General features: G+C 42.6%; 3 protein-coding genes across 3 annotated transcripts; all 3 read right to left on the bottom strand.

Moving 5' to 3' along the window:
- Window positions 1-15574: 15574 nt before the first annotated feature.
- LOC141020251 (transmembrane protein 235) lies at window positions 15575-24068 on the bottom strand. Its single transcript, XM_073495347.1, has 4 exons — window positions 23897-24068; window positions 22884-22961; window positions 21962-22099; window positions 15575-15819 (listed from the first exon to the last, which is right to left on the bottom strand). Exons 1-4 carry the CDS (start codon window positions 24066-24068, stop codon window positions 15575-15577), a joined length of 633 nt encoding a protein of 210 aa, XP_073351448.1.
- Window positions 24069-36953: 12885 nt separating this feature from the next.
- On the bottom strand, window positions 36954-43138 carry fscn2a (fascin actin-bundling protein 2a, retinal). Its single transcript, XM_073495174.1, has 5 exons — window positions 42316-43138; window positions 38340-38496; window positions 38126-38247; window positions 37842-38009; window positions 36954-37159 (listed from the first exon to the last, which is right to left on the bottom strand). Exons 1-5 carry the CDS (start codon window positions 43136-43138, stop codon window positions 36954-36956), a joined length of 1476 nt encoding a protein of 491 aa, XP_073351275.1.
- A 20109-nt stretch (window positions 43139-63247) lies between these two features.
- Window positions 63248-133402, bottom strand: bahcc1a (BAH domain and coiled-coil containing 1a). The gene is made up of 29 exons (XM_073495159.1): window positions 133342-133402; window positions 130085-130409; window positions 98157-98339; window positions 90848-90973; window positions 88279-90633; window positions 87559-87673; window positions 87257-87456; window positions 86675-86836; window positions 84879-85177; window positions 84197-84542; window positions 81669-82619; window positions 80029-80198; window positions 79770-79906; window positions 79479-79592; window positions 76726-76840; window positions 76179-76413; window positions 75842-76036; window positions 74367-74540; window positions 73946-74232; window positions 73043-73123; window positions 72431-72560; window positions 72217-72331; window positions 70755-70830; window positions 68075-68183; window positions 67840-67956; window positions 67592-67753; window positions 65954-67191; window positions 65552-65788; window positions 63248-65414 (listed from the first exon to the last, which is right to left on the bottom strand). Exons 2-29 carry the CDS (start codon window positions 130254-130256, stop codon window positions 65205-65207), a joined length of 8811 nt encoding a protein of 2936 aa, XP_073351260.1. The 5' UTR covers window positions 130257-130409; window positions 133342-133402; the 3' UTR covers window positions 63248-65204.
- Between the last annotated feature and the right edge of the window lie 10777 nt (window positions 133403-144179).

The raw sequence follows: 144179 nt of genomic DNA, 5'->3' as shown, positions 1-144179 counted from the left end.
ATCGTCAAGTTTCCTGCTTTTGCTTGTTTGTCAAAGCACTTTGTAAACTCTGTTTTTAAAGGTGTTATATAAAAAAGGTAACCTGTAAGTCTGTAATAGTTGGAACTACAACACAGTGTATATTCTGTATTAAACCAGTTTCATCTCCGTTTTAGAGAAGTTATTACACAAAACCCCCTCGAGGCACAGACAGTCTACACATGGTGGGAGTCATCTTTGAGCACACACTCACCTGAGTATTTCACAAGATACACATGAACACTTTTCAGGCATATTCTTGAAATATTACTGTAAAAGGTTCAGTGCAGTGATCAGAGTCTGACTGCATCACTTTGAGTGGTGATCAAAGGGCAAACATTTTCCACATCATGTGGGAGGAAAGTCAAATGGAAATTTAACAGTGTGTCTGTGTGTCTGTCTGTGTATGTGTGTGTGTGTGTGTGTATGTGTGTGTGTGTGTGTGTGTGTGTGTGTGTGTGTGTGGTCAACTTACATCTGTTTTCAAGAGAAAGTGACTGTGCGTGGCTGCAGTTTCAAGATTAGGAGGATAATGGTTAGATTGTTTATTTTCTACGTACAGTATGACCAGTCAGATTTCACAAACTAACAGGGGCTGAGGCAATACCCCTGAGAAATCCTTCATTTCGAGAAAAAGTCCTGGTGTCGAAATTTTACTTCCACAAAAAGTACAGCAAAATGTACCTGAAGTATCAAAAGTAAAAGCACTCACGATGTAAAATGCCTGCTGTCTTTATGTGACTACATTATACTATAGAGTTATTTATGTGTACCTATTTAAATATTCTAGAGAATCAAGGTGAGGATCATTTTCTTCTGAAGAAGTACCCATTCTTCACTATAAATAGGTCTATATCCCACATTTCTGCACGCTGGTGCCCCCCGCCCCTGCCCCTTCAAACATCCTGAGTCTGCCACTGCTGATGGATGGCAGATCTTGTGTTTTTGGTGTGTGAAAAGTAATGGAGAATAAAGTATACGCCCAAAACGGAGACACTCAGGTAAAGTACAAGTGTTTTTCATTCTTCAAATAAACAATCATGTGCTTTCGGTGACCCCTTGCACTGAAACTTCTTCAGAAAAAGCACTTCATTATTCTGTTTAATTCCAGATCAGATAGCTGGGTCAGCTTTGGCTACAGTTTACAAAACACATTCACCCAAATGAATCATGGCCACCTGCCTAATAAGGCACTAACGTGGAATTTTGTCAGCAGCATGCTACGAATGATTCGTTCAGCTGTTTCCTCTTTCCTAGTAACCAGGAGACAGCTGCAGATCTGCTGTGTGACCTGCAGTATCAGCAGATGACAAGTTCCCACCCTGTCAGGAGCGATTTAAACAGAAAAGTCTGATGGTTAATCATTAGCTTATAACTTTACATGGGCTGTGTGAGAGCATACCTGTGACTGAGCTCGCTGGCTGGATTAAAGGTGTGAGTCAGTCAGGGATTGGTAGTTATGTGTGCATAGCCTGAGGTAACCTTTACCCAATAAACTTTACTCTTAAAGGTTTTGAAAGAGGTAATGCTGCACTCTGAAAGACTTGATCCTTCTGTCTTTGTGTGTGACCCCCATCTGGTCTTTGTGATATTTCAGTACCAAGAAGTGTTGCTCCATAGGCTAAGAGATTGTAAAATCCAGTTAAGGCTATTTCCAAGAAGAGGGAGAGGGGGAAGGGGGAGAATTTTTGGACAGATGTGTGGAAACTATAAAAATAATATTCATATTTCTTTTCTCCAACACCTGGACTGCATTTAAATAAATCATGTGACCAACTCATCCAAGCTCCTGTGTGTTTTCATCGCAAGATTGTGAAGGAAGGGGGAGGGGTGCATGGAGGTCGGGTGTGTGTGGTGGGCAGGAGGGTTGGCAGGGCAGCAACAATGAGCTCATGTTGGCCCTTCCCAATCTTGGCTTGAGGTTTGCTTCATCCCCCAGGGCCCAGAAGGATGGTGTAAGCTTTACTGTGAGGTGTTTAGGGCCCCTTTGCTGAATCGCTGCGGGATGGCGCACGGGCCGAGAGGATTAAGATGGTAAAGGGCACGTAGTGACCAATCCCACAGCAGTGTTTGTTTTGGCAGCGGGCACATGTCTACTACGGGAATGGACACACACACATGTCAGCTGAGAGTGATGGCGCCCGATCAAGAATTAGGACTGGGCAGACGGAGCGGTCAGCAGATGTTCGCTAAAACGAGTTCTATCCTTGAAAGCGCTACATGATTGTTTGTTTGTTTACTTGTATAAGAAGGATATGACTCAGAGCAGCTTTGAGAGGGAGATCTTGTTCACTACCACCCTCCACACACGCAACAGAACGACCATAATGTGGGCCTTTGTTCTGCATCCACATGAAGAGATCAAAAATGGGTCAAGAAGGCATTCCAAACGCTAAACAAAGGAATTTCTCTTCCTACGAGACCTCCACATGAAAGCCCCCAGTCAGCTTCAGCATTCTTTAAAGGAGATCTGTGATGCTTTTTCATTTTTTTCCTTCCCTTCAGTGTGTTATAGGTTCTTGTGCATGCAAAAAATCTTGAAAGTTGAAAAGCCCAAAGTCTGTTGGAGCTCCAAAACGCCTCGTCTGTAGTCCCACCTTTAATTCTGTGACTTTGTGACATCGCACCATGTTGTACATTTGCATGATGTCCTTTAAATCCTCAAAGCGTCTGCAGAAACTTGAACTTTTTGGGTTAATTTTCCATAAAAGCAGGAAGACCAAATGACTGCAGGGTCAATTGAGTGCAGTCCAGTAAACTCTTGGAAATAGAAAAAAATTTGGAGGAAGTTTGCAAGACAGGGTTCAGATCAGATGCATCCGTTTGGCCTTTTGGCTCCTATCCTGAATTGACATGAACAACTTGAGGAAGTTCTCTCTATGCACATAAGTCTTATTCAGAGATAACAAGTGTTTGCATAGATTTTCCAGGAAGAGAGTGGCACTAAATTGCAGCCACCATATGCAGAACAGGGCATAGGGCCTTACTGTAATGCAAGAGAATAGGAGGAAGTAGTGCCAAGCCTCACACCCTTACTGGAAGCACGATGCCCTCTGGATTTCCTTACACATGGCATATGTTGTATCACCTCTAATCTAACCTGGGCGATTTAGTAATTGGCAGACAGACAACAATACACAATAGCTTGTAATAGATGCTTTAACAACAGTGTGAAAGTGAACGTGAATGCCTCACAGCAACACAACCTTTAATGCAACTGCTTATATTCAGTGTGCCGAGTATGAGTTTCATTTATTTATTTATTTTTTGTGATATGTGAATATAAGGTGGAACGACTTCAGAATACATCCAACTTACTGTAAGTGCAGTTTAAACTGTGTTACTGTAAATCTACTGCAAACACTGGCAACTTCCTGAACCCTGTCATTAAAGTAATTAGTGCAGCCAGTGTGTGGCAGCAGAATGAAGGTGTGCACTTGGGTGAACAAAGGAGTCGTTTTGAGGCCAGTCTGTGCAGATCCTGTGTAGAGAATGGGCAAATGCTGACACCTGGTGGATGATGTATCAGTGAGCGGAGAGGAGAGTCGGATCAATGTGACCGAGGCTTACATTGTGTGTCCATCTGGATGATTAATTACTGGCCTACAGGCGCGCTGCATACATAATGAGTTTGTGATAAAGCTCTGGTAAGCTTATCACAAAGAAGCCATTAGGACCCTTTTACCACTGTGTTAATTGTTAATGGGTTTGTTTATACGCTATTGATACGTTTTCGGACATAAAATTACCATACATGGTATAGTTGTGTTTATTTAGTAGCAAAACATCTCCTGCTCTGTGCATTTATACACAATTTTGAGGAACTTTGGTCTTAAATCTGTTTTCAGCAACTGTGAATATGGCAATGTTGATATATTTGGTCCTGAGTGAAATACTATCATATAGATTGACATGAAATGATTCATTCCTGATGACTTTAGTGATCCTGTGACACCATCAACAGGTCAAACTGAGGGAAAATAGACTGAGATTAACAGAAATACAGTGCAATGGAGGAAGGTAGACTTGTTTATTTTAAAGCCGCTCTCATCAATATATTTTATACAAGCTATAGGTCATATCAATATGCGTAACATGAAAAGTGTCACTCACAAATGGGCCGTTTTAGCCTCTTCCAGCTCCTTGTTTTGGTTTCATGTGCCACAACTTTACTGTTTTCAGTTTATCACGGCGGCATGTTGGCAAGCAGCTGCTTCTTTACAGAAATGCTCAGTACACATCCTGCACAACAAACTGCAGACAAAATTAATTAAAAAGTTTGGTGAAATGCACTGGAGCGTTTAGCTGCTGTACTGTTGGGTATTCCTCATAAGAGCTGGTGGTGAATGTTAAACTTACATTTGTTCAGTTGCCCAAAGAACAACTTTGAATCAATGCTAATGTTGCCCTCTGTCTGCTGAATGTTTACACATGCAACTATTTGATGTATGCTGTTTGCTTCATTAATATGTATTAAGTATTGTTTCATAGCAATTTATAATAACCATCACCAACAAATGGTAAAGTTATAGTTAAAAGGTACAATTTTGGTTGAAAAACATTAAAAAAAAAAACTAATAAAATTACCAACATAGTGTGAAGAAACAACAGTTTTGATTTTGTTGCAGAAATGTCTACTAATGTTAGCATGCTAACCAACAACCCCCGGCCTGTCCTGTCTTCCACTACCACTCCAAGCTCCCAGTCTGGATCACCAGCTGCACAGCTAACTGAGCAAACTGGCCAACAGCAGCTAAAGTTTGCAGCAATTAGCCTCTGCTGTTGCTGCCAACTATTTGTTTGGAGTGACCTCGACAGGTGGCTAATTCCTACATATTGCACCTTTAATTAAACTTTTGGTTTATCGTACTTTTGCTGTCAACAAACACTGAAATGCTTTACAGATCATTTATTAATCAGCTGTAAAGGTTTGTAATCAGTTGTGACTTTAATGATGATCATCCAAATCATCTTTGTAGATGAATTAAACAGTATTTATAAACCATTTACAAAGAATTATAAACATCAGTTGCAAGTTTACAATAAACTATTGCTTAATAAATGGTTTATAAAGCTTTTTTTACAGAAAAAGAACTATTAACTAAAGTTTAATTAACTTTAAATTTAACATTTATAAAGCATTTCCTATGGTTTTCACTGGTTTGATTTACATAATGACATGAAACGTATCTGATGCCCTCCTAACAGCTAGTGGAGATCCAAATCAGCAATGTTGTTTGAGGATTTAAGTATGAAATTTAACAACGGAAACATTTTGCCTTTTAATCAAAAATGCTACAAGATTCCTATGTGTGCCAAAAAATTAAAATAATAATCTTTACAGCTTTACAATCTGGACACAAAAAACAAGCTCTCTTTGCTCTGCGAGCTTTCCCTTATCTTTCACAGCCTCCCTTCCTCTAGATTAATCTCAGCATCGATTGCAATCATTGCTGTTTATTTTTTCAGAGGCATCCCACAATTTTCCCACCGAAGCCTCTGGTCCTTCAGATTAAGAGAAAAACATAATATTTGTTGCAGGTTTGTACAAGCTAAGGCAGAGACTGTCATTAGGATTCAGTTGGTGTCTCGGATCAAATTAGTGGCCTTGTGTATTGTGGTTTATTGGGTTACCATGTCTCTGGGAGGCATGATGCCATTACAGCCGCATGATATTTCCATGCAGCAGGAGGGGGACGTGAAGGCTGTTTCTCACTGACAATTTACTCCATGGCCTTTTTGCATTATTTGTCAGCTTCATTTAACCTTATTAGCCTCACATTGGCTGTGGTTGCAGGCAGTGAAGGAAGCTGCAGAGTGGAGATAAGAATACATTTTGCTTCGACAGGAACAATTTGTCACTGTCCACTGAAAAGAAAGCAGTAAGACGGTGCAAGGGGAAGAGAGCGGATGACAAAGGTAGAGGATGGAAGTAGTCATTTGTCTGACGCATCCCCTGTCCTCTCTCCACTTTCCTTTCTCCTGGATCGTGGTAATGTGCAGCTTTCATCTACAGAAGGGGGGACTATTCTATTAATCGAGGGGAATATGTGATTCATCCTGCTTTTCAACATATTCTTTCTTTCCAATTCTGTTTTGATCTGCCGGTCTGTATTTCTGTTTACAAACTCCCAAAACCCACCAGGGAACCTGCACTTTTCCTCGTCCACAGGAGCACTGTGATGCTTGTAGAGATGTTTTGTTATACCTCTTTTGTCTGCTGTTTTTAATCATTTTTTTTTCCAATCCAAGTCACGTCACAAGTCCTCAATTTGGTCTGCGGCAAATTGCAAGACAGGATGCAAGTCATTCAGGTGTCTGAATGATGACTTTGGTGCACAATTTCAACCTGAACCTTTCGATGCGAGGTCTTCCTCATCAGAAAAACGAACTTACAGGTCAACTGTGAAAGCAGCTTATTGCAATCCATATTTACTTTTCTTGTTACTGATGGGAGGAGAGCTGACATTTTAACTTTTTGGACTAACAATTGGATTTATCTTCACTCCTGTTTATCTACCTGACTGCAACAGTGTTCTGTGGAGGTGACCACCACCATCAGGTGTTTATGCAACATTACTGTAACGTTGACTGAGCAAAATATGTAACAAAGGTCTAGTCGCTTTCATACATTTTAATGCAGAATTCTTATGAATTATATCTTTAAAACCTCGTCAGTGAACATTTCTGCATGAGTCATGTAGCCTGATTGTCGTCAGCAGTGGCGGTTGTTTATAATAATAATAATAATAATACATTTTATTTGTACAGCGCTTTTAAAAACTCTCAAAGACACTTTACAAGAATGGAATACATACAAGAATACATAAAATCAAGTGCATGGTGCAACAAGGATAAGTTTAATGATAAAGACGAAAACTCCCCATGACCCCATGGTTGACAGCTATTTCCTGTATGTATTGTGTTTTGTTTGAATTGAGGCCTTTAGACAGAAATTACTATTCTGCGTGGTTAACATATTATTAATACATCATTATTATGAGGTTTTGTTTCAAATTATACACCATAAAGACAGGTATTCACACACGGGCACACTAGTTATTATATGTACAATCAAAAGTTAGACAAAATGGCATTTCAGCTTAGCTAACACTGGTTTTCAATCAGTTAAACAGTGGCTACAGGCACAATATTATAGTTTAATGTGGAGAATAAGTCAGAAACCTATTATTGAAAGTATAAACGGACTGACAAAACACTATTTCTGCTCAGTTTTTGGCACCAAATGTGGTTGTAAAAGCCTCAACGGTCATTTTTAATATGCTTGAAATAACAAATCTCAGCAGTAAAATAAATGAAATTCAGAACTGTACGACCATTAATCATAAAAAGGAAATGTATTACCAGATAAATGTGTGCTGTCCTATAATAAGCTGCGTGAGACATTATTCAAACTTTTATTAAAATAAAAGAAATAAAGAATATACATTCAACTCTTTATTTTATTTCACTGAGTGATTTTAGCTCAGGCACGACTGCATATATAAGGCCTGACATTATGTAAGTTTCATTGCGTTGAGACTTGAGTGGGCAAAATGAACTGTATCTCTCAGGGCCTCTTATTTAAGACTCAAGTCCAAATCTTTCTATAGGTCTCACGTTGCTCTTCTCACAATCTCCACTCTGTGTTTGCGTGTTTTTGTGCATCTGTGTGTCGTCGCATGATTTACGTATTCACCCTTGGTACGAGCACTTCCTATCATTTCATCACTCAACTGAATAGCCTATACTTCCATCGTGGGAAACAAATGAAAATGAGCTCCGTGACACCTTCAGTTTTCTGAACGATCCCATTACTATTGGTGCTCACTGAGCAATGGACGGGTCTAATTACTTTTTCAAGTGGCTCCCGTGTAAGAGAAAAACATATCTTATTCACGTCCCTCCAGGGATTGAGTCCCTCCTCGGTTTATGAGACCACTCAATCCTGAGACGTCGGCTCCACGCACCTCTCGATAGGTGATGCAGTGAAGTGTCCAGGCAGGGTAGACTTTTAAGTAGGTACCACGACAGGGAGGTGAGATGGTGCCAATCAGAATGTGGTGATGAAAGTGTTCGATAATTAATCACCGAGACTTGTGTAACCCTGAGAGTCAATGGAGAAGATGTTATATCCAACATTACACACTAAAACAAATGGTGCAAGATAGGACTAAGAGTGGTTCTTCAGTTCATGATCATAAGGCAAACTCTTTTGGTATGTACAGCGGCAAAAACAAGCACTTTGCTGGATGTCATAGTTGTTTGTTGTTGGCTCTAAGCTTGTCACCCTGGAAGAGGTAACGGAGGACAGGATGCTGGCAAAACTGCTGGCAATCATGGACAATGCCTCTCACCCCCTCCATAAAACTCTGGACGAGCTTAAGAGCAGCTTCAGCAACAGACTCATTCAACCCCGCTGCCTAAAGGAACGGCACAGGAAATTGTTCCTTCCTGGTGCCATCAGACTTTATAACGCACATTCCATAACACAGAAGTAATCTTAAATTATTATTACTGTATCCTCTAGCACCTTTTGTTCCTCTTACCTTTTCTCTTCTACCTCAGTTTTTAATTTTATAGCTACTTAAGCATTTTATTGTATATAGTATTTTTTTTATTGTTCCTATATTTGTACTTGTATTTTGATTGTATTTGTATTTGAATGTACCCGCTGCTACAAGGAAGTAAAGAAGAATGTGAATCGCTTTTATGCTTTCCTTAGGTCAAATCGAATGAGCTGAAGTATCTGCACTGGACTATGTACAGATGGAGCGGCAATGATTACAGACAGGCGTGTCTCCTTTGGGGGCCCAGGAATGGTTCCTTAAACACAGGGGAGCCTTGGGGGCAAAAAGGTTGTGAACCTGCACATATTGTGTTATCCTCAGGAAATACAATTTATTTTAATTAAGTTTGTCTCATTCTATGCCCAGCTAAAGTTATAAGATGAAGAGCCAGGAGAGAACCCAACCTAATCCTCAGAATAAATGTAGGCAATATATAAGTTTCTGCAAGCGACATATGTTTCTTCAGGGTTCAATTTTCTATTTTATCTTGAGACATCTCTGTGCTGATGGTCTGGTTGGGCTTAGGCACAAAAACCACTTGGTTAGGGTTGAGGAAGAGATCATGTTTTTGCTCAAATTACCTGTTTTGGTCACCACAAACATGGCTTGAAATTGTCCCGAGGCCTCCTTAAAAATATCCAGTGGTGTCACGCTAACAAATATTGAAAGGCAACAGTCATTGGCCTGGCAGCCTTATTGCCTGTAACATCCCCTCCACCTCCAAATATATAAAGGTCATGTTGTAAATATGAACAGATACATTTTTGATCATGAAGCATGAAGTTGCTGCAGCTCTGTGGTTTATCAGTCAAGTGTAAGAACCACACTGCAGTCTGGAGTCTCTGTTAACAGCTAAAAACAGGCAGATCCGTGTTACGTTTGTCTCCTCTATGTAACGTCTGCATCCTCACTGAGCTGCATGAACTATGACCTATGAGGCTGTTTATCCCTGGCATTGGAATGATCTGAAGGGGACAGCTCTTCCGTTCACACCTGCGTCTCTAGTTTCTCAGAACTCCACAGCTCACAAAATTGAGCGATTTTATAAGGGAGTTTGGGGAATTTCTCTCCCTCTTCATCTCCTTGTTGTTGCTGGCTGTAGTTGATGTGGCTGCTTTGCCCTACAGTATATTTGTGTTTAAGTTTGCTGTCTGCTGTATTGAACATTTTTCTCAAATTATTAATAATTATTACATATAAGTTACAATTAGTACAAAAAACATGAATGTCCCGCACCATTTACAATGACGTCATTATATAGACTGACCCCTTGGCCCCCTCAACTGTGACTGATGCATCCCTCTTTACGAATGTGAATGTTGCACTTTAGCGACTGAAGGACCGTTTGTTTGCCTGTGCGTATACTGGGTGTGCTTTAAGGTCTAACAGTACAGTAGCTCCCCTATAGTTCCCTCTGAAGGGCTCACTTATTTCATTGTGCTGCAAAGAGCCTTTCACGTAAAAATATCAGACTCTATCTCAGAGAACAGTCCTGGTTTAGGAGTACACATACAAAACAATCTTTTCCTTACGATCTCAAAAGGACCACTGCATGTCATTGCCTGCAGCAGCTCAATATTTATGAAAGTATTTTATATTTAATGAAATAAATGAAAACGTAGTCACAGCGGTGTGATGAGCTGCTTTCATAGCTACAATAGCAGTTTTTTAATAATGTGTAATCGTCGGTGTGATCAATTCACACCTTCCACACAATGCGTTAATTTGAATTCAACACCCTCAACAATAGCTGGTAACACATGAAGTCAAAGTTGAAGAGCCTGGACTCATTAAATCCTTCTTTACTAAAAAAACAGGCTCTTTTTTCATTGTGCTGTTCTTGCATGTGCTTTCATTTAGGGCCAGTCCATCAAAACTATCTCCACGAGGGCAGTAAACCTCCTCAGCAATGTGAAATTCTATAAGAAAGGTTGTTGCCCTTGAGGCGGTGATATATTCACTTTCCTGCAACATTTCAGTGAGTGTTTTATTCATTATGATGAGAGACCTGCTGAGGGAAATAAAGGACCTGATGGCAATGAATGGCACTGTACAACATTGTTCATTACAGTAAATCAATAGCGGAAGCTGTTTAGTTTATGTTGCATGGAAATAACACTTGTTCTGACCGAAGGCAATGCTGTTTTTTTTCTGTAAAATATTTGTTGCACTGTATACTTTGAACGTTGCATGACCACACTATAGACGCACGAACGCACTAAGGGTCCAGTCCACTCTCGTACTGCGCGTAATGAGATGTAGTATATTATGTCAACATCCCCGATGGCGACAAATGTCTAAAGGAGAAATAGCCGCAGTATATTGCACACTGAGTTTTGTCGAGCCGAGCACAAGCACAAGCAACGCCAACTAACAATTATTCAAAATGTGTCACACAGAGAAGCTAAAAGCTTAATCAAGCTTGTATCATGGAGGGTTGAAAAGGCTCTTTTGTTGTGGGGAATAAAGCAACTGAAAAGGCTTCTCACCAAGCCCAGTCGCCAGGATAAAATGTTGGCATTTTATCTGTCTGCAAACAACGGATACATTCACATTTGTACATTTCATATGTATCGTATCAGTTTCTACAATACATGTCAAATCACGTTCAGATTACATGTTTATGAGCTTATTTTCGAGACCACTGTTCAAGACAGAGTTTAAACATTTGCAATTGGATATTTGTAACAAGACATCAGGACATTTTTCAGTTTTTTGTTGTTTTTTTCTTTGTGGCTAAACTAATTGGACTACGAGCACAATGTTAAATTGTCCTGCAAATAGGACCAAAACTGCAGAACTCAATAAGGGAACAAAAAGCAAGCTAGCGAGATAACCAAAGTCCAAAGTCCAAGTAACAAAAGGGCAGGCAACAAAAAAAGCTGGCAACAAAGGGCAACAAGAAGAATCCAGGACATTAAACAGTGAGACAAAAACAGAGGACAAGGTCAATAATATCAATAACACACAATCAAAGCACTTGTGCCCCTAAAGCCCTCTTCTGCAGTGGCACTCTTTACTTCTCCCACTGAATACAATAAAACACATTCAGAATCACAACTAGTCTTCTCTTTCTCTTCGCTGAATTACAGCTCACTCTTTATGTTAGCTAGTGGTTAGCAGCTGCTTGCTAGCGAGCCACAGTAACATGCAGTTCTCCTCAGCCGGCACGGTGACCGAGTGTCTCTCAGGAGTCGCTCTTGGGAAAATTTCATGTAGCTGTCTCCTCCAAAGTTGATGGATTTTTTGCCCCTGACTGTCAGCCTGCTTCTTGATGTGGTAGAGTCCCAGTCTCTCTGGACTGGGCAACAATTTGTCCTTGTTCAATCTTCTTTTAATTCACACCAAGACGGACTAAGTACTCCTAACTCCACTCTGTCACGGTTCACCACATCCTCATTGCACATGTTCCTCCACCTTTGTTTCACTCATATGTGTCCCTCCCAAAACGCTGGCAGCTCGGTACTAATATCTACTCTGCAACTCAAATGTTACTCATGTGAATATACAAATAGATTATGAAATAATTATTTTTTTCAACAGTGATTCAATTCTGCAGTCCAAAACAAAGCTGTACAATCATTCCCATAAAATACCACAAGATAGCAACACAACACAATCAGTATGGTAAACTAATATACCAGAGATATCTCAAAGAAAATGTAACTATGGTAACAAAGATTACAATATCCAACATGGAGTCATAATCTATCCATGGTTGACGGAAAAGTACACCAACATTTATTCTGGTAACTGGGTCGTCTCACTACATGAACAGGATTTAATTTATGAATGTATGATTGATCACTTGTTTGGGAGTCTTAAAAAAAAACAGCTGCCCAAGGAAAAAGTTTGAGGGAGAATTTCCGATAAAAAAAATAAGTTTGGTCTCTTCAATAACTTCTTCACACTGGGAGCCTAGAGGTTGTCCAAAAGGGAAAATTACTGCACTCCGTCAAGGACAAGGACACAAACCAAAAGAGTAATGACTGAGCACCAACTTTGCTGTTCTTCTGCCAGTGTGGATTGAGTTATTATGTTCCATAAAAGTTTAATGGGATTTCTGCTGGCCTAATATATAAAAGGGAGGCTGCAAGATGGAGACGCTGTGCTTTGGTCCTTCGTTTATAGCTCTCTGCTCTCTGTACCATCTGAGACAGGATTACTGGGCAGGAGGCTGCAAACAAACAGCTGAGTAGACACAATGTTTCATGGTTTGTATTTTGATTCACTGGCTGAGGGACATTAAATCACGTAGCAAATCACATTTAGGCAAACATAAGCACACCTTTTAATGCTATAGCCTCTGCCACAGCTACAAACACCATTTTTTTCCATTGTAACGCTGAGCAGTGTAATTTAGAAGTGTGTTTAATGTAGGTCTGCATCTTCGGGTCGAAAAGTCCACTTATGGCACTATTAGTCCAAAGTGGATCTCTGCAACTCCTCAACCTTTCCACGCATCAAAAGGGTTCTTCTCTCCCTGAGCTTTTGTCAAATGAAAAAAAAAATATATATATATATATATATATATATATATATATATATATATATATGTGTGTGTGTGTGTGTGTGTGTGTGTGTGTGTGTATATATATATATATATATATACACACACACACACACACACACACACACATTTAGAGTCTGTGGGGACATTGGATCATCTTCAAAACAGGCATTTTAAGCCAGTCTATGATGCTTTCCTAAACCTAACCAGAGCATATGCACAGCATTTCGACAAAAGGAGAACATTTAAATTAAACCTACAGAAACTTAAAGTTACAACAAAGAGACATGTGAAGTTTAACTTATCTGTGGTTTTGCAGAAACGTTCTTTGCCAACATTTAGTCTGGCAACTGGGTTGAAAATTCCTGAAAAGCTGTCAGGAAACGCTCATAATTCAGATTATTGGACTGTGACAAAGCTGTCAGTGAACATACAAAAAGGAAGTCGGCCTATCGCTCTAAATGTCTTCTCCGAACATGATTGAAATTTGCTCAGTGGTCCTGACTTTTATATTTTGCTGCAGAACATTTCTGTGCTGCTCACAGCGTGTTCTCACACTGGAAAAGCCAGTGTGTCAGGGGTGTTAATTGTATTTGAGTGTGACTTCTGTTTAATTGGAACCCTGTGGAGTTTTCTCTGTGAGCTTTTTAGTTTGTGTACATTCCATATTTCTCTTAAATACACTTTTTTTGTCTTTTTGTTTACAAGAAAAAAAAACTGTTGTTAAGCCTTTTTGGATGCTTTCTATGCTGCATTCATGGCTTTGTCTTATTGTCTTCTTTACCTCTCAAATCAGCTTTTAGAGCAAACTCATAAAACTTAAGAAGGCATGGATATTATGAAGTTACTTTAGTGTGAATCTTCACTCATCTCTGTTTGTATTAATGTTACATTTAAAGTCAACAGTGTTACAACATATTGATCAGAGATGTCTGGGGATGTCCTCTACAAATCTTTACACAGTTGCTTATCTGTCTGCCCTCAGTCCCGATGTGCCTCATTTACATTCAGAGGCAGGAAGTCTCACTTTGATCTAAGATGCAGTGGCTGGGTGTTTCACTGACTGCAAGACTTGTTGTCTCAGTTTTGTATTACACTTTAAACAAATACACAGTGCAAGGATGAGAACATAACGATCTGATCTCCAATTCTTCAGGACATTTATTCAATTTGATTACAGTGTGTCTCACAGAAATCTGAAAGCATTTGATGAATGTGGCCTTTTTCTGTTGCCTACTTACACTATTCACCTACAGCTGGATTAATGTTTTATTGCCTTCACAGTAAATTAAAAAAAGAGCCTAAGCCGTTCTGTTTATGAAAGCGTAAGCAAGGTTTGTAATGAAAACAACACAACTCATTTTACAGAATTCAAAGGACTAAATGTTGCATTTTCACAGTGCTGTTTTTACTTACAGTATGCAGAGAGGACAAGTCTCATGTCTAGAACCAGACAGCAAAGACAGAATATTACAATATCGAGCCATTATCTGCTGCAAAGCAAGCAGCAACACATGCACATTTTCTTTACTGCTGAAACCAGCTTGCAGGTTCCCCCAGAGTGCGCTTATCCTCAGCCCTGTTTGAATGATTAATGTGTCTGCAAGGAGGATGGGTACAGAAGTAAAGTTTGTAAGCAGAAGGCACAAAGTAGCCATAATTTTCTTAACTTCTACATCTAACATCGACCAAAATGTTGACTGCTTTTCAAAAGCTGTGAAATGCTAATTCCTCTCGCGCATGGACCAACAAGGCAGCAGATATGACCGAGTGCTGAGGGGCTGGTGGCTTCATTGCCTGGTGGTTCTGTGCTGCAGAATCAGCAATATCTTCGCTTGAACTTAATATCCCGAACCACTGATTTGAACCACATTTAAATGCACTGTAAGATAAGGGTGCAGAGGAGATGCAGGAGTCCTCAAGTCGAATAGCCTCCTATAGCGAGTGTAAAAATAAATAAAAAATGATAACAATCGACTAAACTCTTTGTTTCTCTGCTGAGCTTATATTGCAAGGCTTTGAGTTTGCATTTGGGTCGTAGATTAAGCTGTTTTCTGTCAATTACAAAAATGTTTCAAGACAAATCTCACGTCAAAAGTAATTAAAATGTGACCCACAAACTCATACATAATACAATAGTGATAAGCTTTACATATATATTGACTGGAATATGGCAATACAAGGCTGAAACGACTGAATAACATAAAAAAAAGAAAAAAGAAAATGCTGCTAATTTATGCAGTAATTACACTCTGAATTGATATTGCCTCTTTCTTTTTGTGCGGATGCATTTCCAACACCATTGTGGAGAACAAAGAAACACATGTGCAACAGCGTCTATTAAATAACATATGTCTATGGCTGCAGTTATGAAAGGAAAGCTTGCATCTACATTTTGTTGCTTCGGCCCTTGACACATTTGATGGCGCCAAAGCTGTTTTCACTGAAAAATAAATAAATAAATAAAAACATGAACCTATAACATGGCGATGGCTACACCAGACTCATAGTGTCCCTTCATCTGAGTTATTCTGGCAGCCAGCATGAGCAGCAGGCCAGTGGTCACCTCCAGGCTGTAGGAGACCCAAGCTGCAGCCAAGGACCAGCCGTAGGACACGTCCACATCGGCGAGGTTCTCCGGGGGCACGAACCGCTCAAAGTCCTCCATGGCCTGGTTGGAGTATTTGATGTAGATGCATAGCCCAGTTAAGGTGAAGAGACCTGAAACAGATACAAGGCACCATTGGAAAGATGATCCCAAATTCACTTGCACCTGGAACAAAAGGCTCACCATAATTTATTAATGGATTTGTACCTTAATGACTTCGTTGTAAAAACTGGGTAGTTTAATTAGAAAATAATCCTATTCCAACATAACTGTCTTCATCTAAATCTGTGGATGTTATTAGATGATACAGACTCCTTAGCCCAATAATTGGAAACAATTAGTATTATCCGAAAGCATTAAAGATTTAAAGCAATTTTTATCAGTCAAGTCCAAATTATTTCAGCAAGCTGCCTCTGAATTTAATCACATTATTTAAGTTTCTACTGCGAGTTGTAGAAATTTTCATTTCCTCTTCTTTTCTTCCTAAAAGACATATGAAGCATCTTGGATAACAGCACAGAGGATGGTTGGAAGGAATAACACACTGAATGTCAAGCCCCAAACCCCTTAAATATCGAGCAGTCACCGCTACAGGCACAATCCAGACTGACCTTTACTGTGGCAACATGGAAGGCAGAACCACTAAACGCTGGACGTTTGCATGCTCTTATTAACCTCCATTAACTTCTGATCATTAAAAACATTAAAGACATGACGCACCAGATGGTTTGTAACGCAGAACCATATCTGGAAAGAAGCCGGCAGAAACGGTTTATAAAAGGACAGGCACTTTCAAAGAACACTCGGCAGATAATTTGACCATCTGTCTATCCATGTCTATAACAGACGGAGAGCTTTACCAGCGGTGGAGCCAACCTCTTACCGAAGCCAGACAGGACAGGAACGAAAACATCTGTCAATCAAGAAAAGCCTTCTAGTGTTTCAGTGGACAGAAACCTCTCATTTTTAACGAGGCTTTTATTGTGAAACATTTGCAGGAATGTATTGTGAAAAATGACATTTTTTCTCCAGTTTCACCCAACTGAAGTCTTAATTTATTTATTATTTTGATTTTAAACTTTAGAATAAGAAAAATGAAGTTAAATTGTTGTAGTGAGAAATAAAAACATGATGTGACACAGTTGACATGATGGACTGTAGTGCTGCTCTCATTATTTTCCCCTTGGGAGCGGCTGAGTCACATCAGATATGGAGTCACAGCTAGTGGTGGAACTTGGTATCACCGGTCAAGTCTAGTGTCAAACCGGTTTGTTAAAATGTTTTAAAAAAAGGGTCCAACCCTCATTTTTTGGTCTTCTTTCAATGAAACATACTCTGCAGTTACCTCTTGAGGAGCTGCTATTGACAAACAGTCGCTTCTCTCGCCGTTTCTAGCACCTCTAGCTGCCGGCAGTTCTTAAAAGGATGCTGATTGGTTCAATGCCGTGTGTTTTGGTGACAAGCACGCACCTTAAAGCCTTCGAAAGATGGATTTGTGTGACCACATAATTACGTCATCTTGCAGATCCAGCTGCCTTGCGAGGTGTATGTCTGTCAGGGTCAGTAGCTATGTTTACATGGACAATATTTCCTCATTCGTTTACATCGGATGGGATTAATAGGGTCAAAAGTGGTGTTACGTCAAAAGAAAGAAAGAAAGAAAGAAAGAAAGAAAAGCACTGTGGGTTCTGCAGTCCTCCTTTTTGTGGAAGGCAGGCAAACCATTTTCACATGGACTGAAACGTGTTTAAATTATAGATGAGTTGAAGTCTGCTGGAGAATAGCAGAGAAAATACCTCCACTGATTAGTACACCTGATTACAGTTTTTTTCCTTGTCACCTTTTATCTGTTGCACATGATTAGACCTCTGCATGGAAAGATTTTAACCTTTAGTTCTGTGGTGGATTTGCTGAACATCTAATGTGCTCACTTAGAAAAGCAAAACCATTTTACTGGGGTGAAGATTGTTTTGTAAAACAACCTTGAGTTGCAGAGTCAAAGCTGTTAAAGATGAAAATGTCAATTTTGCCCAATCTCATTTTCTAAGAGACTCAAACAGGTTCATCTCTCTAGTACGTGATGTGAGAGCTCACAGAAGTAGGATTTCATGGACCTATTGACGCAAAGATCAACATCAAACTTGTGTTTCAGTATACCATCTCTCAAACTCAAAAGGGCAAAGAAGTAAAATAAATAAATAAATAAATAAATAAATAAAATAAAAAAGCAGAAGAAAACACTTCAATCCATTTCCCATTTTCATTTGTCAGAGGAGGTTTTGGACGGGCGGACGGGTCTTTTTATAGTGAGAAGTGGACATGCAAAGCATGAATTTAGCTGTCTTTTTTGTGTGACACGGGAAGCTGGGCCTGTCAGCACAGATGATGAAGTATAATAATACCTTCTATTTCTGTGACAGATCCATGCGTTCACTCTCAGCCTCACCAAAATCAAGATTCAAGATCATTCCCTTTAGGTTCCCACCTCAGCTCAAATTCATTCTTTGGTGGATGTTATATTTTCTTGTGTAATTGTGACAAGGCCATGGCTGAACCTGTCATGGTGAGGGAAGAAAAACATCCCTCTGTTACTGTGCTGCTGATGGATGTGTGCTCTTATGCTGCTATTAAAGGAAAAAAGCGGATCTAGGTCTCCTCTCTGTACAGACCAGTCATAGAGGATTTCTGCTCAAAGTGCTGTCTCCAGGGTCATTATATAGGCTGATACTCTGTTTTATCTGGCAGACTCTTATTTGGCTGGGTGAAAAAATAAAAAGAGCACCAGCTGATTATGGTGAAATAGTTCCAAACCTTGGTAAAGACTAAAATGGGTTTATTATGTGAATTTTAAGATTTAAATTCTAACTATTAAATATTACTCTTTAAATTCTCAAATGAGTCTCTGATTTCTATTTTTGACTCGTGTCGCATAGCCTCCACAGCACGCCATCGCATTAAAATGGCTAGATCCCCATTAAAGAAAAGGTTACAAGTGCGAGCTTGTTCAGGCTTGAGCAAACATATTGGTGTAACATATATGAGGGTGGCTATTTTCAGCGTGCAGGTTGCAGGATCTGTTGCTGTTTCCAGTAGAGATTTTGAGAACAGGCAGGAGGTCAGACATGAGAAAAGCATAGAGCATCCTGCATCAAAACAAAACAGCCTTTTCAGCCTTGGGATTTTCATCAATATGATGTCACAGCCTGGTGCCCAAGGCCAGAAGGCAATCAGTCAGGAGCAGCTCAGAAGTAATTTGATTACTGAACTAAAGACTACAGCACAACAAAGTCAGAAATAACAACAATAAACACAATTAAAATAGACAAAAATCATCTCATTCATCAGAGAAGCGAAAAAATCAAGCAAAAATGATGTTAGTCAACAAAATCAGAAAGGCCCAATGCTCCGCCTCTGATGTCTCAGTCTTAGACTCAGGAGTCAACAGCGATTGCTTCAAGGAAGTAGTTATTTTAAGCCAAACGATGATCTTTTTCTTATAACCAAGTAGTTTTGGTGCCTTTATTTATGAAAGTGTAACTTAACATTGCATATTCAGTATTGCAAACTTGACCACAGAATGCGAACATGTAGGGTAGGCAAGGCGCGAAGGTGACACAGGAGACTTTGGTTGGGTGCTTTGGGCTAAATGCTAATGCAAACATGGCATCATGCTCAGCATGAGTTATTAAAATTTGTCCTGAACATCAATTTGTTCGAATTTCATGGCAATACATCCAAAAGCTTTTAAGACGCTTCACTCAAAACCAGTGTCAGCCTCATGGTCGAATGGTGTAAACGTTCTATTTATAGTCTTTTGGATCACACTCAATTTCTACAAAAAAAATCTTTCAATCAGAGACATGGTCCTCTGCAATTTTGTGCCACTTCATCAGGATCAGCAATTACTCTGGATGCTGTGATCAATACTGCTAATTGTGTCCAGATCTGTAGAGAGAACATTTGGTGGTTTGTTGTCTAAAATCATGCTGAGCCTTATCAGGAACCAGCTTGTGATTATGATTTGATTTGTTTTATGCAAATCTGATTGGCAAGTGCAAAGAAAAACATGGAATCAGTAGATCGTTGCCTCAAGTTATTTAAATTCACACAATTCTGCAGAACAGCAGTGTTTCGGAAAAAAAAAAGGTTTCAAAAACTGTTAATTTAGCATACAGGAGTCCCTGTCAGAGCAGCACGACTATCACACGCAGTTCTGCAATAATTGTATGTGAACGTCTTGAGTTAATCAGTGTCTTCTCTGACAAACAGTCGTGCACAGTGCAATAACACCAGTCTGAAGGTGTTTCTCCTCCTTAATACCTTATAATCCCCATCGTCAGCCACTCTAATAACAGAGTGAGCGAAAAGATCATTAGCTGACTCAATTTAGTCGAATGGGTTTCTGAAAGTCCACACAGACGAATGTAGAGTGTAGCCCTGGATTCTACCTACAGCAGCCAAAGGCAAGGTACGACATTTACACAACGCTAATGACTGTTTGCTCATCAGCCCTCCGTCTGCTCCAGTATACTCCTCAGTCCAGGGACACTAAAATGAGATTTTAGCAGTTGCCTTACAATGAAAAATGCATATTTTTTCTCTTACCTGTCGTTTTATTTTTCCATCTTAAATCATATGTGTCATATACACTTAAAAAGTATGATTTGTATAAAATTTATTTGAAGCAACATAATGCAGAAATTGGCATTTTGTGCGATTTGGGGCCGCCCACAGTGTCTGAATGCAACACCACCGTCATAAAAACAAATCCCAGGTCTGTAACAATTTGTCAGACATAATGTAGGTGCTAACTACACTCATTACCTCATAACAATGTTATGTGTTGGGAACTTGTATCTTTAAGTTAACATTGTTTCACAGGTTGAGAAACTAACAAAACAAATCACAAAGAGGGTCAAAGCAAATTGGTCCCTTGGTGTCTAAAAGGTGGCGGTGGGAATAAAATACACAGCCACCCACTGATTGTATCAAAATGATAGACAGACAACAGGATTGGACCCAAAAACCAAAGGTGAAGTGGGAGTCACTGGACAGGGGGGGGAACAAAATGTATTAAAACTGGCCAAAAGAAGAATCTCAAACACACTCAGAGTTTCACTCAAACATAAAACACAGAAAGACAACTGATGGTATTGACTTCCCGGAAACACACAACCAACTGAGCAGGGGAACTGTAACCCCCTTATATAGCCTCCTGACTGATTGCAGCCAGCTGACTGATTGCAGTCAAACAACATGTATGTAACAATCCTACCCTCTCACTGAAGTGCAGAAACAAGTGTTAGGAGTGGCTGAGACAGAGACAACATTTACCCTATTACAAGACACTGTACCATCAACATGATTTTTAAGCTGTTTTAAGGTAAAAAAAAAAAAAAAAAGGTTACATAATGTTGCACCAAGAAATGTAATCCAACAAAGAAGAATGGCTAAAGTCTAAACAGAACACAACGGGAAAACTGTTATTGTTCATTAGATAATAGATGTGCAGGTGCATATACTGTAAAATCAGAATGTAATACAATAGTTGGACTGATTAGATAGCTAGCTAGAATCGCTTGGGGTTTGCATGCAGCTGTGGATGTGATACAAATGGATCACAGTTACTTGTTGAGTCAACATAACATTTTACACTGGGTATTTTCGTAATGTCGACCCTTTAGTAGCCAGCTATGCCCCTTTGGTGTACCATTATGGACATTTTTTCATCACCATAAATATCAACTCTGACCTCGTATATAGATTGCGAATTCTGTCTAGTGCCTGTCTCTTTAAGGCCCACTTCATGATTTCTGAAAAGACACATTGCTGTTGAGTTTTTCATATGTATTTTTTTGAGCACCTCGAGTTGATGCCCATCTTGTTCCATTATATTCGGGAGAAGACAGACATCTCTAAAAGTCAGAAACTGAAACTAAAAACTAAAATCTAGATGGATAAATAGTACTAGGGGTTGGAGGAAAATTATGCCTTTTCAATTTTGGGACGAAGTGTTCCTTCAAGTAAGTGAGAGAGAAGAGATTAAATGAGAATCGTCAAGGTTTTCTACTGCGATGAAGTTGACGCACACACACACACACACACACACACACACACACACACACAAAGGTACCTGTTCTGCCCACACACTTCCTCTGGCACCGGCATGACAGACCAGCTTACATGAAAAGCACATGTAATTGCTACAGGCTCCGCAGAACAAAACCTATCAAATCAAAATCTGTCTGGACTTACTGCAGAAGAGAACGTAAGATGCTGATCCAGCCAGCAAGTTTGGACTGCTGGCCAACGAACTGACGAGTCCAAAGATCCAGCCGAACACCAGGAGGACCAGGCTGAGAGGCAACATGATGACCACCACCCTGTGCAAGCCTTCAAACACACACATGCATGTGCAAACACACACTGGTTAGCGGGGTTAAAGATCTTAAAGGGGAACTATGTAGTTCAGCAAACTCAGAATTTTAATATTTACAATATTAATGAAGTAATAATACAAACTCAGAAACATTTATTTTTTCAAAGCTGTTCTCAGAGGAAAATAAGGTCCCCAGAACACTGTTTGAAGCTAGAAAGTTGGCAGGGTCTGCCACATATAAACAAAGTAAAACAATTAAGGTCAGTTTGTTTATTCAGTCACGAAAACAAAGAGTTTGTTTATTTTGTTTGTTTAGGCATAAAAATGTCAGTCAACGAAGATCTTTCGATTAAAATTCCGTCCCCAAAACTACGTGCTGCACCTTTAAAGGACTAAGCTTGATACAGTGTCTTCACTTCATGTCAGCTGGATCTAAAATTGCTGCCGGGTGCGACCACTTCCAAAATCAGTTTAGATTCTCAGACTGATTTCTGCCATCCAGGGAGCCCTTCACTCCCACTGTAAGTAGGGCATGAAAATCAACTTGCAGTGTGTTAAGACTTGCTTCAGATGGCTTCTGACATGTGTATTCCATTTCCTTGACAAAGCTGTGACCAGCGACTGTTTCAGAACATATGCTATCCTTTGCATAATGTTCCCATTTCGCTTATTGGATTAGATTTTCTGACAGCAAACTGTTCCTTGTAAATGTCATTGCATCAGCAGGCAGACTCTCTACTTTAAATCCACTTCATTACCGCCACATATGTCAGCTGATAAACAAAAACCACCACTCACCGAGAAGGTGCCTGTCCGTCTGCGACAGGCTGGTCAAATTTGCTGTGAAAGAAGGGATGACTGAGCTGCTGTTCGCGCCTGAAAATGTCAAGGAAAAAGGTCAAGATATGACAGGACTGGACAGAAGAGAGCTCCAAGACATGGCAAAATTGTTACTGGAGACCAAACAATGAAGAATAAAAATGATGTTAGTAGAAATAGAACACATTGTATGATTAGATGAGTCAAATCAATTGTATAATATAATAATAATATAAGACATATTTCTTCAGACCTGCATGTGTGACAGTTTTGCACCAAGAATTCATGTCAGTGGATGTTTTTCAGCTTTTGGGTAAACTGTGGTGGAAACCTCTAGGTGTGCAGCCAATGAGCAAATTATGTTGCAGCTGTGCCGAAAAACATCCTTTATCTCATTCTCTGCAGCCTCCTGCGTGTTCACCTGCAGCTGCTGCCTGCAGGGGGCTGATACAGATGTGAGGGAGTAGTTGCCATATGGCTGGAAAGGGAAAAATGCAATACATCTAGTCTGATGAATGATGATAAATGAGGAGAAACAATTCAGCCCTTAGTCGCACTGGCATGTCATCTCTTCTGTGCAAAACTGAGATCCACTGCGAGCAGCTTGTGCACCTGAGTTCTCCTCTCTGAGTGGAGTGGTGAGGAATAAATCAAGGCGAGCTTCTGTGAGGAGGGTAACGCTGCAACATCACAGACCCCTGATCCCTGAACATTATTAGATCCCATGTAACCATCTGCATCGATTTCCCTACTTTGTCAACAACATAAACGATCAATGCTGTGTTTGCACAAGTCAGAACAAGACTGCCTCGGCATGACAGCGATTACATTTCAGAATTCAGACCTTCAATGCTTTTTACGCACATTAGTTTCACTGTCAAAGCTTCTCGAAACCTCATTACAGCTCTCACACAATGAATATGAAAACCCTGTGACGGAAATCTCACACAAACTACAGATCATAATAAAGGGTTTAAGTTGAGTTGACATACCCTCAATAATCCTCCACAGTCCAGAATGTGAACTCAGGTCGTCCGGACCTTTGTGGTCGGCTGTATTGTCATCGATGATGTACCAATAATCGGTCCCAATCGCCACAGCCAGGAGGCTAAAACTGAGCAAACCTGTAAACCCAGCAGTGAGCACCACCAAGCCGTACCTCATGATGTACAGCCCACGCACAGCTTCCCTAATATGCAGCAAACTTTTCAGATTTTCTACACTGTCATTTGCATCGACGCTCCAGGATGCGCGGTGCGTAAAAGCTCTCCAGCTGGGTCCGTGGGTTCTCCATGACTACTAAAATAGTTCAGGATGGAAACTGAGAAAAAAAACAAACACATCCCGTTAATTGCTCTGAGTTTACTTTGATAGGGAAAAGATAAAAATAAGAGAGGAGAGATGCGTCTTTCTGGACGATAGATTATAACACACTGAGTGTAAACTGTGGCTGCCAGCGGCAGCAGCGCTCCTGGACTGATCCACAGAGTCAAGGTTAGAGGAATAAAGAGCCGAACTTCCGCTGAAGGATTCCAAAATAAAACCCAGGGCGGAACATGGGCTGTGAAGGTGCTTTTCTTTCTTTCTTTCTTTCTTTCTTTCTTTCTTTCTTTCTTTCTTTCTTTCTTTCCTTCCTTCCTTCCTTCCTTCAGTCCAGTTGCCTACGATAAAGCACCTACACCGAGAATAAAGCTACATAAGGGCATCAAACAAGGAGAATACAAATAAATATATGTACAGAACATGCCATAACAAAAGAGAAATTAAGTATGACAAATGACAAATGCGTACATATACATACTCAACAGTGCTATCATCTGGATTATTATAGAATTAAACAATCTTTAAGAAAAATTGCGACAAAAAAAAGTGTGAGATTGTTTCCATACTTTGTTGAAAAAAGCTACAGATGAAGGTGCTTCAACTTTGTTTTTTGATGCACAAAAACTACATCCGGTCACAGTTATCTTTAGTTAACTTGAGTCTTACTGTAACTCAATTTTCAAGGGTAACAGCAATCCGATATAGAGATGACTGTGACCACCCCACCCCAGGTGAAGTATGCAGACTTAACAGGCTAAATACACATCAACATTTATGGCTAAGCACATTGGTGTTACTAAACACAATAGCAAAACATTAAAGTAAGTATGACACTTACGTTTAAGTAGTTATTCAAATAGCTTACCTGTAATTTATGAGCAGGCACTTACGGTCACCTGTCATACCGGAAGGGTCCTGCAGGTGGGGCAGCTTCATCGCAGACTGACGTTTAGCGTCTGTGCGTCCAAAAAGAAAAGTAAACACAGCATATTATTGTCGTTGGGAGCTTACTGCTCTGTAAACCGATGGGTTAACTTAACTAGCTAACGTTAAAAAACAGTAAGAGCAGGTCACTTATTGTTATATGTGGAGCAATAACGTGACGTTTTGGAGTTACGCAGTGATGGGCGCCTAAGCTAAGCTAAGCTAAGCTAAGCAAGCTAACGTTAGCGTCAGCGTGAGGTAAGTTAGGTGCTCTGCAGGTGAAGCCCAGTGGATGTGATGAGCATATGTTTTTTGTCTTTTTGAGGGTTAATGTCAAAAACATTTCGACAAATTGATATAAATTACGAACAGCTATGAAGCAAAAATATATCAACATAGCCCAAGCATTCACCCCTTTCAAGCCAATATGTAGTAAAAGGAAATTTGGCAATTATTACCAAATTAAGTTTCCCCAGTGTCTCCCCAGAGGAAATTTGATGATGCTATTTGACTAAAAATGGCATTTTCACACAATTTCACATGATTATCAGCATAACAATTATGACAAAAAAAAAAAAAAAACCCACAGGTTGCTGTTTTTCACATTACACTCACACATGAGCATCTGAAACAAATATGAAGTAAGATGATGCCTGAAGTAAACCTTCACATTTCTCTAAGTGAGCACATGGTGTGCCATAAAAATTACTTACCACAAAATTACTTTGGTCAATTAAGACTTATTTGCTCATACCCACAAAGTCAGGGTAAAGCCAATAACCAGCTGTAGAGACATGTGTTGTTAGGATTAATTGCTGAAGAAATTGTTTTTAAATCAACATTATTAAAACTGAAAAAGATCAAAACAGGATAAGAATTTATTTCTATTTTAAATATTTCAGTCAAACACACAGAGGAGAGGACAGAGAAGCTTCTGTGACCATACATGACAGAGAAATGTGGTAGGGAACTCTCAGTGTAGCTGTTTTTCTTTTCATTCAGCTAAGGATCTGTGAAAAAAGAGTCAGACACTGAGTGTAACTGTTATATCGAGGCTGATGTTCAACAGGAATCGGCCTCTGTTTTTTTTTGTTAGATTGCCGATAAAATAAACGTATTAAAGTGTTCTGCTTTGGATCTGAGGTAACACCTTCTCACACAATGTCACACCTACAACACTGTATGATTGGTAACATGTCACAATTAATAGCCTGTTAACACTGAATAATCAGAATCTGCAAAGTAACTAAATTTATCAAATGAATGTCATGGAGAGGAAGTATAAAGTAGCAGAAAATGGAAATGCTCAAGTAAAGCACCTCAAAATTGTACTTCAGAACACTACTTTGTTATATTGTACTTATTATTTATTAGTACTTATTATTTTATTTCATCACTGGTTGTTCTAAATTTTGACATGAACATTTTCATTCTTACTGCAAATAAATATCAGTCCCAGATACCGGTTTTGAATCTCCTTGATTTCTGTTATCGGTAAAAGCCATATGAGTTGACACCTAATTTGGACTGTACATTTTCTCCTCCATTATTCCTTGTAAACTGCCCAAGCTCTGTCAAGCGTTCAAGTTCCATGGGGGCCGTGAGTGGAAAACAATTTACCTGCCACAAACTCTCAAGTGGACTGAGGCTGTGACTCTGACTTGGCCAATACTCCAGGATATTTTGAAGCCATTTCTGTGTAGCTTTATGACTGCATCGTGTGTGTGGTTTTGTTGTCTTGCTGAAAAATAAATCTACCAAGATCTCTTGCGGACTGCAGGAGGCTTTCTCATTGCCTGCACTCACCAGAAAATCAGGCTATTACTGTATTTCCAACATCTTTTGATGTAAAAGAGTGGTGAAAAAGAAAATCATTTTAATGATCACCTTCAGTGTACTATATTCCTGGGCATGCTGCTTATTCATGCTGAGCAAGACTTGAAGAAAGCATGCAGATTTAAGAATTACACTGCCCTCTGAGCAGTACAGTCACTGACATGGAAAATCAATAATAACCAACTATGTAAGTTGTCATGCTGTCACACAGCTAGAGTGGGTGAATGATGTAACATTTTCCCTCACAATCTGGCATACAGTGCTTGCTGTGTTGGAGTATGGCACTGTGATGCAGTCAGACAAGGATGTAGTGGGTGTCTCATTAAATTCACAGCCTATGAAGCCACTTGCTATAGCGCACATACCCGTTGGTGCCTAAAAGTACATTGAGACATTTAAACATTTAAATTCCCAGAAGTTCTCAATCAATGCAAAGGATGGATAAAAGTAAAATTATGTCTGACGTGGAATATTTTGTACCTGATTGTGGCTGTTTTTACATAAACATCTGACATCAAGAAGAAAGAAAGATGGATTCTTCAAGTTCAGAAAAGGAAATTAAGTTCCTCTTGATCGCCGCAATTTTCTGAGGCATCAAAACTTGTTCAGCATCCTATTTTGCAGTCAAATTGCCTCTCAGTTCTGTTTGCCCAAATGCATCCACTGTGAAAAGTGGGGAAGTCAGAGAGCATAACAAAGCAATAAATTGACCATGCATTGTAATAGAATCAGGTTCAGTTCTATGTTTAGTTCTGAGGACAAACTAATCATGTCTTCATGAAGGCAAAAGTGATTAGTTTAATTGACGTGTAGATGCTGCCATGATTAGGAGTGTACAGCGTCTTTGATGAGAGTAATATTGTCACTTCTGTTATAGGATAGATCTATCTCAAGGAGCAATATGTAAAATTGTATGTGAAAATACTCAAAAATTAACAAAAAAATTATCAACAGAATGTAAAGAAATAAAAAGTTAGCATGCTAACCAGCTAGCCCTGTTCTGATCCAAAGCTCCTTTTTGCTTTTTTTTGTTCTTTTTCTATTTTATTTTGTTGTTGTTTGCGCCTAGAAATAAGTGAACTCTTTTAATGTCATTTAGTCCTTCAGTACACACGAATAGATTGATCATACAAATTCATGGAACAGCCTTTAATATAACTTTCTTTCACGTCAAGTACCTACTTGAGAAGAAACTTTCAGTACTTACATACCCTTACAAACTTATAACAAGGAACACAGTTTCTGCTCCTGATATGTTTCACCAACATAGTTTGATGTCTCACCAACACAGCCAATGATGGTTTATTTTAATTTGCTGCTAAAAAAGACAGACAACTGATGTTTTATTGACAAACTACTGCTGTCATTATCTACCAGTCTTATCTACATTTTCCAGGAAGGCATGTTGTTTATTATTGTGAGGGGAGGCTTTTATTATAGCCCAGGTTAACAGCAGAAACCAAATCAATCAAACCAATTATGTCTGCTCCTCATCATTTGTTAAATATTACAGACTGTCTAAGCAGAGACTTTCCATCACAACTACACAGATTATGTCTTGCATTGAAGATAAGGCACGAAAACTTCTGCAAAACAGTTTTATAGCCTTCACCTGTTAACCTGTGTTAATTAGCAAATTCTTTCATTATAGTTACTGAGATGCCATCTCAGATGGAAAGCAGCAATGAAATGGAACGATGTGTCAGAGTTGTTGTGGCTCTATTCATTATTTAGTCTTTCGAAGTGGCCTTTTTCACCTCAATTTTCACCTCGAACAAAAGTCGCTAACACACAGGTTTATATTTCACTTTTCTTATTAAGTTTTAATGTAGCCTTGCCTTGCTTTAAATGAACCATTCTAGGATATAATATTATAGCTTAAATGCCACATGCTTGGTGTATGCAGTACAACACGACAGCTGGCTTTTGAAATATTGTTGTAAGGTGAACAAGAATTGCCATGTCTTTCTCTTAAATGTGAAACACATTTCATTCGCATAATTTCCCCACAGGGATCAAATGCATTGGCTTTGGCTTTGCATAAAGTAACACACACGTGTGTTCTGTCACAGCAGTTAGTTGTAACTTGAAAATTTCACACCATCCTTTTACAATCCATGTCATCCATCAGCACGTAGGTGTCATACACATGTTGCAAATTCACACATGCAGTATGCTTGAACTTGTGGACAGGTTTGAGGTTGGTCTCACTGGGTTTACTCTTTTCTCCTGCTGTATGCTGGGCAGCAACAGTTACTTTTGCCCACATCCTTGGGTCACTAAAGCATTGCTGACATAAACCAATAAATCTCTAAGCAAATTATGTTCTGAAATAGGGCTGAAACGATTCCTCGAGTAACTCGATTACTAAAAAGCCTTCAAGCAAATAATTTGCCTCGAGGCCTTGTTTAATCCAGGTTAACTATAGCGCACTGTGTTTCGCGTGGATGATTATGCTGTTACATTGGTGTTGGCGGTATTAAACTTGCCCCGGGGGTTAGATAATGAAATAGTGTGGTATTGATAAGCCTTGATGTCAGGAATATAATTTTTTTTCATGTTTTAGGTGTGTTTCCACTGAGATATTGATGAGTCTGTAGTGATTTTGCTGTTTCGACAACTTCAGATACATCATTCGCTTTGTTAAGGAAACAGAGCAATAAAAATGTTGATTTAATACCAATTAGTTGTTCATTTAAGAGGCTTGTCATATGTTACCTTCTGTATATTACTATTACTCTAAAAGGGAAAGTAATTTAATAAAAAAGATTGCAAAATTGGTAAAGTACTCTAAATTACTAAAATAATTGATAACTGCAGCCCTATTCTGAAGTATTTATAGATCACTAAATCTTCTCTGTTTTTGCAGATTCATAAGAAGAATGCAGAAGAAATTGACACGGCCACAGTTTATCCAGACTGTTGAAGCAGGTATGAAGATTTTTGAGCAGCTTGATCAACCAACTGAGCATCAGAAGGTAGAAGGTAGGAAAAGAAGAAGTCAGAAATTAATCTCTCCTTGGTTCTGATAACAGAACCAGCTCTTTCTCCTTTTCACTTTCCTCTCTTTACCAAGGAAACCAATGTGTCACTCTCTCTGTCTGAGTGTCTCTGTCTGAACCGTTTCTTCTTGGCAGGCCTGAAGCTGAAAGGTGGCCATGTTTGTCTGTGTCTACCAGTCTCAATGGCCAGGTTCCGGTCAATCGTGTCTTTGCTCACAGTGCCCAAATAATCTGCCTCGGTATTAGCTCTTAACCTCCAGTGCAGTACATAAATATAAATGACATTCAAGCCATCGCCAAAGAAGGTCACACACTGCTGATTAAGTTGCCACGTAAATCTGTCTGTATTTCAGAACTGGAGCCTGTGGCGGTCTTTATGTCAACCAGCAAAGGTTGGTTTACCAGAGCAACCATAGTACCAGACAAATAGGAGTATGGCGTCATAAGCACGTAACAGTGTTTGTGTAATGAATCTCACTGCCTTAAGGGGAAGAGAAAAGGTCCACACTGCAGATTTTACTTTATCACTTTTCAGTCTCATTGGCTATAATTTGGTTGGTCAAGTTTGTGAGTAATGTGCTGAGGCCATGCATTGTCGATGAGCTAAGCCGAATGATGAGCATACTTAAAGGACTTGTCTCCATTGTTTTGCAGCTGGTGTGATAGAAAGAGCTTGGCTCATTGGGTTTAAGCTGTTTGTAGAATTGTATTGTTCTTTCTTAGATCCTAATTAACAGTGGAAATTGGTCTATGTCAGTGCTGCATCGGTGTGTGTAGTGTTTCAGTGAACTCGGAGCGCATTGTGTTCTTACCAATTTCATTTTTTTTTAAAAGGTTTCAGTTGAGTGTAAATCTCGTTTTCAATAGCCTCGTTTTGTCAGGATGTCCCCACACGTCACTACCGTATACTTGAAATGTTGTGGTTTGTTCTTTGAAAGTCTTTTAATCGGTAGATCTTAACAGGGCTCCGATTCTTGACTGACACTTTAAACAGTCCAAATCCCAACACTGCAGTTGCTTCTAACTTTTAAATCAGATATCAAAACATTTCTCTATTTAATGAGAGGTGAAAGATTGTACCGATGCTCTCCCCTCTATCACAGCTGATCATCATCTGATTAATCACATGAATCAGACGTCAATTCATAGGTCAAAAGAAAAAGATCTAGCAGCTTAATAGTTAGTAAATCATGACAAAAATGTTTTCAATCAACACTAAAATGACTCTAAAGGTTAAGTTATGGATTTGAGTATTCGAAGCCAGGTTCATATTGGTAGTGATGAGATTGTTTTATGCCACAGGGTCATTTGTCTTTCAAATAAAATGACCCACAGATGTTTGTGTTTCTTAATATGTATGTTATACTATGGGATCAAGAAAGTCTTATCGTAGCTTATCTTCAACTGTAATATATCACCTCTAATACGACACCTCTTCAATCAATCAACCAATCAATCAAACTTGTGCTTCACACAACAACGAAAACAAAACCTCCCACCCTATCAATACAACACATACATAAACAGCAAACAAGAACTTAGGAGCTGAAGAGCTGAGGAAGTGCTATCTTGAGTAAAACACATAAATACAACACTATCATTTATGATATACTTAATAAAAACGCTATAATTAAGACAAATAATTACAGTACAGTGGGGTCAAAAAGTCTGAGAGCACCGGTCAGAACACCCCTACCCTGCACCAGTCCTGAGCGGAAGCCAAATCCCCAAAAAGCGCAGAGGGATCGTTGGGTATCCCAGCACCTGGTACACCCCTCTTCTGCTCCAACAGCAGCACACACAGCTGGCACAGGACCAAAAAAAAACCTTATGGCCCATGCAACCCCAGCACGACCCACAGTGCCTCAAGGATATCCCCATGATGCCACAGTATGCCCGCGCCCCAGAGTCCCAACGAGCCCCCACAAATGCCCAATAGGGCTTAGGCCTGGCGACTGCGGAGGCAAGCCCATGACAGCCAGGAAGTTCCAGCGGCCCTGGCCCCGAAGCAGAACAAGGCTCCAAGGAGACCCACGGTTGCCCCAAAAGAGCTACCCGAAGACCATATTCCCCGCCTTGTTTCTAGTCACCCAGAATGGACAAACCAGACACTGGCTCTAGAGAGTCTTTCAGGGACAACTTCATTTAAAAATGATTCGCATAAAAGCTTAGAATGTCATGCCACCTCATTAAAACAAGTGCTTTCCTTTAATCCAAAATAAATCAGAATTGGATTTCTGTCCGATATGTTGTATTTTTGAGGAAACCTCCTTGAAGGATCTCATAAAAAATGTCTTACTACTTAGCATAAATATCCCTATTTTATTGCTGTTTGCTGCAGGCAAACCTAGCCAGTGTTGCAGTGCAGCCCACATAGGAAAACCATGCCAGTAATACAGGTTGACCTTTATCCATCCATTCTCACCAGAGCTCTATAGTTTTCCGCTTCAAGTACAAACAGACAGAAGAAGAAGAAACCTGGGTCAGAAAGGTTGGTTACTTGGTTACTTGAAATGAATACATTTAACTCAGTTTCAGAGTTCTTTTCGAATTCATTTGCAAATGTTAAAACGAATTATTCACCAAAAGCAGAGTCTGTGTCACGATCAAGGCAAGTTAATCCATTAAAACATCTTCCAGTCCAGTGAGTAGCGTGTAATTATCAGGGCTAGTGAGCAGCAGGGCATTTCTGGGCTGTGATTCTCAAAGACAACATTTGCCAGTGTAATTATAATTAAACAAGAGGCAAAGTGTCAAAGAAAAATGTGTCTTGAGAAGAGTTCAGAGTGGGTGTATGTAAATGTATGTGTTGTATGTTTCATTAAAGAGAGACAACTGAAACTCATAGAAAAAACACTACACTTTGTTGTTAATTAGCTCAAAGAAGGCAAAGGTGATACATCAAGACTTCCTGCACATACTGTGAAATTCATGTCTCCTGAAAGTGTTGTGTTCTGCAAGTGACAGCTGACGCCAGTTCAGTTTAGAACATGAAGTTGTTGAAAGTGTGAACAGATGTCAGGAGGTCGGTTGCAGTGCGGTGGATTACTCACAGGTGTTTGTGCTTGTCTTGATTGCAGCCAGATATGCAGCACTTGTCACGTACGATCAGTGTAACAGAGAGTGAACTGCAGTAAGAGAGGTACACACTGCCATCCAGTGTAGTGATGGGGAAAACCACACTGATCAGAGAGTCCTCTCTGCCCTCTATCTTTTGATGAATTTGGCTTTTAGTTTGAATGTGTTCTGTGTTAGGAATATGAAAACCATTAATATTGTTTTTGAATTATGCCATTATTTTGAACCCTTAGCCCTTTTCAACAGACATTGTGACTCATAACAGCTGTTAGTCTACTTATGACATTAATTATACCTCAGTTCCATTTACGACTGTGGAGCTAGCACACCTAGATTGAATATAGTCATCATTAAGTCCGCTTTCTGTCATATTATATTACATATATGTATATATATATATATATATATATATATATATATATATATATATATATATATATATATATATATATATATATATATGTACATATACTGACCCCTACTTATAAAAGACCCTTTTCTCATTCAGCAGGAACAGTATAATTGTTAATAATGATTTGAGTTGTGGCTGAATTCAGATTAGCCACCTCAGTTATAATTGTTAGCCTACATGCTGACTTACTTTCACCATCGGATATCCAATATCCATCCAAATGTAGAGCAAATTTTACCTAAACTTCCAGGGAAATAATACTACCTTGCAAACTGCTTTTAGCTGCCGACGTAAAGGAATGTTTAAATGCTTTAACACCCAAACTGGAAAAATATCTTTGTAGTTAGTGTTTTATCTGATACTACAGAATTCGAGTGTATCAGTTAACGTATCCACCCTCAGTTCCAGGTAGGTCTCTACAAAACACCAGTAGTGCAGCTGATGTCATGTTCTCCACAGATCCCTCAGAAATTAATCCAGCAAGTCACTGGATGTGTCACCATTTTGTCTCAAACAGATGCATTTTCAAAAGTGAACCAGTAAAGTACCAGTGCTGCACATGCAGTGTTGTCTGATTCCAGTTTTGGTTCAGGTTCAGTTCTGTGAATTGCTACTGCAGCAAATATAAAATAATCTAATATTGGGTATGTAAAAATTTGTTGCCGCTGATTGTGACCGAAGGCCGATACTTGAGTGCCAATGAGGAAACTTCCATGCATTAATTTAAGGAACATTACCATCTCCTCATCCATCTAGAATTGATGTGTCATCTTCCACAATACTTCATCTCCTCAGCAGAGCAGAGATTTGAGTTACAAATCCCATTCTTTGGATATGTTATGATTAATTCCTAATTATGTTTTACTCCATTGCACTTTGCCACATTTTGTTTTCCCCCTGAACCAAACTTAAACATCTTCGTAATGATTCACACTTTTCCCCTCAAAATTTCCAGGGATTTCCACTCAGCGTTTTTAATATACAAATTGAAAGTGTGCATAAAAACAGGTAGATGGAATTGCACTTGTTTTTTGTTTTTTTACAAAATGTCCGCTATATAACGGACCTTATTGAGGACTCTCAGCAGAGCTGAGAACATCAGAGATTGGAGAAAAATTCAATGAGACAATTGTATCCAACAAACATTAGATACTAGAGATTTCTCTTATATTTTCATAGCTCGGCATGTAACTCTCGTCCCAAAGTCAACAAAGATATTGTCAAGTTTTTATTGTCATCAACATTTCCAAAAATCATATCAGAAAACAAAGATATTAAAACATCTACACATATTAAATACATTCTACAATATGGCTGGAGACTCTCTAACGAGCTGATACAGGATGCATAGGTGACCAAGCCTTTAAGACTTTGCTTTCTAAGATGTTTCTCTATTAATTGTAAATTGAACACATCACAAAACCATTGCTTTAGACATTAACACTTGAACTACAGCAGATTTTTATTTTTCCTGGGAAATAACTGACAAAAAAATCTACAGGATAAATTGTAGACAGGTTCAGGTTGTCCTCTGTGCTGCACACCAACATCTGGGCCAATAAAGTCTGGGCAGCTTGCGCCCTTAGCAGTTTTATTGATGGGGGTCAGGAGTCTGTAATCAATACAAAGTGCCCCTTGAAAATGGCTGTGCTATACTAGAGGCTACCGATCACATGTTACAAAAGCAGTGTTGGGTAGGTTACTTAGAGGAACACTCCAGAATTTTATGAAATACAGTTGTTTGCTGTCACATCAGAAGATTCATATCAGTTTCAGTGGAATTTTCTTGGCCTAGTGGTGCATAAAGGACTGGAAGCAGAGGGAAGGCAGATCTCTTAAACATGTTTTCCAATAACTCTGAAACATTGAAGATAGGTTTCCCTGACAACAACTGCACAAAGGGAGTGCACATATCATTCACTTCACAAATGAAACGCATGGCATTTTGTCATCTGACTGGTTGAAAACATGCACTACTTTAAGATTTGTATTCAAATACAGTTGCTTCTGCCTGATCTTTTTATACAACATCACTGCTGTGATGGCCTCATGAGTTGTCTTTTCCACTTATAAGTATTCCAGTAAGTAATCTGTTAAAATATCTGTTCTATAAATCCATTCTACCTTTTAATCTTACCACCCAACTCTGAACAGGATATAAAGGGATATAGAGTGCAGTATGGTTTAAGGCCCCTAGGCAGAACACTAGAGAAGCACTTTCTGAGTTCACACCTGATACATTAAAAATGATATATAGTCCATCAAATGCTCTAAATGTGCTCCCCTTTTGGTTTCTTGCATGTCCCTGACATTTCTACTGAATAGTCTTTTTTTCCTGAACAAGTCTGATCTCTGTGATCCTACATGTGTTACTCATCTCTGACTAAAAATGTATTTCGGTGTTTGCAGTGATGCTGACATACATTGTTCAGCATTGCAGATGTGCCTGAGACAGTGCTAACTATTTGGTCCAATATATTTTCATTTACAAAGAAAGCTGTCAATTTAAATGAATGAAAACACTATTGGCAGCAGCCATTCTGGTCTTTGAGGACAATGGTACATTACCATGGTGCTTAGAGTGAAATCAATAATTATTTAACATGTCAAAGTAGTGAAGTCATTTAAAAACTGTAAACACGTAATGTGATTGTTGATAGAGATTTAACAAAGTCAGATAGTCAACTCAAGTATTGTCATTTTAGCCAGATTAAATGAATTTTGTTTGTGTAAGTATTGCATCGCTGTTTTGTTTTTGTTTTTTTTCTTTTTTGAAAAATCCAAAAGATGCAGTCTCACTGATCTATCATCTGTTTGTTTTTTGTTTTTCTTGATTTGCAGTAAGCACGTGTCAGTGTTTTTCAGGACTAATGTCCTTCACTGCCAGATTTGGATCCATTTTGATAGAGAGACAAATTTGCAGAGATATTTTCTTTCTTTTGGAGATTTTAAGTCTGTTTAGCCCATGGAATTCAGCAGCAACAGAAGGACTTAATGTGCTTCTCATGGCCATGCTTTCTGAATAAGCTAAACAGTAAATGAAATGAACGAATCAAAAGAAGATTTGTCTCTTTGTTTATTTTCTCTCTCTTCAATGACTGATCAGTGTGGCTGCCCTAAAACATATTTGGTACTGTACCTACAGTATATAGAACAAGGACTGTCCAAAAGAATTGGGACAGTCACTGTCTTAATCCGTATTTGTGAAGTTAAACAATTTTACACAGTATGTGTTGTCTTATGTTGGCATTGTCATTTAAGAGACAAATCATTTTACATTAACAAGCATAACCACACATATCTTCCAAAAGTGTTCACTTCTTCCCAATTAAAAAAAACAAACAAAACAAAACAAAACATGGTATCGGGCACCTGGCAGCTGGTATAAAAACAGGCAGGAAAATGCTACCCGTTAGTCCGCTTCATTTGAGCTGGTAGAAGGGGGTCCTGCGCCCCGACCCCAATTGAAAGAGATCAGTACTCCCAAAGAGCAGATACATCAACGGTTGTACCATCGCCCATAAGTGTACCTCCCTGGTCTCCACGAAGGTACTTGCCATTGGAGCCCTTGATGGCGATGCGTCCATGTTCCAGGAACTCAAGGAAAAAGTCCTCTGGCTTATCTCCATCTGAGCACACGAGGCCACTGCTAGAGACGTACCAGAACTTTCCATTCACGCCTGCAAAAGGATATCAGTCAATTATATTTCAGCCAATTTTTTAAATTAACAACCATTGCTATTAAAACAGGATTAAGACATACTGCTTGTTATGTAAGTCAACAGAGCTCAGGACTACGACAGGATGAGGAGAGCTGGACTTCGTGTTTATGTCATTGATGCTTAGTGCTCACACGGAGTCAAAGTTGATGGACAGTGTTTCCTAGATGTTGAACTTTAAATGTGATGATGCCGACCATACCATTATCACCATCTTGTTGCTGCTGTTTACATTTCACCCCAACGCAGAGTCAAAAACCAGGTGTTTACATCTATATGTAAATAAAAAACTGTATATATGTTCTACATTCGTGTAGCATGAAGGAGTTTCGGAAATGTTACCTTGTTATGCAACCCTGTGTTGTTTAATGAAAAAAAAAAACCTTGAATCACCTTGAACCTTCGACTTCTGTGTCCACACTTCACATAACCTCATTGCCCAGCAGATCCATGCTATGTTAACATACCAATAGAGTGATGTAGCTAACCATGGCTATGCCTATTGGACAGCTGTGTCTAAAAGGTCATTGGATATTTCAAATCCAGTTACAGTCTACAGGTCATTTCAAAATTGAGAAAAAGGATTGCATTCATTATTTGGCTAGATCGCCCTCCCCTATTGTGCACAGATGAAAACACTGACTTTTTATGTTGTAGGCGCCATCATTGAAGATCAGTGAGAAAATGTCATAGACGGATCGATTTGCGTCCAGAGTGTTGGAGTTCTTGTGGTGGCACACAAAGCCGTTCTCGCCACTAAGGATCAGCATCGGGCGGTTGATGAGTTTCATCAGGAATAATTCATTATCACCTGCAATGAAGGACACGTGCTTTTCATTTGTCATGCACAGGTTAACAAAGGTTGTACCTGTGGCAGCGTTTTCAAACAGACATTGGAACGTAAGTGGCTTGCTTGAAAGCACTTACCCACTGCATCGCTGACGGCTGAGAGCTGCCCATTCTTCTTCGTACATACATACTTTCCATTACTTGCTTTGAGTGCCACCCTCTGCCCTCGCCACTCAATGTCAAACATTGTGTTGACCTCTCTAGGAAGAAAGACACAAATGAGCTGACAACTAAAAGGTAGGAAAAAAACATGGAAGAAATTACTTATTTTAAAGCTATAAGAGCTACTTACACTTCCGTGGCAGTGGACTGGATCTCTCCGTGAGTCACGAGAGTCCAGTAGGATCCTCCATTGGTCCTGAACATAGACTTTTTGCTCTCCTTATCAATCTCCATCTGGAAGGTCTCCATGTCTGTCTCCACATCCTGATTGGCTGAAATACTCACTCCTGGTAACAAGGGAAGAAAAGACAGCCTTGGTAATTGTGCCTTCATTCAGTAGAAATTATAGATTGCAATGTCACATTCTCTTGAACGCCATCTGCCTCCTTCTGAATGTCATTTACTCTCCCAGGCATTGCCAAGGAGACTTGTCTGCGTAGTAGTAATCCAGCATTTAATTACAGCCATGCCTTGTGTGTACATCTCATAATACATTGTGCTGCCTACAATGACTCAACCAAGGCTTCTGTCTCCTTATATAGCCAGCAGGGGCCAAAGAGAGACAAAAATATACGTATTGTGTCACATTGGCAAGTTCTTTGACACACCAGAACAGCTGTCACTAAGCACAGACAGCCCGTTTTTCTTGCCCTTTCTTCTAGTTGAATGATTAGTGATTGATTTAAAGCTCTTGTATTGAAACAGACATTAAAAAGTGCTTCACAATTCAGGACAAGATTAAAAAAAATATTAACACAGAAATGATAGCATAAAGGAAAAAGGATGATAAAATGATCATTAATAAATTCTTTTAATTTAAGTTTGAATTCTTTGATTAAGTTTATAAATGCAACTTTCCGTTGACATGTTAAAGAACGCTGAGTAGAAAAATAACACTACAATCCAAAAATTATGTTTACGCCTGGTCTGAAATATGTGTGAGGTGTACACATGAGAGCATTGATACCCGACCTGAACCTGGCGGGACCCACTGGGACCAGATGGGCCAGGCAGGGTTCAGACAAAAATTTAGAAATGATGTCTGGGTTTGGTCAAGTCACAAGTCGTTACTGCTAGATGTATTACTAGATGTAACTCCAGTTCTGGATGTGTACATGCATTACCATAGATATAAAATAGCCTCCTGTATATTATTATTGTATATAAGTTTTTTCATCTGTGCGTAGAACAACGCTTGTCTTTAACCATGGTAACATCTACATGACAGGGTACTGTAACACAAACTTATACTCAGGCTCAGGATGTAAAAAACAGAACGCCTGTTGAGATCAGGTACTACTCTCTTGGACTCAGTTGGTTTTGGACAGAAAAAATGTGGACCGAGCTTCACTTTGGTGGACACATCCTCACTGCACATTCTTTTTTTATAAGAGCCAGTTTATGTGTGGGAAATGACGTATGCATTTTTTTCTTTTTGCATATGTATCATTTGTGTTTTTCAAGCCTTGTCCTGGGCCCCCATGATTTAGATGTTCCCCTGCTTCAACACACCTGATTCAAATGTAGGGTTGTTATCAGGCTTCAGCAGAGCTCGATGACGAGTGGATCATTTGTATCAGGTGTGTTGGAGCAGGGAAACATCTTAAACATGCCAAAAGGTAACGTGTTTTGGCGTGGTGTTACTCCAGGACTCCTCCTGCACAGATGAGTCTCTAATTTGGGATCTGCTCTAATAATGCTAACAAGCTATGTGGTGACATTTTGACCCAATTCTCTCAGTGTTAACTTCATGGAATTATGATATTTAATCATACTTAATATATCATGCTTTAGTGTGGCTAACAGATGATAAAATGTAGCCTGTCTATCTTTTAACATTAATAAATTGATTTAATAATTTAATAAAGAATTGTTTCTGTCACAAGATCCATCTCTGAGTTTTAAAACACTCACCCCTGTTAGACGTGAAAGGGGATGATCAAAAGTCTTACTTGCTCCGTCATAGAAAAACAGATGCCTTGATCAGGTTGGGCTGGAGAAGTGAATTATGCTGAAGGGTTGATTTGAGTGTTTCATACAAAGGAAATAGATTTTAGGATCTCTTTAATCAAATAACCTGCCTCAAAGCTGTCTGGGTGCTATGAACATTTACATGCCTCGTTTGTGATCCTTTGCTTTTAAGAAAATTTTATGTTATCGGCTAGCCAGTGTGATCTGTTTTGCGTTCAAAAGCAATTGTGTAAGTTAAGCTAAAACAGACTTGAATAACATCTGAAATTGACTTAGAATTGTGCCAATCTTTCCAGTTGGTTAGTTACTGTTCTCTAAAACCCACTGCCTCACTTTCAGCTAGTATTATATACTTAATCCACATGTATTAACTCTGTCTGGTGGGGTGTGTCAGGTGGTGGAGAATACACAGACAGAAACTTCACTGTGTCTGCTGTAGTTCAAATTAGATGCCACAGAAATATCCTTCAACCTTTCTCTTAAGCCTGTTACAACCCTAATCCCCCGAAGTCACCCCTCCACCCTTCCCGTTCATTCGCTTGCTGTAATTCCCTGAGTGGTGAAATGCAAATCTGCACTGCAGGGCCCACTAAGCAGCTTTCAGTGCCTTGTTCCTAAAAAAACGTGGAACTGCCACAAGGCCAACACTAAAGTTAAAAATGTAATTCTTTGCCCTTTATTCTGAGGATGGAGGTATTGCCCTGATATAAACCCTTTTAATGCAGTATTTTATTTATTCATATGTATAATGATGACTGTAGTCTAAAGTTTGAGGACCTCATTCATCAGATAAAGTATTGCATGTGCATTGTACTACTAGTTTACATCTACATCAGTAGAGATGTCCTACAAGAAGGCTTGTGACATCTGTTTGTTGTTTTAATTTAATTTTAAAGCTTTAAAAGCTGCAACAGAACACAATTTGCTCTCATGTCCTCCCACATTGTTTTCTAAAATAATTATACCAGGCAAAGCAGATGCAGCGTCATGCAGGCTGACAAGAGACCTTGTAACTGATCCGTCTGATAAGGCCTGGCTGTTACTCATTGCCACCCTGGACAATAGCACATAATTTGGAAAATGTGAGTCAATGGATGACGGTAAAGAACGACTAGCTGTAAGGCTTAAAGACCATTGATGGTAATCAACACCCTTGGGGCACGGACCTGCCCTACAGTCATTTGCACGCTACTTAATCTTCAAGGGACGCACAGTGGAAATGACAAAGCCCATTACCACAATTACCTCCACAGTACAACTGTCAGCCAGTCTGGAGCCAGCGTGTAGACAGGAAAGGCAATGCTTTCTCTTACGAGCTGATGAATGTTACTAAGATAAAAGATAAGCTTTTTTTGGTTCATAACCGTAATATATTTACTTTATGTTCACAAAATTTTAAAGTGGTATTTCTACATTCAGGAAGAAGGTGTATGAAGTTGTCCAAAGGCACACTGTGTACTCTACTGTACAGGCTAAGGCTAAACTCTTAGCTAACCTCAATACCTAAAGCTAGCAACATAGAATGAAAAAACAAAGCGAAAAAATAGTTATCTTTCGAAGAGGAAAGCAAAGAGTTGTTTGAAAAATTGAATAATCTTTTTAAAACAAAACAAAACAAAAAAATAACTGATGCACTGCTCTCTAAGGGATCTAAAAATGGTCTACCATGCTAACATTTTGGTTAAGTCCACAAAGACTGCATATTAATGCAAAATCATAGTGGAGGAAATTGCTACATTTTGTCAAAAAGCTATTGAATGACCACAATGTTAGGTTCGTATTTCCTTCCTTCCCTAAGTGTGAGCTCAGCATGGAGTCTCTGCAAGGAGTTCTAGCTATGTTTAGCTCACATGTTCGCCATATTTTACCATCGTTACTGTGAAGGCACCTTTACCATACCTAATTTTGAATAGATTATTTCAAATGTACTGACAAACTATCAAATCCCATTCTTTTACCACTATTACCTTCAACGATGAAAGTTGTTTCAGTGTTAAATTTCCTCATCATACTATAAGTGCATCATTCAAACTCATTTTCCTGTATATAACTATTTAATTTTGTAAATATCAAACCTACATAAAGCAGTGTAATTATAAGAAAATGTGCTTTTTTCAAGACTGGATGCTGATTACCTTGCTTGACCGAGACAAATCTTTTATTGGCGGCTTGAAAAACTACTTGTGGATGACTCTCCTCTAGATCAAACAGCTCATCTTTTCCAGGCTTGGAGCATCGGCCAGATCGCAGCGTTCCCGTGGGACCAATCGGTGTCAGATATTTCCCATCACAGTCCTTAAAGGCCAGCTTGCCAGACTTCAGCTCCAATGTGAAGCTGGTAGTGTTGGTGTTCTCCTTCACCAGTTTGCCATCATTGCTGAGGAAACGGCTGTCACAGGTCTTCAGGCTGTACTTGCCGTCCAGGTATACCAAGGTGACAAGGGAGTCCACCCCCCAGGGAATGTTGCTGTCCACTGAGATTTCTCCATCTGAAGCAGACAGATGGGCATAGCGCTTACGTGCCACACTCAGCAGGCTGGCCTGTGGGTGTAAAGCCAAGTGGACGGCCCACAGCTCTTGCTCCCCAATGGCTTGAGCAAAGCAGGACAGGTAGTCAGCCGAGCCTCCAAAGTAACGCAGGAAAGGCTCTGATTGAAGTGCCCAGCGACCATCAGATTGGGGCACAATAAGGAAACGGCATTCAGGGTCAGGCTTCTCTGCCCCACATGTGATCTTCCCATCTTTGTCAGAGGCCAGATAGCGTCCCAGGTGGCTGCGGAGGAACACTACCTGGCTATCTTGCTCATCCTGCTCTAAGGTCCAGATCTGTTTCTTCTTCATGCTGATGCCGGAGGCGTTCACCTTGAAGCCGAATGCCTCAGCCGTCAGGTAGCGGTTCTCGTAGTTGATGAGGCCAAACTGCAGCTTCAGGGCCCTGTTAATTCCGTTTGGGGGCATGCTTGAACAGGCCACACGCAAAGGTTGCAAGTAAAGAGGTTTAGGACAGACAAGGGAAAGGGTAATTAGGGATAGCAGGCATGTGACTGAAAAGCAAAAATAAAATGCTTGAATTCTCCCTCCTTTTGTCGCCCAAGCTGTAAATTAGCTCCACTGATCTCCCTTGATAAATTGTGTAGCGGTCCTTCCTTCTTCTGTCACTTTCTCTGTTCCCCCTGAGAGTTTCCACAGGCACTTGCTCTCTGTTCCTTAATGAGTTAGGATTAAAATCAGCAGGACACAGCACCTCAATCCAACAAGCCGCTGACGTCACATACCCGTGCACCAACCGCGAACTTCCCCTCCTCCCTCTCCTTCTCCGGCACACACTCAGCCGGATTCATTCTCTATCTCTTCCATATCTTTCCCTTTCTCTTACCTCTTCCTTCTCTCTTTCACCCTTGTCCTTCTTCCCTGTATCTCACACTGGCACACTAACTTGTCAACCTGACTCCCCATTGGTTGTTACTCTCATATTTAGGTCCATATACTAGTAGCCATGCCATCCAGGCCCTGGGATTATCCTAGCTTTGATCTGCTGGCGAGCCACAGCGTAATTGGAAAATGTCCAGAGAGGAAAGGTGCTTTTGGTTGCTCCCCACTGCTTCTCCTTCTCTTTTGAGCTTCCCTTTTCAAAACAGATTTTTATCTGAGACTAACTGAGTTTATCATTATTCAGTTTGTTTAAATATAAACACATTCTGAATAACATTTCCTATCCACGAATAAGCATTGTGATTGTTAAAGGCTTGATGTAAAGATTAAAATTGTAGTCACAAAAAGCCTCTTTCACATGGCATTGGACCAGGGTTAATGTGCATGGTTGGCTGATTTAGAAGCATAGTCTTAATTCTCAAAGTAGTACAAAGGTTCCTTTTATGAAGGTTATTACCCCAGTTTGCCCCATGCAGGACCAGAGGAGCTATATAGCAACATTCTGTTTGCTGCAAGTCTTCAGAGATATTTAAATTTGTGAAGTCTGTGAGCTAAGCAAAGAGGAATTTGAATAACACATTTGAATGTGCTGCTGATTTGCCTTTCCTTCACTTTCACCTTTGTTTATTCTTAACCCTCTTCTATCTAATCCGTCCAGACCCATCTTTGTTATTCTGTCAGGCAATTGATAATAGAGGACGAACTCACTGCCACATGACCTTTGTCACAGTGCACGCTAAGATGAACCTTTGTAAGAGCATTACTACCCTCTTTGACTGGGGATGTTGAGGGTAATGCCAAGAAGAACATATTGTAACTACCAAAACCACAAAACTGTGTGAGTTAAACTATAGCACAAAGCAAAATCCTTCGGGTTTTATTTCTACTTGATAATCTTTAAAGGCAAGAGCTCTCATCTATTAGCCTTGACAGTTAAGAGTGATTAGCATAGTGATCCCAGACCACCAAAGGGGGTTAACGCTCTAATGGTAATAAGGACAAAGGTTGGTAATATCCCAAAGGCAAAAAGAAGCTGTTTGCAAAGTAGAAACATATGTGGGATGTTGATGCGTGTAAAGTAGCTAAGGCACAATGTCTCTTCTGCTGGGAATAGATTCTCAGTGTTTAAATCACTGTCATACAGGGTGTGGAGCTCTGACATTTGGAAGGAGCTTTGAATAGAACCTCTACTCCTATGTGTTGAAAGCCACGTGTTGAAACTGTGCCAACCACACCTTTCTGACATCAGAATTGGGGGGGCCTGTGTCTGACGCTTTCTGTAACTTTCCTAAACTGACAATTCAGCATTCACACTGACTGCACATAGGGCCGTGCAGAGGTGAGAAAGGAACCAAGGTTTTAACTCCAGCTCTTTTTTAGTTCAGTGTACAACTACTTTCATGGGAACAAAGAAGTGCAACACTGTGAATGCCTTACGGTTGAGAAAATGTAGCTGTTCAGAACAATTCGCAACACATTTGATCAGGGCTGGGTTTAAAAGAATCTTCAACACTTCAGTTGAAGTATTGAGAGGCCCAGTGTGGGAAGATTCAAGATCTTAAAAAACTTACTGAAACATACTGAACAATGTGAGTTCCTACAAAGTAGTGCAGTATACACTGTTGACATCATGATCTTGATATATGTTACTTAGGCTACTGTTTGTTGCAGTAGCTTAAATTTCTGATAATATTTCTTATATTTCCTTCCAGCTTCTTTAGGTGAGATTCCTAAACTGAAACATATATTTATGATTTAAGATTGTATATTTTATCAGTCACAAGTAATTAACCTAATTCAGGTTTTGTCATACTTTGAGAAAAGTCTTATGTCTTAAAACTTGAGCTAACAAAAGTCAGACTTAGTACAGTAACAGTAATGCACACTAAGAATAAACTCTTGATTTTCTGTTATCCATACTCATTCTTCAAACTTATAAAAACATTGGCTATTCTGCTCTTACTTGCCTTGAATTGTGTGATTCAAAGGCCTCAGAAAAACCTGCAGTATACATAATTTTTCATGTATTTTCACCATGTGTGCACTAGGTGGCAGCATTGCCTTATACCAGTGCACAATGATGGTTTACTGTTACATGTAAATGAAGTGTTACTATTAAAAGAGGTCTAAATGAATGTAATAAAATGTCAAATTTCAGGGTACTACAGGATCCTAAATCCAACCATTTTTCCTTTCATATATCCAGCTTTGTTTATTAATATAGTGAGCATTACAGTATTGATAATTGTGCCAAATAGTATATGTAGTGTGAAACGTATGACATTGCAGTCCATGCTTATTAAATTATCTGCACATACCAACTGAGCTACTAGATGGATCAGAGGAAATGCAATAACAGACTTTCTTAAAGCGACACTGTACCAGTTTTACATATCAAAGTCAATTTACCATTCATACACAAGGAGTATTACACAGACTGTGAAAACCACTACAGCCATCCCACTTGAGTAATCTTGGTTTGGGCTTGGAGACCACAAATAGAAATCACTTGGAATATGAAAGATGTGACAATGACAGGGGGAGTCTAACAAAGGACATTATTGAATTGCATAACTCAAGTTTGGGATCAAGTCTTTGTGAAGCTTGATCCCAACAAGGAATTTAAGTCAGGATTATGTCAGCATCTCATTGGATTGATTTTGATTTTGAGACTCAGCTGTGAGCCGAAGAGGTCAGTGTGTTTACCGGGGAAGCAAAGCTGTCAATCTGCTGTATCATCACTGCCGCTGGCTGTTTGTTTTGCAAACCAATCCGGAGAATATTTCATATGCATGAATCTGATATAGTTGAAATCCTCCAATGCGTAAGCCCCTATAGGCTGCTGTGAACGGCTGTTTAAGTGTAAGCTACTGACGAGGTAACAACCAATAATACCAGAACGCACAGCAGAGTGTCCCTCCCCCGTCCACCTGGCCCATCCATTCCTGCATCATCCGACAGAGTCTGCCATGTTGGACCCATATTTTCATAGTACCCAAGAACGGCTTAACCAAACACTGCCTCTAGAGAGGACCTTTTACCTTTTTAGCGTCCACTATAAGTTGAGTATGAGACGAGGTGTGTTCAGGTGGTTGCAATCTGCAATTTTACGTAGATGCCACTGAAAATGAAAAATTAAATCCATCTCACAAATCTCCTACCTTCATGGGAGTGCAATACTCATTTGATTTGATTTGAGGTCCCCTTTATTTACCAATTATGAGAATATTGTTTGCCAGTGAAAACTGAAGAACACAGCTCACTAGTCAGATCACAATCAATGCTATAATTAGTACAGACCCTATGTGAATGATATTTCTATTTGGATGCCAAATATAACAGCCATTTATCTGTTTTGTGACAGGGCCCAGCTTTCAGTTAACTTTGCAGCTCTGTTCATATGTGCTCTGATTGCTCTATGGTTATTACAGCTGATTCATATCCAGTAGATGGCAGTGTTGACTATAAATTGTAGTTGTTTTCTCCCACAAAATTGGATTCCTGTGTTCACTGGTTTATGCTGTGAAATGAGAAACATTTCTTGAGAAGAATGTCAATCATTTTCTCAAGCTTCTTAATAGACAGAAGCTGCTTGGCTGGTTGAACACAAAGTAAAAGCCAAATTAATTCATGATACATTGCATGAAAGTGATTTCTGAGAGTGTACTGGAGAGAGTTTCCCTTCCTGGACAGGACAAAAATGTACTTATGTACCACTCTTCAATCACCTGATCAAATTTGTCTCTTGATTAATGTTTGGACTATTAGAACAGGGGGCAAATATAATTAATAATATTGTAACTAAAATGGAAAATAGGAAAGATGACCAAGCAACAATGAGTTGCGGCACTTTAAAACACACTTGTGTCACCTCTCTGGTTCCCCAATAGAATCATACAGATGGAAAGTGTTATGTTCATTATTAGAGAAATATAAACTAATTGATATGTTGCAGGTTTGAAGTGACTCACTGGTTTTCAGGTCTTTAATCAGCTGCCCATTTCTCCTTCTTCCTACAAACACAAAACAGAAAATAACCAAGTAACGGTTGTGAGGAGATACTGTCGCTGATAGGCCATGAGTCTCTGATGATGGAAATAATATTCAACATATGAGGACAGTCATTCTTAAGTCCTCCATATCCTCCCCCACTCCCTTGCAACTCTGGGTTGCTTGGCACTCCAGGATCCTTATGAGCAATAACCATACCTCATTTAAACTGTGGCGGTCCAGTAGCCATGCCAAAGTGCATATTGTGACTTCAATGTCTTTAATTTCTCTCCCTCTCTGTCTTTCTTGGTTGTCTGCCTGTCTTTGTATTTATCTCTCTTTTTCCTCCCTCATTCCCTTTAAGATATCTCCTGCTAGAATTCCTGCTTAGAAGCAAGTCAGAAAGAATAATAAAACCTTTGCTGTTGCTCTAAAAGAAAATGAATGAAGGAGAAAAAACATTAAAATAAAACGGGTGGTTATTTGCAAACACACAGAGACATGCATGTGCATGCACTCACACACACAAATCAAATGATGAGCTGAGGTCTCCCCCGAGGGCACGAACATGGATTAATGTGCCGGGCGCGATTATTTCATTTATAACTGTCCTGGACCTTTTCAGATAAGACCATTTTTCAGGTTGCCATCCACAAGCACCTTTAGACTGCATCTATTAGCCTGCCAAGCACTCAGAGCTCCATTTAAAGGGCCAGCACCATCCCAATTTGTTAGCTTTTATTGTTTCAGAGAAGAGTCAAGGTTGTCAATGGTAAATTGAGTGCTACTGACTCCCAAACAACTAAGGTGTGAGTGTTTGAAGAAACAGAAAAATCATACATGGTTTACTACAGAAAAATCTGCTATGACTAGGATTAAAAAGTGGATTTATCTTCACTCCTGTTTATCAGCCTGACCGCTGCTGCGATCCATGGAGGTGACCTCCATAGTCAGGTGTTTATGTACTGCAATGTTGACATACACGGTGCGTGCCGTTGCTGGCTAGCTTATGGCTAATGTACAGTAAACTAATCTGACTGTTTGGGAAGAATAAACACTTGCGCAAGTAACAAGAGCAAAAACAAATGATCCCGCGGTCCAATTCGCTTCGCTAGTGGTATACACACCATTAAAAAGAAACACCAAGCTACGTGACTCAGGCACAAATGGTTCATGAACAAGGTAATGTTTAAAGTTTTATTCGTGCTATGTTTAGTCTTGATGAAGGTTCTCAGTCATCCAGGTCAAACTGGAGGTGAGCTGCAGGTTTTAAACCCTGTGTGGGTGTGCCCTTACAGAGTCGTTAAGGTCGTGTGTGAACTCTGAGATGTTTAGTCTTCTTCGCCAGCTACCTTCCTCACTCTCTGACACTATCTCGCAAGTTATGGTGACAGATGATAAAATGAAACGCACCATTACCTTGAGTACATTTGTGGATTTCTCTGGGTTTGAACATTTATTGAAACGTATGGGATAATAAAAGAACAAAACTCAACAAAAAAAATCTAACAAAGGTCGAGTTGTTTTTAGATATTTTAATGTAGAAATCTTGCATATCATGTCTTTAACATTTGTATAAGTAATTGTACTTCATTGCAAACCTATTGCAGTTTCTTTTATGGGGCTATGTCCTTGAAATGGCTGTGGGTTAATAAAATCATAACTGTTTAACTAACACCTCCACTGCTCATGTCCTATATACACCACACAGGTCCAAAAAATGTCCTTTCTTTGCTCTCTCCTGCCCCCGTGGGAGCCTCCTGCTGCCCCCTCTAAAACCAGCAGAGGAAAACAGTCCATGAGACATGCAGTAAAAGTAAAATGTAAAATGGCTGCCTTGGCTGGGATTCTCCTTCCTCAGCAGCTTGGTGCTCACTGACCCCATTAATCCAGGTGTTCATTCATCTACAGGACGATCCTCCCACAGGCCGTTAACGGCTCACCCCTCTGTGTTTGCCCAGCCCGACCCTTCCCAGTCCCGGCCTTCTCACTCCTGCTCTACCCAATGTAATGGGGGGCTGCCAATGAGCTAAGTATGGGCAGCCATATAAATGAGCCTTGGTAAATGTCAAGCCTTTTAATACTCAGTTGTAATGCCACATTTGTTTTGTAGCCTGTCATTTGTTTTTAGAGTGAGCCAAACTTGTTAAACCACCCCCTCCCCCTGCTAATTTTCTGAGGAGTGAAGACAGGGATCCGGTCATGCAGAGAGAGAAGACGCTATAACTTTATTGGAGGTTACGTCGCTGTCAGTTCAATACATTATTGACAAAGATACCTCAGCTCTCAAGGAAAGCAGCCTGTGAATAGGTAAGCAATAAAAGCAGTTTCTGATAGATTAAACTGCAGACTAGTGGACACTGCATACAGCCGTGCACAGACTGGGCTCTTGTTTCGATGTAGACAGGGTGAGCTTTAAGGGACAGGGGCGCTCATGTTGTCATCCTTTGCTCACCGGCTCTGACAGCAGGGCTAATATGAGGCCTCAGCTTCTGTCATTCTGACAATTCCCTGTCTCTTTCATATAAAGAGAATGATCATGTGAATTACAATGACAGGTATGTGTGTGTCTGTCTGTAAAAATGTGTTTGTCTGTTGTGTGTGAGGAGGTGGATGTGAGCTCGCATGCGTGGCTAATAGTCACTCTTGTGTGTGTTTTTGTTTGTGCCTGTGCGTGCATATGCATGCAGACATGGTAATTTATGTGCAAACACATGTGTTTCAGCGTCTCCACATGTTGGCCTGTTCACTCAGAGGTTTATATACAATCTCTGCCATTCTGCAAGAGCCAGACGTACGTCACACCGCATTTCTCCTCCCTCGCTTTTTACTGCATTCCCACACGCAGAGACTGTAAAAAGAGAGTGATTTACACACATGTGCATAAATACAATCAATGCACTGTACCCCTACTGTACCGATTTGAAAGCTAAGTTAGTCCCAGGTTCCTTTAAGAGGGTCAGAGGAGCATGTTTGTTTTGCAAAATCTGTTAGCAGGATTGTTAGTACAGACCCCAGGGGGTAAGAAATGTGGAGTTATCCAAAAAAGAGTGCAAGTGCAAAACCTGAGGGATCATTGCTAGTATGTAAATTAAAACAAAATTTTCACCTGTTTGTCATATGAGATGATACTGAGGTCAATATTGGCGCTGTTAGCTAATGAAGCTGGCCAGAAGACAGCAGTTTAGACCAGCAGTTGGAACAGAGGGGACAATGTGTGGGAGGAGAGACAGTCTGAAGAAAGGAGAGGGAGCCCTTATTATGTAGTGTGAACTCAGCCAAGCTGTATATCCAACGTCTGTCTCCATAAGCCCTGAGCACTTGCTATGTGTTCATCTACACCGAGCGATGCCATTTGTCCTTGCACACACACAAACACACACACACACACATTCCCCTCAAACAGACTACGATAGCTTGTCTGACAAATTGAGCGCATTTGTTCACTGGAGAAATTTTCATTGAGCAACTGGGTCTTCTCTCCGTCTCCTGTTGTTTCTCATTCAGAGGTTTCCTCCCCTCTTTCTCCGTCTGTGGGTTGATTGTTTACAGCAGGAAGTGCCTGGCATCCTCTCACTTGGCATTGGGAGACAGTGACTTGGCTGGTGCTGGTAGCCCAACATCATTCACAGTCCCAGTGCCTGCTTCAGTGTAATTCATGTGCTTTTGGGAGACATCCTTACCGGAATAGAGAGCATTTTTGTTGATTATTCCGTCTGTTTTTGATTACATCCTGGCTGGCCTCGGAGAGCAAGCGGACAATTTAGCTATCATTCCTAGATGGGTTAATGGGGCCCAGGCTGGAGGTTTATGTTGGGGTTCAAAACAGTAGGTTGGCCGAGATTTTCAGTTGTTACAGCAATGAGTACTGCATACAAATAGTTGTGTGGTATTTCTCTTTCATGTATGTGTGCAAACATGCAAGCTCTAGTGCCTAGAGGTGAGAAGTGAAACTGGATGGATTGCCTTGAGATTTAGGCCACACATTCATGACTCCCCCATAATGAATTGTTATAATTTTGGTGATCACCAAAATAACCAAATTGGCACCTGTGGGCAAAATTTGGCCCGCCATAATGTTTGATTTGGCCCACCAGATGTGTCTTTACTAAATTAAGAAAAATATTAAAATATGAATTGGTTTTTGCTATTCTATTTTCTTTGGCATTAAATATGCTCTTTAAAAACGAAGGATCCCTAATTAATGATTATTTTTTATCACACGCATAGTGGATCCCAGTACCATTATTGCATCATAACAATACAATACAATAGGTGTCAGCTTTTGGCCTGTGGCAACCATTAAGTTTTAGTTTTGGACCTCTGCTCTAGCGTCATTGTCAGGTAAAAATTTCAATTAACGCTTTTGATTTTTGATAAATGCCAACAAAACCAATCACATTTCCATCAACTTTGGCTGGACTTTGTATTAAGTGTCTACAGTAAATAAAAATATAATTGATAAATCAATTTAGTGGCAGTTTAGGCCCTCAGAAAGTATTAAAGGTGCTATTTGTTAGAAACGTTGATTTTGATTTGGCTGCCGACCCGTCCTATAATCCCAAAGCATCAGTTTTTGATGAGTTGGCATCTTTAAAAAGTCAAAAAAATATTTTTTCAAGGTATTTATTTTCTACAGAAGCCAAGAACTGATGTGGGTGCAATTATTTATTTAGTAGATTTTAATCAGAAGAGAAATTTCTTCTGTATAATATATACAATGTATAATATTGATGATAGATAATTGCGACTCTGGCCGCCAAGCTTCTTGAAACTGTGTCCAAGGAGTTATCATTAACCAAAACTGTTTAGTTGTGCTAGCCTTCAATTGATGTATAGTAAATATAATTAAAATGTGTTGCTGATCTGATAGTAATAACTGGTTAGAACTTGAAGTGGCAATGAAGTCAAAATGAAAAGCGTCTTTAAAAAGGATTCTGAATATAGCCTGTGCTAATTAGCTTACGTTAGCACACTTAACTAAGCTATGATGGTGATCATGGTAAATATTATACCTGCATAGCATCAGCATGTAAGTGCTGTCACTATAGTCATGTTTACATGCTGGCGTTTGCATTTAGCTCATAGCCCCGCTGTGCCAAAGTACAGCCTCGCAGAGCTCCTCAGAGCCACCAGCAGGGCTTGCTTTGACAAAGCTATAAGTCATCAGATGTTTAATCCATCTCATGACTGTTTGGCCTGGCCTGTTCCGGTTGTTTGTCCAGCTGTGATGTCAGACACACTGTAAAAGAGGGGATATTGGTGTCTTCATGGTGCAAACAGAATTTGTGCCCTTTGACCCCTGAGATGGATGTTGCATGGTCTGAATAGTGCTAGCTTCTGCATAAGTACTCCAATTGCTCTCTGCTGAAGTGGTAAGCCTTCTGGGGCTGTTTGTGCTGGGTAAGCTTGTATTTCCTTGTGCATGCACCACCTGTCAGCACGCAACACAACTATGTGTGTTTGTGCGTGTGTTTATATGTTCATTCACGGACCTTACAAGCCATGACTTGTGGCACAAGTCAGACCCAGATGTTGTTTTTCTACTGTATAACAGTAAGAGGTTGGCACTCTTATTAAGGAGCTTTAAGATGGAGTAATTGTATTCCAGAGCGTTTGTGCTGGTGTGCGCTTATGTTAGTGCATGAGCGTACATGCAAGTTTCCCAAGGGGCTACCTGATCCTATTACATTATCCAACGCACATCAAAGGGTTAAGCGCTGTCTGCCTCTATAGTCATTAAGCCCTCTCTTAGCCACAGTAAATCAACGCTGTGCTGGCAACAGCTGCTCTGATCACCTATTAAAACTTCCATAATGTGCCGTGTGTACAGAGTGGGGCCTGTAAGCCGACACTGGCCAATAGACCTCCAGATAAAGGCCATCTTGAGCCTCTGATCTGGTTCCTATGGTCAGGATAGTGAGGGAAGTGGAGCTGAGCGGGGAGAGATGACAGAGAAGCCTTGCCTCAGGGCTTGAAACCATGCAGGATACTAAACAGATATGCCCCGTACTGTAGATGTATTTATATCTCAAGTCACCAGACGAGGAGATGTTATCATGCCTTTAGCCCAGTTGGTTGAAGTCTTTAAAACTTAATTTATTCAAAGCTGGAGATTTTCTGGGCAAATGCCTGGTAGCAGCTGAAAAAACACTTTATCTGATCTGGTGGGAGCTATACATTAGAGCTGAGTAAAAGAATGCATTGTGCACATGTGAAATGTCTCTTAACATGCTTAAAATACCACTGTCTCGAAATTAAACATTAACATTTCCAAGAAACCGCAGCCAAGTTGGGTTTGCAGCAGAATACTCGCTTTTTTTCACCCACTGGTCTGGTCAAGGAAATTGTGTGGAAATCAATAGCAGGGCTAGCTAGCTGGACCACTGTCAGTCTTTACAGAAGCGCACACTCAGGAGGCCCGTCTCCATGGAGACATAAACAGGGCATGAGACTGCCCTCAGGTGAAGTCTCTGTGTGGCTCCGCCAGCTGAATTGGTCCATTTAGGTTTCATTTTCTTTCTTGTCTATATTTTCTCTTTCTCTTTTTCTTTCACTTTCTCCCCCACCGTTCAGCAGCAGGCCACAAGCCCGACTTTTCTGTCTCTTTCTTTCATTCATTCACTTTCTCTTTCTCTCCCACTGACAGGTAGCAGGGCTAAAATTCAAGAGAAGATATAAGGTGGAATTGGGTCTCTGTACATAACAACTGTCACAGGCCCATTCAGGGGGATGGATGCTGATCTGCCTCTGTGAAGGTTGCAGAGATGTTTGTCAGCTGATCTCATAGCACGGCCCATGCATGCTGCGCTCTTCCCTCTCCTCCTCTCTCTGACAGAATTTCTTTTCACCTTTTCTTGTCCTCACCTCTGTTTGACATTTTCTCTAATTTCTCCTCCTCGCTCGCATGCGCAGATTGTTTTGCAGCCTCTCACCTCTTTATTAAACAAGCCGTATATGGCGGTGCCTCTGTTTCCCGCATCACAAGGTACATTTAGCGCTTTGAGTTTATTTCCAATTTAGCACACACCAACCCCGATGGATTTGTTTGAAGAAAATGAGCGATGTCTCCAAAATGTCTGATCAAAGCTTGGCTTAGTTGCCCAGGGGCTTCAACTCATGTTGATAAGATGTCCAAGTGCCAGTCATGGAGCTTATGACTGCCTAGTATCTAAGCAGATTGTATATTTTTAAAGTGCGAGATATATTCGAGGAGGAGAGGAGAGTGGAGCCATCCAGTGAAGGACATGGATGTGTTTAAGGGCTCTGGCAACCAGCGCTGGGGACCTGGCAGCTGGGCAAAATTCTTTTATATCCTGCTATGACTGGCACTTTTATACACACACACAGGCATGCATGCATGAGTGCATGCTCTGTCTCTCTCTCTGTATGTCTCTCTCTTTAATACGCTCACTCACCACTCGTGCCATTATACACGCTGATATCCCTTTTCATCGTGGGCGAGGCTACTACAGAGCAAGGCCAGATAGGAGAAAGAGCTTCTGTGTGTGTGTGTGTGTGTGTGGCGGTTTAAACTGCTGCACACATGTGTCCTCATCACCCTGAGAGGTTTGCGGTGAATGTGCAACAGTGAATCAGTTGTTTTCGACCACCTGCATACCAGGATAGGGGAGATTTTCCTCTCTGTGTATTTTTTCTTTCTAATTTCTCTCATTTCTTTAAATCAGGAAGTTTTTATTAAAGAGCACAATAGATCAGCCTAACCTGTTAATCAAATGTACCCTGAGTTTATTCCTCAGTCTGATGTTAAAAAACAGGGAGCTTTGCTGGCGTCTCGGTGACTTTTCAGCGCAAATATCCATGTTAGTGTTAAGTCAAACTAATTTGTTGCACCATATAAATGCAATTAGCTAAAAGGGAATAGAACAGATGCAGGGAAGCGGGGATGAGGCAATTATTTTAGCAATATTTTGCCTGCACCATCTGATGAAAAAACATACAAATTAAACCAAAAAAGAAAAATGTCCATGTAGGGAGAGAGGGGGGGGGGGTCTGTAAGCCTTTATACAGTGGTGCTCTGGCCAGATGTTTGTGGATTTTTGCTATTTCATCATTTATCACTTTATCAAAATGACTACATTTAAAGGTTGAGATTGTGCCAGGCTTTTATAGTGGAAAAAATCCCCCCCTCCTAGCATTTCCCTGTGGTATTACTGTTGGCGCCGCTGTTGCAAAGAAAGCGTTAGCAACATGGCTACTGCTAATAGCCAGGCTTCTGTCCAAGGCAAAAAACAACCGTAAGAATCCCAACTTGACCCTTAAAAATCCTGATGGCATTAAAACCGACAAAGGAGGTCTCTTGATAAGTGGGAGTGAAGATAAATCCACTTTTTATTGCCGAAAGGAAAAGGTAAATGGCTGAGATCAGAGCAGAATCTGATGTGACCCCAACACTTGATCCAGCTCTGACCAGCTGAGCAGTGGCTCCTCCCCACAAAACACTCTGCAAATGTATTGTGTTTTGTTTTGATAGAGAGCCCCTGAGCGGCAGAAATTGCATATTGTCATTAAGCTAGTAGAAAAATGCCGGTTTAGAACCGTCTCAAGTCCTTGTGGTAAGGAGAGACACAGGATTAGTGGGGGAACGAACTTTGAGCCAACACTATCTCTATTGAGTGAATGCTAGTTCGTTTACTCTTGTTTTACCTCTACCACTTCACCCTGTATGCCTCCTCCATCAGCTGGGTTCTTTTTCTTTTGTAGTGTAGCGCTTCCACGGTTATTCCAGTTGTTATTCCATTGATCCACCGTTACCTGGGAAAACAATGCCTCTTCCTGTTTCACTTGCGCAATGGCAGATGTGCTTCTTTTGTGCCGTAATTCGTGCTTCATTTTTGCTGGGAAAAATCGAGCCCATTTGCAGGCTGAATAGCAGGGTGGTGACATTTCCTACAGCCATTACGCTGTGCAATCAGTATTTTATGCAGAATGGTATTAAAGCAAAAAAGTTGTCTATTGCCAGCTTAAATGTGTAACCTACTGTGTTGCTGGCGTTGGTAATCATTTGATATTTGAAGAGGCACTGCTATATGACACACCCCTCATCATGCATAGCCAAGTTGAGGATAAAGACACACTGATGCCAGCTCACATATTAGCACTTGTATAGACATGAAGGAACATATAGAACCAGACAGGCCCATATTCCACCGGCCCTGTGCAGCAGCTATTGTATTGTGATAAATGGAGTGTCTCCTGTCCCTGTAGCCACGGGGCCCTGCAGCGGTCCACTGGGAGCCCGGGGATGCTTGGTGGCCTTTCTCCCTGGTTTCCTGTCTCCTGACTCAGCACCAGCTGTGCACACCAGCAGGAAAAAGAACATGCAAAGGGTAAAAATAATTCACTGGAGATTCATGGTATAGTGTGACCCCAAGGCAGTCAGTTAGACAATAGTCTTTCTTTTACCTGACAGCAAGGAAGGATCATCAGCTCTGTGGGATAATGGCCCCTTTGGATGATGTCATGTTGGAGTAGAATATATAGGGTACTTAGAGAAAATGTGCCATAATGATGAAAATGCTGTACGTTTTGTAATGACATAGTTTAAAAGCCTTGTTTCATTGTAAAGATGTTTGTGCCTGTTTATTGTAGATCATCTGGATATGATTGTCACTTGTTTAAATCACCACAGAACTGCATCGCATACGAAAACACTTAATCAAAAGCTGTACTTGGCAAATTTGTCTTGCGGTTTGAAGACAATCTCTGACAGTTGCCCTGGCTCACTCTTTACCCAGAAGCCACTCTGGCATTGAAGGAGCCTGAGCTTTATGGCAACAATGGCAGGCGTGCCAGCAGAGCCAGGCAGTCATCGTGGTGTCGACCACGGTGGGCTGTCAGAGGGAGCTGTGTGGCAGCGCTGTGCGGTTGAAGCGCCTGCTCTCTCCATAATGGAACAGCTGTTTGGAGCGCGGTGCGCCAGGGCGCCGGAGCACAGAGTAAATAGAGGAGAAGAGCAATGTAAACAGAGATGGGATGGAGGGAGCTGCTTCCCTGCTACCGTGAAAGGGGGTAAACACCCCAGAGAACTAGACAGAGGGGTTGTCGACACAGGAATGCACAAACAGCACTACACAGGAAGGTGTGGAAAGAAAGAATGCAACAGTAATGTTCTCCTCTGGCTTCATGTTCCCATACAATACATGACCTCTATATGTTTTAGAGATAATTATAAGAGTTTAGACAGGAATCTACCTGTTAACAAGCCCAGTTTCTCACATTTCAAATCTTAATTTTAGTCAACCAAATGTCCTAATTACATTTGATTTTGGGTGCAACTGATTAATCAAGCTTGGAGTTGATCTCCCACCATAGAGAGCCAAAGGCCCTTCTTTATTATTTATGAGATACAGAGCATTTCCAGCTGTCCTGCACTCACAAATGGGATTGTAGGAGAAGGCGCCTGACCCTTTTATGACAGGCTGTAACTTTTCCTGCTTTTGTTGGGTCAGTCGAGTACTGTGGACAGTGAGAGAACAACTGCTGCTGTTGGCACAGTATCGTTCTGTAACGCGACACAGGAAGACATCCATACGTGTTAGACCAAACCCAGATTCATGCAGGTGTTGCGGCCGATTTAGGAGCCACGAGTGACAACCAGACCAGCAGACGGGATCAACTGACTCCCCTTTTTTCACAGCTAGGTCATGTGCTGGGAAAAGATTTGATCTTTTGGATTCAGACCCATTTACGAACAGCATCCATCCCCTGATTATGCAGCATTCTGTGATTGCTGCCAAGCTGGATAAATACATTATGGGTGAGCAGTTTAGGCCAGATACATATCTGAGATAGTTTGAGACAGTGTGACTATTAAATCCTCTTTTTCTCTAAACCTAAACTCTCATGGGGAAATTAACCCTGAAAGTGCTGATTTCCCTTCTCGTTTTATTATCTTGGGTGCAAATTTGAAGCAATACCTTTAATTATAGCCAGCTGCCTTAATAGTGGATTATCCATTAATCATTAATAATACATGAAATATGTTGGACGTTTTTCCCTAAGAAAACTGTTTAAACCACTGACATGATCAATGTTCAATGCACAATCAGAGTAAGCTACGTTAAAAAGAAAACAGATAAAGTAAACATGAGTTGCATGAATGCTAAAACTAAATAACACAAAATAATGACTTTATTTTTATTGTGGAGCTCCCATCTGTTGCAGAAACCGGGCCAACAAAATCCAACCCATATTTTGCTTACTAAAAGACGACAAAGTAATAATATCAGTTTGTATAGAATGTCTTTTTGCCTTTAAATTACAAATTACTTGTATTTTAATTAAATGCATTTCCTCATACAGATTTTTTGTACTTTATTTTGATATACAGTATTTGATAACCAAATGTTTGTAATTTGCATCAAGATACCTTCTGATGTATTTGTGCCCATCTCTGATCTGTCTGTGTTAATGATTACTCATTAACACCCCTAGTTCATTCATGTGTGGACACACTACTGCTGTGTCAGACAACAGAAGCAAAGACATGGACAAGTGTGAGAGGTATCATTTTTGGATAAACATGACGTGACGTAATTTTAACCCACAAACAAAAAGAGAGAAGATAATGAGTCATGCTTGTTTTTTTTAGCGCCATGTAAACAGGGCGGCGATATTACATCAGAGTTTGTGAGCAACATATGTAGTGAGGAGCAACAATAATCCCATGTAATACTGTGAAAAGCTCTTTTAGCATAGCTGATACAGAATCTTTACAAGCCACTAATAATGAGCAACAGAGAAATGGATTAGGGGTGGCATGGCTGGATCTGGGCCACGGCAACAACACACTGCACAGTTAGTGAACTGACTGTGTCTGTGCAACACAGGAGTGTGCAACAGTCCAGCATATCCCATTGAGGAAGTGTAGGTATTTGGAGACAGCAGGTGCCTTTAAAAGCCTTTCATAATGCATGCTGCAAGCGTGCACACAGCTTTTTGGAGGTCTCCTGCTCTTAAAGTTATTTAAAGGCTCAGTCTTGGATCCATCACTAAACAGAATTATGTTGTTTACCATCAGATCTGCTGAAAGACTCTTGAACTTGCCTGTAATTTTTCTTTTTATATACACCACACTACCATATTTCTCTCATCTGTAAGTCTCACTCTTCAGTATTTGTATGAATCCAAATGTAGACATCAAAGGCATTTCTATGTTTTCACACTGAGGCCCCACTTTTGCTCCACTCCATAGAGGAATTGCTTGAAAGCGCCTGTGTTACAGTATGGTTTCGGTTATTCTGCAGTTGCTGTTACTGCTCCATAATTGATATGTTTAAAAAGCGAACGATCAGGGCTTTAGTGCCCTTTAAGAAGAGGCAGTCAGCATCTGAGTGATCTGTTTGTCCTGCTCTCTCCTCCCAGCACCTTGTTAAGACCCAAGACCTCACCTCAACCTTACTGCTGCAAACACACACACACACACACACACACCGGGCTGTCTGTCCCCTGTTCAACCCCCTCACAGTCAGAGGCCAGACAGGGTCAAGCAGAGGGCGAGACATTTATGAGGTGTAGATATTTGTGCAGGAAAGCATTCCTCCTGTTGACACTGAGCAACACAGTCTGGATACTGAACGAGCTGAACCAGACAGCCACTGACAGAGCAGACTGTCGAGTGAGAGGTAAAAGAATCCAGGTTGACTTTAAAATGTGGTCCAAATGTGACTCCTTTTGTGCATTGTCCTGTTTAAATGACCTTGTCTTTGCCACAGATACAGCGGATTTTAATGGCTTAATTTTCAGTGCATGATTCGTCAGAAATATACAACTTAAATTGTTCTAATTACAGGGTTTGTACAAGGTCTCGAAAGTTTGGAAAATGCCCAATTACCCCCGCCAAGGAGGTTGTGTTTTTAGCCCGTGTCCGTTTGTTTATTGGTTGGTTGGTTTGTCAGCAGGATTACACAAAAACTACGGAACGGATTTCCACAAAAACAGGATGGAGGATGGCTCTGCGGAAAAGGAAAGATCCACAGTTTTTTTTCGCACTTTCTTTCACATTTCAAGACAGGCCATTTTTTCGACATTTTTGTTCTTCTCAGGGAAGAATGTATGGATCTTGGTGAAAAAAATCAGGCGTATTTAGGTAGCTGATATCTATGAGTGAGTACAGTGTAGTGTCGGAGTGTTTTCGTCTACACAATCACACATGAAAACCAAAAATCTTTTGATATTTGAAATTGAAATATCGTGTTGTTATAATTGGTTGGAGTTGAAATTAGCAAGCATTAAATAATCATGATCAAAACATATAATCAACAGCTGGTAAATTAAACACAATGACATTGTAAATCTATTGTTATGGTATAAAGGAATTCATGCATTTATAGTAACAATTAAGTTGTCTAGAAATTCTTGGTTTTGGAACCTTGAAAGTGCTTGAAAAATGCTTTCTCTTAAAAAGCTGTATAAAAGCTCTCATTAGATCCCTAATTAATCTTATTTTGACTGAGCAGTAATGACGCAAAACCATCTCAAAACATCGTAACCCATACACCCCCTCTTACCCCATCCTCAGCTCCAGTGGTAAGCAGAGTCCCTCCTGCCCCCACACTGCTGCTGATGCAGGAAGGGCCACGGCTCAGACACGGGGCAGTGGCCATAGTCAACACTAAAGGTTGTGGTGGTAAACAGAGCTGTTTGTGTTCACTGGGCCGCTGTTGGAGATGACTGATGTGCCCATTAGCCCCTGTCTGGGCATTAGGGGGAGGGGGGTGGCGGCACTCGGGCTCCATGCAGGACAAAAAGACCCCTGGGCGTGCAGAGAAAGGTCACTGACCCATATTGTGTCTCCTTCAGGCCTCGCCAGTGGTTATTTCAGTGATTCAGGTTACAGAGGAGCTGATGAGCATGTATGCAAATGGACAGATGCTGTAGGTTATGCGTGGTCTGGTGGGATAGAGGAAGGTACCTGCTGCTCCAGGCACTGAATGGAGAAGGGCTCATGTTACTGCTGGCATTTTGGGCACTATTGTACACAATTAATTTATAATACTACATTCTGCCTTTGATTTTAAAAAAAGACAAAAAGGTGTTTTCAGTCCGTAAGCTTATTGTTTGTGATGTAGTTTGGTTTGTGTTCCACTAGAGAGCGCCCTCCTTTACATGTATCCACCATTTAAGAGTTGTGAAAAATGCATATATAAATCCCTTTATTCTGATCAAAAACAAACAAAAAAAAACAAAAACTAATATTTTACATATTTTTCATGGCATGTATTTATAAAATATCTTGATCCTATACCACAGATTTAGTTGTTAAAAAAAAAAGCAGTACAAATACAGAAACTACACATTTACAAATCTTGAGAACATTAACTTCTTCAAGGGTTTAGGACAAAATGGTATTTTTGGTTAGCTTTTAGGCCTATCTCATTTCTACCACCCTTACAGATACACCAACAAAGAACCAATTCATTTTAAAAATAGGCAATCTCACGAAAATTCACATCTATCTCTGAATCAGTCAACATCATATTTACAGAGCTTGGCAGCTAAACCCAGTAGGCTTTATTTGATGCTGTGACAGATCTGTCTCTATTTACCAAGGAACTCAAAGCTCACATAAACTTAGTGCAGCCAGAGACACTTACATCAAAGGATTTATCGCAACAAATAAAAGAGTTTGGCAGAAAAAGGGCCTTGTGCTTGATGGTGCTTTACAAATGAATCCAAGTAGCCTCAAAATTCTAAGGGGAGCACATTAAAACTCCTGAAGGAGTATAAAGAACAAAGCCCAGCACACACACATATAAATGAGATATGTGATATACATAATGCACAACAAGGCAAGAGCTGCCGTCACTGCATCTAGTAATAAGAAACTAGAACAGGTGGAGGCTGGGGGATGGTTAAGGGAGAAATCAGCTGGGTGATATAGATGGGAATAAACAGTAACCAGAAAAGAAGGCAGGAATGATCAAAAGAATGAGAGCAAGTTTGTCATAAAGACGCCTTATTTACTTGTTGACTCGCCTTCTTAGTGATTGTTTGACAAATAATACTGATCATCTGATAAAATACACAATTTAAGTGCTCTGCCTGAACTAGTTACTCCATTTTTGTCAGCGGGTAAACTGTTGCACTTACCATTTTCCTTAATATTAAGTTTAAAACACCAACACATCTACCTTAGATACTTGCGGAAAAGGATACCAATGCACATGGACTGGGTTAGTCTCCTCTGAAAACATTGTCTCTTTGGTGTCTGTCTGTCACATTTGAATAGCAAAATCCAATTTATTCTTTCCTTGAAAGGCAATATTGCAGCCATATTTCAAAACTTTATTCAATCTATTTATTACAGAATCCAAGAAGACCCTCTGAAATGTCTTAACCTGTTTGTTTCTGTTATCTACAGCAAGGAGTTGCTTTCTAATGTTTACTCCAGAACATTCAAATACACACATATAGGCTCACATGTACACACTATAATTGTTGAGTGTGCCAACATTTTTTTGCTACTCTGAGGATTTCTGTGTTTATAGCAAGGCAAAATAACTGTGCAAAAATTCTGGGTTTAACATAAATGTGTTGATGGGAAATGGCAGGCGCAGGAAGATCAAGGGGACACAGCCAGAATAACAGAATTAACTCACAGAGGTTTGTGGATGAGAAGAATCCAGTGTTGCTTTATTTCATTTTCACTAGATGGCCTCTACAAGACCAGTTTTATTTAAGAAATGCAAATGCGACATCACACCAAGAAAAACAATGTCACATTCTCATAAAGCGCTCTTGGCATGAACAAACAGCAACATTGACAATAAATAAAAATGTTGGCGAACAAAATAAAACTTTGTGAACAAAGAAATACTCAGGATTGCCTATCAAACAAGACAAAAATAGACAAAATGTACTTGGCACAAATTAAATAAACTTAAGTAATTTTCAGATTGAGTGAACCTACTCTATGTCCATTGCTTTGTGAATCTGATTGTCCTTCACAGTTAGCATTGAGTATGTGCGTGTACTGTACAAAATAGACACAGATGGCTGATGAAACTATAATAGACTAATTCCAACAAATTGTCAGTACTCAACATCTTACTTTGTCAGTACCTTGACCTTCATAATCACACTCCCAGGTGGCCTTTTGCTGCATATGTTTGCACTAAACAAAACTGCAGGTGCAAGAAACCATTGTCACAATGCAAAGCCAATATATATGCACATAGTGGAGGACAAGTATTCTCTAAGTTACCAGTGATTTCTGATTTGAGTTCAGTACAGGTGCTCGACATATGTTAAATTTAAATAAAGGAAATAAAGATATTAAAGACACTTTGGTATTTTGTAGGTCATAATGTGCTGAACTATGCATTCATGAGTGCAATGCACATTTAACAAATTTTCATTAAGAGACCCAGTCTTGTTCGAAATTGATTTGTGTTGACATGATTATAGTGATGCCAGGACACTCATCACATCACACAAATATTGTGTCAAAATGGTATACTCATATCATTAATCTTAAATCATTTTTGACCCGTGATTGCAGTCCAGTGGGATCTGCCTTGTGATGATGAACAACTGAGAGGTACATAAATAAAAAGGTGTTTCTAAAATAGGATAACAAAAATGCGAAATAACAGAACACTTTTACAAAAAGCCACTTGACCTATTTTTTAAACAGGAAGACCCCTCTCTCTCAGAAAGGGAGTGTTGTCCTGTTATAGACTAAATCCTTCTGTCTTTGTTTGTGCTCTGTCTGTCTCTGTCTGTCTCAGCAGGGCATATGCAGTGCAACACTAACATCTCCAATCCTGACTTCCCAAAGCAAAGGAAAAACAACGTAATGTATTCTACACCCATATAAAAATAAATCAATCGCAAACATGGAAAGATACATCTCATATATACAATATACTCCTATATAAAATAGCTTTTATGTACATATAGACAACAGACAACAATACAATAATTGAACTGTACAATGTACACCTGAACAGTTAAGACAGGTGAGAGGTACTGAAGTGTATGGCTTGATTGGGAAAAATTCAAAATATTTACAGACATCAACTTTACATCCTTTACATGTTTTAACTTCCCTGGAATGAAGAGGTCTAGGGAGAGCCCCACGCCTCACTTTCGTTTCCATTCCCTTAGGTAAGGCTACCTTGAAAGAATTGGTCAGCAGAGACTATTCAGCCTCATGGTACTTCGCACAGTCAAATGCACTCTCAGCTCTCCTTTGGTGACATATGATAGGAGCTGGAAGCATGAGTCTTAAAACCAGTTATGAAGCTGTCAATCACATGGATCCATTAAAAAGAGATTAGTTAGACGACTGAAACGCCATTTATTGAATTTGCCCAGGAAGACCCAGACTACGATTCTTCTTGAAAGGATCAACCAGTTATGGACATACCCTTCACTTTGGTGAAGGTAAGACGCCAATAGACTCCAGTGTGTAAACTCTGACAGCCCTGCTTTGGCGCTGACATTAAGTCCATGGGTCCTTGAAGCATACCCAAGGAACACTTGTTGTCTTCCAAGGCTGGAGGGTCTTGTAGGTAAAGTCATTGACTTTTATCCTTCCTCCAAAGGAGTCCTTCAGTAGTGTCCTCATTAAGGTTCAGCACAGGATGGAAACTCCTTCAGCAGTGACCAACTGACCAGTGGTGGGGTCATACGTCCCAGCCAGGTAGTAGAGGTCTGGGGAGGTACTGTTCGGCTTCTGATTGCGAGTCAGACACTCATACTCCTCCCTGCTCACCACCTGGCACTTGTGAGAGATTGTCTGGACGTCATTCTCATCCTCATGACACGACTGGTACAGGGCGTGCTGGACAGAGAAAAGACAGGGTTAGTTACATCATTATATGTGAGATCCATCAAAGAAAGAGTAATGTCATGTGGAAGTTCAATTTGCTACAAAAATGCCCAACAATCTCTATAAAAGTAACCTCCATCATGGCTCACCTTTCCATCTCGATGCCTCTTGCCTAGCTTGGTCTCTTCAGGGTGGTAGAACCACTTGACTTTGACCACCATGCTGGAGGTCCAGGATTCCCAGAAGTTCTCAATTCGACCTATGTATGGGAGGTTAGGGCGTCCAGCTGAGAGGAACACAGCACAATCTCCCACCCTCACTATGTCTCTGCCTCGCACGATGGCCTTATAGAAAAGCTTCCTGGCCTTGCCCTTTAGACCTCGCCGCTGTGGAGAACCAGACACTTTGATCAATCTTCTTTGATGATGGTGATTATTATCTCTCTTGACTACTAATGATTTAAGATAACTGACCTTATAGTATATAAGAAAAAAAGGACAGATCTTCGCTACAATTATGATAAGCAATAGAAACATTATTACTATTCTCACCTGTGTAGGGTTTCCTGACCACCTCCACATTTGTCGTCCTGCAAGGAATGCAGACATCTTGGGCCTTGGAATAAATGAGGTGTCATCTGGAAGCATCCTAGGTTTTTTCATGAAATCTTTAGATGGTTTAGAGGTGGAGCTGGTGCATTCTTTCCTCTTCAAGAGCTTGCTGTTGGAGACCTGGCCAGGGGGGCCTCCTTTGGCGTTGGAAACAGCCACAGCTTTGGCCACAAAGGAGTGCTGGTGCGACCTTGAAGAAGTGGAGGGTTCAGAGGGTTGCAGGAGTCCTCGGTGGGAAGACAGACAACTCTGAAGCATTAGTGTAGAACTGTCCTCATCATCTGAGCTGTAGGAGGAATCATTGTCAGAGGAACACAAACTGGAACTGGACAGAGAGCCCGAAGAGGAGGAGCTTGAAGAACCAGAAGAGGAAGAGGAGACAGAGAGACGAGACAGGAAGCGGCCAGCCGTCCTTAGTCCTCCTGAGGCTGCAACCAGTGCAGCTCTCCTCCTCTCTTCCTCTTCATCTTCCAGATCAGAGTAGGGGCTGTGACATTCTCTGTGGTAGCTGAAGCCCATGTCGCCATATTCACCCAGACGCAGAGAATTGGAGGGCTTTCTTTGAGGTGTGGTTCCTTTCACAAGAAGTTCTACCCTGGAGGCACCACCTTTTTTGTTGTCTTTCACCAAAAGGACAGGGTGAGAGTAAGCCTCTGTCCTGGGCATACCACTGATACTGGAAGATCCACCTCTCAACAGCAGAGCCTTGCTGTTCTTTGTCTTAGGGGAGGTCACTCCTTCATGATCTAACTTGACCAGAAACTCTTGTCCAGACTTCCGGTCCCTTGGCATAACAAGCTCATCTTGCCGACGCCTCTGGCCATACAGCCCACTTCTGGGACCCATAGATAAACCTGGACTTGGCCCTGTAGACTGGTTACAGAAGGAGGAGTAGCCATTTGCAATGCTGCTAAAAGAGTCCACCTCAAAAGAGCTGCTGCTGAAAAGGCCTTTGGCTGGGGTGGATGCCATTGGCTGGGTTTGAGGCAAGGGGAACAGGTCATCCTCCTTTCCTCTCAAGGCCTTCCTGGGAGCCCCGTTGAGCTGGAATAGGTTGTCGGAAGTCCTCTTCCTGTTGTTGGCCAACGAAGGCCAACCCAGGAAAGGTGAAAGATTTTTATTGGCATTCTCAGCCTGCTGCTGCTGCTTTTGTTTTTTCCCAGAACCCTTAGGCCTCCCTAGAGTGAAGAAAAATCATCTTTTAGCAATACATTACAAATGATTTACAAATGAGCCTAATTATGTCTCGTGTGTACATACTATAGACCAATCAGTTTATGTGATACAACTGTCCAACAGTTAAATCTTGTACCTTCTGCTGCTCAGCATCAACAAAATAATATCAACAATATTGTAAACTTTACAAAGATAAGATCTTTTGCAAGGCTATTGTGTTGGGAACGTATGGTTTTCAAAAATTAGACTTTTGGAATATTTTCATTTGATGTCATAGTGCAGTTCTTAAAGATTTTTTTTTTTTAATTTTACCCATTGTTAGCATTATAGCTGAAATTTTTTGTTGGAAGAAGAAACTAATAATTTTAGATGAAAATAAGAGTTTCCAGGGTTAATTCTTACCTGGTCTTCTTTTATGGACATTTAGAGTTTGATTGTTGATTATAGTATTGAGAGTGTTGAGTCTGTCAGACGGTCTGTCACTGATGGGGGCTTGCTCCAGACTAGAACTTCTCTTGGCTGATGTCCCGCTGGGTACCAGCAGGGCAGGAGATGACTCCGCACCTAAAGAACAAGGGGGTAGAAGTTTACTAGCATTTATTAGACAATACACTGAAGAATTCCCAGTTACATAGAGAGGAGATACTCACAGTGAATCTGGTATCCTGGAGGCAGGAGGCGGATGTTTGGGAGAGAAATCTTCCCTCGGTCGCCATCATCAAACTCTACCATCACTCCTCCTTGCTTCCCTTCATCAGATGAACCACCTGCAAGAGACAAATGAGGCAAAATGCCATTAAGTGATTGTATGTACGTACAATCAGATATGTAGTTGAAGATACAGAGGATGCACAGGAAAACAGATGCTAGAAGCTGATGTCTCACCTCTGCGAACATAGCCTGGGTATAAGCAGCGTGAGCGTTCGCTCCAGTAAGCACACACCCTGGTTCCTTCACTGAGCATGGTCTCCGACTCTGGACGTACATCTAGGACCTGTAGGCCAGACCAAAACATAATTAAGATTCATTACAGGCTGCACACACACTGCTCACATACACACACGCACACACACACACAAACAGTGCGAGACCCACGGAGCATTGTGCATGGGCAGCCACTGTGCCACGTTTCCAAGCGGCACTTATCTCATGCCAATGTGCCAGTCAGGGCTGAAAAGAACGGAAGCCATGATGCAGTAAATCCTGACTTGCTGAGTAATACTAAAGAGGGCCTGAATAGAGGGCTTGTGATTGCAGGTTGCCAGATCCTCCCTCCAACAATGCAGTCAGCCCCAGCATCCGCCACTCACTGGGGGCTCTTTTAGGTTGCTTTCATTTACTGTTGCCATGGCAAGGGACCCTTTGACTGATGAGGTGTGGATATGGGTGTGTGTGTGTGTGCGTGCACGGTGAAGGGAGAGGGAGTGCGGTGAAAATCAGGGTATTGGTGTCAGAGTCAAATAAATGGCTTTTGGACTCATTTAAAGACAAAGTGGAACTATGGCATAATTAGAACCAGCTGCTTTCCGATGAGTGTTTAGATAAGAGAAAAGTTGCCAGAAGTGTTTGGTGTAACACTGCTTAGAGAATTAGAAAATGGCACTGTCAAGAAGGCTTTGTGGGAATACCGACATTGATCAGTATGAGCGAGACTCTGTGGACAAGTTGTGGCCAATAGAGAGATATAAACAACAATAATAATAACATGTGAGACTTCTTTTGAGAGCTTTTGGAGTTATACCTAAACAAACAAACAAGCAGATAACCTAATGCTGTGGCAAGAAAAGGATGTAATTTTGAAGAAGTGTAATTATATCAATCATGACTCGTTCACATGTGATTTATTAATCACAGCTAACTTTAGACGCATTTTCCAAGAAGTGAAAGACATCACAACTTTTGCTAAAAATGTTATCCAGCTTAATTAAGAAATATATATACTTATAAATATTAAATTGTCAGTGGAGTTTACTGTTTCAGAACACTGATTTTATTTTGGACAATAATGTTGATTGTTACACTGTAAAATATCCTGCCTCATTACATACATATGTTTGTCGTAAGTGTGACAACCACTTTTAGGGAATGATTCCAAGAAAGTCTGTGTTTATGTATAAATTCTGTGTATAAATATTTGGATTAATAATAACAACAATGATACTGAGAAACCATGATATTTTCTGAGACGGTACTCGTACTGTGAAAATCTCATACTGTAACACCCTACGGTCAATATATTGATAACAAAAGTTTTTTTACTCCTTAAGAAAGGTATCAGCATCGGCCCCAAAAATCCAGTATTGGTCAGGGACCAGTTATGGCGACTAATTCCTCTTGACTTTAATTGAAAATGTATGCCAGCTATGATTTTCAAAAACAATCAAATTGCTCCCATACATTCAGCACAACCAATAGGAAAATCAAGTGTTGTATGTCTACTCTAAAATCCGAGTAAATGTTTAAATATCATTACTTTATCATTCATGACTTTGGATGAAATATGATCACAAAACCATTTTAGAGAAGCTCCCAGCACAGTTATCGTGCTGAGCAGAAGGACAGCAAAAACCATTAACCAAAGGCACGATCATGCCAGTTAAATTCTGCTCTACTCTTCCTGGGCCATCATCTCTGGAAACTCCATTGTGTGCAAACACAACGTCCTGTGCCCTGTTTGGCAATAGTGAGGACTTGTTTTCCATAGTCGGAGAAGCTGTGGGTTTGACGACTTTGCTTTAGGTGACCCAGCTGTTATTAGTTCAGAGAGACCAGCATCCTCTCAGTGGGAAAAAATTGGGACAAAGGTCACCTGCTGGGGCTAAAACTTTACTGGATGCAGAACACATCAGAAAGCACATGTTACCTAAATACAAATGAACAGCAGCCAAGAATGTGCTGTGGTTTCTACAGTGTATAATTATGTCTTATTACATGGATGACTTAGGTAAACTATAATTGCATCTCAACATGAAACTGAGTGAGAATTACAAATCTTGTGGTTTAGGTAAAAAATAAAATAAATTCAACCACCCCAGATGCAACTGAAAACGTTAAAGGGATGAAGAATTTTACCATGAAATATTATGTCTTATAATAGCTGAGTGCTTTTGGATCAGTCCAGGTCATCATTAGCTAGCGTCATACGCTGTTATGTCCTGAGCCTTTAAACAACTCCGTTACTTTGGCAGCAGCAGGGATGTAAAGTCCACGTCATCTGCCATTTAAACTACAAAACGTGAATGGATCCCGGTGTTTGCGGGATTATCCCACCCACACACAGAGCTGGGTTTTAACGGACATTCACAGACAAACACATAAACCCAAAGGGTCCTGCCTCCCATATGTTCATACTCATTTAAGAGGTTTAGATGGCTCTTAGTGACCCAGAGAGACAGCCAGGGGAGGTTGAAAGAGAGAGAGTGAAGGGACTGGCAGAGCTACAAAAACGCTGGAAGGCAATGGTGTAGAGGGTGAAGGATGTTTAAGAGAAATAGAAGTGTTGAGTGACCCAGAAGTGATTTGTTGTTGTAACAGAGAATGTTTTAGTGCAGCGGGGTGAACTTACAGCTTCCTGTAGCAGTTGCTCCAATGAATAGATTCTTGGGCGGTTTCCTCTTTCCCCGTCGATAACAATGCTAAAGCTAGAGAAAAAAGCACAGCAGAGAGAGAAAGATGAGGCTATTTTCAGATGCTTGTATTATCCTTGCCTGCCTCCCATGTCATATGTTACTCCCACTCTGCTGTTGTTATAGCATCTTTTTAGCTGCCTGAGCCAGAGGAGCTGTATTGATATTGAGCTAGGCATGGGACGATGTGGGGTTGTAATGTTAGGAAGAAAGATATGAAGCGAGATAAAAGAGAGGCATAAAAAGCGGCAAAAATGTGGATACTGGTGATAACTTCTCGTCCTCTCATGCGAAATTACTCATTTTATGATCCTAAAGATGCCTTTCTGGATAAACCTTGTTTGCATGATTTCTTTTATGATGCAAGCATGTGTTAGCCTCCAGGATAATTCATTGATTTCTAGCCATATCTTCTACATTGAAATGCCACTTTGTGCATGGTTTCCTCCATTATAGCACACTGTGAACACTGACAAAAAAGTTTAAAGATGTCACTGTAATTTGAAGGACTGAAGCAGGAAACAGACCGGATCACTAAAAGCTCTGGCTGGCCGATTACGTCATGTAGAGTTGGCCAGTGCTTGGCTTTGTCTTGTCTGTTTCCAAGCAGGAAACAATGGCTACCTGCTTACAAACTTTCTTGTATTCCAGCTCAATAGGACACTAACATACAGTATGTTTCAGATACAATTGAGGCAATAAATAGGCAATGTAGTAACAGAGTCGATTCATATTTGATTATTTGGTTTCTTGAGCTTGGTACATAGTGGTGGTTGGACTCATTTGCACTGCATCGTGCACCATATGTTTGCAGTCGGATCAAGTGTCTCTCTTGGATCGAGTTTGGGGCGTCTCACTGAACACCAATTAAACTCTCAAAACTTGGCAGTGCTGATAAGCTATTAACCAAGATTATTTTACTACACTGCCTATTTCTCACCTAAAATGTTTTGTGTGTCCTGTATTGTGAAAACGGAGGTTGAAAATTTGTAAAACTGTGAGATGTTAATCAACTATGAGCAATCACCCTGTTCATTTCTTGCCTAAATGTTTTCATAACCATATTTTCGTGGTTTGTCACCCATCCGTGCAATGTGCGATGTGCTAAATACTTTTAATTGTTCTACCTGTGCCGTGCAGTACATTCTGGTTGATGTAGGTTTCACCTAAGCCCTTATTCTCTGTTTTATCTGATCATGTAGCACCAGTTTTAAAAATATTTGCTTGTCTTTCTACATAGACAGCCCAGTTTTATACCAAGGAAACCTTTCCTCTGGTGAAATGCTCTTTAAGTCTGATTATTGTATTATCCTTACTTCCATTTAAACTTTAATCTCCTTAAAAAATAAGCTAATCTGATTTAGGTGACATTTGCAAACAGAAAACACCCTGACTGCTTACATATCTGGGAGCTCAAGGGTGTGGACCCTGGCGGCGTATAGCAGCTCATCCTCTTTAGAGACCAACACCTTCAGTCCATCAGTCAGGAGTTCTTTGGTCAGGACACAGTTAGGAACTACATACGGAGAAAGCAAACATCACAATTAATATTTCACCACTTAAACTTAGCTCTTGCTTGAAACACTGCTGCAAGATACCAAGCAGTATCTCTTACATTCAGGGCTTTTGTTGCTGTACGAGTGGTTGCTGTCCTCCTCTTCTTCTGAAAAGCTGCTGCCATCCATCTGAAAGCCCTCGTCAGCTGCAAAACTCTCCAGCAGCCGGCTCACCGCTCGTCCCTTTGGCTGTAAAAATATAACAGAAGGGACGGCCAGAAGAATAAATGGATGCAGGGATGGATAAAAAAATAAACTTGGAGATAGAAAGTGTGATAGAAGAATGTAGAAATTGTTTTGCATGCAACCCAAAGTAGGAATTAACCACAGGGGGCTTCACAGCGCCTGAACAGTCTCCTATCAGTAGCCATTCACTCTAACTTTTTTTCACTCTGTCACAGCAGAAGGTGTGAGCCACCCCCCATTCCCACATCTCGTCTCCCATCCTCTCCTCCCCTAAGATTACTCAGCAGGAGGTTGGGCGATGTGCGATGTGCTAAGTACTTTTAATAGTTCTACAGTAACCGTCCTCAGGGTGAGAAATCTAGGACAGTAAGACATACCCAGAATTATTAACAGAATGTATGAAGGCTGGCGTTTTTGTAGAGTTGGATTCCGTTCGGCCGTTTGCATGTGTGTGCGGATGGAGTGCTTTTTGAATTCACTGGTACCTGCTGGTCCTTGCTCCTTCGTCCCCTGCTGCCCTCCTCATTTTGAGAAGACGGCGCCCCAACTGACCAGCAACTTCTCCTCTGTGAAAGTGACATGAGGATGGACAGGATGAGTAGTGAGAGTGTGACTTATCTCCACAATCAAGTGCAGGGGAAGCAGGAATGGGTGCAAAGTTTGTGCACATAAATTACCAGGAATAATAATTCATGTGCAAAATGATTCACACAGTTGAAGTCCCCTGAGGGCAGGAATTATTAATTTGAGGGAACACATTTCTAGTTTGTGAGCGTTATTAATTCAAGTTTTCTGTTAACATCCACTTATTAAACGAATTGAGGGTATTAATTCAAGGTGCAATGTTTGAGAATTTTAGCTGAAATCATCTAAAGCTCCTGTGCTAGCGTTGTAAACACAAACACTCCCCTGGTTCTCTGAACTCCTAGTCCAGACTGCAAGCTGCACAGCTAACTGAGCTAACTAGCTAACAGCAGCTACAGTTAGCAGCAGTTAGCAATTACTCTAGTGATGCGCTGTCCCTTATTTGTTTAGAATTTGGCAGGTGGTCAATTGTTATATATTGCACCTTTAAAAAAATGTGCATGCAAACTAAACTAAATACAATTTTCTATATCATACTAAGATATCACCCGTCTTTTTGCTACCATCATGATAAATTGATAAGCATACCAAACTGCACTTACCGCTTAATGGTAAGAGTGCCTATTATGTGTGGCTGCTTTTATGCTTTGAGGGAAAAAAATCATCTGACATTTCTGGGAGGATATGATGGCCCATAACCACTTTTGAAATGTACAATGAGACGGAGCTATTTTTGAGCACATCATGCTGCGACTATACGGCTTATTTTGATGCCTTTTTTCCTTCCTAATGTTTCTACTAACCTTATTGATTGCTCCTCTCAGCATGGTGCTCTTGCGGGTCGCCCTCTTTAGCCTCTCACTGGTGGTCGGAAAGGTGGCCAGTCCCATGCTCCTCCGGTAGCGGTTGCCTCTGGTCCCGAGGCTGCCCCACCGAGGCTCTTTAGACCTGGGCACACATGGCCTTCTAACCCCTTCAACCCGAAGGTGATCTTCGTGGAGGTTTTTGACTGCAGTGGCCAAGCCCAGCCTGCAGGGGGGCTTCTTTCTGACTTTGACTTCCCCCTCTGCTCCAGACAGACTCTGGGAGCCTGTATGGTTCAATTAGAGAAACAGATTTAGACCAGGCTAACAAGCCAGGAGGAGAAACACAAAACAGATGCTTCCCGTGAAGATGTGGGGCAGCTTTGTTGACTTATGAATCAGTTTCAAAGGACAGTCTTACCATAAAGCTCCTGTCTCTGTTTTTTGTTCCTGGCTTTCTGATTGGCCTCCAGTTTTACAACAGACAAGGGACTCGGACCTGTCACAGAGGAGCTAGAGGTGATGTCTCTGGGGGGTTGGGCTCTGTAGTCTTGACCTTCATCAGTATCATAACTGCCTTCTTCTTCTTCGTCGTCTAATGGAGATAGAAAATAATACAGCATGGAGATGTTGCTATTGGGTAGGTTTCATGAACTTCTGTGACTTATCAGATCCATCTTTTAAAGTCACTTATTCAACTTTCTCTCCATCATTTCACAGGCACTTCATTAGCATTTAAGTAAATAGCTTAACTGTTCATAGAAATTATGTATGAAGTGCTGTGCCTCAGCGGTATTTCCTGGTGTGAACCCACATGCTACAGAGCTAGTGTGCAAGGGCGTGTAGGAGTGAGTTAGTGTGTGTGTTTATCGCTGCACTCTCTCAAACAGCTCTTTGACCCAGTCTGCTAGTCTCCAGGGCTGTCAGAGCCTCTCACAAGGCAAGCGTCCACAGCTGTGGCTGCACATCTAGGTCTGACCAGCCAACAAGGCTGATCACTGGGGTGTCAGATGTCCGTGCTCACCCCTGTCTGTTACAGGACATTCATCAACACCTATTTACTCACCTCTGATTACTTTTAAAGTGATTTACAAATTAACAAAAGGACTGGGCCTCACTATGCTAGTGATACTCTGGTTGGACATTAATATGTCAGGGGTTGTTGCTTTATTTTTAACTCAAAGCAGGTCAAATGCGCTTAAAGCACTGCAGCCATTATTTATTTGTTTTATGTAGTATTTTAAATCTGTATGGGGTGAATATTTGTTTATAGAGTCTTTACATCATCCAAAAACAGCCTTGTCACATGGCTTTTCCATCATACACTCTTTTTATACATGGAATTAAAATAAGAACTGTTTCCGGATATGTTACCTGGCAGCAAATCAGTCCCAGACTCCCCTGAAAAATCTCATAGTTTTATGAGTTGTTGAGTTCGATGAAACTTTTTGAATTCTATGAAAAGCTGTCTATGATAAATTCTTCTAAGTCCTCTCTTGTAAATTCGGCAGCGTAACACATTAAGTCCCTTTCATTGTGTAAAAAATATTGTGTCAGTTTGTCCTGGCATGTTGCACTACTGGTGTAACTATATCTTATCTAGCTAAAAATAGCAAGTTGTGCGGATTGAGTTTACACCTAACTACTACTAAGATCTGAAGACCAGGTGTAAATGGGATTGATACAGATAACACTCTCATCGCTAGCCAATTACAAATCCCCAGTTCACCCACAAATCAACAGAGTAAATGGAAAACATGTAAACTGCGTACGGTCAAGACCAGGAATTGCGGCAAGGTCTTTCTTGCTCTGGGGGGGGGGGCAATGTTTACCACTGAGCCATATTGGGTTGCTGTGGCTATTCTCATAACCAGCTCTCGGTATTCACTGCCTCACCTTGATCAGAGGAGTCACTCTCTGCAGGCGAGCTTTCCCCTTCCTCCATTGCCTCCTGTCTATGGCCACGGAGCACCCTCGCTCTCGGCTGGCTCAGACGAGAAGAGCCCTGTGTCAGGGTGGTGCATCCCTTTTTACGTCCACGGCGCACCAGTCCAGTCCAGCTCTCCTGAGGGCCACTATCCACGCTGGCTGCTAGGAAAGTTTGGATAACCGATCACAGTTCAAATGTAGGTTAAAAATTGTCAGTGGAATTTTAGTGATTCAAACACAGCACTGTCCTTATTAAAACAAAATAGCATCAGGCACAATCAGTACCGTGATTGCCACTTTCTACCTGTGTCACTTTGTCCCCCAGACTCCCGCCTGGACTCAGCTTTGCTCGCCCCCTGGCTTCTGTGTCTATACTTGGGGTTGGAGTTGCAGGGCGAAACTTCCTTGTCCCTGGAGCCTGTCCCTGAGAGATTCTTTTTACCCTGGGCTTTCTGTTTGAGCTGAGTCACATCACCGGCCAGCTTGGAGCTGAGCATGCTGTGAAGACTGCTTTTTCTGCAGCCCTGTGCTTTTATCTGCTGCAACAGAGAGAGATGAGAGAGCAAGAGAGAGCCAGTTACACTCCCGGTCACAGCAGCCGCAAAAGCATCAGAACGTCAGAGGAAAGAGGGGCTCTCGTTTGCTCACACACAGAGAAGAAAAGGGAATCGTAGAAGCCCCAATGAAAAAGATATTAATATGGAGAGCAGAGGATTTGACTCCTGGGGGTAGCACCTAATTAGAAATAGTGTGCAACAAAGGAATATATCAAAGGCAGAGAAACAAAGAGTGGCCTCTTTCATTTCTAGTTGCATAGAGGACAAAAGGGAGGAGGACAAGGGGACCCTGACCTGTGTGCTGCTGAGTCGCTCAAAGCCTCGACTGGACAGCCTCTTCTTCCTTCTCTGGCTGTCTCCGCCCCCTCCTAGGTCCTCAGGCAACAGGGCAAGCCCCGCCCCCATCGACCTGCCAGTCAAAACAAGGGAGAGGCATTCATTAGAGGAGAATGGCAGTGGTTTGAAAGAAAAAGAGGGGGTAGGACATCACAGGGGAAAACAGAGTTGAGTCACCTCTCTGTGGGATCTAATAACTCTCCTTTCTCTGTCTGATGAACAGAACGACAAAAAAGGACATGGAGAGCCCAGCGTCTGAACCACACACTTGAAAAATTGGGATCTAACAAGGAACCTGGGATTGTTTGAGGGCAGTGTGGCATAAGAAGCCCTAACGCTTTATCTAGGGAGTGTCTTCGCAGCCTGTGAAGCACTGCATAGCTTTGAAAGATACGGTAATGGTTGGAAGGCATCGCATTTGTATGCAGCTCTATTGTTCTCAGCGAATATCATAGCTCTCCAGTTGCATTTTCATATCACCGTGGCGCACTGTTTCCCCTACGCTGAGCAGCATCACAGGCCAACCACTCCAAATGCCCTTGAATTTCCCTCTGGAAGCCTGCCCATAGACCACACCGGCATGAGCCAGGCCATGCTCAAACAAAAGATTAACTTCCCCTCTCCTGGTGTGCGTACAGCCGAGGAAATCAGTCATATTTTCAGAGTAAGCAGGGTTTGAATGTGAAGTGGATAAATAACGTACATTCAACATTTCGTGTTCTTTGTTGGTGGAGCATATAACATACAGTTCTGTTACTACATACTGTTTAAAATCAAATGAGCTCCTTTGTTTAGTCAGCATAGGAACACATCACATGAAGACGCAGTTTTTAGATCGTGTGTATATCTCATAATCAGAGTGTGTCAGCATGCATCTGTAACAGAACATGAAAAGAATGAACGCAATTGTCGGGCAGTGAGACTGTCTGCCTGCTGACTGACAGGAGAGTGACAGAGGTGGCACTGGAGTGTGAGTTGTCCCTGCGAGGCAGATCCCGCCACTGCTTGCCTTCCGCTGCTGACAAACACAATATGACAGAGTCCCTCCCCTCTGTGGGGGGCTGAGCGTACAGTGACTAATTAAACAGAATTGATTAGCAGGGTTTGCTGGCTAGCAGTAGTTCTCTCCTGCCTTCCCCCTCCCAATCAAAGCAGCACCACAAAGGACCCCAATGCTCTACCCACAGGAATAACAGAGACACACACAAAAGCAAACAATGCCTGCATAAATGCTTGTGAGCTACAGTAAGATTGTAACTAAATAGATGCATAGGAATGCACAGGTAGCCACTAACACACAGTCTCTGTGGGTCAAGAAAAATCATGTAAAGAAGGACTGACACACTGCCCTCCATCATAGCACCCAAGCATCAGCCTCTCGTCGGGGCATGAGTGGCAGGTGCAGTACATGCTTTTACATAACCCTGCCATGTAACGCAACATGGGGCTAATCAGTCCCCAGCCTGCCTGATCCTTGTTCCGAAGCGTCATGTCATTGTACACACACATCTGCAGAAACAAAAGGGTGTACACCCTGGCTGCAGGGTGTAAAAGTGCCAGAGCTGCAGCTCAGTTTTTAACACAATAGAGAGACAGACTGCAATTTACTGTGCTGAGGCCGGCAGACCACTTCTCCACCCTCATGCCCCCCGCCCCCCTCCACTTCGCTGCAGGGCCCTGGCCCGTTACCCTTTCGTTTGGGTGTCATTGTCACCCAGCATCAGCGTCCCCACTCCGATCAGTGCTGGCCTGGCAAGGGGGCAGGGGTACATGGGTGGAAGGAGAGTGGAGGTGACATCTCAGAGGGGCAGCTGGGAACACTGTGGACTGCTGCCCAGAAACAACAGTGAGAAAAGAAGGGAGAGGAGAAGATGCTGCGAGGTGACATTTAGTCCTCTAAGCCTTCCAAACCCTGATGACGAGGCTAATTGAAGACAGCAAACCTTTATACCTTGGACCCTTCACTCACTTCAACCAAACTGCAGTGGTACCCCTATTTTGACGCTGAGGCTTGCACTTTTTTAAATGTCATCAACACATTTTAAGATGGCATAATACCTTTGTTTCTTGAATATCCTCAGCTGTTCTGCTCACTGTATTCCTCTAATTGTTTTTTCCCCGTCACACACACACAGACATTGTACGAGAGCTCTAAATGTCGGCTTATCTCTGAGTGCCTGGACTGTCTGACCATCATGTTATCCTTTGGACCCCTGGTGACCCTGTGGGGCTCTGGTGTGTCACATTCCTGCTGCAGGGACAGATTACAGGAGAATTCACAGTACTCTAATTACATCCTCTGCCTGTCATCCCCCCCGGTCAGCAGCCAACTCCCCCCCGAAACCCAGCCCAGCTAAGCTCAACATGCACTGCAGTAATGCCACCGAGGGTTAAGATTAGCTGGGCTGAAGCCTAATGAGGCCTACGGGCGGTTTTCTAGGAGTGTGCAGTCCATAAATCGAGCATACATAAATATTCTGTACTAGCAGATGTACACTCCACTGACACTGGTTATGCTGTCATACAATTAACGCCAGTGTTGATTACATTAGAAGGGACTCGAGTGGACTTCCTCGAATAGTTCAGCTGTGGTCTCCCATTTCCTGTTTATGCCAGTGAGAGGCAGTCCCTGTATGCCAGTGATACGGAGGGGCTTATCAGGCGAGATTGGACCATAGCCAGCCAGCGTAGATGGGTTGAATGATACTCACTTGACTTTTCTTTGGCCCTCGGATGAGGACACTGGACCTGCGGTGAGGGTGGGTTTCCGCTTCCTCGGCCGCCCTGGTCCTCGTCGTGCCGGGCTGCGAGGTGTTTCCTCCTTCCTGCTTGCACACGCAGATGTAAACACACAAACAGACGGAGAAGAACTCTGAGATATGTCTGCACTCAAAAGGTTGCAGCAAAGAAAACCAGAACCGAATGTTTTTATGGCTTTTGAAATTTCTGAATGCAAAGGGTAGAGATGAGCTTAAGGGAAAAGAGGATAAGGTCATACTCACTGATGATCGTGCTTCCTCTGAAGTTTGGCCAGCTCCTTTTGCTTCTCTTTGTAGCGACGCTGTAGCTCAGCCAGCTTCACACGCATTGCGAGCTCAGGACCGTCCATTGTTTCCATGGTACTTTTGGCCGGGCACACCTGAGATACACATCATCGGTGGTTTTTTTTAGCATTAAAAATAAAGTAAAAGCAAAACACTTTCTTTAGTAGGTTATCTGTAAAAACCCTGTAGGATCTTCGTGTTTTTGTTGCATTCTTACTGGTTCATTGCGAGGTGTCCAGCTGCATTTCCTACGTAAATTGAGGATTCTGCGTGCTGGGAAGTGTCGCCCTGAACCCGTGCTGCTGCCTTCCTGTGTGCCCATCTCCAGCGCACGGGCTGTGGCCAGTGTAGCAAGGCTCTGGAGGTCAAACATCAGCAACTCGTCTTCTGTTACAGAACAAAAGACAGAACATTAGTTCGGCTCACATTGTAAAAAGATACTACAATTGAACTGACCTTTTTTGGTAAAAATGTGTTGAAAGAAACAAGAAAGATGAGGAGAGTTTGGGCATGTGTGTGTTACATGCGCACATTCAGCATCAAAACTTGTGGCTTTGAATTTCAGCAGTAATCGTGTGATATAGTGAATAAATGGCGAGGAAGAAAGACATTGAGGGAATCTGCGCACATTCAGTCAGTATGAGGAAGCAGCAGCGTATCCTCTCAGAGGTCATATCAATGTGGACTCACCAGATGCTGCTACGTCTGTGGCCATCTGGGCCAAGCTCTTCCTATATAGCCCTACCTGCCCGTGGCACTCACTCGACTATCTGCCATTAATGGACTGAGCTAAAGGCTGAATATCAGGGTTTGCTGTCTCCTCACAGAGATGGAGAAACATCAGATTGTGTTTACAAAGTAACAGTGATGTGCATCTTTACATATATAAATAAAAATACTGATTTTTCTTACTTGTTTTAGTGCGTGTTTTGGTAAAGACTGTTGTTGTGACTCGACATGTGCCACTTCCCTGAGCTGTCAACAGTATCACATCACAAAGACAACATCACTGACTCTGGAATCAGTTGATGATACCCTTTTTATAGAACCCTCTATTGGGAGCAGTTAAATGCATTAGGATGCTGTGGTAAACACAAAACATCCTTTTGCATGAATAAAAAAAAAACACATGGCGCTTTGAAAAACAAGGAAGCTTTTAAAGGCACTTTAAAACAATGGGGTCTAATTAGCCAGGCAATGCTCCAGGGTGCTGAAAACATCGACTGCTTTTGTGATTACACACTAACTTTCAGTAACGCGTTGTGTGTGGGAGAGAAGGAAGCCAATTGGTGTGTCTCTTTTTACCTTTTCGTTAAAGTGTGCGTATTTTCAGTTGCATGTGTGTGTGTGTGTTTATATGTGTGTGCATTTGCGCACACGTGTGGATCAAACAGCGACAGGATGGTAAGACAGAGAGACAGTTCCCTGAGGAAAGCTGGAAGGAAAGAGAGGGAGAGAGTGAGGGAGGGAGGTGCACACCCCTCGCTAGTAGTTCAGCCCTGTCCTCCTGCTTCTTCTCCCTCTCCTGAGGCCTCTGCATCATTAGAACAGCCTTTTAGAAAATAAAAGTGCCTTTAACACACCAAAGAAGAGGAATGGCAAGCAGGCATGCAGACAGCTTCTCTGGGGACATGTTAGAATCCACCAGAGGCTCTTGAGACCAGCAGGAAGAGAGGAGGATCTGGGAGGGAACACAGAGCGACACAGGCTAGGCCTGAGGGGGGAGTGGGAGTTTGTCTCAGTGGACGCAGAGGAAAAGGAGGGTAAACTACGAGAGAGACGTGAATTCTGCTGATATGAGTGTGTTTTGTGTGCATGTTAATGTGTGTGAGTAGTGGAAGACCCACTGTCCCTCACCCTGGCTTTTCCCACAGGTGCGCTTTTGCTGTTGCAGCTCCAGATCAGCCAGCTCACTCAGAAGCTCCATACCCTGGTGGGGGTTGGGCTGTGACGGGGCAACTGATGGGGTGCTTAGAGGGAACAGGGGAAATGGGGGTACGTCTGTGCAGAAGGCAGCAGCAATCAGCAGCTCCAGACTCCAGTAGCAGGGCACAATAGGTTTGTGGGGCACGGCAGTAGTAGCTTGGCTTGGGCTACAGGCAGAAGCTGAGGCAGGGGAGAGGCAGACAAAATCCACTGAGGCATCATCAGGGGTCGTCTCATTCTTGTGCTGCTGCTTGCTGTCCTTTGCTCCCTCAAGGGCCGGGGACTGAGGCTCGGGGGCTGCAGGGGAAGCAGGGTCAAGCTCGATGATGGTGGGCAGCACTGGATCCTGCTCTCCAGGCATGTCGACCTTTTGAGCTTGCTCCACCTGGCTCTCCTCACCCACCGCCTCATCATCCTCTTCCTCTTCCAAGGTGATGACAGCTCCTGGCCTTTCAGGCTCCTCTGTTGAGAGGGGGACTGGACAGGAAGCTGCCTCGCACACTGGGCTCTCAACAGGGAGGCAAACCAGGACCTCTTCCTCAGCGGGCCCCTGCTCCTCCACCTCCTTCTCTCCAGGCACATAGTTGGCTGCTGTCATTGCTGTGACCTGCACCTCCTCCCTCTGTTCAAGAACTCTCTCAACCACTCTTTCCTCCTCTTCCTGCTCCACTTCCTTGGGTGGGAGAGGCTCTGGGAGGGGCCTGACTGCCACTTGGCAGTCTAGCTCCTCCCCCAGGCTGGAGAGGGACTGGGGAGCATGCTCAGCAGGCTCCACTTGGACTGCTTCCAGGTCGGCTGGCTCAGCCAGGCGAACATCCTGGGGGGACGGGCCGCTCCTATAGCCCATGGCAATTGCAGGGTAGGTGTATCCAGGAGGCAAGTCTACAGGGAGAAAGAAGTGTAGATAATGGACCCATCAGTTTTCAATATTGGATAAATGACTCTCATAAACAAGAATATCTCATTATGATGTTATTGTCTAAGGGTAATGTAATGCAAATCTTAACACCTATACACATCAGACCTACTCTAAACTTTAACTCTCTCGCTGCCTTTGAGGTCACCAGGAGTTAAAACCTGGAAAAGGAAAGGCACTCTGCCTTGATCTTCTAGCAGCAGGAAGAGAAGAGAACCACATGCAACCTTGTGTGAGTGTGTTATTTGAAGTGGGCCAGGCCGTTGGTTTATCAGAGCACCTGACACAATTCCTCTAGCGTGTGGCGGCCGTTAGCCAGACATTAATGATGATGAAGAGAGTGCGGGGGCCCGTGGGGGTGGAGGAGAGGCAAGGGCTGCTATTGAGGTGTTTCTCAGTCATTACAAAGCTAACAGTAACGGAAAGCCCCTGCTTAACCGGCAGCCATTTTCTGCAGCTTTGAGCTGTTCAGTCAAACAGGGGCTTGCCAACAGAGCCACCCACACATATCACCATAACACCAGCAGAAAAAAAAGGATCATTAACAACAGTGGTTATTCCAATTACCATTGTGTACAATGACGAAGGTGCTTCTGTATCCTAGAACTCACTATCCTTTTACTGATGTTGTGTCAGGGTTACTTGGCATAACATCTGTCACTAGCAACATCTTAAACTGATTACAAACCACCTTTTCTTTGAAAGGCTTTCATCTGATGTTATTAATGCTTGGTGCTCAAATGCACTCAAATTTGACTGACAGTGTTTACCTGACTTTTAATGTAAAGATGCCGACCCTATTATCGTCACCATCTTGTTGCTGCTGTTTACATTCACCCATATACCCATATTATATACGTTCGATGTTCGTGTAGCATGAAGGAACTACAAACTCTCATTTTGTTATGCAATGCTGTGTTGTATAATGACAAATAAATGACCCTGTTACCTTGTGTTCCCTTGTAATCCTTTGGGGCAACTGCGCCTTTCAAGTATGTCCACTAAAAGTGCTTGTTTTGCAAGTGACAGGCTCAGCCTGTTATTCTAAGTTTCTGGCAACATTATTGAAACGATCCCTACAGAGAAGGACCTTTTTGTAAAAGAGTAAGATCCTTTTTGTTTAAGACCACCAGACTGCTTAGACAAAACCAGTCATTTTTCCTCGTAGGACTTCCTGGTCTACTGCTGTCTTGATCCATTACTTTGTGTTATTGCTTGTTTTAACATGCAAGTTTGAAAAACACCAAAGTCACACAAACAAACTAACTGAGAGACAGTCCACTTCCAGCTGAAGTACTTTGACAAGCGCATTTGCCCCCAAGGATTATGTTGCAGCCATTGCAGCCCGTTTAACAGCTAGACCAATTCTAAAACTTTTTGAACATATAAGTCATTTTATACACCAAAATAAGTGAAATTAGGGTCCAGGTTAAAAAAATACCGGATTTACCCTTTAAGCCATTGCACACAGTACATCAAAGGGAGCTGGAAAAACTGAGTCACATTTGTATGTTTTTGTTTGCATGAAGATACTTTTGCTTACCAGGCTCCAGAGACTCTGGGTAATCCTGTGGGGGCTGTCCCTCTCCTCTCTTGTCCTGGATTTCTGGCCCCTTGGGCATCTGAGGTGGGGCAGGACTGATGGCAGGTGAGTGTGGGGCTGCTGCAGCAGGGCTGGGAGCAGGGCAGGGTGTTGAGGGAGTGCTTTTGGGATGTGGTCGTAGTGAGGGGGACTGGCAGCAAGGGGACAGGTGAGCAGCACAGGCCCCAGGGGGAGATGTGTTCCTCTGAGGTGGGTTGTAAGAGTAGGGCTTGGCAGGTTTAGATGCTCTGGGTTCTGAAATGAGTTCCTCAAGTTCAACCGAGGGCTCATCGGGCCTCTTCTGCATCTGTGGCAATTTAAATAAAGTTATTTTAAGTCCTCAAGCAAGTAAATAGCAATGTAATAATCAATTCTTTGCAATCTAGTTACTGAAGCAAAAGCTACTTGCTCAACAGTCTATTTTCAGCGATTGACTCCATCCCTGTGAGAAAATCAGCATATCCCAGAAAAGTATTAGGGGAGTTAAAAATAGCCTAAATAGTTAAGCTGACCCATGACTCCCTCACTCTGCTTGAATTCTCTTTTGGATTGATAGACTGATAGATTGATAGACAGATAGATTGATCAAATTAAACTCTCTTCACACTAATACCTCAATGTTTCTTGCATAGTTTATAATCACCTGTGTATTGTGAGTGGCATGATGTTGCATGTCCATGCCATGTACAGCTCTGTGCTGCTGCTGCTGCTGTTGCTGCTGCTGCTGCTGCTGCTGCTGGGTTTGAGACTGTGGTTGTGGTTGCTGTGACTGGTGGCTCTGGTGCTGATGCTGATGCTGGAGCTGTTGGTGCTGCTGGAGAGCATACAGCTCCTGTTGCCGTAGAAACTGGGATCGGGAGTACACAGCAGGATGCTGCATGTGGGAGGGTGGGCCCCGGGCGCCATACACAGGGGGCCACAGCCCTGGCTGCTCCATCACATCTAATGAGAAAAAGGAGGAGGAATGTGACGAAGGGGGCTACCTTAGAACAAAAAGACATTCATGCACACACACACTTCTTCTTTTGGATTCATACACATCAACACTTTGCGCAAACACAACATTGTGTTATCCATATCTCTCATTATCTACCTCCCACACACCCATTTCAAAACAGTGAAACCATTATGGATCATTTAAAAATCATTGTATTCACATTTTAAAGCAACGATACTGACAAATCTCTTTAAAAAAAGATTTTTGACTCCACAGCACAACATCTCCCCAGGCAGCAGCAAACCCACACTCTCCCCCGCTCTGAACAGAAAGCTCTCTCTTAAGAACTGTCTTGAGAATTTGCTGGAATGCTGGAAAAAAGTCATGACAGTGATGAAATGTGAACAGATGATCTCTCTTCTAAGTTGATTAGAGGTCAAAGTACTGGGCTTGAAATGCATTTTTGTCTCGCCGGAGCATTCAGCATGGACATTCCGGCAAAAAGTCCCACCTGCCCAGCCAAACCACGGAAAAGGGTCTGCAGAAGGGCCCAGCAGGAGGCTTAGTTCCCATGTCTGTGGACAAGCTTTCTCATGATGTGGCTCTAAGAACCAGAACAACTTGATGTGGGTGCTGTGCTATGTCAGATGACCCATTCATGACCCATACAGGGGAACCAGAAAACTGGTATTTTTTTGTTCTCTCACCTTTCGCCCCTCCACCCCTTTGAAACACCAAAATCCTTGTTGAGAGACATGAACTTGGATACGCAAATGTTTCCTGTGGGAACTCTTTGTGGATGTACTTCCTTTCTCAGCTGAAACTCCCGTGGAGCACAGGAGGAAATGAACTGTTAAAAACTGTGAGCTAATTAAATGTCACAGCCTGTTCACTGAATATGTGTCTACAATGAGTTTTGAGAAGTGATCTTTTACCTAATTCTCACACTTCCTCTTCCCCTGGTGTGGTACTCAGTGTATGCATGTTTTTATTTTGTTTGTATAGCTTCAGATGAGTACCCTGACCCATTGAGAGCCCTGTTCCTGCTGGGCCAAGCAGGTGGTGTGCTGGAAAAGTTTGAATTGTGTCTGTAAATGAGCCCATTAAAAGGAAGATCATCAAAAGTCTTCACGGGATCACTGTGATTACCAGCAGTCCTTTTAATGTTAGCCCCAAATATATACTGTATACTGTATGAACTAGGGATCGACCGATATGTTTTTCATTCAGGGCCGATAATGATTGAAAGTAATCAAGGAGACTGATAATAACTGATATTTGTAACTGATACACATTTTCAGTAAAAATGAAAATCTTACCATCAAAATTTAGGATACCCAATGATGAAATGTAAGCACAACTATGACTTAGTTAGTTAGTTAATTACAACTTAAATTATTAGTTAGAACGTACAAGCATAGTTTGTATGTACTGGCAGACTCATTTGTTCAAAGTGTGCCATAAATGCACTTTGCAAAGGAGAAAGCAAGGTTATGGCATACCCAGGTGATGGGTGGCAGGATGGGAGGGAGGCTCAGTGGGCAGGACCACCAGCTGGGCAGAAGGGTCCTGAGGCAGAGGCAGGACTGGCTGCAGAGGGCCTGGCATGGCTGCAGAGAAACCTGGGGGCAGATTCTGGTGCAGGGCTGTATGACCTATACCTGCTTTACAGAAAATATGCCAGTTAAGATTTATATAGCCATCACATCATGTGTAGAAAAAACTGGGGAAAAAAACTGTTACAAATACATCATAGGATCAATTTTAAGCTTGACCGGGAACCAGTGAAAAGATTTTAAAATTGAAATGATGCAATCTCTTCAGCACAATGTAAAATCCGGGCCGCTGAATTCTGTAAAAAAAAAAAAAATAAAATGGCACAGAGTCCTTTTACAGTACTCTTTGAAATTCAATATTTGCTGCTAAGCAAGATAACATAAAAGCAAAAATGATCTGCATGTCAGCCAAGCATAAAAACACCTTTTTATTAATGGGGATGGTACCTTCTTTACATGATCTGTCAACAAGTTGGAATGCGTACAATTTTAGCATCCTAATTTCCAAGACTGTTAATATTCTCTTACCATAAGAGTGTCCTGTCATCCAGAGGGATGGGCTTCCAGTTCTTGGCATCCAATGATGGTGAGCAGAATGTGCAGAAGGATCTCCTAATTGGCCAGACTGGAGGGAAGTCCCGCCTGGGACCATGAGATGAGAGGTGAGGTCTCCGTGACAGCTGTTGGAGGGGTGGATTCTTGCAAACTCCACCCTTTCCTTATTATCCCTGGCATCAGGATGAGACAAAGATAAGGAAACACAAATGAAGACCAGTGTCCTGAAAGTATCTCACAGTGACAGGTTTTAATTAAGCTTTATGGTTGCTTACCTGATATATGCATCTCTTTCTCTGTCCAAGCAAGTCAGGCTTATCTGTTCCCCACTTAACCTCTTCCTCTCCTCTTCAGTTGTGGGATCCGAGGGATACATGGAGCGGGGCGGTCCTGTGAGACAAACATTAGCTCAACCATTAGCCTCCACCGTTGTGTCCCCTGGTGAGGACATATTCCCAAGCCTCTCACCATTTCTCAAAACACTACCATTACTCACAAGAGACTTGGAGCGCTGACAGTGCTTATTAGGTTTACAGATTTTGTATCATACCTTTTATTGCTATTTCAACCAAAGTCTTATATACGTAACTGTTTTCTGGCCTATTATACCTCTAATTATTCCCCCAAAATGAATCAGACTTTTGCTTTTAAACAACATTTTGATGAAACCCAGAGCAAAGGTGCATGTCATCACTACCATACACTTAAAAAATGATACCATGAAGGGATGGGCAGTGAGTACAGATCCAAACAAAGACACATGTTACTGATTGTGTAGTGCTGCTATGTTTAAAATAATAATTCTACAGAATAAATGTAATAAAAGGCGAGACTGTTGTGTTTCGTCAGAAGCAAGCAAAAGAAAAATACTAGTGTGGAGCCTAGGTTTTTCTGTTTTCTTTTCACGGCTAGGTCATTAACAGGTCACAGATAAGAAAAAAAGTGTCCCTGTTCCCTTCACCTCTGTTTATGAGGCAGTGACCTACACTACTTACCTTTCACAGAGGGATGTACCCTGCCCTGTCGGCTGTTGGGATGACCGTCTGCTGAACGACAAGGTGGCTCCCTTTGTCTGGCCACAGCCACTGCAATTCCCACCGGCGGCTGCCGCACCTCGCTTTCCCCATGACCTGCTTCCCCCATATCCCGGCTGCGCCCGCTGTAATCAGGGCGCTCGTTGTCAGTGGCTGGGCCCTTTCTGGAAGGTAGAGTCTGTTTGTTACCCTGCAGGGCGCAGCTCCCCCCAGCAGGACCTGATTTAAGGCTTCCCAGCCCCCCAAATGGGCTCTTCTGGGAGAGTAGCAGTGGCTGTTGCTGGTTGCTGTACTTAAGTAAGCTTTTCATGGCACTGCTCTCCCCCTGAGTTGGGCCCTGGGGCTCAGATTGCTGCTGTGGCTGCTGCTGCTGCTGCTGCTGCTGACTGAGAGGAGGTGCAGGGGGAGGCTGGGGAGGAGGCAGGCTCATTCCTGGCTGCTGCTGCTGCTGTTGCTGCTGCTGCTGCTGCTGGGAGTGTTGCCCACCAGTGCTCCCTAACTCCATGTAGGACTTCCTTTGCTCCTCCTCAGGTTGTGGCATGTGGTGAGGAGGCCTCATGGCCCAGGGTGGCACAGGGGGCTGCTGGTGGTGATGCTGCCCACTGCTGTTGCTGTAACCATAAGGAGACATGTCCATCTTTCGTTTCAGCTCCTGGCTAGCCCCCTGGTTCATCTCAGAAGGAGAAGGAGCATCTGGGCCAGGTCGGCCATGCTGTTGGTGGCGTATCCTGGCTACCTTTTGTCCATCTCTCTGTAAGGAGCAGCTACCTCCAGGACCAGGACCAGGACCATGGGCTGCTCCAGCCCCACCATGTTGACCCATGCTTTTACTTCCAAGTGGGGAGGCGTTAGGTGGGGGTCCTGGGTGGGAACAGTCTCTGTAAGGAGAAGTGTTGACAGAATGGGGAACAGAGTGTCCGGCCTTGGGCCCCTGGGGCAACGAGGGTCTGAACACATCCATGTCCACACCACTGTTGATACACTCAGCACTGCGTGATCGTACAACCTGGTGCTGCTGTTGAGGATGTGGAGGCTGTTGTAGTTGGGGAGGTGGAGGAAGCTGTGAGGGCTGAAGGTGTTGGTGGTGTGACTGCATCCAGTCTGGAGCCTTCTCTGTCTTTCTGTATGTGTGCTGCTGTTGCTGTTGTTGTTGCTGCTGCTGTTGTTGTTGCTGTTTTCTGTGCCAACTACTATGATGCCCACCACCTCCGTTCTTCTCTATTACCTTGTCCTTAATATTGCCACCTCCACCACCACCACCCACACCCTGGCAGTCAGGGTTACCAAGCTGGAATGGCCCATTAGATTTGTCCCCCAAGTCTGCCACAGATGGCACAAATGTCGGCCCTGTGACTTTAGGCTCTCGCCCCACGTTGGCTGGCCCCCTCTCATGAGAGGCAGGATTGGCTAGTGGAGCAGGAGGAGGTGGGCAGAAGAAGTCTGGGTGGTGGTGTGTGTGGTGGGAATGATGTGGGTGGTGTGGGTGGCTGGGGTGGAGCTGAAGACAGTGGAAGCCCCCTGGGTGAGGATGTGTATGGGCGTGAGCATGAGGATGCGGATGGGGGTGTGCCCCTCCAGCAGCAGAACCCATGTGTAAGGGTGGGGGTACAGAGTAGGACAGAGAGTGGTGGAGTGGTGCCTGACCCCTCTCCAGACAGTCTGAAGGTTGTTCACTGATCCTCATCTCCCCACTTATTCCCTCTTTAGTGCAGCGACTACTGCCGCTGGAACCCATATGTCGACCCTGGCTGCTCCCTCCACCCCCCATAGCCCCAAGAGCTGTGCCCTCTCCACCATAGCTGGACATGGAGGTCTTAGCCCCTGCCCCAGTTCCTGCATCTCCATTTTGCATTTTGCCATTGTGCAAGCAGGCACTGAGGGGCTTGCCCATACTTTGAGGGTGTTCCTTGCTGTACTCCATTGCAAGCGGTGCCTTGTGCCTCTCCAGGGCCCGACTGTTAACCTCCTCCAGGGGCAGTGGGTGCTGTGGATAGTGGGGGTGCTGCTGATGGGAGTGGGAATGGTGGTGGTGTGTGGGCTGGGGTGGCTGCTGGCTGTGGTGCTGTTGGTGCTGCTGCTGTCTCTCCTTTGCCTCCTGTTTGCTACTGGACCTCTCCTTGTCCTTGACAGGTACCACTCCTCTCTCCACAGAACCCTCTTTAAGACCCTTATGTAGACCCGCCCCGACTCCTGGGTCTCTGTCTCTGCTGCAGGACCCCTGAGAGTGTCCTGAGCCTGCCCTGGACATTGGTGGCAGACTGTGATTGGCTGAGATGAGAGGTGGCTGGGATGGGAGACCTCGAAGATAGAAGTTCTCTATAAGAGGAAAGGACACAGGCCAGGAAAGACAAATGCATTAGTCAAGAAAGGAAAAGGCAATGACAGAATTAGATTATTCAGCCCTCATGATAGTGTCCCGAGGCATCCTTATATCAATATCCCACATCAAATTACACCATACTATGTTGTATAAATTGGATTTAAATGTCTTACTTCTGTCTGATTAAATTTTAATCATCTCACGCCTCACCTTTTTGGGTGTCATAGAAACGGTGCTGCCCGTAGAGAACTCCACTGTTGGCATGGTGATCCAAGTGGCTCATGGGAAGGAAAGTGTGGGCCAGACTCCCTGAGAATCGAGGATACCCTGGAGCTGCTGAGATGGATAGCAGAGGGAGGGAGAGAATTGATAAGACAGGACAATAACCACCGAGATGCAGTTATCCAGACTAACCCAGCATAATCCTTCAGGTCCAATGCAGCTGGTGGTGTTCATACGCAAATAAGTACTGGCTCTGCCTGTCATGTTTGCCTTTCCTGCCTGAGTTTAGAATGCAAACAATACAAGACAAGCTTGGGGATTCCTGTAACGTATGAAATTTGTCTTTTAAACATATGGTTCCTTCTTTATCTCTCTGAGAACTGGCAGTGACACCTCCATCCATCTGAATGGAGCGATAAGGACGGATTTGAAGCTTGTGTTTACAATGAGGAGTGAGTTGAGTGGCTGACCTTTACCGACCTCTGCTGGGGTTAAAGGTCATTTGGATGTTGGTGCCTGTAAGCCGGCACACCTGGGCTTATTATTACCATCGAAGCCCATCTGGAGGAAATTTACACCACAACCAAGCACAGAACTCATTTTGCAATGGGACATTCAAAAACACAAAGGACTTTGAAGGTGGAGGAGAGAAAACATGGATCGAGATGAAAGCCCATCGCAATATTGGGACAAAGAAAACGCATCTCTATGACAACACACTTCCACTGAAATTGGATAACATTTAAACAATCAATGTGAATTGAATTAGCCTATCTCCTCTACTGGTGTATAATTAATTATGTCATACAATTGCATGGAATATATTTAATAATAAAATTCAAGTGCTGCAAATTACAAAAATAGGGCAGTATGGGCGTGTGAAATTCTTAGCTGAAGACAGTGCATTATAACTACAGTTACTATTCCCCTCTGAGCATATTATGTATTGTGATACTAAAAAACAGCCATGATTAAAGTTACACACATGAAGCAAGTAAGGGAAACAAAACAAAAAACCCTTATGCACCATGAGTGACTAAATATCAGGGCAGGAATGAAAGAGAAGGAGGGGAAGAAAGATGTAAAGAGAAGAGACTCTAATCCATCTGACTGTGATCAAGACAGACAGGACGTCTACTATCCACCAGCACCACATAGCCTACAAGCATCTCGGTGACCTGTGAGTCATCCAGAGAAGTCCAGGTGTTTCACGTCTTCTTTTGCACCTGTCTCACCCTCCAGCCTCACTTTCAAACACGGCTCACAGACGGAGTGAAGGAAGGAGGAGGGGGATAAAGGGAGGAAAACACGGCTCTACAAGCTAAATGAAAGACAGACGTATTTGTGTTGGCAAGCGTGCGACCTGATCCCGGAAAGCGCAGATGCAGTTCATTTGGCCTGTGTGTATGTGTGTGTGTGTGTGTGTGTGTGTGTGTAGCGCCGTGGTTTTAACAGGAGCCCTGAGTGTTGAATGTCTCACTTTCTGCCGGTGGAACAATGGGGCCGGTGCTGTGAGCCCGGCTCTGGGGAGGGAGGAGTGTTGTGGTGGGCTTAATGACCCCGTCTCAGAGCGGCCTCCGCATGCTCCCATCTTAATTAATGAAATGCACAGAGAGGGCAAACAGACCTGCAATAACACAGGAGGTGCTGCCTTCTGAGGAGGGCAATGGGGTGATAATTACATACCCTCACTTTTTCCTCTCTTTTTCTTTGTTTCGCCAATTTTTCTACCTCTTACTCTGTTCGCTCTTTCCCCTTTTGTCTCTGTCTCTTTCTCTGCTGTCATGATTAATAAGCACACACATTTATGCCAATTCATCTACAGTGGGAGGAGGAGGGGGGATCCTTTGTTTAAGCAAGACGTTTTTCTCTGATTTTGGGAGGGAGAAAAGCAGAGAGCTGTTTGGCAGTCTTTATCCAAGCTGGGAGAAGGGCTTTTTTTTTTTTTCTGCGGCAGCATGTTGTTTGTGAGCGTGACGATTGACGGCGTAATCCCTTTTCACAGCGTGGTCTGGCTGTGCCCGATAATGCCAGCCCGCTCAGTTTCAGCATGCCCTCCATTGGGGCGGCAAGAGGGGGACTGCTGGGCACGGCAGAGCCCATTCAGCCATTAATCTGGCCAGGACAAGGGAAGCTGCTGCTGCTGCTGCTGCCGCTGCTGCTGCTGCTGCTGCTGCAGGCGACGTGAGCAGGGTCTTAGTGCAGTCTGCTGACTGCACAGCAGCCTCGCTCTCTCACACCCTCCTCACACTCACACACACATAAACAAGTCCGCATCAGCAAGTGAATGACAGAGGGGAGTTCGCAGCGCATGTCCTCCTTTCCACGGGCGGAGCAGGGGCGAGAGGCAGAACAAACAGCGCTGCATCCCAGGGAGGGATTTCTAGAAGTTCTGAAGGTATTTCTCACAGCATGGTGGGTTGAGAGAAGCAGGCCGACAGGGAGGACAAAGAAGGGGGCTGGATATAGAACAGCACCTAGAGGCAGAGGAGAATTAAGCCCGCTGAGTTAGAGGCGGACGAGTGTTTTGCTTCTCGTCCTCTCTCTCTCTCTCTCGCTCTCTCTCTCTCTCTCTCTCCCTCTCTCTCTCTCTCGTTCCTATCCACTTCTCGTACACCTGCCCTGAAAAACCCTCATGAGAGTTCCCCTCACTCTTGCAAAATAACATAAATGCAGAATTCTGTATAGTCTCCAGGGGGAAATGACTGTAACATTTCACAGATAGAATGATATAAGGACAGAGAGAGAGAGCATGGCAGAGGCAGACCGGGAGGAGAGGAGGAGCAAGCTTAGCTGCCTGTCAGGTCCGCTAATTGAGAAAAAGTGACAGAACCATCAAGACACAGAGAGGGAGGAGGAGGGGTTTGGCGGAGGAGGGGCAGCACGGTGGTGGATCTCTTCAGGTTTGACTAATTGAAAGGAAGGGATGCAGGCTGGCACGAGAGAGAGAGAGAGAGAGAGAATGAAAGAGGCAGGAGTATGGAAGAGAGGAGAGGTGGGGGTGCAGCTTAAATCCCACAAAAGGAAAAGCTAGCAACTGCTAACAGAAGGAAAAGATGGACAACTGAAGATAGGCTTGGAAAGGCGTATCAAACAGAAGTGGATTAGACAGGTGTGTGCGGGCAATCGTGTGTGTGTACGCATGTGTGTCTATATGTGTTGACAGAGATATGAGACTGCGATTGTTTTTGGCATAACGTAAGAAGTCATTTGGACCGCAGCCAGCTGGCCTCGAGCCTGTGAGGAGCCCGCAGGTTTTCTTTTTTTTTTTCTTTGGTCCATTTTTCTTTTTTTAATTTTTCCACTCAGTTGATTCAGCGGGGTTTATTCAAACATGAAAATAAATCTTTCAAAAGCTCAGAGGGCCTAATCCATTTTCCCAGGTGTTATGAAAAAACATTTTACATCACATTTATTAAAACGGTCACTACAGTGCATCTGTCTCTGTCATACACTGCCGCCCCTCTCTGCCTGCCTCTGTGTCAGCGAGTCCACGTCTCTCCTTCAGCAAATGAACAACAGACAATCCCATGCGTGGTGCACACAATGGCTGTTACTGTATTTGGCAATCAATCTGAAGAGAGAATCTGAAACAAAAAACCTCTTTAATCCGTGCTACCCTCTGACATCATGAAAGCCACTAATGGGTTCGGTTCTTGGCACTGTCACCTCACAGAAATATCTCGGCATTTGTACGACCGTGCACACTTTCCTTTTCCCAGCACAATAAATCTTCAAACGAAAGTAAACAGAAGACTATTCTGTAACCAAATTCACAGCCAAAGTTACCCTGATCCACAGGCCCACGCCACCACTGTTATGTGGTGATGTTATTTATAGGTTTGCTTAACGTGTCACTCAGCTAATGGTTTGTCGATCATGCTCCCGATAGAAATGTGGTCTGTATGCATGACTTAACTGGGTCTCTGTAAACATACTCACACCATGTCTACACTAATGTGGATTCAATTGAAAACACATCTTTTTCTCTCGTATTTGGCCTTCAAACCCCAGAAACTGAGCCCAGACGGCTCTTTCCAAATTGGATTGATAGGTTTCTTCCGATTCAGTTTCATCTGCAGGAAAACACTGTTTGTTTGTTTTTTTGACATTTTTTTTCTCATGCACTTCTGCACTTACTGGATTAAAAAATATCAGCCATGTGAATCCTTTGATTTGATTGTCTATTATTAGTTATGCAGAGGTGGATGGTAACGAACTACATTATGAATTCTCCTCTACTACATCTTGGAGGAAAATATTGCACTTTTTACTCCACTGCATTTATCTGACAGCTTTAGTTACTTGTTACTTTACAAATTAAGATCTTGATGTTGTGCTATAAATTAAACCACATTAACAGTTTATACAAGTACAGCTGAAATGATTAGTCGATTAACAGAAAATTAAATGGCAACTACTCTCAAATGTAAAGATTAACAGCGTTTCTTTTTAATTATTAAATACTTTTAATGTTATTTTATATTTATTTTGATTTTGACTCAATAAAACAAGCATTGTGAAGGTGTAACTTGGGGATCTGGGTAATTGTGATGCCGTTTCTCGCTATCTCCAGAATTTTTACAAACTATAATAATAATAATAATAATAATAATAAATAATCAAGAATGAAGAAAATAATGAGCAGATTAATCCATAAAGATCAGTAGTCTATAGAAAATAGTTAAAAATGAGCTCCACCTAAACTGACTACAACAGTAAAATCCTGCTTTTACATTAATGCATGAGTAATAATAATGTAATGACATAATATACAACAGTGTAACAGTCACAGATTACATTTTTCTGCATTGACTACTTTTACTTTTAATATTTTAAGTACATTTTCCTGATTATACTTACACATTTAAGTAACATTTTAAATGCAGGACTTTAAAGGAGCACTATGTAGTTTTAAATAAACAAACTGTTTTCGTTTTCAAGACTGACTGAACTGAATACACAAACTGCCCTGAAAGGACAACGCATTTCATACTGTTTTACTTTGTTTATATTTGGCGGACCCTGCCTTATTTCTAGCTTCAAACAGTGTTCTTGGGACCTTATTTTCCTCAGAAAACAGCTTGTTTATTCAGTTATGGAAAAAATGAATGTTGTTTAGTTAGCATTATTACCTTATCAATATTTAAATATTACCTTCTGAATTTCTTAGTGCCCCTTTAACTTGTAAAAGAGTATTTTTACAGCATTTTCAAACTAAGGATCTGAATACTTCCTCCACCTTTTTGTTGCAGATATACATTTCTTCACCTAAAATAAAACATTCAGAGAGGATTGTGCAGACTTGCTTTCTAATTATTGTCACTTTTCAAGTCTGGTAATTGCATGGAAAAGAAGACTTCTTAATTGACTGACCTAATAAAGGTAAAAAGTAAAATAAATAAACTGTTTATCTACACTAAGTGACTGGTTAGCAAGTGAAAAATGCTGGATTTGGGCTCTTTACTCTGGAAAACGTGTCAGAAGAACAGCCGAGACAAAGACATTCCGCCCCATGACAGGTATATGCCAGACACGTGTGGATCATACAATAATCTTCGAATACAAATTTGAGCTGCCATGCTTAGATTTGCATGTGCACAGCCACTTAAAAAACACACGGGGAAAAAAAAAAAAAAATCCAGAGAATATCTTTAAGGTTACAAGTGACACACTAATGTGCCGACACTCGCACACTCGAATCAGTGCCTGCTCTGCTGCTGGTGGGGTTCTGCTGACACCCGGAGAGAGGAGGCGAGAGTCTGGGTAATTGTGCCGCTCATTTTGATGACTTGCTTTTTATGCAAAACAGGAAAAAGACAATATGCAATTATCTTGAGGAGGGAACAGCTGAATGTGGTTGATGAACAGTCTGGATTCAATCATGCTCTTAGTGCGTTATATGCAATTAAACTGCAATAGAGATAATGGCCTCCATTGCCAACTGAGTAATAATCCCAGTCATAATCACCTCCATTACTTTTATTAGGCTTGGCATTATCATCATCACTCTTATTAATATTATTCTACTTTTCCACAAGAAGAAAATCTTTGACAATGAAACCCTGAAACTATAAGGTAAAAGAAACAGATGATTACTAAATGAGCTTTGAGGGAAAATGTTTCTGACTGATCTGATGCTGGAGTTGATATCTCGTTCCAATTTATTCTTCCTGTCTCACTGTTTATTTGAAAGAGTCTCAGCACTGTAGCAGCTGTCCACTGACTCAACCCCTGGTGGCCACGACATAAGAGCGAGGTGAGGGGAGGGGAGGGGAGGGGAGGGGAGGAGGTGGCTGGGAGGCATCCAATGGCTTAACAACCTCCAAAAGAAAAAAACACACACACACACACACACACACAGCATCTCAGCTGCACTAAACCCAATCAGCCGCAGCCACACATCACGCAACTGGGGCGCCGCTGATCAGTGACCACAAATAACAAACACTCCCCACTGGCGTTCCCCCATGGACTAACAGCTGGGCTATTCTTAGAAAATAAATAAATAAACACAAGAGGGCTGAAACAACAAGAGTCCGTCAACTTCAAAGCGTGCGGTTCACTAGATGGTATCGTGTCATGTAATTAGCAAGAGATTACGAACATGTAAATGTAAAAAGTGACAGAAGTGGAGTCACAGGAAAGCAGACCTTGCATTAATATATCGGTGGGTGGTATTGGATAGGTTTTACATTTACGTGTCATCCTTAGCTGTTGAATTCCCGAAAATACCCTCGCAGATTAATCTCTCTTACTTTATCCTTGTATGACTTCCCAGCTCTATCTTAGCAGCAGAAATGTGAGGTGTTGAACTAAGTGTGTGTGTTTATATTTTCCTGACGGTGCGTGTATGTAGCGTTGGGTGGGAACCACCCTATTAAACTGTGACACCAGCTGAATGCTCTGCAATCACTGCAGCTTTTTACTGCGCCCGCTGCTTCAGAGAGCCTTGAGTGACATTCCTGCTGACGTGAATCGAATACCGCAAGATTCCTCGGATGAACTTTTAACCCCTGTGTCCCCGTCCAGAAACCATGGCACAGTGATCTGTCCCCAAACTTGCTGGGCTTGTGCCTATTTTGGTGCACAAATAAAAGGGCGAGAGCCTGGCGCTCGCTGGATGATTACAAGCCGTGCTTTGGTAGAAACCTAACACAGCCTAAAAATACACAATATCAGAGTAACAATACACCCTGCAAAGCTCCGTCCCCAATACTGCCAAGATATGAATATCCTCATCCAGACAATGAGCGGGTGAGGCTGTGGGCGTGTGTTTGTGTGTGATCTGAGGTACCTTCATGCGAATGGGGGAACCAGATTTGAGAGGCGCTGGAGTGGGGTCCGCCCCGGAAGGAGGGTGAGGAGGGCGAGGAGGGCGGCCGGGAAGGGTGAGACGGGTGGGAAGGGGGGGTACCCAGACTACTGGCCAGAAAGGTCCCCATGAAGGAGGCGGAGGAATTGCCCATCAATCCACTGCCTGCATTCCCACAGGGACAAAGGTAAGCAGAGAGAACATGGTTAGCATTAGAAGAGTACACTGTGACTGTGCGTGTGACCAAAAAGAAACTGCATCAGATCAAGATGTAAAAGGATGAAGCCCACTGGCCCTCTAGGTGAATCATTAAGCCAGGCAGATTTGATCGCTGCCCTGGGGAGAGGGTGAATGAGTGTGTGTGTGTGTGTGTGTGAGAGAGAGGAAAAGAGTGTGAGACTCTCCTCCCCCTCACTGACAGCAGAGTCCTCTCTCCCCTCGCCTTCTCTCCCCTCACACTGCCTCTCCCTATGGGCAGACAGAGGTCTCATCTCACAGCTGAGTACACACTTTCTCAGGCTCTCTCCCTCTCACTCTCACACACTTTTGCTCCCGCTCCCCAGTGTCCCTTTCTCAATTTCTCTCCCTCCCTCCATTATCTTATGCTCTCCATCTCTCACTTTCATGCCCTCAATCTCTCTTATGGCTCTGCTCCATTTCACCTCACCCTCTCTGTCTCGCTTTCTTTCATTCTTCCTTTCTCTCGCCGTACGACTCTGACAGCCCGTTTCTCGTACTTTCTTCTTTGGTTATGTTTCGGCGTTTTGCTCCTTTTCCTTCCCCCCTCTGCTTTGTCACTCTTCCTCTCCTTTCCTCTGTGGTCCCATCTCACTGAGCAGACATACACTATGTGCATGCTTCTTCCCTCATTGTCTCTATTTTCTCCCCCTTTGTCCCTCTTTCTTTCTGACACATAGCATTGCTTTGCTTTGTTCTTTACCATAATGATGGCACCAGCAGAGCAATCTGTCCCTGGCTGGCTGAACTGTGTGTTTAACAAGACTATGATGAGTAATTGACCATTCGTAGCAACGCCCGTGTGACTGGGGGCTGATTGTCTATTATGCATTGCTGGGCAAGTCGGAGAAAACACACTGATTAACCACTGCTTAAATTACATTCCCATTACGCGCCCGCCAGTGCACTTGAGCGAGGGGCCCGGGTGCCCGGCTCTTTGCACATTCATTTCCCCCAAGTCACACTGCCATGAAGTCTCATGCATATGTATGAAGATGCCTGGATGAGAGCACACATGCACATGCTTGCACAAACACACACATCGATGCAGCATACATTGTGCGCGCAGGGCAAGCTAGGAAAACGGAGGGGAGAGCAACATGGTAAAAATTCATTATCAGCCTCTCATGACGAGCTGATCTAACAAGGAACACTGTTTGATTTGATTTTCTTTAAGCATGAATCAGTCCGAACATGAATCGATCCTTTTCTGGGAGTGTGAGAACAATTGTGTGGAAGTCTTAATCAGCCAGGCAGTGAGTGAGCACATCCGCTGGGCAGACAGCAGGGATAAACCCATCAGTCTGCACAGAATAGCCTATGGCTCATGGGCCAGAGCACAGGAGCATGCAGAGGCACACACACACATGCGCTTCCCACATAGAAATAGGAGCGGACATGCATTCGCACACATCCAGACACACCGCGCTGTCACACTTTGCACCACAGCCCCAGACAGGTGGAAATCCCCCACAATCCTCAACCTCACAGAGCTTTACCTCGAAAACTACCTTAAAACCAACCCTGTGCGTGTGTGTGTGTGCTCACATGACAGTCTGTCACAAACTCATGGGAAAACAATTACAGTCTCCTTTGTGTTTCACTGGCACATTTATAGCTGCAACACAAATTAGCCTCCAAAATTCGGCCACAGGAGGAAATCTAAAAGGCAAAATGTGTTATGTTCCTTGTTTCAGTAATGGTAATTATTTATGGCGTTTTTGTTGTTAGTTGTTTGATTTATTATTGTTTATAGATTGTCTGAAACAATAAGAGACCCGGGGCTTCAGGACAGCAAAAGTCAGGGTTTAGTCAGGAATAGCCATGGACCATGGACCAACAGATAAAATCAAACTTTCTGGGAGGCGAGATCACAGCGATGGTAGAGGATATTGAAACCAGGCAACACCAATTATTCGGTGGTATAAATAGTGAGTTGACAAACACAGCCAAACATGCAGGTTGGGAGTGTGTCACTGCTGCACATTGTTCATAAAGCTCATGCAAAGTTCACCCAAGGTTTTGTGTGCAATACCCCTACATAACCAGCAGGAAAATCACTTACATCAATTTTAGACTTTCTTTACAGGTAACATAATTTCCAGGTCAAAGTAAGGCTTTAGGGGCCAATCACACTGAGACACGTCACCAGCAAAGCCATTGTTTTCCTATGATATGGCACCCCTGGTGGGCACTCCTCATCTACGCTGAACGTCACGTTGTTTTCCAGCTGTTTTTAGAAGTTGAATTATGTTCAGCTTTTCATTGCAAGGCACAGAGTTGTATCACTTTTCCCATTGATTACATATGATAGCCAGATACGTGCGCAGCCTGGCTCCACAAGTGCATCATGCTGTTTTGTCCAAAGCAGGCTTTTCCAAGATATTTTTTTAAAATGACTGCACCTGTATCGTCGATTGGGCCTTAAACATAAATTCTTAGACATGGTTTTCTGCTTAAGTCATACTAAAGTTGATTTAAAGTACATTTTCTAAATGATGCCCTTGCTATAAAATGTTTTTTAAACTGACATTATACAATTTCTTTTCTTTAAATCATCATTATGAAGTAAATGTAGATGCACAATGTAATGGCAACAGAATAAGGAATCAACATATAGATTTGTTCTCTATAAATGTCACTTTCACCGTTCAGTTCTGTCTGCCGCCGGGCACGAAGTCTACAGGTTAAGTGAAAGCTGGTCGGCAGTACAGCCAGGTTGGCAGCCTGGCACCATTTCTGTCTGCTTTCTCATCTCTGTTATAGACTAAGCGAATGAATAAACTGTTCTGTTCCGTGTTGTTAGTAGCTGCTACTCTGAGGAGAAAGCAAAGCGATCTGGTTGTCGTTGTGCCAGTGGGATATAACACAGAACACACGCAAACAAACAACGGGAGAACTTAATTTACCATTACAAGCATTTGAAATGCCAAGGAAGACTTTAGAAGAACGCTACACAGTAATGGCTGCTATAGCATCATTGTACATGCCACTGAGAGGAAGCCTCCTCTTTTCTCCGCTGCCACCTCCCATCACCCCTGACCCTGCAGAGCCCTCCTGGCAGAGCTCTGTGGACTGTAAGGATTGTGGCCAGCGTGCCTGCTAGGCTGACATCCAGTCCCCGTCATCCAGACACCCAGGGCTCCTGTATGGCACCGCCCTCCACATTGCACACTCCCCGGCCCCTCTCTTTCTGCCTGTCGCCCCGAGAAACCCCAGCTTTCCTCAGTGCCTCCGGCTCACATAAATCAGCTAATCCTCCTGCATTATTAACAGCCTTGCCCCAGAGAGAGAGAGAAAGGGTGAGAGAGACATAGAGAGTGACAGAGAGAGGCCGTGAAGCCCCTCTTCACACACTGCGAGAGGAGAGAGCCTTTGCCAGAAAGACAAGGAGAGGAGAGGGACAATACATAAAAAGGGGATGTCTAGATGCCAGGCAAGGAGATCTTTGAAGTTTAAGCTGATGTTAGGGGAGAAGGGGATTGAACAAATACCTTATAACCTCATAAACGAAGCCCTTCCCTCAACACGACTAGATCTCAGGGATCCAGTTTTGGCCATAGGGTCTGTACCCGGAACTGTAGTAGGTACAGAATATTAATGTGGTGGCCTTCACCTCTGTCACGCTGTCTCCACGGCTTGTCACACAATAAAGGACCCCTCCATCTGGGTTATGTCTGCTGTGTAGCTCCTGCTGAAAATACACAGTTTGCTCAAACCTCATCATACCAATGTTAAAGCTAAGAAATCTAATATGGTGCCCTCCCTAAACTCATTTAAACACTAATGAATCAGAGGTGTCGGTGAGAAAACACACAGGTTATAAAAGTGGGCTGGTCTGCCTCAGTGTTTGCTGTTTGGGTGCCAACCATAGCAGTTCTGAACAAGTGGAGCGAAGGTCCCAGGAATGACAGCAACAGCACTGGAGTCACCATAACTGTTTATTTAGCAGCTTATTAAATAGTGACATGGATCCAGGGAGCCTGCCACCGCAACACCAGCTCCTTGTAAAAGTTGTGTGTTTTCTCTGCTCGCGTGTTTTTTATTTTAAACCCTGTATATTTATTTCTCTAGTTCTTAAGTAGTGCCAGCAGTGCACTTGTATGGGCTCTTAAGAAAATCGGGTCATGTGCATCCTAATCGGCGCCGATCCCTGACAGCGATGGAGATTAATCCTATTAGAGAATTAAAGTGGAGGGGGGCATTGGGACGGGGGAGCACCACCTCCCTGCCTGACATCTATACATCCCACCCTGACACCCTCACTCACACAGTCGTGTTCAAATGCATAAAAAAATGCAGGAACAAACACACAAACGTCCAAAAACCTCTGGAGGTGGAGGTGTTAACTGGTGCTACTCCACCCACGCTCCAGTGTGGGTGTAGTAGGGTGAAGGAGTCCAGTTTGTGCACATGCATGCACACACAGTAATGGGGGCCCAGGCGGAGGCCCCCGTGGACGGCACAGAGTGAGCAGCAGGCGGGGAGGCGGAGCAGGGAGGATGAAGGCCTAGTTGTCATGGGAACGAAAGAGAAACAGCGCTCGAGGCAAGGAGGCTGAACGCTCGCCATTACAACAGCAGTGGGCAGATGCAGTTGGTCAGTGTGCTGCTCGGCAACAGCGGCCCTCCTAACCTACCTTGAAACCCAACCCATACAAACACACACGCACGCACACACACACACCTTTCTATGGAATCAGGTTTAATTTGTTCGACTGCGAGGAGGGAGGAGTCATAATCTTTGCCCTGTTTGGGTCACCAATCTGCTCCGATGAGCGCCTCTATCCATTAATGTAACTCGAGGGCGAGCTGTTTGGCATCTTAACAAGGAATTATACAATAATAGGATGTAAAGGGATTCATCTAAGTGTGGGCCAAGTAGTGATGGGAAAAAAAAGCTGACAACAAGCACCCGCCCACAACACGTTGTTCTTTTGAATGCTGGGAATCAGATCAAAATTTCCTCCTGGAGAAATACACACCCATTCACACGCACTCATGTGCCTGGACACGCAAGCGCACACACATGCGAGCGTAGATCTACGACTATGCCTATTGTCTAAGAGGAGATAATGTGCAATTATTTCACCGTGCATCATATTTCCCTGTCTGCTCTTGAAAAGTGAGCCAAGGTAGTCTGGAGCTCTCCGTCTTATCTGCAGACGGCAGCCTGAAGGGACGGATGGACGTGTCGTCTAGACAAGGACACCAGACAGACAACGAGAGATGAGAGTGATGGTGACAAGAGAAGAAGAGCGATAGAGAGAATATTGCAGGTGTGACTGCATCAACCTGTTCTCCACAGCTCAGTGATCAGCAAGAAGAAGAAGAAGAAGAAATGCGACGAGAGATGGAAACACACGCACACACCTATCGCAAAAAGAGTGAATGAAAAAAAGCCGGTTGAGGTTGCACAGTCAGCGGTCAGTACCATGTGGCAGCCAGGCTCCATAGCTGAATGATTTCAGCTCACATACTATCCCGCTCTGTCATGTCCTGTGACAAAACGCACATCCCCTTCCTTCTTGTCTCAAATAAATTAAATCAATATCAGCAAGAGTTAGACGATCAAAGAGGAAACAAGAAACATTCTCTTTTCCGAGAGCTGCTTAAAATAAAGTCAAAGTAGCTGTTACTGGCAGTGCTTTAACTCTGACACAGCTAGACAAGATGACAGAACTTGTGCTAATAACATTAGAATGAGATTGAGATTTCAGACATGTTGTTATTCTTCAAATCTATTAAGATTTTCTTTGTTTATGTGGCCTGAGCTGTGATTCTTAATGGTTTGGCTCTTCAACACAAGGAAGGAGAGACTGAAGACAGAAACGATGAAGCGATAGACGTTTGAATGTTAACTTACCAAGTGAAAACATATTGAGCGGCGTGTCTGTTGGTGAGAGTCTCACTCCCACTTCAGCGTCTTCCTCATCAGACTTTCCTACCGATGTAAATCCATGTTCTGCCCAAGAATTCAGACGCCCAAGACGAAGCCAGCCAGACTTTCCACACACATATTCACTCATAAACACATTACTAAGTTTTTTGACCCTGTCTAGTAACGCAGAAGGGAAGCTGTATTGGACTGGGCAACTGTACACACCAGCAGCCCCAGACAGACTGTACACGCTACCCTGGAGGGCCGCTGACTAACCCAGCGCCTACTTCCTCACAATAAAACGCAGAAGGAATTTCAAATGGCTACTAAAGAGGGGGGATTTCCTTCAAACAGTCAAAGTCATCTTGAAAACATTAGCAGAACTGGTAGCCAAATTCCTCCTCACTTTCAGAAACAACTGTAGCAGGAGTTTTTTTTTTTTAAAGTTGTTTGCCCCCCTGCTTTATAAACTCCCGCCCTGATTTTGTGTTTTTGGGTTGGTGGGTGGTTTTATGGTGGGGTTGAGGGAGTCGGCCCCTCTACAACTGTCGTCAGAGGCTGGTCTGATCAGAAGCATACTGAAGCAAAAGAGAGAGAGAAAGAGAGAGCAGGCGGTCCAGTCCTGGAGCTGGGCCCAGTGCAGGGGTGGGGGAAAGTGCCAGCAGCGCACGCCTCCGACACTCTCCACACTGCGTGCCTGTGGAGTGAGTTTAGTGGATGTGGTCAGCGCGGGGGTGGGAGAAGTGGAAAGGGAGCGGGAGAAGCAGTTGGAAGAATGGATGGAGGAGGAGAGTGAGAAAGATTGTCTGCACTACAGGGCAACATCCAGAGGAGGGGTAAGGGGCGAGAGTTTAGACTGGAAGTGTAGATAAGGGTGTGAGGAACTGTGAGAAAGTTTGAGAGCGAAAGAGCAGCAGAGAGTGTGTGGGAGTGTGTGTTGCCGAGCATATGCGAGCCTCTGTGTGTGCGATTGTGTGTGCGTATGGTGGTCGTCTCGCTGAAGTTGACAGACTGTGTTTGCAGAGTGGCTTTGTGGTCAGCCACTCACTCGCGATTGAAGCGATGGCAGTGTAAAAGGGAATCTGGGACTTTTTTTTTTTTTTTTTTCAATTTTGCAGAAGTGCTATGCAAATAGAATTGGCTAGGGGAGGTCAGCTGAAGCATCCCCGCCCACTGCACCCAGCTGTTTATACAATACACAAGTTGACATGATAGGGATAAGAGATTCTAATCCTAAACAAATTAGTCCAACTGGCTCGTCCTGGCTTGGCAGGAAGCCTGAAAACAACAATGGATCTTCACAGGCCGTGATGCTACATAGAAAACAGATAGAACAGATAGAAGACAATGTCTCTGAGGGATATTTTGTTCTAGTAAGTGAAGAGAGTGATGTCAAAGAGCATCCCAGCAATATATGTTTCCCTTCATCTATTTTCTGTCTCACCTTCTTTTACAATTTATACAAGAGTCTGCAAGAACATCAGCTTTCTTGACAGGTATCACATGAGGCACCTCCTGACCGGCCTCCTCAAGAGGTATTCTACCTCAGTTTTACTGAAATTAATCATTCATCAAGCCTCCTTTTCATAGAGGGTTATCGTCACAAAGGGGCTCCACTTCTAATCCGATCACTGCTGTGCCAACAGTGGTGTAATGGGGCAGGGGGTGGCCAACAGGAAGAGATAGCGACGTCTGGAAGAGTTCCTGCTGAAGAGGAGTTTTATGGGCATTATAAATAACAAGCTGGACACACAGCACTGGTGCAGCTTTTTGCTGAAGAGTGGACAGGACCGGAAGTGTGCTATGTTCCTTGTGTGTCGTTCAAGAGACAGCAAGACCTCTAAGTGTCAAAGTAAGAGCTGGCTGAGGGGTTTGGCGGTGTGGATGAAGGCTACAGGGGAAGAAGAAAAAGCTGGGGTAAGGGTGAAGGGGCTAAGGGTAAGGCCCACTAGTAGGAAACTGGATCTATAGCCCGTTTCAATACACATGGTGACTCTTGTGTTTAGTTTTCCACTACAACAGGGCTACCTGCTTGTCTTGAGTCTATGACATTTAAAGGTCCAACTTGTAAGATAGTTGATTGTTGAGTCCCATTCCCAACTTGTCAAATACTTGTCAAGTATTGCCGCTTGGTAGGCCACCCAAGCTGGATATGAGACTCAACAATCAACTATCTTAAAAATTGGAAATTTAAAAGAAATGTCCTATTTAGTGCTGTGTAATGGTTGTTGGTAGCCAGCTACCTATCTTGATGGATTTTCAGGCTGTTGTTTTAACTTTACTTGTTTTTATTTGGCATATACCACTCATTGCTTGAAAAATGGCGATGGGATGACAAAATGGCTGTAGAAGAGGAAAAGGAAACTCCTTGAATGATGGCAAAGCCCATCTGATGTCACTGCAACTCGAGTGCAGAACTCCTATACTTGTGCCCCTTTTCGACCAAGGCAGTTCAGATGCTGGTTCGAAACCAGTACCTACTCTGGAACCAGTTCTTTGTATTTCAGCGGCCAAGGAACAGAGCAAGTGTACCATGTCCTGACTTATCTACAAGTAAACAAAAGATTTTCATTATGGACGCCAAATCGAAGCAAAGGTGGTCCAAGGACCAGTCATGTTTGGATGCCAATGTAGGCATGCAAAGCCAGGAGCAACACTGGTAAAGAGTTGATGTAGTCCGCCATAGTTGTTCCTAACAATGCTGGGAAATTGGATACATTCTTATACAGTGACTGAATGATGTGGCTCTAGAGTAACTCTCATGCCCGTGGAAAAGCAAACCGGTTATTAAAAGGCTCTCAGGTTGAACCAACTCCGAACCAGCACTAGCTCCAGTCCAGAACCAGTTAGGGTCTGTTCGCTATTGTTTAGGTGTACTTGCTATGATCCATGCGAAAGTGCAGTAGTTTGCTGAGTCACAGGCCTCATCTGTGGACAACAAGCAGACATTCCAGGCTGGGACACAGAAGGTGGGAGGACAGATTCGAAACAACAGCAGGACCAGGCCAGGACAAATGAGCTCAAGGCCCATTACCTTCCTTTTACACCCACCCACACATGCACACTTGCATTCCCTACTCCCACAACACAGATTTAACAAGAAAAGCGATGTCAAAACACAAAATTACCAAACTCTGGTTTCAGTTCCTCCCATTCTATCCTTTCTCTGAGAACTTCAACGTTCATGGTGTGACAGGAAGTGCACATTACACCAGACCAACGCAGTTTTCCTTGGACTGGACTCTCATTACAAAGTGTTTTCTCTCCAAGCACCTCCTTGTTATTTCCATCAGCATTTTACTTTATTAAATCCCCCTCCACGCGACCGAATAAAGCAATTGCTTTTTTGTCTCTGGGTTCAGATTAAATGCAAGTGTTTCTTATGAAATGGCCAATAAAGGCCTGACATTTTGCTGAGTGCTTGCATGGCCAGACACACTTTGTTCTTTGTATACAGGGCAGCTACACACTCCTCAAGGAGAACCATTTGTTATCTGTCCAAACTTTGGTGAGTGCGCTTGTTAACTGACCCATTGTTACATGAGAGCGTTTCAGGGCCGTTTGTTGCGTTCAGGCTCTTTATTCCTGAGGCGTGAAATTGTGATTACCATAGTGGGGCTCATCCGTCTCATTCTCTCATCCTCGCACGCACGCTAAACATCCGCATTTTTATTTTGCTTTCTCTCTTTCTCTTTCTCCCCCTAGTTGTCTCTGTCCTCCTGATGCACACACATACATGCATGTTACACACACACAGCAACACACCCAAACACAAAAAGAGCCGCCCACAGCTGCGTCAGGCCATCTCTCTAACAATCCAATCTGTTTTCTTTCCCATGATGTTTCCCATTGGCACAGGGAGGAGAAAATCAGATTTACTCCCCCACAGGGCCCATGCAGTTGCACTGATATGGAAAATGATTTCAGTGCTGCTTGAGCCCATAAACATTATTTTGGTCTCCCCTGTTAATGACACATTTCTTCCCAGCATTGTGGATCTCACAGAGGAAGAGATGAATGTTAGGGGGGGTGAAGAAGGAAGGAGGAGGAAGAGAGGAAAGGGGGAGGAATCCTCTAGGGCCTCGCTTACAACAGGGGAGTCCTTCACCCCTCAAACTGCATCCTGACATCCAAGAGTTCTCTCACCCTCTTCCTCATTCACACACACACACAAGCAGGAACACATGCACACACAGCTAATCAACCATGCAGGAACTTAAATTGTCACGGCCTTCAAATAAAGCCCAAAAAAAAATCAGAGCACAAAGATATCCTCGCTGGAAAACGAGTAGAGTCAAAGAGGGATTTCTCACCTCTCTCTCTCTATCTAGCTGTCAGCCCGATTCCAAACACACTGCATTTGGCTCCGGGGCTCAAAGCAGCCCCGCTACAATTGTGTCATAGAGCCCACATATCTTTTATTGGTGGTAGCAGCCAATATAACAACCCCCCTCCTCCTCTTGAACACAGGGATAAAATTTGTACTTTTAGTGGTAAGTTACAAACACTTTCCGCCTGAGGCATATTGTCAACGAGAGGAGCACGCCGTAGCCTCAAGTCCTAAACACAAGTCATTTAATGTGATGGTGTTAAAAGGAGACTCCAACAGGCCAATAGTGAGGCACTAAACCTCCCATTTGGCATCCATTAAAACCCATCTGCAGGGCCAAATACGAGGGGGCGAGCAGGAAATAGCCACGTTAGATATGACTAAAAACCATCCTCCACTTTTGGACCTTCTCTCACTTCTCTCAATCTCCAGATTCAAATACGGGATTTTCATGGTTCTCCTGTTCCACTGGAAAACATCACAAGGAATGTTCGGGATCTGGTTTGTTTTACAGCTGATGACTGATCTGTCTAAATCCATTGGTTTTATGTTCTGGCCATGGGAATGGATGGGTGACTAACACCGGCTTGCGTGCCATGTTTCTGCCGACGCAGCCAGAGCTCAGCCAGCCAGGTCACGGACACAGACATGCCTGGTAGTGGGAAAAAGACAGATTAAAACAAGTGCTCAGCACTATTCTCTCTAATTAGTCCCCTGTTAACTTTTGAACTTAATTGGTTAATTGAGATGTGGTTAGGCTGGGCAGGTTTCCCCTCCCTCAGGGTGACCATACGGCTCCAGTATTTCAGCCTGGCACTGCCTGGCACAGGAGGTGGCTGCCTCTCTCTTTTACTCTCTCCCTCGTTCTGAGCATCCCACTGCTCCAGTGACGAGGAGTAATGATGCCGCACAGGAGGCAGTAAAACTGTGTTTTGCGAGTGTGTTTTAGCAGAGATTGCACCCATGCACTGCACATATGCTTGTGCCACATCAAAGCAGCTCTTTGACTACCCAGTCCTGGGTGGTCTGAACCTCTCTTCTCTCAGCCAGCAGTGCTAGATAGATAGGCTACGGAAAAGTGGAGTGTGGATGTGGGTGGATGTTACCTCACCACAGGCAAGTGTGTTCTGACGAACTCAGAAGTCAGTTTGCTTTGGAGGAGACATGAGCAGCGTGAGGATGGAGAATAAAAGTGCGGTGCAATACAGACACAGATAAACACACACACACACAACCCCATAGGCGTCACATTGCTCGAGTCCCCCCATCTCCTCTGGTTGATGTATAATGATACCCACAACACCACATAAATCTGCACGCAGCTCGATTCATTGGGCAGATTTTGCCTGCTGTCTTTCCTTCTTCACTTTCATCCCCTCGTCTCCCTTTGCTCCTTCGAGCCCCATCACTCATTCCCCTTCTCAGTTTTCCCTTTCCGTCCTCACACCCTCTCCATCATCCCTCCATCACTCTGCCTCCTTCCCCTGCTGCTCAGCTCCATATTTCTGTCCTCCCTCATCACCTCGCTCTCTTCCCTCAGTTGCCGTCATCCGCTTGTTTCAAAATGGAAACACTTTCTCTTCATTTTTTGGGTTTTTAAAAACCGCTTTCCCTCCCACTCCTTCGTCCCACTTCTGCTCTGTTTCTCTGCTCTTGTTCGTCCATCAGTTTTCCCGAGGCCTGGGAGGGTAATGAACGTCTTGTTTTATGGGGAGTCACAGGTTCACCCCTCCCTCCGTCAGAACCGCCCATAAATCAGCATCCAAACATTCAACTGGGAACTGGGGCTCATCGGAATGTCCCGTTCTTGTCCTCCCTCTTACATCTGTGGCCCGGCGCCTCCTTTAGGTCATGGAGAGCAGTGCTGGATGTGAAGGGGCCTGGTTGTTGAAGAGACTGCTTTGCTGTTGTCCTCCGAGTTCTGGTGGATTGGCCTGTAATATGATAAAGTCCTGGAGTGATGTGTGTGAAAGAAACAGAAGGCAGCTCCCTGCTCTGGCTTCTCTCCGTCTGATGTAGCCTGTCAGAGGCACAGAGACAGAACAGTGCAGATAACGGAGCCGAGAGCCGCCGCGCCAGCCAGCCAGCCAGCCAGCCAGCCAGCCCAAGGTCTTTCTGCAGCCCTGAATATAATTTGCTGCTGGTTCACAAGGGGAACAAAGGAGAAATGTTTAATTCTTGTAGCGTTGGCCAAGACAAATGCAAGCAGTTTTGTTCTGATAACCTACAGACAAGGGGAGGGAAGGCACCTGGGTAGCCAAGGCCAAACGATATACAATATTACCTTGTAAAGAACACACTGTATAATAGACGTGCATCTCCTTGACTTCTGTTGTTGCAAAGCCTCCCAGCCAAAGGACAATACTCCAGTTGGCCCATACACATAACCACCTTCTTCCTCAGCCTACACTTTCAAGTGCGTACAAGGTCAGCCAAATCACACAGCGAATTCTTTTACGAAACGCATCTGACAATCTCGGCTTTAAAGTTGAGTTATGTCTCCCAACTGCTGACACTGGTCATCCATGGAATGCTGCTGCTGGGGCCTGCTCAACATCTGCAGCAACACACTTGAGCAGAGATGAGTAAAATTAGGAGCATTTCCTGCAATCTGCACAGAGAAGAGAAGGTCATCCTCAGCCGAACATGAGCAGATGAAGTGTAACACAGAGCAGGGCGGTCATAAAAACAGCCTCGCCTCTCCTCTCCAGCTGGTTAGCTTGATGTAGGCTTTAACAGCGCGGGGTAGGAAAAGGCACAATTCAAGGTCAGACCAGGGAGACGGATGGGAGGGATATCATCTTGATCAACTGTTCATGGCTGGTCTGTCTGGTTGGTTGGCTGCACAGCAACCATTGCAGTCGTCTATCTCCTTCGCAGTGATCACATCGAGCCTGCCGGACAGGTGGGCGGGCCGGACGGTCACGTGACATGCCCCCTCACTCAGTATTTGTCTGCAGGTCATATTCAGCACCGGCTTAGGAGGAGGGAGGCCTTGTGGGGTTATGAGAGGCTTGCAGCAACTGATCGAAGTTAACAGATGTGGTGCAGCTGCCGTAGCACATCCCCAAACACACCCCCACACGCACACACAGACGCACTCACTGAAAAAAGCCCACAAAAGTACCACTATATACATGTTAGCAGCATGGAAATTTAAATCATACATTTTCCAAGTGGTCCAAGTGTTTTGGGTCTCAAATAAAAACCCGACATCCCAGAGTAACCATTAAACTGACTTTGAACAGCGTGCCTATGAGTGCACATGTTGGCTTTTCTTATTTTTCTTTAATATACGCTTAGCTCTGCCGGCCATAAAACATGTCAGCACCTACGCGTTGGGCCAGAAAGCCTCGAGCTACACTGTGTGACAGGCCTGACCAGTGAAACGATTTGGGGAATCTGTGGAAGGAAGACAACGAGTCATGGGGAGGAAGCACGAGGAGACGCAGCGAAGAGAAACCTCAGCTGGGTGCCCTCATATCCGCGGGAGGGCAACAGCTTTCAGCAGGTTATCACAACGCCAGTGTGAGCCAAGCCTACTCTAGATCTGGCAGAGGCCATAATGGAGAGAAAGGGGGAGGCAGAGGGGGACAGGGAAGGAGAATAAAGAAGAGTTATTAGGGTGATGTGAGGCAATGAAGGGAAGAGAGCTTACTGAAATGTTTTGACACAGAAAAATAGCAAATGTGACACAGGTACTTAAACAAGGGTTTGAAAGGCAAACCACCGCCATCTTTCATTCTGTTAGCCTCTGTCCCTTGTTTCCTTTCTTTAGCCGCAGGAACTTTCACATGAGGGCTAGAAACCTTTGGAGGAACTCAATGTGTTTCCATGGCAGGGACCAGGATCTAAATCAAGTTCTGGGGACATTATTTTACCCCTCAAAACATCCCTAAGGTTTTCAAAGCACAGGAACTTGTTGTTGTTGTATAGTTGTGTGCAAAATAGCCGTTGCGTTTTTCATACATCAGTGGACTAATTTACCAAATCCTGGAAACTCTGGCTGAGGGAGCCAAATCACAGTAACTACAATTTATGTCAAAATTAGTTAGTGAATATAGTTAACTGAAATTGAACTTTTAAATGTTTTTTTTTTTTTTTATCTCGTGGCAATGTTTCTAAATTTAATCGTTCCCTATTTTAGGGAAAAAGTGATGTAAAAATTGTAGTAACTACAAAATCCAAGCAAAAGCTAAAGCAGACCGCAGACTATGTAGTTACTACAGTCTGTGTCAGCTGTCTATTTAGACAGGGACTAGATTAAATTGTATGAGAGCAAATCATTTCTTAAAATAGTGAACATAACGTTTACAATGACACTAAATTTATCAGGCCATCTTAAAGGTGCCATATGCACAAATTTGACTTTTAAACATTTTTGTTCACAATTCACATTCACAACAGAATGAATAAATATCACTCATCTAACCTTGGTGATCCAAGGCTCCTGTGCTAGCGGTGTGAGCTCACAGTACGGGCATACTTGAGTCAGCTAATAGGACCGCTAGCTACATGGCTAACTGAGCTAACTAGGTAACTGCAGCTACAGTTAGCGGCAGTTAGCAGGTACTCTGGTGAGATGCTGCCCCCTATTTGTTTGGAATGAATTAAAACACGTGACCAACTCTTACATATTGCACCTTTAATAGGTTAAACTACACAAAATATTACTTGAGGATTGCTTGATTTTTTTTTTCTTAATTACTCGTCTATTTAAACTTTTTAAACATGCAAACAATTAAATACAGATATGATGTAATAAGAAATAAAATTAGATTTAGATTGTCTCAGGAGGTCATGATTTGAAGGATTTGAAGAATACATATTTAATAAGAACATAACCGTTCTAACTATAACTGGACAAACTTTAAAGCCATTTTTCTTAGATTCATAGTCAGCATAGTTACTGCGGTTAGCCTTGGGGCAGCATTAGTTCCTCGAAAACTAGTTCCTGGGACTAAACATCCGGAGTACTTTGGGTGTAAACATGGCTTTTCTCTCTGATTAGTTCACACACTGACCCTCAAGTGATCATTGCAGCAGCGACTTTTAAAAACTGCTAATTTCCTGATAGCAGAGCGTGTCTCATGACCGTCAGGCCGGCCTTCTGTCTTTACCATGTTGAGCAGTGAGAGCAGGTCCTTTACCCAGATTACTGAGATCCAAACACCCCACTGTTTTCAGGATTGTTTGTGCCATATTGACGGAGGCATCAGCAGCAGCAGGAGCTTTGACTTGTAGTGCCATATGACACATTCCCTCGCAGCCACTGTAAGTGTGTGTGTGTGCGTGTGCGTCTGTGTGGTTTCTATCTCCTAACTGTATTTGTTCTGGCACAGTCTTCTATTGTGGGGCTGGGCTTTGCACTTCTCAGATAAGAGAGCAGTTATGTCAACAGTGGGTGCTGTGAAGGAGCCGCCTGGTCGTGTTGACATTGTACAACACTGATTATTTACTCTGACCACACATCTAGCTTCTAATGCACTAATGACCGGAGGCCTCCTGGGGTGGAGCCCCCTCCTGGCTCTGCACGGTATTGGCTCCCAGCTTGACAGGTGAGAAGAAAGATGAGGGGGTTGGGGATAACTAATGGCTTTGAAAAAGCCTCAGTTTAAAGCAGACTGCCGACAGATTCTAGGAAAAAAAAGGTTGACGAATGCTTCTCACAATACACACAACCCTGTGTAGACTGAGGCAGCATGAGTCTGCATATTGAGCTGAGCCGAGCAGCCCTATCAGTACAGAGCCAGTGGAGCAATCCATGCATAATTAGGGAAGGGGGGAGGGGGTTAATTGACTTCTTTGAGAAAGATCCTGATTTCTATCAGCCAGTCCCATAATCATGTGAGCCAGGGCTCTCATTAAGCCCCCTCCCTCATTTATCTCTCTTCCCCTCTAACCCTTTACCCTCTCCCTCCCTTTCCTCTCTCCTCCCCCGCTTTGAAAAAGCTCGAAACCCCAACCGCTCCTGCTGTGTCCTCAGCAGGCCAGGAAAGGGTGAGGCAGATTTATAGCTAGCACCTGAGTGAGTAAGGTGCACACCGGCACATAAACACATGATTAGTGCACATTCATGTGCACACACACACACGCTCAGGCTCCAGACTGCAGTTGACCTGACTGTGACCCGAGTGCGGTAATGTACTGGCTCGCAGGTATTAGCAGGAAACCTGAGTGTGTTTTTACAGAGGATTCAGACCCAATGTTTTTTTTTCTTCCTATTTTCTAACAGTAATGCTCAAACCACAGTGCAGCAGGAACAGCACCATAACAAGTGCTTTGAATTATTTACAGGCGGAAAGTATACACTGCCTAATGACACGCATCCGTACCACAAACAAAATACATTACGCTGACATGTCAACATCTATGAATATTTACTAAAACATATCCACTAAGACAAGGCTTTTGTTCGACATGGTTTAACCAGATACGTAAAAGAAAGCAGCTCCCTCCTGGCTGCTTTCCTTTTCTCTTCCCTCTTCCTCTCCAGCCTTTGGAAGCAGTGGAAGATTTCGGGAAAAACGTCCATTGAGCGAGAGGGAAAGAGAGAGAAAAAAAGGATGAAATGGAGAAAAGAGATGAAAAGTGACAAATGAGAGATTTCCTTCATAGGCTCATAAATCAGTAGAAGCAGGCCGGGGCAGTATGAGGCCTCCTCCGAAAAGCCAAACTTACTTTCCTTTCACAGCCAGCGCTAACCACCTCTCCCCCTTTACATGCACGCACACACACACACAAACATATGCGAACAAGTACGCATACTTCCTCCGCTCCTCTTTCTTCCAGATGGTTGTGTGCTGGAATGGCATCCCCATTGCTCTCCACCAATCTGGTTGTGGCGCGGTGGCCTGGTTGACTGGCACAGAAAACACGTCTCATAAAATCACTTACAGTTGAGGAGCGGTGCGGGCTTCAAAGTGGCGCGCTTTCAAAACCAGCCCTGTTAAAAGGGTCCAAGCACGCGCACTGAAATAAATCCTGCTCATTCTGTCACATAAAAACACACTGGGTGGAGGGCTGAGGGAGGAGGGCTGGCTGGTGCAGCTGCTGCTGCAGGTATGCGGGACAAACAGACAAGAGAAGACGAGGGAAATGAGCTCTTCACAGCTTTTCCTATATGCACACAGTAGGGTGCCACACACTGGGCGAGGATATGGGAGAAGAGAGCGCAGAGGCACCCTGCTGGGTTTGGAGGTATCTGCTGGGGAGCAATGGAAGCAACTGTCAGCTTATTCAGCTCCGAGCATCGATCGAATGTGAGATTTAAAAGCAGTGGGCACAGATTGGACATATGTCCACTGTGGAGGGAGGCGGCGGCCGCGGCCTGGTTGCAGAGCAGTAAAGGCTCAGTCAGTGGCGAGAAACTTGAGCCCCGTGCAGGACGGTCCCAGAGACTGCCGGATTGATGGAGATCCAAAAAGACTTAGGATCTGCTTTCATTCTGAATGTTCACCATCTGCTTGGCTGGAAAGAAAACCCACAGAGCTGGAGAAAACTCTGTCAACTGACAGATGAGACAGCGGGCGTGAAAGTGTGTGTGTACGTGTGTTGTGTGTGTGTGTGTGTACTTGTGCAGACAGTGTGTCAGTATTGATCCTCAAAGCAGTTCCACTTTCTGAAAGACGATCTGTCAAATGCGGATACACACATTTACACACACAAACCCCCAAAAAAGGCGTTAATACATCTCGGACCGCATAGCTTGAATAAAATTCTCCAGAAAAGCAGACATCTGCAGCACCATCACATGTTCCAGTATGCAAAACTATTCTCTCCTTCCCACGCAGCTGCATAGTTTACTCCACCTCCTCCATGCCAGTGGTATTGATCCATCCAGTTTCCATGTGCACAGACGACTCTGGTCGGGTAATGACCACTTCTCTCCTCAGACCTCACTGGTGTGTCACACAGTAGCCAGGAAGCAACAAGCCTTGGACATCACCAAAATAAAACAAACACGTGTCCTGTTTTGTTCCCTAACAACCGCACACGACTCAAACATGAGCCAAACCACGTCCATTTATGACTGCTGACCTCCGAAAGCCCTCCTGCTGAAGTTTTCAGTTAGGGTTCTCTCAATTTGTAAAATCTTCACCGAAGCTATATGATACTTTCACACCAAAGATGCTTTTTAGAGCGGCACCATTTAATTGGCCAGATCTCTCCTGTGAAAGAGACCTTGATCCCAATTGGACTTCCTGGTAAAATAAAAAATACAATTCCAAAATCTAATAAATAAATTAAATAATCTGCAAGACCTGTGCATAATTTTTTTTACACATTTCCCCAAAATTCAGCCTGAATTTTTTGGTATATTTTGAAACTTGTACACTAGAGGTTTAAAATATGCCTTCCAGTCCCTTTCAATTCAATCAAGCCTTGATTCAATATCAAACTCGATAGCCCTGTATCACTCAAACTGCTTTACAATAATTTAAGCTCTTCAGATCCCCGTTAAATTGTACTCACTCATAGACACCAGTCACCAGTTTGTATCAAGATCCATGCATTGTTCCCTGAGAAACTGCTGAAAATGTCAAAAAAAAACTCCTGCAATGTAAAAGATTCCTGGATCCATCCCTTTATCTGGATCTGCACTAGAAGTTAAAGGTGCAATATGAATTCCTACTCTAAACCAGTAGGGGGCAGCATTTCACCAGAGTAACCTTACTGCTGCTAACTGTAGCTGCCCTCAGCTAGTTAGCTCAGTTAGCCATGCAGCTAGCGGTTAAGACTGAGAGCTTGGGGGCCAGGGGACAGTTGGTATTCACAACGCTTGCACAGGGGCTAGCTGGTTAGCATGCTAATGAAACTAGAGTTTCGGAGGTTAATTAATTGGTCCATTTGATAATCAATTAATTGTTTCGATCATGTTTAGAGCAAAAATATCAAACATTTGCTTGTTTCAGCTTCCTAAATGTAAGAATATGCTGCTTTTCTTTTTCATTTATGACAGTAAATGAAGAGTCTTTGGGTTTTGGACTGTTGGTTGGACAAAAGAAGTCGTCACTTCGGGCTCTGGGACATCGTGATGAGCATTTATCGCAATTTATTTTTACATTTTATAGACTAAGTGATTAATCATGACAATAATTGGTAATGAAAATGCCTTGTGTGGGTCCTTTGTGTAATCCCATGAGTAGTCCTAGAAACACTCGGCCTATCTGTGACCTATCACTGACCAGCAGAAATGCGCACAACAAAATTCCAGTTACCGTTTTGAAAGTTTCTCTCTGACCTCCTGACCCCAGAAGAAACCGCAACGATCTCTTCCTCCCATCTCGTTAAAAGCGAGATAACTCGGGCCTGAGGGCCTGATGAAGAAACAGCAGATACACTGCCATAACTGTCATCCCAAATGCTGGGAATGTGACGTGATTTACGGCGCTTAACTGCAAAACAGTAAACCAACAGATTCTTGCAAACGGGGGCGTCTGCACACCTGAGAACAGGCTGTTCCACACGCACACACAAAAAAATGAAAGATTACGGGGGGAAAAATGAACACAGCTTCTTAAAATTCTTACCTGGTTATTTATGCAGGAGACTTAAAGTATAAAGATGTATAAATCCATCTGGGTGTGTTATTATTCTGATTACTGTCACAGATATATCGGCTAATCAACGTAGTAATTGAAGCAGGTGGATTTGCTACATACCACAACAGGCCCAATGCAGAAGAGGCGGCGAGGAAAGCGATGGATGGAATATAAAACGCCCAGGGCTGAGGTAGAATTAGGCACCTGCATCAGCCCCCCGTCCACCCCCACATGCTGCCCTCTCAGCTGCCTGCCACTCCGTTTCCTCTCTCACTCCTTTTATACAATCTCTCCACCACACAGCTCCTTTGATTGCTCTTCCCCGTGGGCACACACGAATACAACACATGCATACACACACACACAAAAAAAACACACACTTCTTCCGTACTGTTCAGAGACGGCTACGCCAGCTGAGTTTTGATTTGGGGGAAAAGAAAAGTTAACTCCACTACAAATAACGACAGGCACTCCAGAAACACACACGTATGCAAGCGAAATGCATAACTCGCAAAAACATGCCAAGAGCACGGAAAACCACACTTAAAAAGCAAGTTTAATCACAGATACACACAGGCAGGCAGCCACCCACACATCACAAACACACACACACACACACACACGTGCATCCACACACCCTCCCATTATGCTGTATAACCAAAAGGCATTCAGCCATTTCAGCAGTGTTCTGAGAGCCAGCCAAGTGAGAGGTCTGTCAGTGCATTAGCCAGCATGTAATCATAGCCCAACCTCACTGCAATTAGAAGTGGTTCTAATTCTTCACTGGAAACACTGCCTTCTCCCACCGCTAATAGTTTACTTTACTCCAACAGCTGACAGACCCAACCCTGCCTGCTCGCCTCGGCTTCCTAAACACACACACACACTCACACGGACACACCCACGGCTGTAGCTCGTCTGTCAGTACTGGAGATCAAAATGGATCCTGGGAACAGTCCCCAGTCATGTCCCACTTGTGCCACATCAATCCCAGGGGTCTTTAGGCCGTGCCACAGTTCACCTTAGCGGTGGAGGCTGCCTTCGAGGAAAAAAATCTCCTACTTTACCAAACGTGACAGAGAGAGATGGCAGGGAAATCATGAAACAATTGCAAAAATGAAAAAAAAAAAGAAAAGAAAAGAAAAGCTCCTAAAGGCTCTCTGTAGATGAGGCAGGCGTGAGAGGAGGGTGCTGGGGAAACGTTAGCTAATGAAGACTGAGGAAGAGGGAGCTCTCCCTATACTGATGGTATTGCTATTAGCCTGTGAGCCGGTGCACTTGGGTGTCACTTCAAAGCATTCCCCACTATTAATCAGAGACTATCCAGCCCTCCAGCAAAGGCCCCGCTGGCTGTGCCGCTAACTACCCCCCTCAACATCAACACAATGGAGCCATCATTACGGCCGTTACGCTACGCCTCGGCCAGACAGCGCACCTTTATCTCGGCGTATACGTTACATACTCATGGCCAATTAATTTACCTGCCATGTCTCTGAATAAAGGGGGCGGAGTGGGCGGTGGCAGCGGGGTGAATGCAAGCACACATTATGTAGCGGTTTATGTGTTTGGGTGGGGGATGGGGAGCACCTGGCTCAGGTTGCTGTGCATTTCGCCTCGGGGGCTCTTTATGAAAGCACCTGCGAGAGGCTGCAGCCTGTCTGGCCCCGATCCACAGGCCAAACCCTGGCCCTCACCTGGCACCCCAAAGGCGGGTCGACAGGCAGCGCCGCGGCTCCCTGACAGCTCACCCCCTCCAGGCCCCCCTGGCTAACAACAGACACTCAGCTGGATATCAGCCACCAAGCTTGAGGATTAACCACAGCACCGGCCCTGTCGCTTTAATACTAGATACATTTTATACAACGCTAATCCTCAACATCAACTCTTTCTTCCTTTTGTTTTGACTGGCGTGATGGACGGCGCTTTTTGCCGGGTCGGAGCGAGAGCCCCAGGGGCAGGGGTGAAGGAATGATTCTCTTTTTATCGTGGTGATTGTCAACCGAATGTATCAGCGAGCCTAATGGGGGGAAAGTACATCTCCTTATTTGCCGTTGCTCGCTTCTCGTAAATTTGCACATTCATGTTACATGAGGATGAGAGGGCTTACGATACAAGACACTCTCCCCCTCCCCCTCTGTCTCCTGTTGTACTGTACTGAGAGCCTGCAGACTGTAGCAGCGCTGAGGGGATGAGATAACCGCTCACCATTGTGAGAAAAGGCTGTCAAAGCTTTGTTTTCTCTCTCCTCTCCCTCCCTCCTCTCCCTCCCTCCCTCTCGCTCTCTCTCCCTCTTGTAAGAATATAAAAAAGCTGGAGCAGCGGTTGCAGAAATAGTCCTGTTTCTATAATTAGATGTAAACAGACGAACCAGACTCTCAAGCTTGCTCTGTCCCACTGGCCTCATGGCCTCCTGGGAAGCAAGATGTGTGAGTGTGCGCGCCTGCCAGTGTTTGTGCGTGCGCGACTGTGCGTGTGTGCGCCCGCTCGCAATGCACCAGTAAGTGTATGACAGCATGTGACAGTGTGCATCTAGTCTCGCTGTCGCACTCTTTCTTTCTTTCTTCCTCTCTCGTGCATCAGTCCCCCTCCCTCCCCCCTCAACGTTCACCAGAGGGTAGGTCAGTGGTCGTGCATGGCGAGCACAGAAAGCTAATGCATGCAGCACCGGCAGACAAACACACATCTGTTGCTGAGGAGCCAGTCATTTGCCCCAGATCCCCAGGACACGTACTGTATCAGAGAGAGGAGGCAGTGTAGCCTAGTGGTCACTGCAGGCAGAGGGGACGGAAAAAAAAAAAAAAACCTGCAGAACGAGGTGAAGGGCAGAGAGGGACCCACCGTGAAACAATGAATGTAAAAGAGAAGGCGGGAGGAGCAGACAGGGTACGGACATGCATCATCAAAAGGAGGACATGTCGACATTTGTGGTGTAAAACAAGTGATTTGACAAAAAAGAAAGGCAGGAGGGGAGGGAGAGGGGAGGATTTTTGCTCTAATCAATGTCAGAGGGAGCACAGGAAATCCACGCAAGAGAGTGAGAGAGAGAGCAACAAGTCCCCTTTGGATTGAGGACTAGGCAGCTGGTTGGAGGGTCCCGAGAGACTTATTAAAATGGAATTCCTGATGCTAATCTTTGTTTTCTCACAAAAGGGCTGACACATCCTTGAGAGGCATACTGCATGTATATTTAATGGCAAATCTCTGCATATATTTAGCAGCGCACCTCATTGTTGGGTACTGTGTCACCACCGCCCGCTGTTCCGCTGACAGTCACCGAACTGTGGCCCATTATTTGAGTTTATCTGCTCTCAGTCCTGCATCTCCGCCACACAGCATCCACACATATGGCTCATCGTGCGTGTGCTATTTGAGAAAGGGAAGCTCGGAAAATACGAAATAGGAGCGAAAAACAGGAGCGGAAAGGAAGCGCTGAGCTGTCTGATTGTTTTCTTTCCAAAATAAATCCCGAGCATGAGCCCTCAAAGACATCGACAGACTATTGTTCTAAAACGATCAATAACTTTTGAACTGTTAATCCTATCCATGTGGAAAGTGGAGTTTCTCAGCTTTTCAGTGGCATCACACATGACTTGTTGGGTGTCAGAGACTCTGTAGTAAACACGATTACGCCATCAAGTTCTGCAGCATTTTTTCATCAAGGAAACCCACAAAGTTTCTTCCTTTGGGCCAACGGGCAGTGGTTTGTAGCTACGCCTTTTTGGTATTCACGTTTACTAGTCAGTGTCCTATGTTATGATTGAATAACCTTTCTATTTACTATCTGAACTTTTTGGGATACTGCAGAGGCAGTAAATAAGATCGGTAAAAGGAAAAAAATAGGATTACACGGATGATCTTTTAATAAACGGCTGTAACTTGCTCAGGAAGAGTCAGATGTTGACAAAAAAATCATTTGGAAGTCTATAACACCCCGGACCCCGCCAACTTTCTAGCTTCAAACAGTGTTCTGGGGACCTTATTTTCCTCTGAGAACAGCTTCTTTATTCAGTCATGGAAACAATAAATATTTTAGAGTTTGTATTATTACTCATTAATATTGTAAATATTAAAATTCTGAGTTTGAATTTCTTCTCCAAAACTACACAGTATCTTAGTTCACAGGGGAAAAAAAGTTTTAACTGGAGTTTCTTTTTCTTCCTGTATATTCATTCATTCTCAGACAAAGCAAATGTAAAATTGGGACTTTAAATGAGCCAGACTGAAATGCCGTATGGCGCTTGATTCTGACTGCTAGAATAGGTGAAAAGCAAAATAAATCAGAGTCAGACACCCACAAAATGATTCTCTGTCTTTGAGGGTTAACATCTTAGTGCTACAGCAGCAGAAACTTCAGCCTGTAGGTTGCAGAATTTCGGACCTTACCACAGATAAAACAGTGATTTTCAAAACTCCTCTTCCGTCATTAGAATGGACACAAAGTGGGACCACTACACGAGCTGCATCGTCATGATCCAGATCCAGCCGGGACAGACTCAGACGTTAGAGGGTTAACAGTGCACCTGTCTTAGGCCTCACAGCCAACCACAGGGTGCCTCGGCTCTAGTGGGGGGTGTCTGGAGAACACAGCCCAGCACACACACACACACATGCATGCAAACCCAGCCACCCACCCAAACATAACCACACACACGCTCACACACACTGGTGCATACAGTATTGTCACTGACCACAAATCCGCTAACAACAATAGGGCAACGGCCCTTTTTTGTTCTTTTCACTGAACGATTACAATCATAAAATTTAAATTAAAAAACAAGTAATCTGGATTTTCTGCTTGAGCCGTTAATAATGTCTAACAGCTGTCACATGCAATAGGGCCATGCGCTGAGGTGGGCCTGGGGCTGCCTGATGAGAAGCAGCCTGATACTGGGCGAGGGAGGGAGGGAGAGTGAGGGGGGAGAGAGGGAGAGAGAGAGAGACAAAAAGAAAGAGAGAAAGAGCAAAACACAGAGAGAGAGAGATCCAAATCACAAACAAAACAGCAGCGGTTGACTTTGGGCAAATGTATCAGTCTATTCAATCTCGCAACAATATATTTCCAGTCCAGCTATTTTTTTTCCATCAAGTTTCAGTGTCAGTGTGTGTGCGCGCGCGCGTGTGTGTGTGTGTGTGTGTTCGTCATGGGAAGCGAACAAAAGACATTCATAGCCTCATCGGATTCTTAATGCAACTTCTCACTTCCTCGCGTTGAGCGTAAAAATAGACGGCAAGGTTTTGAAATCCAATGCCCTGAAATCTGATACAGGAAGGTATTACCCTGCCCGTCACTCTCACCCGTGGGTCTCCTTTGTGTTTGTCCTGTGTACACGCCCCGTGCTCGAGACGAGAGGGCTCTGTGGCACCATGCCACACGGTGTAGTGTGGGTGGCGGTCTGTTTGAAGAGCCCGTCTCTGAGGCAGCGTGGCCACTCACCAGCCAAATTCCTCTCGCAAAGCCAGATCCATCCTTTTTTTTTCCCCCCACTCAGGCTTTTACTTTCTGTGGACAGTTTTGCTGATGAGCAAAGAAGCGCAAAGACAGGGAACGACATCATTTCTGTCACTTAAAGGTGCACTGTGTAGTTTCGGGGAAGAAATTTTGATCAGAATAGAAAAATCTCCATTGACTGATTTTTTTTATGCCTAAATAAACAACCTCTCTTCATTTTCATGACTGAATGAACTGAATAAACAAACTGACCTTGAAGGACAACACGACTTCATACTGTTTTATTTTGTTTATATGTGGCGGACCCTGCCACTTTTCTAGCTTCAAACAGTGTTCTGAGGACCTTATTTTCCTCTGAGAACAGCTTGTTTATTCAGTTATGGGAAAAAAAATTATATTTCTGTGTTTGTAATATAACCTAATTAATATTGTAAACATTAAACTCTGTAATCGGCTCCAAAAAAATCTAATTTCAGTCAGACGCTGGTATCAACATCAGCATTTATACAATACACGTCATATCACGTCATGATTACATGTGTATGAGCTGAACTCAATGTCAGGAGGAGGATGCTGGCATGACTGCTAGGCAAGATGTCTGCCAAGCTAGAGAGCGCTGTTCAGGATGGCGTTTCAACATTCGTAAGTGCCAAACCATTTAATATTTTTATTGAGACGTCTGGACTACTTCCTGTGGTTTGTTTTGTGACAGAACAAGGTCAAACATGATCTTTTCCTAAACCTAACCACACCATAAGCACGGCGTTGTCACAACATAAAGGAAAACTAGATTGGCACTCAATAGAGTGCATACCTCCGCCAAAGCCCAACAGTTCCCTTTGATTTAATCAAACCTAATCTAATATCAAACTCAATAACCCCGTATCACCACTCATAACTGCTTTTAAGCTCACCAGATCAGCAACAGCCAACCGCTAGGACAACAAAACAATGCAGATGGAAACATAATCTCTATCATGTTGTGGAAGAATGAGAGGTCGACAAAAAGAGAAACCTTTTTAACCGTTTTAGACCACATCCACGTTTAACAAGACAAAAAGAAATTACAAAAAAATCTACTTCTTAGTATTTTTTATTTATTTTTATTACAGATGTGTTTGTGGGAATGGGCCTCCATGATTATTGTAAAAAAAACAACAACACATTTATAACTTTATTCACTGATTTGGGTGAAACTGGATCATATTTTGTGTTGGACAATATTTTGTTAGTTTCCCTCTAATGTCGTCCAGCTGCTCTGCCTGAACCCTCTGTGATTTATGGAGTTTCATAATGAAAAACTGGCTTTACTTGTTGCTAAACTCCCGGCTAACAGTGGCTAACTGTACCGGGCTCATTGGAAACATAATCACGGTATGCAGAAATGTACATGGCTAACATTTATTCTTAAGATTGGTTTGCTAATGAATTCCAGATGCTGGTAATTATTTTTGATGACTGAGGATTGGGTTTGATGATCCTGTCGTCACCAAAGGCTTTAAAGATACTGACGCCTGAATCCACTCGAAACATGGCGAGCTCACATTAGCCTTAAAACCAACTGTTTTCTCACTCTTTCAAAAAAAAAAAAGAAAAGCCTGACTGCCCTTGCAAGTCATTTGGGTCTCCAGCAGCGATGTCAGGGGGAAGGTGACAGATGGCTGCAGCACCGGGAGAAGTGCTATTTCAGCCAGGTGCACGATGCCAAGCAACACCTCCACCATTCAGGGGAACTCCTGTGATATCGCGTCTGAACCGTGTCATCTCACAACAATCCACAAACGAGCCCGACAACAGGCCAAGGTTCTCGCTCTGATTTGCAGAGCTGCAGCGAGAGAAAAAAGAGGGAGGTAGTGCACGAGGCCCGAGCCAAATGGAACTTGGCCTAAGACCCACGTTCTGTCACTGTACTTCCACCACGGTGGCTCCCGGATACAAGTAGCCTTTTAATGTAATATTTAAGATGGCTTATTCAACACATCAGGTTTCTTTTCAGGCAGGTATGGCTGTTAAACTTCTCTCACCAAGTCCACAGTTTGTTTTAGACTCAGAGGGAAAGGACAGGCTTTCGGTTGCTCTGGGTTCTGTCTCGCTAAATAATTACCCTGAGCACGCAACACACTCCAGCCACCGCTCTTGTCTGGGGTCAGCGACGATGGGGGAGGTCGGTAAAGCAAAAGGGACGCCGGGTACGAACTGTGAGTGCTCACAACACAAGAGCTACAAGGCCAAGAAGAAGAAGCCTCCCTTCCCACAAACAACCCTCACCCACTCACTGAGGTTTATTCTTTTAAAGACCCTGGTTGTAACCAGCCCTTTGCTAACTCCACCAAACACCTGTGTTTGTCTTTGAAGCGTCTTCCTAACAACCACAGACCCATGGGATATTCCAGCAATGAGACGTTCAATAAAAGTCTCAGTAAAGTTATTTATTCCCCTTCGGAAAAAAAAATGGGAGAAGGCAGACAGCATAGCTAACCTTTGAAGGGGGAAGCTGCTCGGATATCCAGCTAGGACATAAAAACCAAGGGAATGACAGGGACATCCTACCAGAAAACAATAAAGGGGGTGGAAGGGACTGTTTTTTATCTTTAACAGCAGCCGTAAAACACACACAAAGCTGGGGTCTGCAACAATGGCCCGGGGCAGGGGAGGGTGGCTAAAACAGAAGTGGCAGGAAGGACCACCGCTTCCCAGACACAAGGGTCTTCCTGCTGGAAAGAAAGGAGAGCGAGAAATGGAGGGGAGGAGAGAGAGGACAGCTTATGGAAAAGGGAGACAGAGGAGAGGCATGAGCGAGCGAGATGACACAAATATGACCTTTGATTACGTGGGGTGTTTGGAGCAGAGCTGAGCCGTGGACAGCCTCCGAACCCCCTGCTGCTTTCACACAGCCACACCTCAGCCGGAGCGCACTGATCAGAACAATATGGCTGAAAGATGAGCCCACCGCCGTAAATGCCAGCAGTAAAGACAGCTCCACTGTGTCTCCTCCTTTGACACTATCCAACATCTGAATCCCAGCCTCACAGCCAAGTGAAGACTGCCTCCAACTCTGCGCCGGAGCCAGCAGAAGATAAAATTTCTATTTCAAAGTCCTCGTAAATGAACTGGCTGAATTAAACCGCATTAGATGAGTTTACAGGTTTTCGTCTCACTGCATCAGCGAGAAGTTGCTCCAATGTCACATTCCCAGAACACAGTGCAAGTGCAAACTATAAACCGACCACCTGACGTGCATTACAAATGACTGGCTTGTAGTAGGTGAAGACGGACAGAGGCAAATGCACGCTGACAGAATCTCCGCTGCTTCTGAGTTCACATGGTTCAGTGGGTAAGACGGTAGGAGTGTGTTGTTACCTAACTGCAACCAAACTCACCAGCGGGTGCAGAAGAAAAAGAAAAAAGGAAATTTCCTCCAAAAAATCTGTTGAAATTCAAGGAACAGCGGCGAGGGGAGGGTGTCGCAACCGCCATCACTCTTTTTCAGCTGCGAGGGTGACGGGGAGCGCTCACAATAAATACCTCTGCAAAGTCAGAAGGAGCCCTTTCAAGGAGCCACATCAGAAACCTGCCTCTGAATGCATTTTTACATCAACCCTGAAATATTCATGCTCTTTGTAAAGTATTCATGTGAACCAGTGTGCGAGTTAGTCCCCGGGGGGAAAGTGCAGAGAAACTGAAGGGATCCAACACACTCAGCAAACAGCATGCTCAGTTGTGCTAATGTTGCTAGCATACAGGACACTTGAGGGGGACACTAATGACCCGAACTGTCAAGACAAACAACAGCGGTTTGGTCGGACAGCGTGCGAGGATTTGACTGTTCTTACTTAGTGAGACTGGCCTGGATTCATTTGGGTAAACTGGCTGACAAAAGACAAAACTGATAGTGTGATCATGTAAATAAATTACAAAGAAAATCATGTTTTTTTTGCTCATATTAAAGGGGCACTATGTAGTTTTTGGAGAAGAAATTCAAACTCAGAATTTAATATTTACAAAATAATGAGGTAATAATACAAACTCAGATTTATTTATTGTTTCCATAACTGAATAAACAAGCTGTTCTCAGAGGAAAATAAGGTCCCCAGAACACTGTTTGAAGCTAGAAAGGTGGCAGGGTCCGCCACATATAAACAAAGTAAAACCGTATGAAGCTGTGTTGTCCTTTTAGGGGCAGTTTGTTTTTTCAGTTCATTCAGTCATGAAAACGCAGACATGTTTGATTATTTAGGTCGTTCAAGCATGAAAATCAATCAATATGAATTTCTCTCTCCCTGTTAAAATTTCTCCCCAAAATCTACATAGTGCTCCTTTGAATGTGGACAAAATAAATAAAAATGGCTGTGAAAAAGGTAAAAAAAACAATGTTTTTTTTCCTCGCGTCAGACGGATTATAAATGTGCATTGTGTGCTGTTGTGACAAATTACCATCCTGAAAATATACGTCATGAATAATTGTGAATTATGCTTCGTGTGTCATCCACCTTTTTGCGTTATGACATGCTTGACATTTTCAAATATTATTAAAACAATAAATCAAAGATTGCACATCAGCAGCGCCCAACGGCAAACTAATTCTAACGGCGCCTGGAGGGTTTTTTACATGAAATCGTGTGAAATTATTCCTGAAACCTGAAATGCAAAGAATTAAGTCATTTTCCCAAATAATCTTGAGGATATTCTCTCCAGTCACACCCATGTGCTACTGACGCGAGCGGGGAGAACAATAAACCACCTGTGTTGCTCATTGAACAGTGATGACATTTGGAGGGAAGGTCTGCATGTTGGTGCAGCACAATACTACAAAAGAAATGTGGTTGTAGGAGGTGGGGGGGCACCTGTGCCCTGTAGCCAACATTAGCCTTCATGCTCTCAACAGAACATCTATAAGAAAAAAAAGAAAACATACGGACGCAGGCAGAGTGTGTGAGAGAGTGTGTGTGTGTGTGTGTGAGTGCTGCCAAAAGCAAACATGAATGGTGAGAGATGAATGGTGAACGGCGCCCATGAATCCTCCTGAATGCCTAATTATACCTCGTGTTTAGCATGATTTTGCAAATGAATTCAGAATCCCTATGAACACAATGAATTTGAAAAAGAAAAATATGTTTGATCAGCCAAACACAACACTACAGCGGGAGTGCAATAAGATATTAGCAAAATATAAATAAGTAAAAACGTGACGCAGAAGACAAAAAGGCATTGTCAGAGGTCACTTTGATCCTGCATTTAACCGCCTACGACGACCACCTACAGTGATAATTTTAGCTGATATACGTTACATAAAATAACTTTAAAGGGCTAAATATTCTTGGCAGAGCGGTGACCCAAGATTCCTCAGCTGCTGCATCATAAACGTGTGCTTTTAGCAGGCACATTAACATATTTTCAAAGGAAATTGTTTCAGATGTGTGAGTGTTTGATGCAATCAATATGCCACTGATGTGACTTATTTAAAATCTCTCACACATTGTGATCCAGTCCTTTTACAATGTTGTAACAACAAATATATTTCTTCTTCTATTGTTTCTTTTTGTGGCCATTATTAAATTAAACCCAGCATCTGCTTTAAAAAATGAGCATGACAGCGCTATAAACACCACCAAGGGTTCTGGATTTTAAAGGGTCATTCCTGGATTTTTAAAAAAAAAATATATATATATCAGCTGCTGTAGATGATGCAGTTTTTACACTGTTGTATTGTTTGTGTGTGCATGTTTGCAAAGGTGCACGCTTGGGGTACACAAGATACCCAAGTCACTTGTTAAACCTGATGCATGCACTGTGAACACATTTGCACCCTGACACTTTGAAGCCCAATATAGAAGTGGGATTTTCTAGCTTCTTCCATCCACTGGAACCCGTGCAGACCTGTGCATCCAGCGTCCCCCTCCCCTCCTCATCTCCCCCACCCTCCTCTCTGACTTGCTTATGGCTCTTGGGTTTGGCCCGGGGGGGGGGGGGGGGGGTTTCAGTCAAGTGATGGCACCGGTGTGACACTCATCAATGTAACGTGAAGTGACGAAATCTCATTTCTAATGCAGCCCCAGAGCCAATGGGAGACCAGTGGCAGGGTCCAACTTCCCCATCGTGCAAGCTAAAACAGATCCTAAATGCCATTTTAAAATACCGTGGCATTTACTTAACTTATCAAACGGCTATTTGTTTAGCGATGATTCCTTCATTGCCTTCGAGATATTTAAGCCAGAAATGTTGATTCAGCTTAATCAAAAAATAATCACATGTAAATTTCAGCTGATATTTTGAACACTCTGTCAACAGCCACACCTGAGCAGGCGTCTGTTCCTCTCTTTTGTGCAGAAATCATCAGCTTTGTAGGACAGCACACATGCAGGCCATAGCCTGTTATTCACAGAGCATTTTAAAACAATACTATGGGAGCAAACATTTTCCATACAGCTTCATTCTTGTGTGACACAACCCACGTAGATGGTTGACTAACCTGAGTGGGGAGCCATCGGTATGTGCGAGGGGTAATATTTTCCCGGCGGGAAGTGACCGGCGTGCTGCACAGAGCTGTGGCCCGAGGGAGCGATCCGAGAGGCGGCTCGGTGCACCAGGGCGCCCCGCTCTGAGAGGAGGTGCGCCGGAGCAGCGAAATCCCGTCCTTCCATTCCCGAAGAATGTTGAGTAATCCGAAATCCGGATAGGGCAGGTCAGGAAAATCAAATGCAACCCATATAATAATCCTTTCCTTCAGATCTATGTGTTGCATTCAGTCGATCGCAGGCTTCCCCAGCCAAAAACGTAGCCCCCGATCATCTTTTCTGTCAAGAGAGAGAAAAAAATCAGAGCATGTTTTCATATGAATGTGGAGCAGGCTCGGTTTGGATTTACACGATGCAAAAAAAAAAAAAAAAAACACTGACAAGTCCAATAAAATGTAAGAGAAAACAAATCATTAGTTCCGCCCCATTGGATTGTGCTGTGATACCTTTTCTGTCATATCCAGGTTTGCTCCCTATTTTTTTTTCCTTTTCTTTCTCCAGCTTAAAACTGCTGCTGCAAAAATAAGTCACCGCGGGTAGAAACGGCGAGCGAGGCGTCCAGGAGCCCACTGAGCCGGGCTCACGTTCAGCTCTATTGATCAGGCCTAATACACATCATATGGAGGAGAGCAGCACTCTCATATTCCAGAGACACGACGAGCAGATTGACACATGTTTAGGTTTTCTCCCCTTTTTCTCTCTCTTTAATTAAGCTCACATCATATTTTATCCAAACAATTAATTCAAATACAACGTCAGCAGTTACCAGCTGTCTCTCTCCCCCTGCTTATACATAAATACCATTTTTTTTAAAAAAATCGTGATGTGTGAGAGCAGGAAGTGTGTTGTCCTGTGTGTTGATGATGATGATGGAAGCCTACATCTCAAGGTGAACAACGCTGCCTTGCTCGTCCTATTGTCTCCGCGTTTTTTTCCTCTTTCCTCCTTCCCCTGCCTCTATCAATCCAGCTCTCATTACCACCTCACACACTATTTTCACATTTTTGCACCACAAGCTGCATAAACTGACACGCGCGCGCACACACACACACACTAAATATACACCTATTTATTTTTGCAGACTACAATATAATCACAGAAATGTCGATCGTGCGTCGAAGCGATTTGAGTTGCAAAGTTTCGCAAACAAATCGCATTCAAAACGAGAGTATGATTAAAACACAGATGCACCCTGAAAGCCTCTCTTTCTCCCTCTCTCTCTCTTCGTGTGTGTGCGTGTGTGCACGTGCGCGCGCCCGTGTGTGTGTGAATAACTGCACTCTCACTGTCTTCATCTGCCTTGACCTATTTCAGGTCAGGTAATCAAATGAGAGTAGTAAAATACATTATAGGCTACATCCTCTGCCATGCCACACCAAAAAATAAATACATTTTGGGAGGGGAAAAAAATAGCATTATTAAAGTCCAAATTAAATTTAAATTACAATTAAACGACGTTTCAGTGTGGAAAAGTATATGTTTTTAAACGTGACAGCCTGGTTTTTTGGTGCCACAGTGGGAAAAAAATGAAGCAGGCAAACAGAAGGCAGCTTAATTTTTTACAGCTCCAAATAGAGAAATAAATAAATAAATCCTGCATGAGTGGATTTTCTCTCGACACAAGGATATATGTTTGGTTTCACATTATGGATTCACAATTTGGGGGTGCCCTACAGGGTTTCTCGAAGGGGATGCAGGGGGTCCTCAGCGTGATAAAAAGCCTCTTTTAGCATGAATTAAATTGAATCCAAAAGAAGAAAAAAAATGTAAAAATGTGTGAGAATGCACAGGTAGCTATATGATATGTGCTATTTCACTCTCAGCGCTATTATCTCCACATGCAGCCAGTTACAGCCCAGCCTTCAGTTCACAGCTACATCAACAACAATAAAAATCCTTCCATACGGAGCTCCCTGGGACCAAATCTGATCAACGGAGGCTTCCTGAGCAACCTGCATGTATGTGGCCCCTCAACGTGAAACAGCGAAGAAGCCTTTTTATATTTTATTCTTTGCTTCTGCATGCATGATGGCTGAGTCTCCAGGTTGAGGACTGTGCAGAGATCCAAGGTGAATGGCCGCCCGTCAGGAGGACTGCCTTTGTCTCCACACTGAGAAAGTGCTTTGCAGTCAGCCATTACCTTCCCCCTCGCCATGCTGTTGCATTCAGCCCACTCATATGTCCACTAACAACCCCTAGAATTAAAATTATTCAGCATCCACGAGGCCTGGGATCACACTGCCGCCGTGTAAATGCTCGAATTGTACATTTATGTGAGTGCGATCGCAGCAGCAGCCTAAATCTCCCCCCGCCTGTCGTTTTTCTTTCATTTCTGCCTTTAAATAAGCGAAAGCCCTCCACAAATACACTAAAAGCGTCCGAAAATAATCGACGCCCCTAATGCAATTCATTAAGCAGCTGTCAATTGCATCTACAGAATCCAATCGAAAGCAGAAACGCGGATAATAAATCAGATCGCGCTGTGTAGGTCGGACCGCGCTTTGCGAAGAGGCAGGCGGCCCTCCGTGGCTGAGCTGGCCGGCAGGGAGTGCACCTCGGCCGGTGCGAGCGAGCGCACACACGCCGCCCCCCCCCTCCCCGTCCTCTCCAATGCAAATTCTCCATATTGTGTTAGTTGCACCATAGTCTGACCACAACCGGCAGCTTCACAAAAAAATTAAACATGTTTGAACAATTAATTACGAGCTCTTCAATCTTAAATCGTAAAAAAAAATTTTTTTAAAATACGTAGCGTGTCACGTTTCTGATTATATAAGATAATTTAAAACAAAACACAAGAAAATAAGTCGTCGATAATTTAAAATTGTATATAATAACAAAAATGCTCCTAACGTCAAAATGTAGTGACGCTGTTACATTATTATAATCGATACTAATCCTGGAAGGCTACTACTAATAATGATTATAATTATATTTTAATTTAATTTATTTCTGGCAGCTCGCTGCATTAAATCCTCCATTTATTCCTCACAGGATAAACCTCAAACATGCTGTTTTTTGTTGTGCTATTAAGTAAATTACAGCATTGTGCTGTATTTAATGAACAGCATGTCACATATAGCATTTCTTTTTTTTTTTCTTCCCTTCACCTAAATACAGCCGCTATCATTTCCCAACAATGAAACAGGCCTTAAAATATTTTTATTCCACAGATTTAAAAAAAATTAAAGGATATAAAATCACTACTTACTGGTATGTTAAATCCTTGCATAACAATAAATTATAAAATCACAAAACACAGGGAGGGAAGGAGCAAGGCCGAGTGCGACGCCCATTTAAAATCAAAATGTGAAATAAAGCATGTGGCTCAGAGAGTGAGGTCCTACAGTATTTCCATCTGAGGCTGTGCAGTAGCCTTCTGGTTCGGTCTATGGAAGCAGTGGGACTACAGGGCTTCCGGCCTGGCTGGATCGCGGCTCGGATCTCCGAGCAGCGGTTTCTCTCCCGGTGCAACTGCGTACCTCGCGTCTCGGGGCAGGGTAAACACGCCCTCCCATTGGTCGGGTACCTGCATGTTAATGAGCTCGTGCCGCCCGCCCGGAGATACGGACGGCTCTGATTGGCCGGCAGCGCAGGCCAATGGTGTGGTGACTGGCGACGCTGAACAGAGTGAAAAGCGCCAGATTTTAAAGCACGGGATGGTCGAGGATCTCTCACAATAGAGCTCAGTGCAGCCTGAGCACAGCCTCCAAATGGATACAGGATAAAATCAACACAGACAGTTTCTCATGATGGTGTAAATAATGTTCAGATAAAAAGGAAATTGTCAAAATTGCAAATCAGTTTATGCATTTTTGTAGGAAAACCCAAACTGAACTTACATTTCAGCCCAGGTAACGCTCCAAATATATTTCACATAAGACATGAGCGAAAAGCTTTACGCCTGGACGCATCTCAGAAATGCACAGTAGTAAAAAAAAAAGAAAAGAAAAGTAATTTGCCTACACCTATATATTCAGCAGCTTCAGCAATGCAAATTATGGAAGCCCATATGGGACTTAAAATTAAATTTATAATATATGTTTCAAAATTCAACAATAGCATTTCAGTTTTCCAAATATGAATATGTTGTGTGACTAAAAAAATGTTTTTTTGTTTTTATTTTTAGTCAAACAACATTTGAATAATTGCAATGCTGTTGTGGAATGACATTTTAATTTGCACGTTTACATTATCATTTCAGAAAAGTCCCATATGGGCTTCCGCAGTTTGCATTGTTTTGGAGGCATCTCAGAAATGCACAGTAGTAAAAAAAAAGAAAAAAGAAAAGTAATTTGCCTGCACCTATATATTCAGCAGCTTCAACAATGCAAATTACGGAAGCCTATATGGGACTTTTTTTTAAATGATAACATATACTTGAAAATTAAAATGTAATTCCACAATAGCGTTTTAATTTTCCAAATATGAATGTGTCACGTGACTAAAAAATATAATATATATTTTCTTTTTTTTCTGTTTTAACTCAAATAACACATACATATTTGGAAAATTGTAAAGCTGTCATGGAATTACATTTTAATTTTCAATTTTACATTATCAATTTAATAAAGTCCTCACTGGGCTTCCTTAGACATAATGTAAAATATCAAACAAAAAAGGAAAATCATTTGGTAGCACTTTATGATAAACATCATTAATAATTTATAGTTATTTCTCTGTTTACAAATGCTTTATAAACTATTCATGAAGCAATTGTTTATTAAGTTCAATGGATGTTTTCAATAGTTTATTCATAAACATCATTATAAAGTTGCATCTGATGTTCATAAACCTTCACAATCGCTTAACAAATGGTAAGTAAAGCATTTCATTGTTAGTTAACAGTGAAATAACAATTAACTAACATTTAACTCACCATTAATTAATGAACAGTCACAAATAGCGCTAGAGCGCTAAATAATGATGCTACAAGAGAACATTTAATATGATAGACTATATATATATGTTTATGTTATATGTTACATATATATATACTTTTTAAGACCTTTGCTACCATTTCAGGGTATTTACAGCCACACATCAAACCCTCACTGTACTCTCGTCTACATTTTTTCCTTCTTTAGAGCCACCAGAGGCTTTTTTGACAAATGGTTTCAACGCCAATTTCATGAAACTCTACACTGAATCATGCAGACAGGACAGTAATTCCAATATTTCTCTCATGTTATTACTATGGACTTTGGTTATTACATTATGCTAAATGTTTACAAATGAACCCCCCCACCACCACCACCTCACCCCCTCCCCTCCTCCTCCCTGTATGTGATGCTCTGATTGGCTGGCACGGCGCCAGAGCATTGTCAGTCACAGAATGTAAACAAGACTCTGATTGGCTGTTGGACAGTCCGCATTGGGCTGTCTGAAAAAAAAAAAAGGCAATAACTGGCCCTGCGGTTTCAAGGCTTCCCGGGTTAGATGATGAAAGGGGATAAGAAGAGCCGGTTTCAAGGCGCCCCAAAGGCGGACCCCTATTGGCCCTGAAGCCATATGAGTCAAGCGTGAATCAAAGGGAATACTGCAGAGAGGGGGAAATTATATGTTGGATATTCAAAATAATCGAGGTTAGTTTTCGGATAAATGCGGAGCAGATCATTACGAAAAACTTACGAGAACAAGTAAAGTGGAAATAATTCATGTTTAGAGGCTGCACGTGATAGAGAGAGAGAGAGAAGTCCGCGTTACTGGAGAGGAGCTGCACGGAGCCTTTCACCATTTTAAAGTGTGGCTGCATGAGGTTTGTCAGAAAAAGAAATAAAAAAGCAGCGTCGTTTTGTTTTGATGTGAAATGCGACGTGGAGTCGGGCGATAGCGTCGCGTGCTGTGTTTGTAATAGTTGTGGTTTCTGGCTTTGAGTCGCTGAATTATTATCAGATGTTTGATAGCGGACGGATTGTGCGTGAACACAACGCAGAGACGATCGTGAACGTGCGGCAGCCACAAAAATAATTCTCATTATCTGAACGACATGTTTGTTACCGTGTAAGCAGCCTTTTAACAACATTTTACATTATTGTTTTTCCCTCTGCTAAATAAACATCCGCCACTCTCTGTGATACAAAACATTTTTTATTTTATTTTTTATTTTAAGTGTGTTTGTCAAGAAAAATAAATGTCTGAGATTACTTCACATTTTGTACACAACTAAACTGAGCAACCTTTTTTTTTTTTTTTACTCTTGAGTAAATGTTTTATTTAACCGTGAGATCACAGGGAAATAAAATATACAAGGAGGGTATTAATATTTATGACGAAAAAAAAAAGATTTATGTTAAATTATTACCACATTTTTGGTGTTGAAAGTGACCCCTGACCCACATACGATTTTTTTTAAGCAGCACAAAAATACAAATCTGTATTTATTGATTTTTTTTAAAATCTTTGTCAGATTAAACCTCAAACTGGCTCGTTGTTATTTATCAATTCACAACGTTTATATGAAGATATCCAACATCCAGCGTGCATTTATTAAAAAAAGAAAAAGAAATGAATAAATACTTCTGAAATCATTTTTTTTTAACTTGCGGGATAAAATGTAACGGATTTTTTTTTTTTCGACACTATTTTCTCAGTGTGAGCTCCGACAAAAGGTCGAGCTGCTGTGCTTGAATACCAACTTGTATTTTAGCAGAGGGTGCTGGAATTTCATCTCATCTCCTCTCAAGTGAGTGCACAAGCAATGCGAAATAGTCAAAGAGGTGGCACACACACACACACACACACACACACACACACACACAACCCAGGCAGAGTGATAATTAATGCAGAGTGAGTGATTTCTTATGAAAAAGACCAGTTGTACGACGAGGATTGTCCTTGATCAATGAAGCGTTGATGATTGACAGTGTGTGCCTCCCACCCACGTCTACAGACGGTGAAAGGGCCCTTGGATATTAAGGATAGATCAACTGATTGTCTATATGATTTTATTCCCATACATAAAACACAAAGCACGCATGATCATCTGATGGCGAGGATTCATGTTGTTTAAAAATATATATATTTTTATATATATTTATTTGTGATTGTTTTAGGTTTGGAGCGAAAAAAAACGCTTTATATCGCCCTGCATGAGCAGATTAAATCTGATTTTTTCATTATTTAAAAGCTGAAAACGTCACTTAATATTTAAACTAAATCATCCAAAATGAGTTGAGGTTGGTTTTTATGCGTTTAGTTCGGTCGAGTTAAGACCCGCAGTACGAGGCCTAGGTTAGCCTTTGACCTCTGTGTGTGTGTGTGTGTGTGTGTGTGTGTGTGTGAGAGAGAGAGAGAGAGAGAGAGAGAGAGAGAGAGAGCATACGTGGAGGCATGATCTGCTTGACTATCAGTGGATGTATTAATTAAGATATATATTTACACACATATACATACATTACACACATAACATCATGAATTAGTCTGAAAAAATACAAAACATGGCATTTTTTTAATATCATGGGTGGATTGGCATAATCGAGGTGTGTGTGCGTGTGTGTGTGTGTGTGTGTGTGTGTGGTGGGTGGGGGTGCTACTGCTTGAATTGTAGTGGCATATGGCATAACCAGAAGCCTCCTGAAGGCTGGCGCTGTTACACGGATCTGTCTTCACTTCAAGGATCTGATCTCACCACACTAATAAAACTGTTCATTTTATTTTTAGATAATTCTCACTGAGATGTAACTCTTGCTAAAGGGCAGCTCAAACACATTTCAGGTTTTCTTTTTCTTTTTTTTGTAGCAACAAGCCAATGAAAAGTCTTGTTTTAAAAACCCAGGTGGCCTTGATTCACATGATACTTCCTCCGGCGGAAAACAAAAGATCATTGGAAGCATGAGTGAATACATATGACAATAGACACAGACAATAACTGTGACACGCATCAGAGCCTGCAGTATAATGGAGCACCAAAATAAATAAATAACTATTGATCTCCTACAAATTAATTAAATAAAATAAAAAACAAACAATTATCCTCAATCAGAATACTTAATGCTCAGTGGTTGTTATATAGCACTAGCCTACAATCCTGTGACATCCTCTGCCACTTTCTCCACCTTTAAAGGGAAAGTTCACCCCAAAATCAAAAATACACATTTTTCCTCTTATCTTCAGTGCTGTTTATCTATCCAGATTTCTTTGGCGTGGGCTGCAGAGTTTTGGAGATGTCTGCTTTCTCTCAAATAAAATGGAACAAGATGGCACTTGGCTTGTTAAAAAAAATAGTTTAGAAAAACTCAACAGTAATTTCTCTGTCCAGAAATCCTGACCCGGTTACTCAAAATAATCCACAGACCTTGTTGTGAGCAGTTTCATGGAGGAGCTATTTTATATATAATGAAATACACCTGCGCAGAAGGAAGCGTGCCTCTATGCATGGAAGAGAGGTTCGTGCTCCTGGCAGTGCAGGATGTAAAGATTAGTGCCGTTCTCCTCGGCTGAGTGTGAACATTAGCTAGCTTAGTTAGCTCAGTTAGCTAGCCTCTTGTACATGAGCAGATGCACGCTTCCTTCTGCGCAGTGATACGGTGTAGTTCAGTAGATAAATAAATAAATACCTTGAGGACCACAAGCCGATTGCCATATAGCTCCTAGGGCTATCACTTTATCAGATTTTTATACGTGATCATTGTGGCCAAAAGAATTCACGATAACGAAATTATCCTGATATCTACCTGCACTACGGGCAAAGTAATTTAGTTTGGCAGTAGTAGCCGCACAGTGGTGGTGGCCAGCTTGTATCTTCCTTGTCTTTTCCCATGTTATGGTGGGTGGCAGCCTGTGTTAAGTCATATTATCACCACATACTACGACAAAGTGAGAGCTTAAAGCAATAATTTAAGACCTGCTGGGTTATTTGAACAATATTATCATGTACATTATTAACACAATATAAATATATCATTTTTAAATATCACACCAAAACAATTTAGATGAATGAATAGCACTACAGGTAAAGGGGGGGAAATAATATTTTTTGATTTTAGGGTGAACTGTCCCTTTAAGGTCAGCTACACAACATACCTGACATCAGATTTTAACCCCTCATTACCTCAGTAGGAGTTACAGGAGGCCGGGACTGTTCTCCTCCACAGTCCTCTGAGCCCACAATGGAAATGACAACATTTGCAAAGTTCATCAGCAGTTAGAGGCTGACGGCACAGCGCCTCTGTGGAAAATGTCTTTGTGAAGGTGAACTCTGTGTGTGTTTGTGATCATGTATGTTGCAACTAAGGACATGAAACCAAGAAGCAGCTTTATTTGACTTTCAATTCAAACAGCCCAACTGATAATTGCCTTATTCTGTATCACACATGAAGTAATTATTCTCCTTGACCAAGTCTCGTGATCGTGGATGTCCAACACGACTGTCGAAGATTAGCAACACAAGAGCAACACTGTGCCACCGTTGTTAAACTCATCAGCCATGTTGTTACCCAACATCTGCACCAAGGGGTGCTGGGGGGGATACTTGTATGGGGGGGAGGGGTCTTTGCATGATGCTCCCATGGTCATGTGACCAAGATAGCTGTTGTCACTAAAAAGCTCTTGTTTGAGAGAAGAAAAGGGGGTCTGTGGTGTGATTGATTTCTCCCCCAGCTGCAGGTTGGAGGAGCATTGCATAAGCATCACATGGCCGGACGGAGCAGCGATCATGTAGATCAGTTCAAGGTCCCAGACCCTACACAACGCACGCTTCAGCCTCTTCTTCTCACCACACCAAATGCTGATTCATAAGGATACCCTCATTTTTATAACCAGTTTGATAGAGAAACAACAACACAAGATTTCTGTAGGCAGTTAAATTAATGACTTCTGTGAAAAAGTCAGACTTCTGAGAAAAAACCTACAAAGTCAAATCATTCGATATGAATTCAATGACACTCGATTATTACAAAGAGCGGCACTTCTCCATATAGTTGCTGGAATGAAAGAGGATAAAAATAAAAATCAGCTGTAAAAACCTTAATAGAAGATGTTAAAACTTTATCTTTGCCTGCAAACTTTTGTATGAGCGCTCTGAGAAGTCTAACAATTACTACTGTGAACCTCAGTGTAGAAAAAACACTCGTTTGTGGCCAGAACATGGAACCACAGTTTAACAATGACAACATCCTCCAATCATCCCCCTCTGAATCAAGAAGGTGCTGAGGCCGGGCCGCTGATGAATGATCAGTCGGGGGTTCGGGCTTCACAGCACAGCGGGCTGCAGCCGCAACTTAGAATGTCTGGCTTTCTTAAAAGGTAGTTAAAAGCCTTCTATGCTGATGCTTATCTACAGCAACAACAACAACAATAACAAGCACGCACTGAGGTCAGATCGTGTTAAAAGGGTTTCTGATAACAAGCAACCTTTGTACAATCAGATTCAAACTGAGCATTCCTTCATGGTTATCTGATTTGGTGCATTCATTGTAAACTCATAACTAACTAATGCGTTACTTTTATTTTCTTCTAAGCATCTCTCTCTTCCCCACCAAGTCTCTTTGCTCGCTACTATAAATCCAGCTCAGCCTTCAGACCAACGAATCATTTTATATGACATGTATATGCTTGTCACACAAAGCGTCCAATTAAAAACGTCCTCTGCAAGGCCTAAAACAGTTTTCCTGGTTGCCACCGTGCCCCCCTACACCAGATGGCCCCTCCGTCATATTAATTTCACATCCCAACAGCCGATTGTGGTTGCGACATAAAAGTGATGAGCTGTATTTCAGTGTCCCGGCTGATGCGACTCCCAAAGATATGGGGGCCTTTTTATGGATCTTCAAATATGCAGTGATCACTCTTGCTGCCCACCTGACAGATCCTGCAACGTCTGCCAAAGATAAAAGTTTAACAATGCTGCATCATTGCAACAATGTCGAAGTGGAGAGAAGAAGAAACAGCAGCGGGAGCAGACAGTTCTGCAACATGTGTAAGTGAAACACATAGAAAAGGTTGATTGTATTCACAATAGATTTTTTATTTCAACATTTACACATAAATACAGAGTTACCAGATGGGAAGTGTTAACCAATCATAACAAAGGCTTTAAATTATCCTATTAGGGAGAAAAATATCATTCGTATGCATTGTATCCTCATATCGTATAATACCAAATCGTATCGTATCGTATCGTATCGTATCGTATCGTATCGTATCGTATCGCTACGTACATGGTATTGTATCGTATCATATTTAAGCCAATTCTTGACATGCCTACAAATCTACGAACATCAGGGTTTACAAAGAAAGCCGATGTTGCTATGATGCATGAAGGTGGATGTCCATAAGTCCATCAGTCTGACCATTTGCAATAGACTACTATTACAAAATGTAATTACAAGACAGCACGACTTCATATTTTGCACGGTAACACTTAAAGGTGCAGTATGTGAGAATTGCCGTCTAGTCCAATTCATTCTCAATATGAGGCAGTGTATAACCACTAACTGCTGCCTATTGTAGCTACCGTTAGCTCAGTTAGCGGTCCGGACTTAGAGCTCTGAGCATCGAGGAGAGTTGGTGTTTATGTAGCTAGTGCCGGAGCTCTGGACCAAGACCGGCTTAGGCTAGCTGGTTAGCATGCTAACTTCAAATAGACGTCATAATGTCCAAACTGAGTTTGTCACATTCTGCTGATGATTTTAATACATTTTTTTCATGTTTTCACCTAAAATTCTTCAATATTGCACCTTTAAGCCCATATACTAAGGTGATTACATAATTAAATGGGCTGCACTGGTGTATTTTAGTGAGAAATTCCCCATTTATTGTGTTTCCCCGCTTAATTTTGATTATGGTGTCACTACATAATATTGTGAACTGTCAAAGATTAAGTTACTATTATATATAGCTAATCACACGTGTCTGTATACAGGACAATATGGAGTAAAGCTACTGTGTATGATGTGAAGGTGGGGGAGGAGGGTGGTCAGCAGGGAGATCTCTCTGTTAAAGAGAGGATGGATGGCACTTTTCTCTTTTATTATTCCTATTTTATCTTCTTCATTTCCATCTGTGTGTTACTGATATGATGGCGAAAGGTCCTCTATAACTCCTACCAATAAAAGTCTGTTAAAAAAAACCCAAAGAGAGATCCATCCCTTTTCCACTACAGGCTCCAGACTAATTCACTGTCTTGTAGGTTGTCACATTTGATTAAACTACCAGATATGTGTTGAGAATTATACAGCAGAAACATAAAGCTAACTTTGAATATAGTCTCGATACAGTAATGTGATGTCTGATTATTAGACTGTGTCTCCAGTGCATGCAAATATCATTTTCATTATGATTTTTAATATCTTTGTTGTCGAAAATGAGGCCGTATGCATGTTTCTGCACGTTCAATCCACGTGTGTGCGCCCCTCTGACATAGATATTGCAAAAGATATAAGTTAATATTATTGTTTGGCTGAATGTGATCAGGGAGCCATGTTGCTCCGCTCGCAGGAGGACATGACACATGGCCTAGGCCAGAGGATAGAATAATGTGTGGCAGAGTGAATGGCTGCACATGCTCATTAGTATCATTAATCACCGGGGACAGAGATGCCTAATGATAGAGGTAGGAGGGACTTCACAGAGGGTGGATGTGACAGAGATGAATATTAACATTTGGAAAATATAAGTCGCTTTCAGATTCATTTAAATTTATCTATTTTGGGCACTCCTGGGTCTGGCAACATCGCAGGGATTGCTCGAAACAAAAGGAACAGTGTAATTAATACCAGGCTTAATTGTCACTCTAAATTGTCATATAATTCTAATTTAATGTGGCGTTCTCACTCAGAGTGTGAGGGAAAATTGGGCTGAGCCAGTTCCCTTGTGGAAAGAAAGAAGGATCTCTGTGGGGGATCAAATGGGGTGTGTGACATTTCCTCACAGACGTTTGATTGTGAGCTGAAGGATTCCTCTTCTGGGGCTTCCACTCGCCCACAGTAGCAGGCAGCTAATGCGAGGAGTAGCTGAGCCTTGAACCAGATCTCAGGGCGGAGAGTGTCGGCTGTAGCTCCGCCGGCTCCTCTGCAGCCTGTTTCTGTGGGAGCTTAGAGGCCCTGAGCTTGGCCGTCCCTCTGCTGCAGCACAGGCTCCGGGGATAGTCGTGCATGGCGAGGGCAGGCTGTTTGATCAGCACATATTTTTAATTGGCTCCCGGCACCCTGGAGTGTCAGCATTGCCACGAAGTAGACTCCTATTGCACCTTTCCTAATTAAAATCATTACAAATTCCAGGCGCATCATAAAGGATTAAATGAGACTTGTGCGCGCGCATGTGTGTGTGTGTGCCCGTGCATGTGTGTGTTGTCTCCTTGATAGCCAACATGTATAGCTTAATTGTTTTTCTCCTCACTCAAAGTAAATGAGGGAGGGCCGGCTGTAATCCTGGTCCACTAATCAAATTACATGCAAGAGAATCTCTCAATATATTCACACTGAGGATTTAAGTTTCTATACGTCTGAAATTAAATACAAGCACCAAAAACTTCCACTTTGGGGAGTGTTTAACCTGCAGTGTTGCGTCTTTTTATTGAATATTCACATCTGTCCTGCTGTGTACGGCGGCTTTAACGAGAGCTGTTTGTCTTATTCGAAATAATTGATGTCAGACAAACTGTGCAGCTCCTTGGAGGATTATTTTGAAAGGCTCGGAAACAAATGGTCCCAGAAAAACTTTGGCGGATATTTAATTCATCTCTTCTTTTATGGAAACAAAAGTCTTTCCATGTGTTAAATCAGACATATGGATGATGAAGATATTGAGGCTTCGCTGTGCTTTAGGGGGCGAGGGAAGGAGTGGCTTCAGTCCCCCCTCAAACATAGGAGGCCTAAATCTCTTAAATATCTACCAGTGCCACTTTGCCCCGAGGGAGCGTAGAAACAAGGGAGGGTTTCTCTGGTCTGATATTGGAAGCTACAGAGCCAGAGTTCATGAAGGCGAAGTGATGACTGTGGAAAGATTTTAAGAGCTGGCTCTGTTCAAAAACATGCCCCTAAAGCCTTAACACACACCCTGACACAAACATTAAAATCATATGACATCTGACAGAGAAAATTACTACAA

The sequence above is a fragment of the Pagrus major genome, chromosome 23 (genome assembly GCF_040436345.1).
Source record: "Pagrus major chromosome 23, Pma_NU_1.0".
Taxonomy (NCBI): Eukaryota; Metazoa; Chordata; class Actinopteri; order Spariformes; family Sparidae; genus Pagrus; species Pagrus major.
Note: the sequence above shows the minus strand (reverse complement) of the source record. Positions and strands in the feature narration are given on the sequence as shown.

What these genes read in the sequence shown, in the direction of transcription:
- LOC141020251 (XM_073495347.1), bottom strand. Translation starts at nt 24,068, where the DNA reads ATGAGGTACGGCTTGGTGGTGCTCACTGCTGGGTTTACAGGTTTGCTC. An exon ending in GACGGACAGGCACCTTCTCG is followed by an intron (nt 22,100 to 22,883) that starts GTGAGTGGTGGT and finishes GTGTGTTTGAAG; the next exon opens with GCTTGCACAGGGTGGTGGTC. An exon ending in ATCTTACGTTCTCTTCTGCA is followed by an intron (nt 15,820 to 21,961) that starts GTAAGTCCAGAC and finishes TATCTGTTTCAG; the next exon opens with GTCTCTTCACCTTAACTGGG.
- fscn2a (XM_073495174.1), bottom strand. Translation starts at nt 43,138, where the DNA reads ATGCCCCCAAACGGAATTAACAGGGCCCTGAAGCTGCAGTTTGGCCTC. An exon ending in AGCCGTCAGCGATGCAGTGG is followed by an intron (nt 38,010 to 38,125) that starts GTAAGTGCTTTC and finishes CCTTCATTGCAG; the next exon opens with GTGATAATGAATTATTCCTG. An exon ending in TGGCGCCTACAACATAAAAA is followed by an intron (nt 37,160 to 37,841) that starts GTCAGTGTTTTC and finishes ATCCTTTTGCAG; the next exon opens with GCGTGAATGGAAAGTTCTGG.
- bahcc1a (XM_073495159.1), bottom strand. Translation starts at nt 130,256, where the DNA reads ATGGAAGGACGGGATTTCGCTGCTCCGGCGCACCTCCTCTCAGAGCGG. An exon ending in ACCGATGGCTCCCCACTCAG is followed by an intron (nt 98,340 to 130,084) that starts GTTAGTCAACCA and finishes GTGGGAATGCAG; the next exon opens with GCAGTGGATTGATGGGCAAT. An exon ending in GTTCCCCCATTCGCATGAAG is followed by an intron (nt 90,974 to 98,156) that starts GTACCTCAGATC and finishes TATCCATCTCAG; the next exon opens with CAGCTCCAGGGTATCCTCGA.